The sequence below is a fragment of the Meles meles genome, chromosome 1 (assembly GCF_922984935.1).
Source record: "Meles meles chromosome 1, mMelMel3.1 paternal haplotype, whole genome shotgun sequence".
Lineage (NCBI taxonomy): Eukaryota > Metazoa > Chordata > Mammalia > Carnivora > Mustelidae > Meles > Meles meles.
The window spans coordinates 174,470,815-174,614,993 of record NC_060066.1 but is presented as its reverse complement, the minus strand read 5'-3'; the positions used below and the strand labels follow the sequence as shown (position 1 = coordinate 174,614,993).

General features: G+C 40.1%; 3 protein-coding genes and 1 non-coding gene across 4 annotated transcripts in view; 2 read left to right on the top strand and 2 right to left on the bottom strand.

Moving 5' to 3' along the window:
• The window catches only part of LOC123936650 (cytochrome c oxidase assembly factor 7), an 18,312-nt gene extending 7,054 nt beyond the window's left edge, over positions 1–11,258 (bottom strand). The window contains exons 1-2 of the mRNA XM_045997112.1: positions 11,099–11,258; positions 7,190–7,330 (exon numbers count right to left, since the gene is read on the bottom strand). Of these exons, the coding sequence (XP_045853068.1) occupies positions 7,190–7,330; positions 11,099–11,204 (247 nt within the window). The 5' untranslated portion in view covers positions 11,205–11,258. The remainder of the gene's footprint in view (positions 1–7,189; positions 7,331–11,098) is intronic.
• A 27,762-nt stretch (positions 11,259–39,020) lies between these two features.
• ZYG11B (zyg-11 family member B, cell cycle regulator) lies at positions 39,021–133,238 on the top strand. Its single transcript, XM_045999541.1, has 14 exons — positions 39,021–39,236; positions 63,719–63,884; positions 72,146–72,900; positions 84,666–84,806; positions 86,748–86,924; positions 88,494–88,558; positions 92,378–92,477; positions 92,741–92,791; positions 95,283–95,444; positions 95,551–95,598; positions 105,122–105,319; positions 105,452–105,504; positions 106,816–106,913; positions 128,462–133,238. The coding sequence occupies exons 1-14, from the start codon at positions 39,234–39,236 to the stop codon at positions 128,650–128,652; spliced, it is 2,208 nt and encodes a 735-aa protein (XP_045855497.1). The 5' UTR covers positions 39,021–39,233; the 3' UTR covers positions 128,653–133,238.
• On the bottom strand, positions 77,047–78,218 carry LOC123938282 (39S ribosomal protein L9, mitochondrial-like). Its single transcript, XM_045999556.1, is given in 2 exon segments — positions 77,047–78,104; positions 78,107–78,218. Coding segments are annotated over 2 exon segments (768 nt in total). The 3' UTR covers positions 77,047–77,448.
• Positions 116,042–116,146, top strand: LOC123928138. The gene has a single exon (XR_006815622.1). It is a non-coding gene; the product is annotated as a U6 spliceosomal RNA (small nuclear RNA).
• Positions 133,239–144,179: the final 10,941 nt, after the last annotated feature.

The following is a 144,179-nucleotide window of genomic DNA, read 5'->3' as shown; positions in this document are numbered from 1 at the left end:
TGATCCCAGGACCTGAGACCATGAACTGAACTGAAGGCAGAGGCTTAACCACTGAGCCACCAGGTGCCCCTCATTTCGTTCTTTTTAAGTGTCAATTTCTCTAATGTGATTTCCCACCTGGATTCCCATCCAATCACTTATTATGCCCACCTTTCATTTAAACTCTTAAAAATGTTTATTATACCTGTTTTAACAGGGTTTTTAAGATTTTATTTATTTGACAGAGAGATCACAAGTAGGCAGAGAGGCAGGCAAAGGGGGGGGGGGAAGCAGGCTCCCCACTGAGCAGAGACCCCGATATAGGGCTTGGTCCTAGATCCCTGAGATCATGACCTGAGCTGAAGGCAGGGGCTTAAACCATTGAGCCACCCAGGCACCCCTTAACAGGTTTTATAAAAAATTTATTTACTTACTTACTTGAGAGAGATCGAGTGAGCAGGCACACATGTGTACATGTGCATAGGGTGAGGAGCAGAAAGAGAGGGACAAACAAACTCCATACTGAGTGTGAAGCCTGACGCAGGGCTCAATCGCATAAACCCAAGATCACAACCTGAACCAAAACCAAGAGCTGGCGCAACTGACTAAGCCGACAGGTGCCCCTCATCATACCTGTTTTAAAATATTTAACTGTTAATTCCAATATCTCTGTCACATCTAGGTCTATGGACTGCTTTTCTTTCTGTTTAGCAATTTCTTACTTCATGAAAACACTGTAGATGATGCCTTGTTCAGTCTGGATTTTGTTGTATTCCTTTGAAGATCGTTGAATTTTGTTCTGGCAGACAGCTAACTCACTGGTGAATCAAGCCAAAATATCTTTGGGACTTTTTTCTTCTTCTTCTTCTTTTTTTTTTTTTAGGGGAGAGAGAGAGAGATAGCAAGAGAGAGCACAAGCGGGAAGGAGAGGGAGAAGCAGGCTCCCTGCTCAGCAGGGAGCTCCATGTGGTGCTTGATCCCAAGACCCTAAGATCATGACCTGAGCCAAAGGCAGTCGCTTAACCAACTGGGCCACCCAGGCACCCCGGGACTTGTTTTTAAGTTTTGTTAGAGCAGATCTAGAATAATCATACTACCAAGGCATGGTCATTTTGGAGTCTTAGTTGAATGTCTGTGATGTACGATGACTTTCTACTCTGGCTGGTTGAAATTCAAACCACTCCCATCACTGTGAAACATATCTCCTCTCAGTTCACAGCTTCCCAGAAGCTTTCCACTATAAGGTCTCTCAATCTCCCTCTATGCATGTGCAACTTAACATTAGGCCAAAGACAAGAGTACCCCTCTATACATTTCTGGAGCACCTCTTTATATAGCTCCTTTCTTTCTTTCTTTTTAAGACCTTATTTATTTGAGAGAGAAAGACAAAGAGTGAACATGAGCTGGGTTGGGGGAGGGTAGATGGAGAGGGAGGTGCAGGCTCCCTGATAATCAGGGGCTCAATCCTAGGACCCTGGGATCATGACCTGAGCGAAGGCAGACACTTAACCAACTAGCCACCCAGGCACCCTCTAAATTTCTAAGTTTCACTAGTTTCTTAGCAGCCTGAAAAATATCTGAAATGGTGTTCAGAACAACCACAGTATCTTCCACAGTTAAGAGGTTTATCAATGGTAGTATGCCACAATGAATAAGGTTTACAATCTACTCAACTGGTCCACCAGTTATATGGTTGGTCACAGCCAGTACAGTTTCCTTTTGTCTTTTTTTAAGATTTTATTTATTTTATTTGAGAGAGAGAGCGACTGAGGGGCAGGGCGAGAGGGAGAGAATCCCAAGTGAATTCCAGGTCAAGCGCAGAGCCCCACGTAGGGCTCGATCTCATGACCTGAGCTGAAATCAAGAGTCAGATGCTCAACCAACTGAGCCACCCAGGCATCCCTTCCTTTTGTGTCTTAAAGTCTTCCTTAGAATGCCAATGAGAAATGGGGCTAATCCTTGATTCACAACTTCCTGTGCCTGGTCCTGGCAGCCAGATGTCATGTTTTACATTTTTCTACATTGCTCCCTTCTGAGTTTTAGTTTTGGGGCTCATTACAAGTGCTTCCACATCTATTACAACTTGAGTCTGTTCATCTGTCCCAGCGACAATATTTCCTATAGCTCTTAGCACAGCAGTCACAATTAGCAATTCAGAAGCTCTTTGAAGTTTAAGTTGGGGCACAACTCCTCTTTTCATAACCTTTCAGTCTGTTCATTTGGACCATCAATATGGTAAGAAATGAACCAGCAGGTATATGCGAAGACTTCTGGATCACTGCAGTGCAGGAGATGAACTAAAGTGGGAAGAATTTGCTCAATAGTACTTACAGGAGTGTAGGATCTTGTTTCAACAAAAATTTGAAAGTGTCCAGATAAGATTATTTAAGTAACCACATGATAGAAATCACATATCAGGAAGTGCAAGAAGGACCAACAGTGGGTCAAATGCACACCATATTTGATAACCAAGTCTCAGAAAACTGAACTATTTCATGTAATGTTTCCTAGAGCTCATCCAGCTGATTCACTGATGTGAGCATGGGAAGATGTCAACGGAGAAATGAATGCTGGGATAGCACCCCTCCTTACCACAGCCTTGGTCTGTTCTGATATTCCAGAAGCAATGTTAGTGAGGGTGCAAACAGATTCAACTGAATAGGACACAACTGAAAAGGACACAAATTTTGGAATCAAACCAGCCCAGATTATACTGTCTATGTGGGCTGCTCTTCCACAGAAAGCAGTTTCTTAGCAGCCTGAGTGGCCTAGAGGTGGCTTTCCAAATTGTTGCTATTTATGCCTTTGACCATGTTATCAACAGATCAACTTGCACTGCCTTGGTTGTTGTGGTTCTCCTGCAGTGCAGAAAGTAGCATTATCAAGAAATGAGCTTACATTTCTCCTTTTTCAGCATCTAGTCTACCTTCTTAGCTTTCCTTTACACCATCTTTCCCCCTGTTCTTGAATCTGTTAAGGTGGGCAGCAGGTGAATTGCACTGTCTTTGGCAGACCTGGTTTGACACAAAGGGAGAAAGGCCAGCTCAGGCTTCCACAGAAAGCATAAGCTGGGTCAGCTGCCCTCAAACACATCCGCCACAGCTTAGCCCCAAGAAGTGTCCATGGTTTATGTTTTTTTTTTTTTAATTTAAAGATTTTATTTATTTATTTGACAGAGACAGAGATCACAAGTAGGCAGAGAAGCAGGCGGAGAGAGAGGGGGAAACAGGCTCCTCGTTGAACGGAGAGCCTAATGCGGGGCTTGATCCCAGGACCCTGGGATCATAACCTGAACCGAAGGCAGAGGCTTAACCTATTGAGCCACCCAGGCGCCCCACGGTTTATATTCTTAAAAGTTAATTTTAGTTGCCTTATGGAAAGAGGTTTAGGGACTTGCATTAATCTCCTAACTGTAATCCCAGCAGGAGAGGACAGTGGCTTGGATAAGAATGATAGGAGAGGGAGAAAGCCAGGACAGATTTAAGACATTTTTCGGAGGTAAACTGGCCATGAGCTACTATGTAGAGAGAGACACCACTTGCCAAGGGTATCTCTTGGAAGATAACAGGGGCACAATAAATTGGGGGGAGAAGAAAACAATTAAGAATTCCATATTTGTTTTGATAAGTTTGAGATGCCTAAGAGAAAACCAAGTAGGAATGTCTAAGAAACAATTAGCTACATGTAGTCTGAAGCATACAAAAATGGTCTAGATTGAAGACTATCTGCATTACCATCAACTTATCTGAGCCTTCATCTCTTCCTGTAAATTCCACTTTTTAGAAGAACAAATTAAGAACTTTTTTTTTCCCTTGGAGAGAGAGAATCCCAAGCAGTTAGTCTGTTCGTCTGTCCCAGTGACAATAGTTCCTATGGCTCTTCGCCACAAGGGCTTGATCCCACAACCCTGAGATCATGACCTGAGCTGAAACCAAGAGTCAGATACACAACCAACTGAGCCACCAGATGCCCCCAAATCAAGGACTCTTAAACAGAAGGGAAACAAAAATCATCTATTGTTACCACTACCTAGAGACCATCACTACTTCATTTTTGGTGAATTTCCTCTTAGCACTATGCAGTTTGGTCTTGCTTTTTTGTTTTAAGTCGTCTCTACACTCAACATGGGGCTCAAACTCATGACCCCAAGATCGAGCATCCCATGCTCTACTGACTGAGCCAGGCAGGTGCCCCAATTTGATCTTGTTTTCACATGCTGTAGTCATGAGCCTTCTTCACTCCCCCATTAGAAACACTTCTTAGTATCTGTTTTAGCGGCTGCGTAATATTTCCTCAGAGAGATGTGTGTCAGAGTTAACTTCTATTTCTTTGCATAGGATATTTAGATTGCTTCACAAAAATAGTTCAAAGTTGAGTTCATATCTGAAAACATCTGGCCAAAGCATTCCCAGGATTATATATACTCTAAGTACATAATCCAAAGTAAGTTCTGCACCAACCAATACAGTCAGACCTGTTCAGACCAGTAGGATGTTTTATAATCTTTTTTAAAGATTTTATTTATTTATTTTTTGAGAGAGAGAGAAGAAGAGAGCACAACCACAGGGGAGGGTCAGAGAGAAGTTGAAGCAAACTCCTCAACAAGCACAGAGCCCAAACCCGAGATCCTGACTTTAGCCAAAGTGAGAAGCTTAACCAACTAAGCCACTCAGGTGCCCTGAGAATATTTTATAATTTAAGAAAACAGTCACATCTGTTCTCATTTGATGTTCAGAAAAATCCTATGAAGAAAGTATGAGTGGACCATACTACTCTAATTTTGTCAACAAAGAATTTGTGGCTCAGGGAAGGAAAATGTCTTGCTTGATGTTGCACTATCTAAAAGTGGGTTCTTTGGCCTCCTGCTCTTTCCCTTGCCCCAACCAATCCTTGATAAAAGAATTTGTCTAATAAGAAAAAACAATTTCAGAGCCACTTTTGTTTTCCCTATTTCAATAAGGGATTCAAAGTTCTTGTGAAAACTATAATAAAATATGGTATAAACAATACTTCAAAAAAGATGGGAGGGAGGCCTGGCTGGTTCAGGCAGCAGAGCATGTGACTTGATCTCAGGGTCATGAGTTCGAGCCCCAAACTGGGAGTGGAGACTACCTTAAAAAAAAAAAGGTATAATTGGGGCACCTGGGTGGCTCAGTGGGATAAGCCTCTGCCTTCAGCTCAGGTCATGATCTCAGGGTCCTGGGATCGAGCCCCACATCAGGCTCTCTGCTCAGCGGGGAGCCTGTTTCCTCCTCTCTCTCTGCCTGCTTCTCTGCTTACTCGTGATCTCTCTCTGTCAAATAAATAAATAAATAAATCTTTGGTGGGGGGGGAAGGTATAAAAACAAAAAAGAACCCAAAACTTTACCAAGGCACAAATCTAGAGACTAAATAGCTAGGAACATTTTTTGTTTTGCATGCTATATCACATAGGTGAGTTCACACCATATACAAATTTGTATTTGGCTTTCTTCACTGAAGAGAGAGAGAGAGAGAGAGATACATATGTACATATATGTGTGTGTATATATATATATATTAAAAATTTCATAAGCTTTTTACCACATCAACAAAATCCTCTAGGAACATTACTTTTTCATGGGCTAAATAGCATTCCATACAATGGAGATAACATTCAACTAAGCTGCCACTGTTGGCACTGGGTTTTTTTAAATCATTAATATAATGCAGTAATGTATTAATTGTAAATTGTAAGTTAATGAAAATAAAATTTTGTAGATAAATAATACTGGGATATTTTTTCACATTAATTTGTTTTTAAAGATTTTTTTAAATTTATTTTTTAAAAGACTATTTATTTGAGAGAGAGAGAGAGAGAGAACACATCAGGGTTGTGAGGGCAGAGGGAGGGGAGGACGAGGCATCCTGCTGAGCAGGGAGCCCAACAGAGGGTGATCGCAGGACCCTGGGATCCTGACCTGAGCCGAAGGCAGACACTTAACTGACAGAGCCACCCAGGTACCCCTTTGTGGTGTTTTAAAAATATGCCCATAAAAAATAATAATAAGATAAAAAATAAAATAAAATATGCCCATAAATTCTTTGATATTCCTTCCTTCAAGAAGTAGGATGTTAGTTCTCTATTTGCGTGGGCTGGACTTACTGACTCACTTCTAATGAACAGAATGTGATGGAAATGAAAAACATAGGACTTCCAAGGGTAGGTCATAAAGGACACCGTGGATTCTATCATGCTCTCTCTTTTGGATAACTCACTATGGAAGAAACCAGATATCATGCCATAATGACACACAAGCAGCCCATGGAGCAATCCCTGTCATAGGAACTGAGGTCTCCTGATAACAGCTGGAAAGGTCTTTCCTAACAGGCCAACAATCTTAGAATTGGAAACTCCAGCTCTAGTCAAGCCTTCAAATGACTACAGCCCTTGCTCCCTGGTTAACGTCTTAACTGCAACCTCATCAGAGACCCTGAGGCATACAGCTAAGCCATCCCAAAATCCTGACCTGTAGCAACTATGTGAAATAGTAAGTTTGTTGGAATAATTTATTTTTTAAAGATTTTATTTATATAAAAAAAAAGATTTTATTTATTACTTATTTGATAGAGACACAGCGAGAGAGGGAACATAAGCAGGGAGAGTGAGAGAGGGAGAAGCAGGCTTTCTGCTGAGCAGGAAGCCTGATGCAGGGCTCAACCCCAGGACCCTGGGATCATGACCTGAGCCAAATGCATACGCCAACCACAGAGTCACCCAGGCACCCCAGAATTTCTTATTTAGCGATAGATAAACACTATTCACTTTCCAGTGATAACTACAATTAGGGCATGAGGCGAAAAGATAAGATGGTAGAGAATTAATTACTGGTCCTTTGCTCTGTGCCAGGCACATACTGATGCCTTTACCTATATCATCTTATTTAATCCTCACATCAACCCTATGAAGCAAGTACTGTTTTTCTCCATTTTACAGGTGATATAACTGAGGTAGAGTTAAAGTGACTGGCTCAAGGTCCCACTACTTGCTAATAGCATTCCCCAATATCTGCCTAACTTGAAAGGCTATGTTCTTCCCACATCCCTCTGCTGAACTCTCTCCAAATCTTCCTACAATGTGCTTCCCCAAGGCCTGTGAGGACCCTTCTGTGAAGAGGACCCAGCATGAGGCTCAAGATGTGAGACCAGCATTACTATCAATAACAGTCATCAAAGAAAGCAGGTGCCTCACCTTTCCCAGCCACATAATAGGCCCCCAGTTTGTAGCAGCTATCGCTGTGTTTGTTCTCTTCACAGTTGAACTTCAATACCTTGGCAGCCTCCTCAAAATTCTTCTGGATCCCTTCCAAATAGTCCACCAGCCGATAGCATCCTGTGAGGAAAACACAAGAGCTGTTCTTCATGTTTGGGGCTGCTGCACAGCAGTGGGGAAGGCTGAGGTGCGGCAGCCAAAACGTCTTTTATTTAGGACCATCTTCTGTCTTCCTGAGGTGTGGCAAGGTGACCTCACCACAAAGACTGCAGGTGGTGTTCAGCCACGTCTAAAAATGGCATCATCTGCCCTTAGCCGGGGACTGAGCAATGTACAGGCTGGAGAGACCATGGCCGGTGGCCTGGCTCCACCACTCACCAGCCATTCTGCTCTCTGTCACCCAGGGCCAAAGACTCACTGACTTCCATGACTGAAACTTTGCCACCTTTGGAACTTCCCAGGAAGTTCAGCAATAAAACACTGGAAACCAAAAGGGTCCATGGGTCATCTCTGTAGTAGCAAGAAAGGGGTGGCTTCCAGGACTATACACCTCAGCTAGGCTGAATGAGAAGCACAAAGACAGAGTAGAAATAGTAGCTACTGAAGGAGTTGGAAATGGACTCTCTCTTTGGCAGTCTCTGGTCCCAGTGAGCCTCTTCTTAACATCTCTCCCCTCCTTCTTCATCCCAAATGACACTCACCTCATCCATTTTCTTTTTTAAAGATTTTTATTTATTTATTTGACAGCGAGAGAGAGACAGCGAGAACAGGAACATGAGCAGGGAGAATGGGAGAGGGAAAGCAGACTTGCTGCCGAGCAGGGAGCCAGATGCGGGGCTTGATCCCAGGATACTGGGATTATGACCTGAGCTGAAGGCAGACGCTTAAAGACTGAGCCATCCAGGCACCCCTCATTCATTTTCATTCAACAAATATTTGTGCATCTATGTCCAACCACGTACCAAACACTGTTCTAGATGCTGGGAGTATCATCACTTGCCCTCCTAAAATTACATTCTAGAGGAGAGGAAAAAATAAGTAAATAGGTGAGCAAGATGCATTTATTTTTTTTAAATGCATTTAAACAGTAGTAAATGTTTTATGATGAAAACAAAACAGGATAAGACAGTTCGTTGTGCATGTTGGGGGAATAGTTACCATAAACTGGGCAGTCAGGGAGGGCCTAGTAAGGACTGTGATATCCAAGCTGAAATGTGAATAACAAGAATGAACTAGCTATTTAAAGACAATGAAATGGAAGAGAGCAGAAAGTCCCACGTATAAGAAACAACAGACTAAAAGACCCCAAAGAGGGAATAAGCTTAGTGCAAATAAGGTATAATGTAGCTGGATCGAGGAGGAAAGAGGTAGGAAATGAGGAGAAAATGGCAGGGACCAGATCACAGGGCATTGTGGAACACATGAAGGATTTAGGATTTTATTCCAGGTCCGTGGCAAACCACTGGAGGGTTAAGAAGGGCAGTGATATGATTCAATTTACATTTTAATTTTATTTATTTTTTAAGACTTTATTTATTTATTTGATAGAAAGCCAGCAAGCGCGAGAGAACACAAGCAGGGGGAGTGGAGAGGGAGAGGGAGAAGCAGCAGGGAGGCAGACGGAGGGCTTGATCCAATCCCGGGACCCTGGGATCATGATCTCAGCAGAAGGCAGACACTTAACCAACTAAGCCATTCAAGCAACCCCAATCTGCATTTTTAAAAGGTTACTCCAGTGTATATGTTTGTATATGCCCGGATGAACATGGAAGAACAAAATGCATGAGGGGGTACACTCCAGCATTGATAACAAACGTGTTATTTTGTTATTTAAAAATCTAAGAAGATTGGGTTATGGACATTGGGGAGGTTATGTGCTATGGTGAGTGCTGTGAAGTGTGTAAGCCTGACGATTCAAAGATCTGTACCCCTGGGGCAAATAATACATTATATGTTAATTTAAAAAAATAACTAAAAAAATCTAATAAGATAGCATTTAATAGAACAAAATGAAAATTTAACTACCGGTTTGAGGGTAGAAAACAGATTTTAAGGGAGTGAGCATGCAAACAGAGTCAGGTTAGGCGGCTATTTCAGTAATCCTGGTGAGAGATCATGATGACTTCAAATGACAGTAGCTATAGTAACCATAGCCTCCTTTCAGGCTCTCCTGAAGTGCAGCAGCCAGTCCTTTCACGCCCACCCTCCCCCACTCCACCACTCAGTATACTCTCCAGCGTCCATAACCATGAACTCTCGCCTCAAAAACATGTATGGCTTTCCACTGCCTACAGAATAAAGTCTAAATGCTTCATCCTGGCATTCAAGGCCTGACACACTGTGGCCCAGACTTCCTCTTCTTTAACTACAGCCTCACGTCAATCTTCCAAAAGACAGCATTCTCTTCTCCCACGTTGTCCTCCATTTAATGAACACTTGCCTGCTCCTCCTGACCACCCCCTAGAAGTCTTCCCCAACTATCCTGCTCCTCAGTGACTACAACTCTTCTTAGGATGCAGGCGAACCCTCAAAGAACCACCCTGGGTTCTTGTTAAGCCATTCGGGCTCTCTGCTCAGCAGCGAGCCTGCTTCGCTCTCTCTCCCTCTCTCTGCCTGCCTGTCTACTTGTGATTTCTGTCAAATAAATAAATAAAATCTTTAGAAAAAAAAAAGGGGGGGGGGGCGCCTGGGTGGCTCAGTGGTTTAAGCCTCTGCCTTTGGCTCAGGTCATGATCTCAGGGTCCTGGGATCTAAGCCCTGCATCAGGCTCTCTGCTCGGCAGGGAGCCTGCTTCCCCCTCTCTCTCTGCCTGCCTCTCTGCCTGCCTCTCTGCCTACTTGTGACCTCTCTCTCTGTCAAATAAATAAATAAAATATTAAGAAAAAAAACAGCAGAGCAACTCTGGTTAGCTGGTTAGCTGCAAGAAATAGTTATATCATATTCTGGAAACCAGACTGCAAGCTGTAAGAAGGTTGGGTGATTGTCTTTTTTTTTTTTTTTTTCTTTCTTTATAAAGAAGGAAGAAGAAAAACACCCAAAGCTACTGGCTGCTTTGGACACCATCATCCACTGACACACTCAAGTCAACTCAACGTCTCAAAACACAAGGGACACATACATGCCTCAGGGCCTTTTCACTACCTCTACCTACCATAGATCTCCCTGAGCTTCCTCAAGGCTTTGTTCAAATGCCACTTTCTCAATGCTGATCACTTAATTTAATCTAATCACGTAATTTAAAATTGCCCTTAACTCCCCATACCTGTTAATCCTTTTTGCCATTACACTTTCCAACACACGATTTATTTTTATTTTTTTAAAAAGATTTTATTTATTTATTTGACAGACAGAGATCACAAGTAGGCAGAGAGGCAGGCAGAGAGAGAGGGGGAAGCAGGCTCCCCGCGGAGCAGAGAGCCTGATGCGGGGCTCGATCCCAGGACCCCGGGATCATGACCCGAGCCGAAGGCAGAGGCTTTAACCCACTGAGCCACCCAGGCGCCCCACGATTTCATTTATTTCTTTACGTTTACTATCCAACTCCCCCCACTAGAATGTAAGATCCAAAAGAACAGGAAATTTTATGTCTTCACTGATGTATCCCCACCCCTCCACCCCCAACACCCAAGCACACATCCACGTATCCCCCTCCCCCGCTTCCAGGCTCAGTCCCGCCGAGGATACCCCGCTGCGAGGCCCGCAAGTCCTCGAGGAACCCAACCCTTTCCTCCCTAACATACACAAGGTCGTCAGTGTCCCACCGCGTCCCCACGAGTCCCGGCCGGAGAACCCTTCCAGACCTCCTTCAGCGGTCGCTCGTGACCCGTGGGGCCCACACCCCTCCCCCATGCGTCCCACGTGTTCCCAGGCTGCGCTGGCAGCGCTCACCGTCCGGGTCCTTCTCGCGGTAGCACTGGTAGTTGCACTCCACCTCCATGTTCTCCAGAAAGGACTTCACCTGTTCCTCGTCCTGGAAATCCACCACACCCGCCATGGCCCCTGCAAGCCCAGCCGAGGTTAGCCTGCGCCTAAGCACGCCCGCCCTGCGGTCACGTGAGCAGCGGAGGGGCGGGGCCTGGGAGGGGCGTGCCGCGGAGGACTGCGTGCTCACCCGGTATTCCGGAAGGGGGAGCACCGCAAACCTAAATCCTGGAGCTGGTAAAAACCCTGCTACGCTTATTCCTTTCCTAAAACCGGTGACGGTCTTTCTGCTCCAGCGTTGTGCCCTTCATGCTTTTCTGCCTGCAGTTATTTATTTCTTCATTCATTCGTTTGTTCGGTGGTCTCCAGGTACCTATTGTGTGCCTCACCAAGTGCTTAGTTCCAGTAATACAACTGGGAAATATGGTCCCTGCCTTTAAAGAGTTTGCAGTTTAGTAGGAAGACATTTGTTTATTCATTCAGCAAGCATTCTGAGCATCTACTATGTCAAGTATAGCTGCACAGACCAATATTCATAAGTCTGTTTTAGTGCTATGAGAAGTCTGGTTCATCTGTGTGTTCCTCGCAGACATATTCCCTCAACTCCCCCCCACCCACCCACTTGAATGTAAGAAATGAACAGCTGTGGGAGATGATGACTGCAACACAGGAGCTACAGAGGTTGTAGTAATAATTCTGTTATAATAGCAAATGCATAAACAGCGTTGAACTTTGTTCCAGATTCTAAGATATTTATACATAGTCTCATTTAATTCTCACTATGACCCTCATTGTGACACTGTGGGGTAGGTATTATTATCCCCATTCTGTAGATGAGGAAACTGGGCTACAGGGAAGTTACTTGTCCAAGGTCACACAGGAAGTGAGAGTAGTGTGATAAATACTTTTTTAAATAAAAAAATGCTTGTGATACAAGAGGAACCTATGAAGGAGATGGAGGGAAGAATCTTTGCCTGGTTTTTGCTTTGTGCTCTTTCACAGAATCATCGGTTACATAAAGTCTAGACTGAAAGCTCTCCAAAGACAGTCAGATCCTGTTCATCTTTGAGTCCTAGCCAGCCCTATTCTAGAGTCCTCAGTGGGACTCAGCCCATGGCTTCCCATCACCTATAGCAATTCTTCCCCAATGATTCTGCCACTAACCTATCCTTCAAGGCATTGGAGAGTGGACCACTTCCAACCCTTCCTTATTGGGGAGCAGCTTACTGCAACTGGAAAGTCCTTGAAGTCCCAATTTTACTTTTAAAATTCATGTGATTTCACATTCAATTCCATAGTAATGTATCTTTCACAGGAAAACACAAGATTGTTTTCTCCCCAAGCCTTTTGGTAAAATTGACATTTCAAGTGATATGCCACATTTTCATATGGTTTCTCATACCCCTGATCACGTTGGGATACCCCTCAATACACGTACCCCTGGAAAGAAAGCCCAGACCTTTTATTTTGAGCCCACGTGCCTTAATCTGACCTTCAAGGCCCTGTACAATCTGATTCTAGTCTCATATCATGCCTCTCCTCCCCCATACACCACCCAACTTCATGATCTTGGAATAGGTCGCACATTTGTGTCCCTGTTTACTGCTGCTCTTAAGGCCCCAACCCCCCCCCCTTCTCTCTCCAAATCACAGATTCTTTCCTCTGTAGAGTCTTCCCAGGTGCAACAACCACATACCCTCCAAAGTAGATTTAAATGTTCCCACTTCAGAGGTCTTTGGGTGGCTCAGTCAGTTAAGCAACCGACTCCACTTAGACTCAAGTCATGACCTCAGGGTGGTGAGATCGAGCAGTGTGTCGTGTGCCACACTCAGCAGGGAGTCTGCTTGAGATTCTCTCACTCTGCCCCTCCCCCATCCTCACAAATAAATAAATAAATCTTTAAATGCTCCCACTACAGTGTTCCACACTACTTGGCTTATTCTGGTATAATGTAGTAGGAAAGGACTGGCAGATGTTAGTCAGAATGTGGTAGGAAGACAGACAGATCTTAGTCAGAATTCATGCCCCATGTTTACTAAATTGTGACCTTGAACCAATCACATTTATGAGCTTGATCCCTCTTCTGTAAATGAAAATCCCTTGTGGCTGTCAGTAGGACTAAAAGTTCATGTATGCAGTGTGGTTAGCAGAGTCTGGCATGGAGTCATTCCTGTTCCAGAAATGTTTCTTGTCATGCCCATAATGGCATGAAAGTCTGTGTCCCCCATGACACTGTGATCTCTGTGTCTCCCTTTCTCCAGTCACAGGGTCAAGAATAGAACAAAGCAAAAAAAAAAAAAAAAAAAGAATAGAGCAAAGCTTGGTGAGGGTGATGTAGATAGCTAAGGTCAGGGACAGTCCGCAAATCATATTTTTCCCATAATCATATTTGCTGAGTTGAACTACATTAAAATGAGCCCACCTGAGCAGTAGGGGGTGACAGAGAGTTAGGGAAAAGATGGAAGACAGGCTGGGCCAAGTATGAAGTCACATACTTAAAAGGAAATTTGATGTCATCAAAAAGGCAGCCAGCTTCCTTTTTTAGTCCTGTCCTTATCTCTGTAGATTCATTCCCCCTTATCCCTATAAATGTTCACATATACTTTTTAAACTTATTTAATTATTCAAGTAATACATGCATATATGCTTATTGTGAATTAATCTCATGTTTTTCACTTAATATTCCTTTTCGTTGAGCATAATACAGCTTGTAGACACTGTTTAGACGGTTGCAGAGAGAGCAAAGGTCAGAGAAGTTAAATGATTTACTCTTAAACACATAGTGAAAGGACCAGGAGGAGAAACCAGCCTTCCTAGAATCTTAGAGTTCACAATAACCATTCCGGATCCTGGAGGAAAGAATTGAGGAGCATTATGATACTCTACTCCTCACTCCAGCTTAGATTCAACTATTATTAATTGATCACTAATTGTGCATTTAGTACTTTAGGTTCATTATCTCATTTATTCTTCATTCATTCAACAAACATGCCCTGTATGCTTAAAAATGGCTAGGGCTTAAGGGATACTGAATTGAAAAAAGCAAGATTTCAACAAGAACATGTAACTTTTGGAAGAGGAAAAGCACTGGTCCATAAACATATGATGAGATGCTTCTCCTAATGATCAAAGGAAGGCGAACTAGAAACACTGTGAGATCATTTTTCATCTCTTAGGTCAATGAAGATTGGCCTCCTGTGTTTGAAAGAATGCTGAGAAATTGACTTTCCAATGTATTATTGGTGGAAATGTAACTTGATGCCTCCTCTTTGGAGAGCAATTTGGTAGTATCTATTAACATTTAAATGTGCTTTTATGTATTTTGGGGGGTGGAAGAAAAATGTGCAAACCTATCCACAATGGACTTGTATCCTGAACATATAGAGAATTCCTACAACTCAACAATAAGAAGACAATGTTTTTAAAAATGGGCAAAATATTTGAGTAGACTTTTTACCAAGGACATATGGATGGGCAACAAGCACACAAAAAGACCCCCAGCATGCAGAAATGCAAATAAAAATCCACACTGAGATAGCACCACACAGTTACTAGGAAGGCTATAATCGACAAGACAAACAGTACCATGTGTTGATGAGAATTTTTAAAAAGTGGAACCCTTCTATACATTTCTGATTGGAATGCAAAATGCTGTAGCCTCTTCATATTTTTATTTGTTTACTTGCTTGCATTTTATCTTATTGTGGTAAGCACATGTAACATGAGATCTATCCTCTTAACAAATTTTTAAGTGTACAATATATTATTGTCAATCATTATTATAGGTACAATATATAGTGTTGTACCCCAGATTTCCAGAGTTTATTCATCTTGCTTAATTGGAACTAAATGCCCTTGATTAGTAATTCCCCATTTCCCCTTCTCCCCAGCCCCTGGCAACCATCATTCCACAATCTGAGTCTAAGGATTTGACTGTTTTAGATAACTCTAAGACAACAAGTACTTGTGCATTATGCAGTACTTGTCTTTCTGTGACTGTCTCATTTCACTTAGGATGATGTCCTCAAATTGTCATTGTTGTTGTTTTTTGTTTTGTTTTTTTTTAAGATTTTATTTATTTATTTGACAGAGAGAGATCACAAGTAGAGAGGCAGGCAGAGAGAGAGAGAGGGAAGCAGGCTCCCTGCTGAGCAGAGAGCCCGATGCGGGACTCGATCCCATGACCCCGAGATCATAACCTGAGCCGAAGGCAGTGGCTTAACCCACTGAGCCACCCAGGCGCCCTTGTTGTTGTTTTTTAAGTAGGTTCTAGCTGGGCTCCAAAGCACTCCTTAATCTCCATTCCCTGTTCAACCCATCCCCTCTTCCACCTCCCCCCTAGTAACCATCAGTTTGTTCTCTATAGTTAAGAGTCTGTTTCTAGGTTTGCCTCTCTTTCTTTTTTTTAAGGCTCCCAATTTCTCCATATCCTTGACAATACTTCTTTTCTTTTTGTTGTTGTTTTTTTTTTTTTTTATAATAACCATCCTGACAGGTGTAAGGCAATATCTCATTATGGTTCTGATTTGCATTTTCCTGATCTTTAGAACTTTGAGCATCTTTTCATACACTTGTCAGCCATTTGTACATCTTTGGAGAAATGTCCACTTGGATGCCTAACTCGTTTTTTAAAAAGATTTTATTTATTTGTTTGAGAAAGAGGAAAAGCAAGAGGGATCACAGAGGTAGAGGGAGAAGCAGATTTGCCACTGAGTGGAAGGCCCAAAGCAGGGCTGGATCCCAGGACCCTGAGAGCATGACATGAGCTGAAGGCAGATTCTTAACCGATTGAGCCCCCCAGGTACCCCTCCCTAACTCATTTTTTAATTGGGCTATTAGTTTCTTGCTTTTGGAATTATAGGCATTTCCCATATATCCTGGTGGTAAACCCCTTATCAAATACCTGGTTTACAAACATTCCCTCCCATTCCATAGGTCACCTTTTCATTCTGCTGATTGTTTTCTTTGTAATGTAGATGCTTTTTAAAAAATTTATTTTAAAGGGGCGTCTGGGTGGCTCAGCAGGTTAAAGCCTCTGCCTTCGGCTCTGCTTAGCAGGGAGTCTGCTTCCCTCTCTGTCTCTGCCTGCCTCTCTGCCTACTTGTGATCTCTGTCTGTCAAATAAATAAATAAATAAATAATCTAAAAAAAAAAATTTATTTTAAGTAATTTCTATGCCCAATGTAGGGCTCAAACTCACAGTCCTGAGGTCATGAGACTGAGCCAGCCAAGCGCCCCAGTGCAGACAGTTTTTAGTTTGATATAATCCCACATTTATTTTTGTCTTTGTTGACTATGCTCAAATTTGGCATCATTAAAATGGGCTTATATTTTTGACCTAGAAGTTCAACTTCCAAGAATGATACATAGCCTGTGGAAATTCTTACACAAATAAATAAATATTTCCTGCAGGTTTTGTTGTTGTTGCTGCTGTTGTTACAACAGAAATAACAAGGGTGCCTGGGTGGCTCAGTTGTTAAGCGTCTACCTTTGGCTCTGGTCCTGATCCCAGGGTCCTTGGATCTAGTCCTGCATCAGGCTCCCTGCTCAGTGGGGAGCCTGCTTCTCCCATCCTACTCCCCCTGCTTGCATTCCCTCTTGCTGTCTCTCTCTCTCCCTCAAATAAATAAATAAAATCTTTAAAACAACAATAGAAACAACAAATATCCAAGAATAGGGGATTTGAATTCAATGTAGAGATTAAAAATAATTAAATAGGTCTATTTCAACATTGAGGGATGTTCAAATGCATTGTTAAGTGAAAAACAAAAAATTCTATAGTATAACAATTTTTCATTTAAAAATAACCTTCTGTGTGTTCATAGGGAAAAAAAAAACCTGCGGGAAAATACCCTGAATTTTAATAGTTAACTACGAGCTGAAAGGAGGAAGGGAACAGCTTACAGGGAACTTCCAGTGTTTGCAGTCCATCTTTATTTTTATAATGATATACTACTTTTGTAAGCAAACAAAATAATAAAAGCATTTTTAAAGACTTGATGTGTTCCCTAGATATATTCACAGTCTTATGGGTTATTTTGCGGTAAGTACTAATATAATCATTTTATAAACAAGGTTCAGAGAAGTAGAGCCATTTCTTCGAGGTTACACAGCCCACCAAGACTTCCCCAAAGATCAGGCATTGGTGGGCTGAGAGAATTCCCCCGGGGGACAGAAAGACCGGATCAGTGACATTTGTTGTGAGGTCACTTTGAAGGCTTGGTACATGTCCTCATTAGTCCATTCTGAGCCAGCGCGGCTGTGGGTGGCAGGAGGCTGGGGATGATCAGGCTTTCCTCGGGTTCCTCTGGGGCACCAGTTCTCTGTCCACTGCAGATCCCTTTCGGACCCTTAGCTCTGGGTGGGTTAGCAGTGGAGGCGTCTTGACCTTCCTGCTGTGGCCAGCCAATAGCCCAAGCCAGGCCTGCAGAGCCAACAGCCCTCCCTCCCGGTCCCTCCCACCAAAATTGGGAAGAAGCCGTGACAGGTGCCAGCCCAGCTCAGAATCCCGTTTCAGCTGTGGTGTTTGCATATCACCTAGTCCTCGCCTGACCTGCCTAGCCGCAAGCCAGCTCAATGCACTCAGAAATAGGATTCAATGCAACCTCTACTTTCCTGGCTATCTTTGAGGCGCCCTAGCTGGACTTGAAGCTGGAAAGGCTCCTGCTTTATACAGAAGAGGACTGGGGTCCAGAGAGAGGCAAGGGCTTGGCCTGGGGCACAGAGCAGTTAATAACAGAGACATGGACTGTTTCTTCAGGAAAGCAAATTGGATGGTAACCTTTCCAACTTTATCTCTCCTCCCCCTTCAGGGTTCCTCCATGCTTCTTGCTCTAGTATCATCATCTGAGGCAGCAAGGTTTATCGAGACTGATAAAGACTTTGGAAACACACTACCTTGGTATCCCACATTTGCTGTGGGAACTCAGACAAGTTGTGTTACTTTTCTGGCCTTATTTTCCTCATCTGTCATTGGATATGAACCTCTATTCTATTTACCTGATAGGAATAAAGAAGAAGTTGGGAGGCAGTTTAGTATAGCGCAGTGGTTTTCCAAACGGTATAGCGTGGTGATTTCCCTGAACTAGCGGTATCAGCATCACCTGAGAATTTGTTAAAAATGAATATTCTCTGGCGTGGTCTGGGTGGCTCAGTCTGTTAAGTGTCTGCCTTCGGCTCAAGTCATGATCCCAGGGTCCTGGAATCAAACTTCTTCCTCTCCCCCCTGCTCATGCTCTCTCTCTCTTTCGCTTTCTCTCTTTCTCAAATAAGTAAATAAAATCTAAAAAAAGAAAAAAAGAAATGAACGTTCTCTGGCCCCACCCCAGATCTACTGAATCAGAAGCTTGGAGGCGTGGCGATTCTACGTTTTAACAAACTCTGCAGGTGAATCTGACACATTCCACAGTTTGACAACCACTGGTATACAGTGCGTAAAAACAGTGGGTGTGGGTCAGACAATTCTGAATTCTTCTACAAGTGTCTTAGTTTTGCCTTTTACTATTTTGGAGGCCTTAAGCAAAGCATTTTGCCCACCTGCTCCTTAGTTTACTCATCTGTGAAATGGGAATATTTAGTTGTATTTACATAAACGGGCTGCTTATTCACTTAACATAATTTTTTTGAGTGGCATTATGTGACAATGACTCTTCCAGGTTCTAGGGATACATCAGTAGACAAAACCAACAAAAATCCCTGCCCTCATGAGGAATACATTCTAATGAGACTTTTGTGGATTAAGATAATTATGATAATGGTGTATAAAGCTTAGTACAACACTGAACATATATATATATTTTTTAAAGATTTTATTTATTTATTTGACAGAGATCACAAGTAGGCAGAGAGGCAGGCAGAGAGAGAGGAGGAAGCAGGCTCCCCACGGAGCAGAGAGCCTGATGCGGGGCTCGATCCCAGGACCCTGAGATCATGACCTGAGCCGAAGGCAGCGGCTTAATCCACTGAGCCACCCAGGCGCCCCAACACTGAACATATTAAGCACTCAGCAAATGTCAGCTATTAATAATGATGGGGGAAAGGCTTGTAAATAGTGAAATGCGATATTAGATGAAGCTGTGAGTTCTCTGAAACTCATCTGATTTGTGATTCTGTCATCAGAATCTAACATAAGGCCTGGTGCAGATTAGGGCTTAGTCAATATGTAAAAAACGCCCATACAAAAGCCAGAGATCCATGCTGATATCCCTCTTGCCTGAATGAATGGCTTTCCTATGTCAACCATCTTTAGAGCTGAGAGTTCAGCAATGAGCCACATGCTCCAATAAACTTTTTCCCCCTACATTTATATATTTCACTCCTTCCAGCCATATTCACATGTTGTGACGGATCTGAATTATAGACAGTGTATAATAAATCTGTGCTGACTGAATGAATGGATGCCCTGGAACGGGGATCAGGAGGCTTCCATTCTCACTCCTGTTCTGCCACTTCTATGGTATTTGACCTTGGCTAAGTCCATTTTCTTTTCAGAACCTCAGTCTCTTCATCTGTAAAATGAGACTCACAGTCCTGACTCCAGCATGATACTGGTAGGAGAGAGACTAACTGTAATACTGAAGTTTTCTTTTTTTTCAAACCTCCTCATTTCTGTTTTTAAATTTAAATTTAATTAGTTAACATATGGCGTATTTGTTCAGTGATTCATCAGTCTTGTATAACACCCAGTGCTCATTACATCACGTGCCCTCCTTAAATTCCACATATGAGTGAGATCATATAACTGTCTTTCTTTGATTGACTTATTTCGCTCAGCATAATACCCGCTAGTTCCATCCATGTCGTTGCAAATGGCCATATTTCATTTTTTTTCTGATGGTATAATACAGAAGTTTTAAGGATGCTTCACACAACCACAAATGTGTTGTCTCCTTATCTTACCCTTCAGGAAGACTTACTGAAAGCAGTAAAAGGAGATAATGTAAACATATCCTTTGCAAATCTTAAAGCAATGTAAGAATTAAGTAACATACTATGTCTAATCATATAATCTACAATTTATTGAATTTATAGGTTGGAAGTTATTCTAAATCTTTCCTACTGGAAGTGTGACCTACAGCATTGGCAGCATTGGAGATCTTGGTAGAAATGCAGACTCCTTGGCCCCACTCAGACCTACCAAACCAGAATCTGTATTTTGACAAGATCCCCAGGTCATTCAGATGCACAGTAAAGTCTGAGAAGCACTGCTTTAAATCAGACTCATAGGATACATGCCCTGAAAAGATTTTGAAGATCACCTTTAATGTCCTCATTTTGTAGATGAGTACCCTGGAGCCCAGCAACTAAAGGGGCTTTTCTTTCTAAAAGGCAGGTCTAACCATGTCACCCCCATGTTGGAAACCAATGACTCCACCACATGCGTAGCTCAGCATTCAAGGTCCTGTCATCCAGGCCCATCTTACCCTCTAGTTGATATATCCCCACCTATTCTAGGCAAACCAATCACTACCACCTACTTCTCTTCTCTGTCCTCAGGCTGTATTCTCTGTGTGGTAGGCGGGCTCTTCCCACTTTTCTCCAGCCCCAGCTCAGACATGAGATGACCCTATCCTTGCTTAGGACACCTTCCCAGCCTTTACTGGTTGACAGCAGGCTGTGGTTAGCCAGTTATCTCCTCCACCTCCTGGAGAACTATGGTCATAACCTGTTTCTACTTTACATGTTTTACTAGACTGGGAGCTCTGGAGCTCCGTTTATCCCCTGTGATTTGTAATGTGTCTTCCAGGTCTAACTTTTTGCATACGGAGGCTGTGAATTCCCAGCGCACAAGGACTTGATATTCTCTTCTTGCTCCATCTCACTCATGAGGCTCTATGTGAGCACTCACTCGCCTCCCAGACTGACTGATTCAGCTATTGTGATTGTAGCTGTTCCCACAATGTGTCCCAGACCTGGTTCACTACAGCACGTTGAGGAACAGCCCAACACCAAGAGTAGGGAAGGGATAGGGTTTCAGGGTAGATTATCTCAAGCCTGGGCTGAGATTTAGTGCCTCCTATAAAAGCTCACAAGATTTCAAGCTGTGATCCCAAAATCTAATCCTGACGTCTCCTGTCCCTACATAAGAATTGGCAGGCCTTCAGTACATGTTGATGATTGAATAAATAAATGAATGGGTAAATTATTGTGGACTTCTAAATGTTAGTGAATGCTGACTGCCAGGAAAGGGAAAAAAAAAAAGCAGTTGTGCAGGAAGAAGGCTGTAACCAAATTCATGTACAGTTAAAACTGGATTATAAACTCCTTAACGTTTGCACACAAGCCCAGCAGTAATCCGCCCCAGCCTGCCTCTCCAGCTTCCCTTGCCATATATACACTCTTTGTGGCTCGTCCAAAACTATTTGTAGAGCCTAAACACGTCATTGTGGTTTCATCCTCTAGTGCCTTCACACACATGGTTCCTTTTCTTTCCCTCTTAGAGAATTTGTTTTGCCTTTCAAAGCCCAGGTCAACTGGGCTGGATGCCTCCTCTGTACTCTGGTAGGCACCATGCTTCTTTTATGAGTGCTGATCATATTTTGCTGTGGTCTATTTTTTCCCCCACAAGATGTGAGCACCTCGATAGCAGGGACTGAGTCTTACTCATTTTTGTGTCCTCAGTATTCAGTGTATGGCATGCCACAAAGGAGAGGTGATTTATTGGGCACATGAGCCAGTAGAACGAATGTATAGTAAAAGGGTTATCATTAGTCAGGGAATTTGCCATCCATAGAATTCCAGGTTTAAGAAGGGCTTTACAGGGCGCCTGGGTGGCTCAGTGGGTTAAGCCGCTGCCTTCGGCTCAGGTCATGATCTCGGGGTCCTGGGATCGAGTCCCGCATCGGGCTGTCTGCTCAGCGGAGGCCTGCTTCCCTCTCTCTCTCTCTGCCTGCCTATCTACTTGTGATATCTCTCTGTCAAATAAATAAAATCTTTAAAAAAAAAAAAAAAAAAAGAAGGGCTTTACAAAGCCTCATTTAATATTTATTGAAGAATAAATTATGTATATGCATATGACCTCCTGAGAAAGAGCCACGACACTGAATAGTAGATGATAGGCAAGGATATCTAGAGAAGTAGAATTTCACACACGCATGCACATACATGCGTACCCACGTGCGCGCACACGCACACACACACACTCTGCCCCTTGGCCCAGTCCGTGGCATATGCATGATTTGGAGGACATGAGCTGATGACCCTTTACAGAAAGGTACCCTGGAGACAAGGTCCCAGTAGTCTGATTGGGGTGATTGTTCCAAACAAGCCACTACTTCTTCCTTTCTCCACTACCCTGAGAGAGTGTGACAGAAGGGTTAAAGACAAGAAAATGTGCACATAAAATATGAGATCTTGATCAGTTACCAGGCCTGGGAATCAAGTTAATTCTATAATCTCTCTCCAAACTTCAGTTTCCTCATCTGTAAAATAAGGCTAATAGTATCTAACTTGCAGGATTGTCAGGAGGCTTTTATAGCAATAGTTACTACATACTACATACAAGATGATACTTACATCCTGCCAACTCCTGTTCTAAGATAGGACTAGAGAGAGAGAGAGAGAGAGAGAGAGAGAAAGAGAAACTCAATTAATTCTCACTAGAATTCTATCAGGTAAGTACAGTCAAGTTTATAGATAAGGAAACAGACACAGAGATGTCCCCTAAATTTTCCAGGGTCATACAGCCAGTAATTATGAAGCTAAGAGTGAAACCCAGGCAGACTGGCTTGCTCCAGAGTCTACGTTCTTAACAAGTTCTATATTCTGCGTTTTCTGTTTACTAAAGTCATTGTGTGAGAGTGAAGGTGTCTGGCTCCTAGTAGTGCGTGACAAATATGGACAATTAAAAAAGTAATCTAGTATCTATAGTTGATGAGATGGCCCCAAATAGATTAATATTAATTCATAATTAATTTTATTCATTTCAGGGTCACGTGGGTGGCTCATTCAGTTAGGCATCTGCCTTCATCTCAGGTTATGATCCCAGGGTCGTGGGTTGGAGCTCCACATCTAGGCTTTCTGCTCAGCGGGGAGCCTGCTTTTCCTTCTTCCTCTGCCAGCCATTCTGCCTGCTGTTCTCTCACTCTCTCCCTCTGTCAAGTAAATAAATAAAAGCTTTAAAAAAATATTACTTATCTTTCAACTAGTTCGCACTCCTGCAACTGGAAGAAGGTTTTGGGTCTGAGTAGTCTGGGCTATTTTAAGATGCCCTAAAGGTAAGCTGGCTTTGCCTTCTCCTGAGGAACTGGAACTGGAACAAGTTCTTAACACTTAAGCCAGAGGGCATTTGAGGGACATGCGGATCCCCTGAAATTAACTCCTCCAATCATGTTCTGGGCCATGTTCTGGGCCCTGAAACCAGATGTAAATTGAACCCAGTCAACACTCTCAAAGAGCTTACAGTCCAGTGAGGATACAAGCAAAAGAGACAACTCTGATATAGTAGTACTGCTTTAGAGGGAAACTCATAAGGGAAGTTATAGAGAGATTGATCAGGAAAGGCCTTCCAGAGGAAGAGACACATAAGAGTAGTATTAAAGAGCAAGTGGAGGGGTGCCTGGGTGGCTCAGTGGGTTAAAACCTCTGCCTTCGGCCTTAGGTCATGATCCCAGGGTCCTGGGATCAAGCCCTGCATCGGGCTTTCTGCTAAGCAGGGAGCCTGCTTCCCTTCCTCTCTGCCTACTTGTGATCTCTGTCTGTCAAATAAATAAATAAAATCTTAAAAAAAAAAAAAGAGTAAGTGGAAGACATATTTGAAGAAACAAGGAAAGGCTTTCTTGGCAGAGGAAATGCTATGAGCAAAATGCACAGGGGCTTGAAAAAAATAGCACCATATATATTCCAAGAACTATGAGTAGTTTAATATGGCTAAAACAGAGCTAGGAGACACCAAAGAGAAGTGTTGTTGCCCAAGGCATGGACAGAGGCCAGGTAGGAAAGTGCCTCAATTGTCAAATTAAGAGGTTTGTCCCTCATCCTGTAGGAGATGCAGAGCCATTTAAAAGCTCCAAATAGGAGTGTAATATGATTTAGAAAAATAATTTGATAGCAAAAGGAGGTAGAATTAGAGATTTAAGACCAAAGACAGGGGCACCTGGGTGGTTCAGTTGGTTGGGCATCTGCCTTCATTTCAGGTCATGATCCTGGAGTCCCGGGGATCGAGTCCTACAACAGGCTCCCTGCTCAGTGGGGAGTCTGCTTCTCCCTCTGACCCTCTCCCCCCTCATACTCTCTCTCTCTTTCATTCTCTTTCTCTCAAATAAATAAAATCTTTAGGGAAAAAAAAGACCAAAGACAGCTTTTAACTGATGAAAAGATGCTCAACCTCATTAGTCATTAGGGAAATGCAAATTCATATCACAGTGGGATACTATTTCACCCCTATGAGGATGCGTATAGTAAAAAAACTGGACAATAACGAGTGTTGGTGAGAATGGGACAAAAGTGGAACTCTCAAACACTGATGGTGGGCATGTAAAATGATACAGCTGCTTTGGAAAACAGTTTGGCATTTCATCAAAGTTATAAATGGAGGTACCATAGGAGCAAGCAATTCTACTCCTAGGTATATACCCAAGAGAAATGAGGACATACATTCACATAATACCTTTTACATGCATGTTCATAACATCATTAGTCATAATAGCCAAAAAAAATTAAAATAACTCAAGTGTCCATCAGTTAATGAATGGATAAGCAAATTATGCTTCATTCATACCATGGAATATTATTCAGCCATGGAAAGGAATGAGGTCTTGATACATGCTATGACATACATGAGCCTTGAAAATATAACGTTAAGTGGAAGAAGCCAGAAACAAAAGACCATATATCATATGACATCATTTCTATGAAATGCCCAGAACAGCCAAATTCATAGAGATAGAACAGAGATTAGTGGTTTTCAGGGCCTGGGGGAAGAAAGGAATGGGCAATGACTGCCGTTGGGTACAGGTCTCTGAAATTAGTGATGATGTCCCACAATTTTGTGAATTTACTAAAAAACCACCAAAAGGTATACTTTACTTATTAATTTAAATTTATTTAAATGTGGCTCAAAGCCATGACCGCGAGATGAAGAGTTTGCATGCTCTTCTGACTGAGTCAGCCAGGTGCCCCTGAATTGTACACTTTAAAGGGTGAGTTTTATGGCATGTGTGTTATATATCCAAAAGAAGAAAGAAGACGGGTGGAAGATGACCACGGAGGCTACTGAAATGTTGTAACCAGCAACCTTCAAATGAGGGAACCCACACCCTGGAGGTTCTTTTTTTTTTTAAAGATTTTATTTATTTATTTGACAGATAGAGATCACAAGTAGGGAGAGAGGCAGGCAGAGAGAGAGAGGAGGAAGCAGGTTCCCTGCCAAGCAGAGAGCCCGATGCGGGGCTCGATCCCAGGACTCTGGGATCATGACCTGAGCTGAAGGCAGAGGCTTTAACCCACTGAGCCACCCAGGCGCCCCCACCCTGGAGGTTCTTGAAGACTTTCCAGGGGGGTAAAAAGCATGAGCAGTTTCTACATCCCCAACTAGTATGTGTGCACTCTTCCCTCAAATAAATCTGCCTGATAGTGTGCTTTTTCTTATTTCTTCTCTTTCACAGTAATGTTTCTCTCACATTTAAAAGAAAGACGTACTTCTCACTTATCCTGAATATTACTGTCAGAGTATTGCCCTGGAGAAAAAAATGTCTGGAGCAGCAACTTATGATACCCTAAGAGGCAAATTTGGTGGGACTTGGATGATTTCTTGCCTGGAAGGGGTGAAGGAGAAGAAGGTGTGAAGGATGACTCATAGGTCACCCTTAAAAAGTCATTGATTTGGGGGACACCTGGGTAGCTCAGTGGGTTAAGCTCTGCCTTCAGCTCAGGTCATGATCCCAGGGTCCTGGGATTGAGTCCCACATCTGCTCCCGCTCAGCTGGGAGTCTGCTTCCGTGCCGCCCCCCGCCCCCGCCACCTGCCTCTCTGCCTGCTTGTCATCTCTCTGTCAAATAAATAAATAAAATCTTAAAAAAAAAACAAACCATTGATTTGAATATTCAAGGCTTCTGAGGGAGAGTCTCAGAAGAGCAAATCAGGAGTGTTCAGTGAGCAATTGTTAAACTGATAATAAAAATTTAGATGTCAAATTTAAAATGTGTGAAGAGAACCATTGTTTCTCACAGTTCTACTAGAGGGGGGCACCTGGGTGGTTCAGTCAGTTAAGCATCTGACTTCTAGTTTTGGCTCAGGTCATGATCTCAGGGTCCTGGGATGGAGCCCTGCATCTGGATCCACGCTCAGGTGGAGTCTGCCTGAGATGCTCTTCTCCCTCTGCTCCTCCCTCCCATCCTTTCTGTCTGTCTGTCTGTCTAAAGGAAATAAATCTTAGGGGCGCCTGGGTGGCTCAGTGGGTTAAGCCTCTGTCTTCGGCTCAGGTCATGGTCTCAGGGTCCTGGAATCGAGCCCCGCATCGGGCTCTCTGCTCGGCAGGGAGCCTACTTCCCCCTCTCTCTCTGCCTGCCTCTCTGCCTGCTTGTGATCTCTCTCTCTCTGTCAAATAAATAAATATAATCTTTAAAAAAATAAATCTTAAAAAACAATTCTTTTAGAGGATACCAGAGTATAAAGTTGACAACTGGCTTTACCTCAGAATCACTCAGGGTGCTTAAAATTAAAAACTCCAGGTTTTGGGGGCACCTGGGTGGCACAGTCACTTAAGCATCAGACTCTTGGTTTTGGCTCAGGTCATGATTTCAGGGTCCTGGGATTGAGCCCTGCACTGGGCTCTGTGCTCAGCACCGAGTCTGCAGGAGATTCTCTTCTCCTTTTTCCCCTCCCCCTCTACGCTGTCTCTTTGTCTCTTCTCTAAAATAAATAAGAAAAATCTTAAAAAAAAAAACAAAAACCTCCAGGGTTTGTGATAAATCCAGACAATGGAATATTATTCAGCACTAAAAAGAAATGATCTATCAAACCATGAAAAGATACGATAAAGAAAAGATATATTAAGAGAAATCTTCAAGGGGCGCCTGGGTGGCTCAGTGGGTTAAAGCCTCTGCCTTCAGCTCAGGTCATGATCCCAGGGTCCTGGGATGGAGCCCCACATTGGGCTCTCTGCTCAGCAGGGAGCCTGCTTCCCTTCCTCTCTCTCTGACTGCCTGCCTCTCTGCCTACTTGTGATCTCTGTCAAGTGAATAAATAAAATCTTTTTTTTTAAAAAAGAGAGAAATCTTCAATGCTTACAAACTTCCACCAAGTGAATGAAGCCAACCTGAAAAGGCCACATACTGTATGCTTCCAACTGTATGACATTCTGGAAAAGCCAAAACTATGGAGACAGTAAAACAATCCGTTGTTTGTCAGGGGTTCAGGGGAGGGAGTGATGAAGAGGTGGAGCACAGAGGAATTTAAGGGCAGTGAAACTGCTCCGTGTGATAACATAATGGTGCATACATGTCATTATACATTTCTCCAAACCCACAGAATGAATAACATCAAGAGAGAACTCTAACACAAACTATGGACTTCAGGCGATTATGATGTATCAATGTAAGTTCATTGATTATGACAGATAGCCCACTCTGGTACCTCAGGTGTGGGATTTTGATAATGGGGAAAGCTATGCATGTGTGGAGGTAGGGAGTATTTTAGAAATCTCTGTACATCCCATTCAATTTTGCTGTAAATCTAAAACGTCCCTTAAGGCAAGCAAGCAACCAAACAAATTCTGTTTCTGGAGACCAACCCAGTCCCATTAAATTAGAATACTTGTATATAGTTTTGAAAGCTTATCAGGTGATTCTGATGTGAAGTCAGGATCCAGAACCACTGCCCTGGAGAAGGAATATTGCAGCGAAAGCATAGGCACTGGTGTAGGGATACAAAGGAGGAGGGAAGAACAGATTTGAGGAAATCACCCATAGGATATCTTGCCTGGGAAGGGCTTTGCAAGCCTCAGGATTTGTTGAAGAATAAATGAATAACTTATAACTCATGATCACCCAAGAGGTAAAATTGGTGGGATTTGGGTGACTTCTTGGCTGTAAGGGGTGAAGGAGAGGAAGGTGTCAAGGATGACTCTGGGTCTCTCTTAAAAACTCAACTGTGGGGGCGCCTGGGTGGCTCAGTGGGTTAAAGCCTCTACCTTCGGCTCAGGTCATAATCCCGGGGTCCTGGGATTGAGCCCCACATCAGACTCCCTGCTCAGTGGGAAGCCTGCTTCACCCCTCCCACTCCCCCTGCTTGTTTCCCTCTCTATCTCTGTCAAATAAATAAATAAAAATATTTAAAACAAACAAACAAACAAAAAAAAAACTCAACTGTGGGCATCTGCTCCTGAGATAAGGAACACAGGAAGGGGAACAAGTTTGGGGGAGAGGTGTAGAGTTAATTTTTGGACCTATGAGACACCAGTGGGACATCCAGGTGAAGTCTGCATTTGGCATTGGGTGTGCAGGTCTGAAGCTTGGGAAAAAGATCCAGGAGAAGAAGAATATAGGGCTGATCTCTCCCTGTCTACATGAAACCACAGGGGAAGTTGTTAACATTCAAGAAAAGCACAAACTGTACAAAGATAAAAGGGTTGTGATGTGTGTGTAGGATGTTTTCAGATTTTAGACATGAAGGAATTTTGAATCTGACAAGGTCCAGGTTGCAGCCATGGGAGTGGGTAGCTGAAATAGAAGGGAGAATCATTAGAATGGAGGAGGTCAAAGAGCATGAGGTCAGATAGCTGAATGGTCATTGAGCTGAATATTTAAGTCATCCAAGTTATTATAGGATTGCAATAGCACAGGGGTTCTCAAACTTTAGTGTGGATCAGAATCCATTGGAAGCCTTGTTAATACAGACTTTTCTGGACCCCAGACTGAGAGTTTCTTATTTAGCTGGTCTTGGTGGCCTGAGAATTTATATTTTACCAAGTTCCTGGGTGATGCTGATACTGGTGGTATGGTCACAACACTTTGACAACTACTACAATAGAATGAAGCCTGGGTCAGATGCCAAGCTCTTCTGTGAATGTGTTTAGCTGATGAGAACAATGGAGGAGAGATCCCAACACTTGATTTGGAGTGTGGCCCTGGCACCTGGACACATCATCTGACGGTCACTTCTTTGTCTACCTTGGGCACATACTTCCTCCTACACCTGTAGCTGAAGTTGTGGCAGCTTTCTTCTCCCCTCCTTAAGCTCTGCAACCTAGGGCTTTGAGGCCTTGTCCTATGGAATACATTTCACCCTGTGATTTGAATTAGAAATAGCGAAAGTCATCTTTATTTTAGAAACCAGCAACTTCAGGGCACTAAAAGATGACTGAACAGCCAAACTGTCTTCTTTTTTTTTTTTTTTTTTAGGATTTTATTTATTTATTTGGCATACAGAGATCACAAGTAGGTAGAGAGGCAGGCAGAGGGAGAGAGAGAAGAGGAAGTAGACTTGCCGCTGACAGAGAGCCTGATGCGGCTCAACCCCAGGACCCCGGGATCATGACCCAAGCCGAAGGCAGAGGCTTTAACCCACTGAGCCGCCCAGGCACCCCAGCCAAACTGTTTTCTATTCCTAGAGGTTTCACTCTGTGTTGGGGAATGAAGGAAGGAAAAGGAAAGGAAAACACTAGAGAGCTCATTCATAGTTAAGTGAATAATAGGCATAGTTCTCAAACTAACGCTCTTTCTCACAATAAACATGTTTTGTGTCTTTGTGCAACTCTCTGAAACATATTTTACAAGCTTTAGGATTTAACCTGATCTTTTTACATTAAAAGTCAGGAAAATACAGGGGCGCCTGGGTAGCTCAGTTGGTTAAGCGTCAGACTCTTGGTTTCTGCTCACGTCCTGATCTCAGGGTTGTGAGATTGTGAGATCAAACCCCAGTTTGGGCTCCATGCTTGGTGTGGAGTCTGCTTAAGAATCTATCTTCCAGGTGCCTGGGCGGCACAGTCATTTGGGCATCTGCCTTCAGCTTGAGTCGTGATCCAGGGGTCCTGGAATCGAGTCCTGCATTGGGCTCCTGGCTCAGCCAGGTGTCTGCTTCTTCCTCTGCCTTTTCCTCCTGCTTGCAATCTTTCTCTTACTCTCTCTCTCAAATAAATAAATAAAATCTTAAAAAAGAAAAAAAAGGATCTCTCTTCCTCTCCTTCTGTGCCTCCCCACGCATGCTCTCTTTCTCAAATAAATAAATAAAATCTTTTAAAAAAATGCGAGGAAGTAGTGTCTGGGTGGCTCAGTCGGTTAAGCGTCTGCCTTTGGTTCAGGTCATGATCCCAGGGTCCTGGGATAGAGTCCTACCTCGGGCTCCTTGCTCAGTGGGGAGGCCTGCTTCTCCCTCTCCCACTCCTCCTGCTTGGGCTCTCTCTTTCTGTGTCAAATAAATGAATGAAATCTTAAAAAAAAAAAAAAAAGTAAAGTCTGAGAAGTTTGTTTCCTTTCTGTACAAAACCCTCTGTTCATTGTTCATTTTTTTTTCTCATTTTATTTATTTTTTCAGCGTAACAGTATTCATTCTTTTTGCACAACACCCAGTGCTCCATGCAAAACGTGCCCTCCCCATTACCCACCACCTGTTCCCCCAACCTCCCACCCCTGACCCTTCAAAACCCTCAGGTTGCCCCAACCTCCCACCCCTGACCCTTCAAAACCCTCAGGTTGTTTTTCAGAGTCCATAGTCTCTTATGGTTCGCTTCCCCTCCCCAATGTCCATAGCCCGCTCCCCCTCCCCCAATCCCACCTCCCCGCAGCAACCCCCAGTTTGTTTTGTGAGATTAAGAGTCATTTATGGTTTGTCTCCCTCCCAATCCCATCTTGTTTCATTTATTCTTCTCCTATCTCCTACCCCCCCATGTTGCTTCTCCATGTCCTCATATCAGGGAGATCATATGATAGTTGTCTTTCTCCGATTGACTTATTTCACTAAGCATGATACGCTCTAGTTCCATCCACGTCGTCGCAAATGGCAAGATTTCATTTCTTTTGATGGCTGCATAGTATTCCATTGCGTATATATACCACATCTTCTTTATCCATTCATCTGTTGATGGACATCTAGGTTCTTTCCATAGTCTGACTATTGTAGACATTGCTGCTATAAACATTCGGGTATCATTGTTCATTTTTAATTAAGACAGAACAAGAAGATATTTAATTGATTTTTAACCCACATTTCTCTTCTCTGGAGACATAATTTCTGATTTCGTAGTCCAGAGTTCTCACCACGTCCCCTGTGAGGTCTCAGAACCATCATATGAAGAGGATTTCCCATGTACACTCTGATTTCTCAGAGTTCCTGTAGACTGTGTTAAATATCAGCTACTGTCTGTCCACCCTGAAGGCAAGGCACCTAGAGAAATCAAGATTCTAGCTACACCAGAATGTTAGTTAGAACTGGCAGAGACCTTGGAGGTTACCCCACCTGCCATTCCTCTCCTGAGGGCATTTTGCAGATGATCAACCCACTCCCAAGAGAGAAGAAAGATTTGCCCAAGGCCTCACCATCTCAGGGGTCCAAGTGGTCTTTTTTATTTATTCATACATTTGAGAGAGAGGGAGAGAGTGAGGGAGAAGGAGAGAGAATCTGAAGCAGACTCTACACTGAGTACGGAGCCCGGTACTGGGCCTGATCCCACAACTGTGAGATCATGACCTGAGCCGAAACCAAGAGTTGGATGCTTACCCGACCGAGCCACCCAGGCGCCCCATCCACGTGGTCTTAGAGGCATTAAATACCACCTCTCCAATGTCACAGCCAGGGGCGAGCCCTCAGCCCCTCTGACTCCTGGCCCAGGGATCCTCAGTCTCATCCTGAGATAACACTTTTGTCTCAGCTGCAGCCAAGAGAAGTGTAAACCTCTTCTGTTTTTCTGCTCCAATCCTCCTCATTTGCCTTCTGGCATCGGACAGAAGACAGTAGAAAGGAAGAATAGAGTAAGAATGGCTTTCTCAGTGCCTCCCTGGACCGGCATCGTCAGCATCTCCTGGGATTGTGCTAGTAAGGCAAACTCTTGAGCCCCAACCCAGACATTATGGATAAAAAACGGATTTTAAAAAAGCCATCTGCTTTAATAAGTGCTCTAGATGATTCTAATAAACACTAAAGTTTCAGAAACTTTATAGTAACAAATTAATTCCTCATTAGAAAAACCTCCTGTTCCCGTGATCCTTTAGGTCCTAGAGAGAAATTCCAGTCCTCTCCAAGGCTGTGAGATTGTGGAACGGGCTCCTGGCTCAGACATAGCTCTTTCAAGGCTGACTTGTGGGGTTTCCTATCTCTGAGACTGTGTTTTCCCATCTAGCAAATAAGATAATAACCCCTTCTCTCAGCTCCAGGGGATTGTTCTGAGGATTAAATGTGAGGCTGGCTAATAAACTGCTTTTTAAAAAACTGTCTTCTATGAGTTAGTGAGGGATTGCTAGAGTTAGTATCTGGATTGTTACATTCAGTCCTGAAAATACTCTTGATACTGCTTAACTCTACACAGAGAGTAGCCAGCCCCCAACCAGGGTAGGTGCTTATTGGGAATTTCTGCCCTGAGTCTTGGGTTCTGAGTGATTGGAATGCAGTTTGGCACCTCATACTCAGGAGTAGCCTGTTGAAATTTCTTCATACTCTGGGTTTGTTTCCCCCCTTATTAAATTGTTAAGGAGAAACTTGTTTATTTTCAACTGGGAGTCTTTTTCATGATCCAACAGAGTAACACAAAAGACAGAAGGCCTTTAGAATGGTCCCCTCCCTTAAAGATTGAGGGCACTGAATATTAAAAATAACAGGATATCCTGCCTCTGAAATCAGGGAGTTGTGTTGAAATTCCAAATCCTTTGCTTTTGCCTTTTCCCATTTAACTTTCTCGAATCACTTTTAGAATTAGAAGGAATCTGAGCAAGCATCAAGCCCATTTTTAAATTAATCATGGAGGGGTGCCTGGGTGGCTCAGTGGGTTAAGCCTCTGCTTTCAGCTCAGGTCATGATCTCAGGGTCCTGGGATCGAGCCCCACATCGAGCCCCACATCGGGCCTCTCTGCTCAGCGGGGTGCCTGCTTCCTCCTCTCTCTCTGCCTGCCTCTCTGCCTACCTATGATCTCTCTCTGTCAAATAAATAAAAAATTTTTAAAAATTTTTTAAAAATTTAAAAATTAAAAAAAAATAAATTAATCATGGAACTCCTGTTTATCCATCCCTAACATTCTGTCAATCGGCCCCTTTTTTCACATCTTTAGTGACCAGGAGCTTATTACCTCACAAGTAGCCCATTCCACGTGGGACAGTTCTTGCTCTTGAAATGCTTTCCCATTGTTGAATTGAAATCTACCTTTCTATAGCTTCCCATTTTGCCGCTAGCTCTACCTTCTGAAGCAAAATGGAACAATTGATATTCTCTTTGTAATAATAATAATAATAATAATAATAACAGCTATCACTCAAGAATATGAAGGAATCTTCCTTATTCTGTAAACAGTTGACTTTCTGGATAAATAAATAATCACAAGACCTTAGATTCAGCTTTGGCGATACTTAGAGTAAAACCAAGTTGGGATGCCTGGGTGGCTCAGTGGGTTAAGCATCTGACTTTGAATCAGGTCATGATTTCAGGATCCTGGGATGGAGTACTGCATCGGGCTCCTTGCTCAAGATGAAGAGCCTGCTTCTCCCTCTGCCTGCCACTCCCTCTGTTTGTGCTCTGTCTCTCTGTCTCTCTCTTTCTCTCTGTAAAGTAAAATAAAATAAAGTAAAAATAAAATCTTTAAAAAAAAGGCCACAAGCTCACAACAGGAATTTTGAAAGGGTACACGTGTTTTTGAGAAGGCAAAACACTGTATTCCATTAACTTCTGGTTATGCAGACAAGAGGAAAGAATAGTGTACAATTATATACCATTTGTCTTTGAATTTAGTTTAAAGCTATACTTAATCTTTCCTCATAAAGTGGAGTTTCTATGCTTATCAAAAAGGAGCAGAACTTCACAATAATATCAAAGCATTTATTTATTTTTTAACTTAATTTTTTTCAGTGTTCCAAAATTCATTGATTATGCACCACACCCAGCGCTCCATGCAATATGTGTCCTCTATAATACCCACCACCAGGCTCACCCCACCCTCAAAATCACCCCCCAAAACCCTCAGTTTGTTTCTCAGAGTCCACAGTCTCTGATGATTTGTCTCTGCCTCTGATTTCCCGCCACTCACTTCTCCCCTCCATCTCCCAACGTCTTCCATGTTATTCCTTATGCTCCACAAGTAAGTGAAACTATATAATAATTGACTCTCTCTGCTTGACTTATTTCACTCAGCATAATCTCCTCCAGTCCCATTCATGTTGGTACAAAAGTTGCATATTCATCCTTTCTGATGGAGGCATAATATTCCATTGTATATATGGACCATATCTTCTTTATCCATTTGTCTGTTGAAGGGCATCTTGGTTCTTTCCACAGTTTGGCGACTGTGGCCATTGCTGCTATGAACATTGGGTTGCATATGCCCCTTCTTTTCACTACATCTGTATCTTTGGGGTAAAGAGCCAGTAGTGCAATTGCAGGATCACAGGGTAGTTCTCTTTTTAATTTGTTAAGGAATCTCCACACTGTTTTCCAAAGTGGCTGCACCAACTTGCATTCCCACCAACAGTGTAAGAGGGTTCCCCTTTCTCCATATCATCTCCAACACTTGTTGTTTTCTGTCTTGTTAATTTTGGCCATTCTAACTGGTGTAAGGAGGCATCTCAATGTGGTTTTGATTTGAATCTCCCTGATGGCTAACGACGATGAAAATTTTTTCATGTGTCTTTTAGCCATTTGTATGTCTTCTTCCGAGCAGTGTCTGTTCATGTCTTCTGCCCATTTTTTGACGTGATTATCTGTTTTGTGTGTGTTGAGAACCCACAGAATGGGAGAAGATATTTGCAAATGATGCTACAGACAAAGGGCTGATATCCAAGATCTGGAAAGAATTCCTCAAACTCAAAAGGTTTATTTTAATAGTTTCAAAGAAACTCAATTTTTGACCTTAAGATTATAAATTGCAATAGGAAACTACATTTGTTAGTATGCTTGTTGTAGAAAATGATATTTGTTCATTTAACTGTTTGCCAAAGGAGGTTGATTCATCAAACTTATGAAGAGTAACTACTAATCTAGTTCTCATTAACTCAACAAGAATAAAAGACTGTTGGAATCTTCTAAAATTGGGAACAGCAATAAAGTTATTCCTCATTGTAAAAAATTATTTTACTTGTAAAACAAATAAGTCTTTCCAAATTATTATCTTCAAAATCTTACTTACTTGTAGAATAGATAATATAGCCTCATGGTTAAAAAATCAAAAGATATAAAAGGTTATATCATGAAAAGTCTCCTTCTTACCTGTCTCCTGCCATCCAGTTGTCCTTTCCAGGAGCAAGTGGAGAGTTGATAATATCAGTTTCTTTTAAATTCTTCTAGAGATATTTTCTGTGTATATAAGCAAATGATGTATATGTATTAATACCATCACTTCTTACAGGAATGACAATAAGCAATATACATTAAGACCTTGCTTTTTCACTTAATAGATCTTGAAAATCATTCGATATCACTACATAAAGAACTTGGTTGTTCTTTTTTGTGGCAGCAGAGTATGTATTATAGGAATACACTGCTATTTAACCATAATAAACAATTATGTTTTTCCAATCGTTCATTATTATAAACAATGCTTGTTAGAAGTGGAATTTCTGAGTCAAAGGGAACGTGCTTTTAAAAATGTGAGAGGTGGGGCGCCTGGGTGGCTCAGTGGGTTAAAGCCTCTGCCTTCGGTTGGGTCATGATCCCAGGGTCCTGGGATCGAGCCCCACATCGGGCTCTCTGCTCCGCGGGGAGCCTTCTTCCTCCTCTCTCTCTGCCTGCCTCTCTGCCTAATTGTGATTTCTCTCTGTCAAATAAATAAAATATTTTAAAAAAAATGTGAGAGGGGCACCTAGGTGTTACAGTCGGTTGAACATCCAACTCTTGGTTTCAGCTCAGATCAGCATCTCAGGGTCCTGGGAGGGAGGACCCAAGGGCTCAGTAGGGAATCTGCTTGAAGAGTCTCTCCAGCTGTCCTTCCCTCCACTCCAGCACACGCTCTCTCGCTCTTTCTCTCTCAAGTAAACAAATCTTTGAAAAAAATAAAAAATAAAAATTTGATAAATACCACCCTCAAATTGTCTTCCATAGCTATTCCAGTTTATACTCCCACAAACAAAATAGAAGAGTTCATGTCAAACCGCTCCTGCCACCAGAGCATCTTATCAGTGTTGTAGATATTAACCAATCTGGAAGATGAAAAATATCATTTCAAACAACTTCTAATTTGCATTTCTCTTATTACAAGTAAGAGTAAGCATTTAAGAGCCATCCTCTCTCTTTTTCTATGAACTATCAATTTATGTCTTTTCCATATTTTTTCCCTTGGATTCTTTTTTTAATTTTGTTACATAACATTTAGTGCAAGATTGGTTTCTGGAATAAAGTTCAGGGGTTTATCATTTACATACAATGTCCAATGTCATCACAAGTGCCCTCTTTATTTTTTTTATTTTTTAACTTTTTTATTTTTTATTTTTTTTTTCTTTTAAAGATTTTACTTATTTGAGAGAAAGAGTGAGTGAGAGAGGGAAAGAGCATGAGCAGAGGGGAGGTGCAGAGGCTCTCCCCAGTGAGTGGAGAGTCTGGCATGGGGCTCAATCCCAGGACTCTGGGCCTGAGCAGAAGGGAGATGCTTAACCAACTGAGCCACCCAGGCACCCTAACTTTTTTATTCTTTTTAAATATTTAATTTCCATTTTTTGTTTTTTTCCAAGATGAAAGAAACAAGTCTATGTTGGTATGTCATTGGGAGAGAAAAACAGAATGATGATGTAGAAGATAGGAAGAATTGCTGGATAGATGTCTTTGAGGAAATGAAACCATGTGGGACTTAACATTGTGCTACTGAAAGTGTGATTTGTGGTCTACGGATGGTCTCTGAACAGCTTGTTACCAATTTATGGTAGAAATTGAGAGTAAATATTTAGAGACTTTTTTAAAAAAAGGTTTTATTTTTTTATTTTAGAGAGAAATAGAGAGTGTGAGTGGGGGGGAGGGGCTGGAGGTGAGGGAGAGAGAGAATCTCAAGCAAACTCCTTGCTGACCATGGAGCCCAACATGGAACTTGATTTTATGACCCTGAGATCACTACCTGAGCCAAAACCAAGAGTCGGACACTTAACTGAATGAGCCACCCAGGTGGCCCTAGAAGCTTTCATAGAAATTTAATAGAAAAATTTTGTCTGTGGAATTTATTTATTTATTTTAAATATTTTATTTATTTATTTGACAAAGAGAGAGACAGTGAGAGAGGAAACACAAGCAGGGTAAGTGGGAAAGAGAGAAGCAGGCTTCCTGTGGAACAGGGAGTGACCTTGGGCTCAATCCCAGACACTTAATGACTGAGCCACCCAGGCACCCCATCTGTGGAATTTAATAACCAAAAGTCTGGCATAGAGTTGTCAAATTCATAAATATGGGAAGTAGAGTGATGGCTGTCAGGGCTGGAGGAGGAAAGAATAAGGTGATTGTTTAATGGGTACAGAGTTTCAGTTTTGCAAAGTGAAAATAGTGCAGGAGCTGGTTGGTGGTTGGTGGCAGCACAACAATGTGATTAATGCCCTTGAACTGTACTTCTAAAAATGGTAAAGATGGTAAAAAAAAAAAAAAATGATCTGGGCTTGCATTTGGTATGTCTGTTTTAAAATTTAATTTGTTTTAGTAATTAGTTTTTATTGCATTTTACAAAAATTAGGTTTGAGATCAGAGGAAAAAAAGTCTTTTAGCACAGGTAGTTTGAGAAATGCTAAGAAGAGTTTGACCTCAGTTAAAAGTCAAGTGTTCATGCCTACTAAGGAAAGGAAGGCAGAATATAGCAGCGGAATTACAGGAAGAGCAATTAGAGATAGGCTGGAAATCATGGTGGCTGTGGATGCTCTCTCTCTCTCTCTCTTTCTCTCTTGGCTTCATTTTCTCAGTGAATTAGTAGCAATATCATCAGTTAAGTGAGGATGAGGGAGGAAGGTTTGAAAAGAGATAGGAAATAGTCATCTAGTACGATGGGACAGTTCGTGGAACTGGAGAAATGTAGATAAGGATTAGGGGTCTATTTGAGAATAGTAGGTTATCAGATTTAAAGAGAGCCAAGTCAGTATGATTCTGGATTTTTCTCCACTCTCCTCGGTTTTGGGCAGGTTTAGGATTAGTGTTTCATCAGGTGAGCACAAGGAAAGGAGAGCAGGATTGGAGAAATAAAGGCTAATACCTAGTAATGATTTTCATGATGGATGACAGAATGTAAACTCAAGGACGTTCAAGGACGAAGTGAGGATATAAGGGCCATGTAAGGAATAGTGAAAAGCTAGTAGGAGGTGAAGTTTTGGATTTGGGTATTAGAGGAAGAGAGCTAGAAATGAAGGGGGTAGTGATGGGAGAGTGGGATGATTAAAATTGAGATTATACAGGGGTTACAATTATTGGTAGTGAGATCTAAAGAAAGAGCATGGAAATGAGAAGCTGAGGCAAGGGTGATTCCTAGTGGAGAGGAAACTGAGATACGAAGGCATTGAAAGAATTATCTAAGAGAAGGGAAATCACCAAGAATTATGACAATGGTAACGAATGACAATGAACAGGAAAGGCAAGTGTCTACAGATTACTGAAACGAGTAAGGGCTCCAATCTCCTGCTATGACGTAATATCTAAAGCTCTTATTTTTAGAGGGAAGCTAAGACTTGAGGGGGTGTGGCTCCTTTAAAGGCCAGGCGCGGGGAGGCTACTCCTGGAGTCTGCGCAGTGAGGAGGGGCGGGACCAAACGCGCTCGCAGGCGGGGGGGGGGGGGGGCGGGTCTCACGGGGTGGAGTCTGCGCTCCGGGTCGGGCTGGGGCTGCGGCTGCGGCTGCGGCGGCTGCACGTCCAGCTTCTGAGAGAAGGAGGCCGAGGCCTGGGCCAAGCCCGGAGCCGCCGCTTCCCGGAGCCTCCTGGAGCCCCCGCGCCGGCTCAGCCTGGGGGCGGGCTCAGGCCCGGCCCGCCGCCGAACCCAGGACAGAGGCTGCACGTCCGAGGACCAGGCCGGCTCAGCCATGGTGAGTAACGAGGCCTGCCGGAGCCGCAGCCGCACGCCGCCCTAGCCCCCGCGGCCTGCCCCTCCCTAGCTCTGGTGCCCCCTCTGCCCTCTGCCTTTACCTCATCCCCTTGTTACTGTCCCCCTCGGCGCCCCGCTTCTCCTTTCCCCTGTTTCCCGTCCACCTGCTGGGGTGACATCCCCTCCTCCAGCTCTCTCCTCGGTGACACCCTTTTTTTTATCACCCCCAGTGACAGCTTCTTTCGCGTTCCCCTTTGCCGCCCCCTCCTCGTCCTTTAACCCGACCTTCCTTTTCTCCTCTGCCATTTTGCTTCTTTTATCTCATTTGGGATCTCTGTACCTCTCTTACTATTTTTCGTCCTGCTCTTTGCTCTCGCTTCTTACACCCTTTCATTCTTTTATCTCCACTGCCCCCTCCTCTCCGTATCCTTTCTCCCCTTCGTCCTCTACGAGCCACATTTCCTCTCCCCCTTAATCGGATGTCCTTTCTCCCCCGCTCTCACAGCTGTCCCCATTTCCTTCTAAGGCTTCAGGGGTCTATGCAGGAACAATTTGAGGGCGATTGCTTCCCAGGAACAGTGGGCGGGCAGATAGGGATTTGTAAGCTCTCTTCTTTTTCTTTTTTGTAGACGGGAAGGGGAGATGGGAAGTATTGGTGAGAGCCTGGACGCCGTATTGCCTAGTGTTATTGCAAAACCTGGGTGATAGTGTGTTTTGGACTGAAGCATGGGGTGACGGCCAGCATCCGTCCTATGACCTTTTGAGATATCTAGCCTTTGACAAATAATTAAACGTGTTTTGAAACGTATTTTTATTTTGAGCGCCTTTTAATGTGGAGATACATACAGCTTGGGAAATTTTTAAAAATATGTACTTGCAGGCTTAACCATAACTCAGAATAAACGGCTTGTTTTTGTTTGGAGGCAGAGACCGGGGCATCTGAAGACTGAAAATCAGGTTGGCGGTCCGATTGTGCCAGTCTTCTTTAATACCTTCTAATACCATCGTTTGTTTTGCTCTCCCTGCCTTTAGTTGAGAGACCCTTATATTTGCAAATTTTCTCCTTCCTGTTTCAAAATAAGTTGAGGCTTCAGTTGGTTTTTCAAAGAGTTGGGTTACACATGGTTTGCAGTATATTTAATAAACACAATGCTGATCATATCAGCAATCTAAATTTTGGTCTATGGGAGGAGAAAGATATTCTGGTTAAAACTAAGTCCTGGTAATCATGTTCTAAGAGGTTAGTCAGTTTTTGTTTTTACCCCATTCAGTTTTGTAGGAAAATGGTTTGTTGTAAAATCTTTTAATCTGTGAACTTTGTCTAACTGACTGCATTGTTAGGTGATTCTTCTGTGTCTGCCTCCACAACAACCCTTCACATACACAGTCTATCACACTGCCTTTGTGTGGTAACCTGCTTTTCCTCCTGAAATGTGGGGTTTTTCTAGGCAGCAGTTGTGCCTACTTATTCCTGTTATTCCCAGTGCCCAGGCCATGTACCTGCTTGAATAATTCATTTTGTGTTCTCATATGATCTTAAACTGAAATTTGAGACAATTAGGGAACTACATAGAAAGAGTGAGTTGGAGAATTTTATTTTTGGTGCAAAAAGTAAATTTAGTAAGATGTGATGATTTCTTTAGAATAAAGTAAGCTGTTCTGCCTAAGACACCAAATTTCTAGGTTTTTGGAAGCATTGGCTATCCCACTGAGAATAAATGTATGAGTAGAGAGGGAGAAAATTTAAACTCTTTCTGGGTATTTAGGATCCAAAGGTGTCATTTGAGCTGGGCCAGAAAGATGAATATGATTTATATAGATCATTTTGGAAAGGCAAAGACTGCTTTGTTGTGAATATGAGTAGAAAGTAATTAAGATGTATTGTAGGTAACAGATTACCTTTATTTAGCATGGAGAGATGAGGAAATGAGAATGTATAGTAGGAAATGTGACTAGAAAGATATATTACATATGACTATAATTTCGACTTTGCCTGCAACTAACTTGACTTTCTTCACTTGTTAAAACACATACCTGCAGAGTAAGAGTGTATGTCTGGGAGAAGTGAAGAGAATGCCATGTATTAGCTTATTATGAGTTGAGAATTACCTAGAGGCTACTGTTTTCTACTTCCGTCTGCAATATATGTAGTAGGCACTCAGTAAATAGAATTAAACATTACTATAAAGCTTTGTATTTTAGTTTTCAAAATTTTCATTGTTATGTTGTGTTTTGAATACTTAAGATGTCTAAAACAAAGATTCTCAGACTCTACCATAAGTCAGAATCAGCCGGAGGTTTGTGCCACCACTTCCTGAGTTTGATTAGGTTGGAGTAAGGCCTCATAGTTTGCATTTCTAACAAGTACTTATGTCATTTTGATGTTCCTGTTCTGTGATGAACACTATGAGAACCACAGCTTTAAGATATAGTTCTTTCTTTTTTTTTTGAGTGCCATTCACTGATGGCACTGGGGATATTACAAATAATACAGATATGATCCCTGCCTTTTTGTATATTGTGTGTGTGGACAATCTAAACATTAAGCAAAAAGAGTAATTTTAAATGCAAAGCGTACAGGGGCCTGTGCGTGGTTCAGTTATTAAGGCTTTAGCTCAGGTTATGATCCCCAGGTCCTGGAGTTGAGTCCCGCATCCGGCTCCCTGCTCAGGAGGAAGCCTGCTTCTCCCTCTCCTGTTCCCCCTGCTTGTGTTCCCTCTCTCGCTGTGTCCCTCTCTGTCAAATAAATAAAATCTTAAAAAATAATTTTAAAAAATGCAAAGCGTGCTAAGAAAGGAAAAGTTGTGGGATCATGGTATGGGATAGTCACGGCTGCCTTCTCAGGATTTTACTTTTAGGAAGAAAACTGAAAGATTAAATTATAGGAGTTGGATTGTGGAAAACCAATAGAAGAATGGCACAATGAATGATCTGTGGTGGTACCTCTTTTTAGTCTGCTTAACTCTGTGTATCTTGGAGTTCTCAAGGAACTCAGGGAAACCTCATCTGCCTTGCTTACCCCTCAAAAAAACCCCTAAGTTACACCCTTTCTATTATGTATCCCTCTTTCATAGAATATATGCCAGGGTTAGGAGCATCAACCCCTGTCCCAGTATAACTTTTACCTCCTGAAAAACTTAACTACTGATAGCCTACTGTTGACTGGAAGCCTTACCAATAACATAAATAGTCAATTAATGCATACTTTGTATGTTGTATATATTATAAACTGTATTCTTTTTTTTTTTTTAAAGATTGTATTTATTTATTTGATGGAGATCACAAGCAGGCAGAGAGGCAGGCAGAGAGAGAGAGGGAGAAGCAGGCTCCCCGCTGAGCAGAGAGCCTGATGTGGGGCTTGATTCCAGAACCCTGGGATCATGACCTGAACCGAAGGCAGAGGCTTTAACCCACTGAGCCACCCAGGCACCCCATATAAACTGTATTCTTATAAGATAGAGAAAAAATGTTACTAAAAAAAATAAGAGAAAATACATTTATAGTACTATACTGTAAAAGATCTGTGTATTAAGTGGACCCACACATTTCAGACCTGTCCTGTTTAAGGATCAAAGGTATATGAGTGTGTGGCAACTATTTTAGGTAGTATGGTTAGGCTAATATTTATTGAACATGGTTGTGTATTTTCAGTGCTGTTTTAAGGGCTGTATATATTTTATCTCATTTAATGCTCATAGCAACCCAATGAGAAAAAATACTAGCTCTGTGACGTAGAGACCATGTTTGTTTGGCTCACCATTTTATCTTTAACACTTACATAATACCTGGTGCATTATAAATGCTCAATAAATATTTGTTAAATGAATAAATGACTTTGGGGATGATCAGAAAGTCAGGGAGACATTGTTGAAAAAGGGACATCTGAATTGGAGGTTTTAGCAAGTGGAGTTTTATTGGTTAAGAGTTTGGGAAGGAAGACCATTCTAGGCAAAGGGACCAGCTTGAGCATAAAAACTGGGACCAAAGAAGGCATGATGTGTTCTAGGAAGTGGGTGGCTCTAGGATCGAGGGTACAGGAAAAGATGAGACTAGGTGAGCCTCGGGTCAGATCATGGAGGACCTTGAGTTATAGGCTTATGAATTTGGCCTCATTGGAAAGACCCAGAGTACCTTCTTGTGTGAAGAAATATCATAAGAGATTTTGAAGGTTATCACTGTAAATCAGTATGAAACCTGTTTTGGTGTGCGAAGAGCTATTGCACTACTCTAGCTGAAAATAAGTGTGTGAACGTTCACCCTAGGCTTATTATGGTGGTGGTGATTTAAACTAGAGGAAGGACAATAAAAGGAAATAAAATACAAAGTTAGAGCGGTGCCAGAATACACTACTTTTTGGTGAAGTATATTTTCCATAGAGGCATTACTATGGAGTTGTAGAAGCTCAGAATCACTAACAGCTTTGCAATTTTGCTCACTGGGCTTCAGTTCTCATATATGTTGCTGTTAGGGATTTATGAAAATATTAAAGTAAATTTACTATACCAAAGTCCTTTATTTACAAATAGTAGGTCTCCCAAAGGTCATATATTAGGTCCTGTGAAAAGAGTCAGCACTTCCCAATCTTGTTTTTTTTTTTAAAATAGATTTTGTGTGGTATAAGGAATAATTTTAAGTAAAATGTACTTAATTTTTAAATTACTTACATAGTTCACTAATAATATATTGAACAAAATATATTAAAAGAAGTTTCAGCCTTTTCCTGTTTAACAAATGACACATTAATGTAAGAGAAAGCATTATTTGTCATATTTTCAAATGAGTACATATTACAATGTAGATTGAAATTATGTTTATGGCATCAAAATAGATAAGAACTGACTTTTTAATCTTAAATTTGGAACTCTTGCATTTTTGTACTTAAAAAAATCAGAAGGTTTTTATAATTGTTCTTTTTTATTTCTAAATGACCAAAGGAATGGTTTCATGCTGCTACTTGCAAGCCTATCTGCACAAATAAAATATTGGAAGTATATGTAGTTCATTTCCAATAAATAAAAAGTCAAATTGGATATAATTATCACCACATTTCTTCTTTTTTTAAAAAAATATCTTATTTATTTGACAGACAGAGCTCACAAGTAGGAAGAGAAATGGGGGAGGAATCAGGCTCTCTGCTGAGCAGAGCCCGATGCAGAGCTCAATCCTAGGACCCTGAGATCATGACCTGAGCCGAAGGCAGAGGCTTAACCCACTGAGCCACCCAGGCGCCCCATATCACCACATTTCTTTATTTTATTTTTTGTTTTGTTTTGTTTTTAACTTTTTATTTTATTTTTTTGGGGGGGGGTTTTTTTTTTTTTTGCCTTTTAACTTTTTATTTTAATTCCAGTTAGTTAACATACAGTATTAGGCTAGTTTTAGGTGTACAATGGAGTGATGCAGCAGTTCCCGTGTATCACCTGACACTCATCACACCAAGTGTGATACATCACCTGTTTAACTCCTACCCCATCCCCTCTGGTAGCCATCAGAATGTTCTCTGTAATTAAAAGTCTGTTTCTTGCTTTGACTCTCTCTGTTTTTTTCCTTTGCTTTTTTGTTTTGTTTCTTAAATTCCACATGAGTAAAATTTGATACTCCTCTTTCTCTGTCCAACTCATTTTATTTAGCATTATATTCTGTACTTCCATCCATGTCATTGTAAATGGCAAGATTTCATTCTTTTTTTATGGCTGAATAGTATTCCAGTGTGTGTGTGCATGTGTGTGCACATGTGTATGCATGCGCACATGTATATATCACATCTTTTTTTATCACATCTTCTTTTTCTGTGTGTATGCATGCGCACATGTATATATCACATCTTTTTTTATCACATCTTCTTTTTCTGTTCATCAATTGATGGACACTTGGGCTGCTGCCATGTCTTGACTATTGTAAATAATGATGCTATAAATGTAGGGGGTGCATGTATCCCTTTGAATTAGTGTTTTTGTGTTCTTTGGATAAATACCCAGTAGTGTGTTAGCTGGATCACAGAGTAGTTCTGTTTTTAACTTTTAAAATGATACTGCACTCTTAATTTTAACAGCATTGAAAATAGTGTATGTTTCAAAATTTTATTGTATACAGAGCATACTTGGCATATGTGTGAATTTGTGGACTCTACCATACTAAAGGAGCCTGCAGTTTGGGTCCAGTTAGTTTATAGTGGTCTTACAGGGTTGCTAGGGCCACACGGATTGTACTGCACAACTCAGGTGGCAGCCATATATGTAGACAGCAATGGACCTACAAAGGTCTGTATCCTATGTACTTGGCAGTGTCTAGCACATAGTAGGGGCTCAGCAAATAGTTGCTAAATGAATGTGTTTTGCATAGTATAGTAGGACCCTTATCTAGTCTTTTAATCTAATAATCAGTTTATGTGAAAAGTCTTTGCATTTTATGTTCAGTAATACTGAGCACACATTATTAGTTTTTTGTGCCTCTGAGTTTTGCTTCTACTGTTCCTTCTGTCTAGAATGCTGTCTCCCTTCTTGACTTTTTGACCTTTAAACCTTCAGTGTCACTTTAAGACCTATCTCCTTTGCAGAGCCTTCAGTTAACCTCCAGGCAGCCTTGGATTACTCCTTTCTATATGCCTCTCCTGTACTTGTATTGTTAGTTAAGGAAGATGGATGACTCTCCAGATTATGCATTCTCTGAGAACAAGGACAGTTTTTCCAACTTTATTTTTTAAACACTTAGCATAATGCCTAAGACGTAGTAAGTAGGTAAATATTTGTTCAGTAAAAGAGTGTGTGCACTTTGTAGAGAATCTGATAAGGTAATGTTGACTGAGATGTGAGTCATGAAAGATAGAAAGAAAGATGAATACTCTCTGCAGGTCCCCTGAGGGGAAAAGGAGGTTTGGTGGGCAAGAAATGTTGGATCAAATAGTTTTTCTCTTACTAGCCCAAGTGATACTTTTGACCTGGGATATATGTATGTTTCTGTCTAGAAAAGTTCAGCAGGAACAGTTGGGGGTGGAAGCCAAATGATTTCCAGATGAATTGCTAAGCAATGTCTTTGTATAAACACTTTCAAATTATTCGTCTATAATTTGTGCAGATGTCCTTCCAGAGAATAGAATATTTAAACACAGGTAGTAAAGAATAATTTACTTGTAAATCTAGAGGGGTGGTTAATTATTTAAACACTTTGTTGGCGCTGTATAAAGATCTTCAGTTTTTTTCTTTTTTCCTATATAGTTCTCCCTTGTACGAACATTTTTCTTAGCTCTCCAGCATCTTTTTTTTTTTAAATTTTTTTAAGGATTTTATTTATTTATTTGACAGAGAGAAATTACAAGTAGGCAGAGAGGCAGGCAGAGAGAGAGGGGGAAGCAGGCTCCCTGCCGAGCAGAGAGCCCGATGCGGGACTCGATCCCAGGACCCTGAGATCATGACCTGAGCTGAAGGCAGAGGCCCAACCCACTGAGCCACCCAGGCGCCCAGCTCTCCAGCATCTTAATGCCTATGCAATGTCATATTCTCCTTTTCTAAGGACATTTTTAAAGTTTGAATGTTCTTGGTTATATAGTATCAGTTTTTTTTTTTCTTTTCATAGAACTTGTAACCTTTTGGCCAATCAGTTCACCTCTCTATGCCTCCATTTAAGCATCTCTAAAATGAAAAAGTTGTGTTAAGTCTTCTCTATGATCCATTTCACCTCTTAAGATTCTAGCAAGTTAAAACTAAATTATTATAGTAGATACATTCTATTAGCTATAGTACTGTGGGATCAGGGCACTTGAGCTATTACCTCCATGAATATATTACCCAGCTTTTCATACCAAAAAATTTTGGTTTTGTTAATACTTGCATAGTACTTTAATATTTTTAAGTCATTTTTCGTGTACACATCCCATTTATTTTTCATCATTTTGTGAAGTAGTCAAGATAGAAGTTTAATCAGTTTTACAAATAAGAAAACTGAGATGTTAATTTATTTTCCTATGATCACACAGCTAGTAAGTAGCAGAGCCAGCATTGACTGCAAGCCCAGTGTTCTTTCCATTATTAACCTGGCTTCTCTGTTTACCATATTGTATTTCAAAACTCATGCTAGTAGTTAAGAGAAAAATAACGCTGAAGTATCTCCTTGAGTTCATGAATCCTATATCTGCTCATATGCTTAGTGATTACTGACCTGAATTTTTGTTTTGTTTCTTAGATTTTTTGTTACATGAGTTAAGGTGGAAAGGAAGGGGATTTATTTACCTTTCCAGGCCTTTATCTTTTTTTAGATAGAACTCTAACTTCTTGCCCTTTAGCATATAGCTGTTGGCCACACTGACCAGGCCTTGAAGTGATACGTGCAAGAAGCTCGCCTTATCTACGTTTTTGTTGGGCATCTAGGGAATCTTTAAGGAATAGTTGATGATTTTTTAAAAAGTAAAATAAATTCCCATAGTCCATTTCAAATGGTTTGATATATCTATACCCTTGAACACAATATATCTGTGCGCTTGGTATTACCTTCTTCACCTTCTTCCTCATATGATTGTATTTGGGGAAGGAGAAGATGAAGGGTTTAGATCATATCTAAGGTTATCTTAGATGTTTATTGCTAGAAGTCTGACTTGGTTGAATCAGTAGTAGAAAATACAAAAAAAAAAACACCAAACAAACACCAAAAAAACCCAAAAATCCAAAACCAATAAACTAAGAAGAGATTTCCCATGGAGTACTACTAAAATGAGTGGTCAAAGATTGTCCAATATCTGAAGTTTCTTATACCTGCGAACTCATGACACTTGTCTGCCTTTCATTCCCATGCTTTAATTTCAGGGTTAGACTTATGACTTGATATTTCCCTATGGACACATAGTCTTTTTATCTGGGGCAAAAGTATTTTAAATACACCTAACAATAAATTTGTGCCTGATTCTTCATTTGTTCAGGCAATAAACATTAGTGCCCACTGTGTAGAAGCATTATTTTAGGCTCTGGGAATATAGCAGTGAACAAAATACAGTTTTGTTCTATAGAGTTTATATTCTATAATAATAGGTAGTATTTACTGAGCAGTTAATATATCAGTCCGTGTTCTATGTATCTTGTGCTTAGAATGCATTTAATTCTGACAATGACCCTATGATGTAAATACTGTCATTGTCTGCATTTTACAGACCATAAAACTGAGGTGCAGGGAGATAGGTACTTTGCCTAGAATTATATCATTTTGTAAGTGGGAGAGCTGGCACTTTAAACTAGGCAGGCTGACTCCCAAATCATTACTTTTCAGAGCAATATTACATAATCCTCCAGAGAGATGTCAATGAACTGTTTTCAAACATAAAATTATCAAGTTTGTAATCTTTGTAGTCACTGGTTTCTGGCCCAAGCTTAAGAAAAAAAAATCACCCAGCTATACAAAAAAAAAAAAAAAAAGAGAGAGAGAGAAGAAGAAGAAGAGGAGCACTATCAGAGCCATTTGTCTTCTCTTGGAGAATTTGTCAGGTTCTGGAGCATTTCAGGTAGGGAATGAGATTTTGAGCCTGATTCACATGAGTTAGAACTGAGACATCTACAAAAAGCCAGGATCCTAAAATGTTTACACCCTTTCTGAAAAGGTAGACTAAAAAAATGTCTGCCTGATGGTACAGGGAGACAAAGAAGCTTATTTATTTTGATAGGGACTCTGGATGGGAAAGGTCTCTCCTGAGAATTTACAGTCATAAACCTGCTGTCCTATGTGTCTGAAACTTAAATTTATATTACTAGTGTGAGATCATTGCTAGTAGGAAAGGAATATTTACTGAATAATTATCAGGCATTGTGCTACAGGTTTTAAACACTTTCTCATTTCATCCTAACAATAGCATCATGAGGTAAGTGCCAATATTATCCCCATTCTACCAAGGACAGAACTGAGGGTCAGAAAGCTAGATAATTTGTAGTGTAATACCACCTAGAATTCAAATCTAGGTCCAGTATTCTTCCTACTAACTACAGTGCTTCTGGAAAAGGCATTTTATTTTTGTAACTTAGGTTCCTTACCTGTAAAATGAAATTTGTAATATTTCTCCTTTCACAAGATTATTTTATCAAATGAAATAAAGGATGTGACGTTGCTTTGTTTATTGTAAGACACTGTTACCAGCATCATCCATAAAGTGTATTTTTTCCTTACAATTAACCAGAAGACCTCAATATTCAGTGATCCTGAAACCCACAAGGTCTATCTTGAGGAATTAAGGCAGTTTTAATATTTTTATACCAGATTTTTCCTGAAGTGTCAATAGAAGAAATGAAGTCAATTTTCAGACAAGTTATAATCTTTACTAGTTCATTCAAGAAGTAATTTATTGGGGGGCGCCTGGGTGGCTCAGTGGGTTAAAGCCTCTGCCTTCGGCTCAGGTCATGATCCCAGGGTCCTGGGATCGAGCCCCGCATCGGGCTCTCTGCTCCACAGGGAGCCTGCTTCCTCCTCTCTCTCTGCCTGCCTCTCTGCCTACTTGTGGTTTCTCTCTGTCAAATAAATAAAATATATAAAAAAAAAAGAAGTAATTTATTGGGTGCATTTTTGGGGGCTTCAGTTCCAAGTGTAAAAGATGCCTGATCTCCTTTTTTTTGGTCATACCAGCAGCAGTGGAAACTCCAGTCCCTTCCAGTAGTAGACTATAGTTGAGATATATAGACAATTCCTAGTGTCCCCCACCTCCCTACTTGGTAGAAATGGATGGGCTACTGCTTAGATAATTGAAATACTGCTTTACCATGACCCTGGCAATATAGTAACTGATGAAGCTTTCAAAACTATAAAACAAACCAACCTATAAAATAGATAACTAAGTCATGGGGGGAGTGACTGAGAATGCCTCTAGCTTGAGTGTTGTGTAGATGACTAAATACTTTAAGGTAAGAGTATTTAAGAAAGCAAAAAAAAAAAAAAAAAGATTAAGGATGATTAAAAGAAAGCCACGAGAAGGTTTATAAAGAGCTGATGAGTCCATATGAGATTCCTCAAAGAACCTATGGCCTCCAGAATCTCTCTGTAATGAGGTTTCTCTTTCAGTTAATTACCAGGGAAAATACACTTTATGGATGTCCCTTGTAACAGTGTCTTAGAGTAAACAGAGCATATTCATATCCTTTATTTGATACAATAACCTTATGGAGTGAAAGGAAAACTATTACAAATATCATTTTATGTATAAGGAAGTTGAGGCACAAAAATGAAATGACTTTTACAGAGGCATGGTAGTTAGAAGGAATTCTGGACCTAGGATTTTAATGCGTGATAGAGAAGGAGGGATCTTTTTTGTGAAGGGATCCTGTTGTGTGGAAGGTGTGGAACTGGCTTCTGAAGAAAGGAAAGCTGTTCAAAAGATGTACTGCTTATACCAGTATAAGTGTCTTTTCTGAAGAGAGGGAAAGAGAGCTAATATCTCAGACATTTTCTTGCTGTTAGGAAGTAGTCAAGTTGAAAAAGCTGTTTTGAGGAGCTGTTCTTTTTTTGCCCTCTTTCCATTATCCCATACCCCTCGCTGTACCATGTTCTTACAAAGCAGTGTTTCAAAAGCAGGGAATCTGCTTATAGGTAGTTCATTTATTCACATACTCTGCAGACACTGATCATTTGCTCTGTACCAGAGAAGGGGACAGAAAAATGGGTAAGGCTCGGGTCTTTTTTTTTTTTTTTTTTTTAGATTTTGTTTATTTATTTGACGGACAGGGATCACAAGTAGGCAGAGATGCAGGCAGAGAGAGAGAGAGGAGGAAACAGGCTCCCTGCTGAGCAGAGAGCCTGATGAGGGGTTCCATCCCAGGATGCTGGGATCATGACCCGAGCCGAAGGCAGAGGTTTTAACCCACTGAGCCACCCAGGCGCCCCAAGGCTCAGGTTTTAACCCTGGTTGTTTCAATATGTGAGACATTGAGCTCCTCTGAGAGATGATGAGCTGTTCTAAAAATCCTTTCCTGACTCCTACGGGCTGGTAAATGATGCAGTTCTCAGACATTAATTTTTATATACTAGAGGCCCCATACTAGAGGACTATTACTAAGAATTACTGCAGTTTAGTAATCATAAAGCTAAAGTTAGTGGATTAGGAGTTTACTGAAAGACTCTAGCCTTTTATGAAGAAGTCTGACACTTGCAAGTGTTACAAAGCTCCTACTGCATATGCACAAATGTAGCTTTTTGGAATTCCTGTAATTTCTTGGAAGAGAGCTTTGTAATCAGTGCGTCAGCAGTGTTCTTGAGTTGGTAGTTTTTGTATGGTTGCAGTTTTGAGTCTTAATTATGAATTGTCGTTAATTTAACTTCATTATTGTTGTCATTTTTTGGGTTTTATTTGGTTAATCTCGTGTGTGGTGATGTGTATTTGCATTAATAACATTTTTGACATAAAAATTTCCAAATTTAGACTTTGACAGTGTATTGTTAATCAAATAGGAAACATTCATTTTCTTATTGTTAAACCAGGTATTTATAAAATTTCCTTATAATGATACTTCATTTTTAACACTCTTTCCATCTGGAATTTGGGAACCAAGGTGGGTAGGCTGTGAAGTTTTTCTGTCCCACTAATTGGGCCACAGGAAAAAAAAATTGAGAACTGTTTTTCTTGAATCACGGTCTAAAGGGGGAGACAGCCATGTAAGCAAAAGTAGGTGACTGTAATAGAGCTATATACAAAGTGTAGTGTGATTATATCTGCCTGTGTTTTGGTATATGAGGGACATTATGGAGAAGTGGACATAGATACTGGCTCTTGTAGTATGAATAGGAACTTGATAGATGGAAAGGTGCAGAAGGGCATTCTAGAAAGAGGGAACAGCACATATAAAGAAAGGAAGCATGGCTACCACTGGTGAACATTACTTTGGTAAACCTCAGGTTCCTAACAGAAATAATTTCTATTCTCCATAACTCACAGAGAGTCATCATGATTGTTTTGAAAAAGCTTTATAAATTGAAATGCCAGACAGATAGATATTGATGAAAATTCCTATTTTCTTTCTTTTTTTCCCCCAACATCTGGGAGACTTTTTTGCCTCCCCTAGGTATTGTCATGTCAAGACCTTTTCTGATCTCCTTTCATTCTAGTCATCCTTTTCCTCTGTTTTGTTCCTTCAGGGCCCTGCTCTGTGATATCTAAAGGCAGGTGCAGAAGAGAAGATATGTGTATAAATTATATGCATAATAGTAGAATAAATTCTTTAATTGCTTATGTGTAACTGTTTAGGTTGTGTCCTGTGTATCTAGTCTATGTATCTAGCAGTGTCATAATCCATGGAACACAATCCCCTGGAGCCAAAAAGTCCTTTCAAAATAACTCTTTAAGTCTTTATTTGCAAATTTTGGAACATTGTAAAGTAGAACAGAGTTCACAGATATGCTTCTCAAAAATCTCATTTTATTTCTTCTCTGCTTCCCTTATATACCATAGCTGCTCCTCTGCTTTTCCTCTGAAAATTCTCCCAAGACTCCTTTGCAACCCAGTCCATCATTACCAGATATTTAAACCTCTGGGGAATGTAAGACTGTAAGGAAAGGGTATAAGAGCAGTGATGAGAAGTTACATATTTAGGGGCGCCTGGGTGGCTCAGTAGGTTAAAGCCTCTGCCTTCGGCTCAGGTCATGATCTCAGGGTCCTGGGATCGAGCCCCGCATCGGGCTCTCTGCTCCGCGGGGAACCTGCTTCCTCCTCTCTCTCTGCCTGCCTCTCTGCCTAGTTGTGATTTCTCTCTGTCAAATAAATAAAATTAAAAAAAAAAAGTTACATATTTATATGTGTGTATATACATAAACGTTTTTATTCAAAATTAAAATGTTACTGAGTCTAATAGAAATGTCTTTTAGCTTGAATACACGTATTGAAAAATATCTTTGATAAAATGACAGTTTCTTGGTTATCTTACAATATTTGAAAAGCAAAAACAGAGGCACTCTGTTAAGTGGCTGCCTTGGGCTCTGGTTGTGATCCCAGGGTCCTGGGATCAAGCCCCACATCAGGCTCCTGCTCAGCTGGGAGCCTGCTTCTCCCTCTGCTTGCCGCTCCCCACTGCTTGTGCTTGCTCCCCTGCCCCACCTCAAATAAATAAATAAAATCTTAAAAAAAAAGCACAGAAACAGCTTTTTTTCATTTCCACTAATTTTTATTTTTGTCTTTTTCCATTTTTAATAATTTGATATGTTCAGAAAGCCATATGAAACATTTGTGTAAGTCATGAAACATAATAAACAAATAGCTAAAAACCTGACATCTCAACTTAAAAAATAGATCTTGACCACTGCAGTTTTTTCCCGTGTGTTTCTCTATGCCACAACCCCCTACCCTCGAGGTATCCTCTATCCTTTTTTATTTCATCTCTCCCTTGTTCTTCTGTATAGATACACTACAACACATTTATTTTAGACGTAGCTTTCTAAGCTTCTGAAATGCTTTTCAGGCAATATAATTTCCTATGGCTGTATAGATGTTTAATTGAAATCCTGCTACGTATAGTTTTTATTTAGCTTAGTAATATTCTACTCCTAGCATTTTGCCATGTCATTAAAAGTTATTCAGAAACATACATATTGCTGTGTAGTATAATATAGAATTGACATACTATGATTTGCTTACCATTTCTTCCTATTTTAGCCATTTGTATGTGTGGGGTTGGTTTTTGTTTTTTGGTTTTTTGTTTTTTTTTTTTTTTTGGTCAGAAAAACTGTGATCAGTCCCTTTATGTAAATACCTTTATTAATATCTCTGATTATTTACTATTTTTAGGTAAGTTGTACCTAATAAAGTACTGGACCAAGAGTGTCGGTGGTTTTTGTTTTGTTTTGTTTTTTATATTTTATTTTTTGAATGTGGGTGTTTTTATGAATATTGAATTTTTTTCATTTCCAGACAAATTGTCCCAGTTTATGCTCTGACTAGCAGTATTTGAGAGGACCAATCTGGGCAAACTTTATTTGAATAATTCACTATGTCAGGATTATATCCTGTTCTAGAAAACACCACATAAACTAAAAAAATAAATAAAAAGAACTGCACTCTTGTTTTGTACTGGAATTGTTGTTTTTCCTATTTGCTGTAGGGTATTTTTTTTTAGCGATTGTTCAGGGACCAAGTCATTCCCCGCCTGCTGTACTTGTGGTAGTTAATTACAGGGCTTAGTTATCTCTCCTGATCACTCCCTCTGAGAATTTATCTATTCTTACTATTCAGCTGTCACTACTAGGGGGTGCTATTTAAATCTGCATATTGAGCTCAGTTCTTTCACTGGAGCCTTAGTTCCTTTTCTGTCCTTGCCTGAGCAGAACAGACTCTCCATGACTACAACAAATTCCCCCGAAGAAAGAATCCTTTGCCTAGTCTTCTTATTAGTTTTGTCAGTGAGGTTATGGAAGTATTCCATATCCACTATTTTGTTTTTTATTTTTATTTTCTAACTTTTTGACAATTTCAGACTTTAAAAAAGTTGCAAAAATAATACAAGGAATTCTCACGTAGCACTCACCAAAATTGCCCAAATGTTTAGCATTTTATCCCAAGTGGTTTATCATGCTCCTCTCTTGCTCCCCTCCCCAGTCTTTTTTTCCTCCCTGGTTACTCTGGTTAACTCCTACTTTAAATCTTGGAGTTATTAATATTATTATTATTATTATTATTATTTTATATCTCAGCTTCCCTTCCTCCACCTCCCTTCCTCTCTCACCAGAGGGCGCTATATGAAAGGAGAAAAATGGTGAGATGTTTGATATTAAATACCTTGATACCTTGGCTCGATTCTGCCACATTCTAACTGGATGAATTTGGGTCTGTTATTCTTTCTGAGCTCTGGTATTCTCCTATACAAAATAGTGTCTACTATACCAGCTCCACAAGACTGTTGTGAGGGCTAAATGAGATAATATATGTCAAAAGTATGCTATATGAATATTGGTCAGTCCTTCAAATAACAGTTACCTGTTTAGTAGAGTGCCAAGCATTGTGCTAGGTACTGGGGATTCAGAAATGCTTACTTCATGTTGTTAATTCTTCCCTCAAATTATTTTTCATTTTTGATTTTTTTTCCATTTTCATTGCCTATTCCCTAATCACAGCATCATCACCTCATGTCTGAGCCATCGTAACAACTAGTTGGTCCTCAAATTGTTTTTTGGAATTTATATCAGTGCCAAAGTAATAATTGTTCTGAGAGATGGTATGGTATAGTGGAAAAGGTATGGACTTCATTATCATTAACAGATCTGGGTTGTGTCTTAGCCCAGTTTTGTTTTGTTTTGTTTTTTTAAAGATTTTTTTTATTTATTTGAGAGAGAGAGAGAGAACATGAGCAGGAAGGGGAAGAGGGGGAGAGGGAGAAGCAGACTCCCTGCTGAGCAGTAACCCTGCCACAGGGCTCAGTCCCAGGACCCCAAGATCATGCCATGAGCTGAAGGGCAGGCGCTTAACTAAATGAGCCACCCAGGCACCCCTTGGCCTCACTTCTTAGAAATCTTGTGACACAGGGCAAGTCCCTTTACTAGTCTTCTAATTTGAACTCCTTTTTCTTCTCTTTTCTTTTTTTTTTTTTTTTTAACCAGCAAATGTCAGGGACTATGCTGGGTGCTGTGGATATGAAGAAGGCATTAATAGGTTCCTTGAACTTGAAAAACATCATGGTCTTGTTGGGGAGACATACAGTCATAAAAACTGATTAATATGGGATTGTAAAAGAAACCTAGATTTGGAATCAAATATAAATGGCAGCTTATGTAATGATTTTTTTTTTTAAGATTTTATTTATTTGACAGACAGAAATCACAAGTATGCAGAGAGGCAGGCAGAGAGAGGGGGAAAGCAGGCTCCCTGCTGAGCAGAGAGCCCAATATGGGGCTCCATCCCAGGACCCTGGGAAGGCAGAGTCTTTAACCCACTGAGCCACCCAGGCTCCCTGCTTATGTAGTGATTATTAAAGCACAAACTGAACTCTACAGTCAGATTGCCTGGGGTCTAATTCTGGCTCTGCCACTTCTTAGCTGTATCATCATAGGTAAATAAACCTCACAAAACTTCAGTATCCTCATCTTTGTAGAATGGGGATACTGAAAGAATTTAACTTAAGGAATTTTTATGAGAAGTAAATGAAATTATGTATGTAAAGTGCTTAACATAGTTTATAGCATATAGTGTATATTAACAAGTAGTATGAACTCAATAATTATGATTATAATATTATGATAACATAGTGGTTAAGAGCTTAAAAATACAGACTATGGCCTCATTCTTGTTTTGGGAGTCCCAGTTTAGCAACATGTTGGCTGTGTAAATATAAGGAAGATATTTAACCTAAACTTCAGTTTCTCATTTTTAAAATGCAGATTGTAATCGTTCTTGATTCATAGGATGTAGAAATTGAGAGAACTCTTGTATCTAAAGAATCTGAACCAGAACCTGAGGCTTAGTGTTTCATGAAAAATAACTTTTAATTTTTATTCTTTTCTGCCATCTGCTGGCTGTTTGTCTTTGACATATAAATTATTTTTTTTAAAGATTTTTAATATGACAGAGAGAAAGAGAGATCACAAGTAGGCCAAGAGGCAGACAGAGGGAGCGGGGGAGAAGGCGCCCCGCTGAGCAGAGAGCCCGATGTGGGGCTTGGTCCCAGGACCCTGAGATCATGACCTGAGCGAAAGGCCGAGGCCCAACCCACTGAGCCACCCAGGTGCCCCTAAATTAATTTTTCTGAACCTCAGTTTTTTTGTTTTGTTTTGTTTTAAAGATTTTGTTTATTTGGTAAAGTGAGAGAGCACAAGCAGTAGGAGCAGCAGTGGAAGAGGGAGAAGCAGAAGCAGGCTCCCCACGGAGCCTGACGATGCAGGGCTCCATCCAAGGACCCTGGGGTCACCTAAACTGAAGGCAGATGCTTAACTGACTGAGCCACCGAGGCGCCCCTCTGAGCCTGTTTATCTGCCTTGTTCAAAACAAACTTTTGAAGTTTGCAAGCACATGTAAAGAAGCTAGATTAGTGCCTAGTCCCACATAGCTGTCATTCAGTACCTAGTAGCTGTTGTTACGTGCAATTTAATTTGTCAGGTGCTGAGAGTAAAATTCTGCCTTGGAAATTAACAAAGGCATCCCAGAACTAGTGATGTTTGACTGGATTTGAAGGACAGGTGAGATGTTCCCACGTAAAAGTACTAATCTAAAAAAAAAAGGCTCAGAGGTGTCAAAGTGCCTGTTACGTTACTTAAGGAACTGTGTTAAATAAATAGTAGGTTGCATTCAGTAGCACTTTAGTGTACTTACCAATAGGAGCTGTGTATGAAAGACCCTGGTTAGGTCAGATTGAGTAGAATCCATTTCAGTTAATTAAAAAGAACTTTCCTGTTTGTTCATCCTAGAAATTCTTTTATCTTTAGAACTGTGTAGATTACTTTGTGATCCAAATGAAGTCAGACTTGACCTCCTTCCTCTCTCCCCTGCTATTTTAGTAGGAGCTGTGTTCCTCTGGCAGTGGTGTACCTAGTTGTTAAGGGGGGAAATCTGAGCTGGAATTTCCAAGAGACGAATTGTTTAGACACTGAGTTCTAGCTTCTGCTTTATCGTTTCTTTTTTTAGTCTTCCTGTGCTGCTGTTTGTTTAAAAATAAGATAGGAGCACTGATCTCTCAATACTTCTGTGTTAGCTTTAATTACTAGGATTTGGGGAATCATGGCAGTTTAGGTTTTGGAGTAGATCTTAGATAACCTAATTACAGTTCTAGTTCTGTCACTGGCTTGATATGTAACCTCTCTGTTCTTCATCTTTAAATGGGGGTGATTATCCTTGTTCACATCACAGGCCCACTTTGAGTATCAGCTGAGATACTATATTCAAAACTGGTATGTAAATTTGAAAAGGTAGTATATTGGGGCATCTAGGTTGCTCAGTTAAATGCCTGCCTTTGGCTCAGGTCATGATCCTAGGGTCCTGGGATAGAGCCCTGCATCTGTCTCCCTGTTCTCTAGGGAGCCTGCTTCTCCCTCTCCCTGCCGCTCCCCGTCTGTGTGTGCTCTCTTTGTCAAATAAACAAATAAAAATCTCTTAAAAATAAAAAAAGAATGATTACTTAAATATTCTAAGTGTTCATTACTTCCTGGGTTTGTTCTGCTAAGTGTCTTGCAAAAAGTATGTTCTCAAAAAGGTTTATATATCTTCCCTCTTACAATTATACAACTTCATCCATTTTCTCTTCTACAAAATAAATAGATTATTTTGAAATTTTCCAAATGAGGTGAAAGTGTAGCTTATTTCATCTGGCTAATGAATTTTTAACATTTAGGATGGTGCTACAATAAAGAATAGAAAAAGCAGGAAGAATTCATTGTTACAACTCAGGAATAAGAGAGAATAAGCAAAATTCTGTGTGGCAGAAGTTGAATTTGATGAATTATTTCCTTTGAAATTTTTCTAATGTGTCCTTGCTACATCTAGCTGCAGAGGAACCTGGGATATGTAGTCTTTATTACAGGTGGTTGTGTGTTCAGATAATAAAAGATTTTATTAATGTAGAAAAAGAGAACAAATAATAGGGTTGGGCTGCCAGTAGCCTATGTCACACTGGGTCAGCTATTTAACTTTTATGAAGGCTGTTTCCTTTATAAAATAATGTGTTTGTTACCCACTTTATTCAGTTATTATAATATCAAATATGTGAATGTGAAAGCGCTTTGTAAACTGTAAAATAATATGTAAATATTTTAATAATGTTTTTTGATTATAGAAATCTGTGCTACATAAAAAGTTTGATTTTTTTTTCAGAGAAGAAACTGATAGCATATGATCAAAAGTTAACTTTAATATTTTGATGTATTTATTTCTAGTCTTATATTTATTTACAGTTTTATCAATTACTTTTTTTTAAAGCAAGCTCCATGCCTAACATTGGGCCTGAATTCACGACCCTGAGATAAAGAGTCACACGCTCTACCAGCTGAGCCCGTCAGGCGCCCCTATAAATATTTTTTATGACAACTTAATTGAGACACAATTCGTATACCCTGTAGTTCACCCATTTAAGATGTGTCCCAAGTCAGTGGTTTTTAATATATTCATAGAGTTGTCTAACTGTAACCACAATGAATTTTAGAACATTTTCATCACTCCAAAAAGAAGCCCTGTAACCATTAGCATTTACTTCCCATTTTCCTTCCAACTCCTCCTCCCCCCAGCCCTGGCATCCAGTATTCTGCTTTCTGTCTCTATAGATTTGCCTATTTTGGATATTTTATATAAATGGAATCATAACATATATGATCTTTTGTCACTGGCTTTTTTCACTTAGAGTACTATTTTTTTAAGTTATATATATTTATTGGGCACCTAGTTGGCTCAGTCAGCTAAGCATCTGCCTTTGGCTCGGGTCATTCCCAGGGTCCTGGGATGGAGCCCTACATCAGGCTCCCTGCTCAGCTAGAAGCCTGCTTCTCCCTCTCCCTCTGCTGTACCCCTGCTTGTGTTCTCTCAGTCTCATGCATGCACTCTCCCTTTCTCTCTCTCTCTCAAAATAAAATCTTTAAAAAGTTGTTTAAGTAATCTCTATACCGAACATGGGGCTCGAACTCATGACGTGAGATCAAGAGTGCATGCTCTTCCATCTGAGCCTGCTAGATGCCCCACTTAGCATACTATTTTCAAGGTCCATCCATGTTGTGTGGTATATCAGGATTCTTTTTTTTGCTAAATAAATAGTATTCCATTGTGTAGATAAGCTATATTTTATTTATCCATTCATCAGTTGATGGATATTTGTGGTGTTTCTACCTTTTAACTGTTATGAATAATGCTTCTATAAACATTTTGTGTACAAGTTTTCCATTTCTCTTGGGTAAATATCCAGGGGTCAAATTACTAGGTTATATGGTAATTGGTAGACTTTTTTCCAAAGTGTCTGCATCATTTTATATTCCTACCAGCAATGTATGAGAGAGTTGCAGTTTCTGTACATCTTCACCAACACTTAGTATCTGACTCCCTGATTTTAACCACCCTAATTGGATGTGAGGTGTTTTTTCATTATGATTTTGATTTGTGTTTCCCTGGTCATTAATGATTTTGAGCATTTTTTCTTTCTTCCTTTTTTTTTAAAAGACTTTATTTATTTATTTGACAGACAGAGATCACAAGTAGGCATAGAGAGAGAGGGGAAGCAGGCTCCCTGCTGAGCAGAGAGCCCAATGCGGGGTTCGATGTGGGGCTCTATTCCAGGACCCTGGGATCATGACCTGAGTCGAAGGCAGAGGCCTTAACCCACTGATCCACCCAGGAGCCCCTTGAGCTTATTTTCATTTGATTATTTTTTTCCTTTTTCATTTGATTTTTGGTCATTTATATTTCTTTGGAGAAATGTCTATTCAGACCTTTGCCTGTTTTTAATTGAGTTGGCTTTTTATTGTTGAGTCATAAGAGTTATTTATATATTCTTTTTTTTTGTTTTAAAATGTAAGTTTTTTTCCTTTTTAATTTAAATTCAATTAGCCAACATATAGTACATCATTAGTTTCAGATGTAGTGTTCAATAACTTACCAGTTGCATATAACACCCAGAGCTCACGACATTATGTGCCCTCCTTAATCCCTCTCACCCAGTTACCCCATCCTCCCATCCAGTTACTTTTATATTCTAGATTGAAGTCTCTTATTATATATATGATTTGCAAATAGTTTCTCCCATTCTGTGGTCTTTCTTTTCATTGTCTCGATGATGATCTTTGAAGGACAAAAATTTCTCTTTTTTTAAATTTTATTTATTTGAGAGTGAGAAAGAGAGCATGTGCTTGCATGAGCTGGAGGAGAGACAGAGGGAGAAGCAGACTCCCCACCGAGCAGGGAGACCAATGTGGGGCTCCATCCCAGGATCATGGGATCATGACCTAAGCTGAAGGTGGATGCTTAACCAACTGAGCCAGCCAGGTGCCGCCCAAATTTTCTTATTTTGATGAGGTTCAACTTATGTTCTACTTTTCTTTAGTTGTTTGTTCTTTTGGTGCTGTATCTAAGAAACCATTTACTAACACAAAACCAAGAAGATTTATACCTGTGTTTTCTTCCAAGAGCTTTGTAATTTTAGCTCTTACATTTATGGCTTTGATCCATCTTATTTAATGTTTGTATATGATGTGAGGTTGGACACTGTCTTCATCCTTTTGCATGTCCAATTGTCCCAGCACCATTTGTTTAAAAACCTATTCTTTTGCTCATTGAATTGTGCAGGCATCCTTGTCAAAAATATTGACCATAGGAAAAAAAAGAAACATTGACCATAAATATTAGAGTTTATTTTTGGATTCACAGTTCTGTTTCATTGAGATATATATATATGTGTGTGTATAAATAAATATATATATATTCTTATGCCAGTACCACAGTGTTTCGATTACCATAGCTTTGTAGTGAGTTTTAAAATTGACAAGTGTGAGTCCTCCAAATTGGTTTTTTTCCTCAGTATTATTTCAGTTATTCTAGGTCCATTGTATTTCCATATGAATTTTAGGATGAGCTTGTTAATTTCTGCGAAAAAGTAAGTTGGGTTTTGATAAGGATTGTACTAAAACTGTAGAATAATTAACAATATTAAATCTTCTGATCTATGAATATTGATGTTTTTCTATTTGAGTTTGCTTTAATTTTTTATTTTATACTTTTTTCCTAAAATTTATTTCTAAATATGTTACTCTCTTTGATGCTATTGTAAATGGAATTGTTTTCATTTCACTTTGAGATTGTTCAGTATAATCATATAGATATAATTGATATGATGTATTGTAAATAAAGTAGAACTTATATCCTACAGCCCTGCTGAACTTTTTTTAATGTTCCAGTAGTTTTTTGTTGTTGTCAATTCCTTGGCATTTTTTTTTTAAGATTTTACTTATTTATTTGAGAGAGAGAGTGAACGACTGAGAGTGAGAGAGAGAGCAGGAGCAGAGGGGCAGAGGGAGAGGGAGAAGCAGGCTCCCCGCTGAGCAGGGAGTATGACATGGGGCTCAATCCCGAGAACCCCAGGATCATGACCCGAACTGAAGGCAGAAGCTTAATCCGCTGAGCCACCCAGGTGCCCCTATATTTTTGAAATGTAATGTTTAATAGCTTCCATTAAAATGTCACATGTATAGTATAATGTGGCTAAGAGTTGTGCTCCTGAGTCAGTTTTTAATTTGACGCTATACTTTATCACTGACTATATGCAGAATGCTGAGAAAGTTGTTACTTTTCTGAGCCAGTTTTCAATTAAAACTTTAAAGATGGGAGTGCCTAGGTGGCTCAATTGATTGGGCCTCTGCCTTTGGCTCAGGTCATGGTCTGAGAGACAGGCATGGCCGGAGAGTCCTGGGATCAAGCCCCACATCAGGCTCCCAGCTTGGCAGTGAGTCTGCTTCTCCTCCCAGTTCCCCTGCTTGTGCTTTCTCTGTCAGATTAAAAAAAACAAAAACAAAAACAAAAAAAAAACTTGAGAAATGAAGATAATGTTTGACTACTTTTTAAAATGGGATGAAGGGGGGTGCCCGGATGGCTCAGTGGGTTAAGCCTCTGCCTTCTGCTCAGGTCATGATCTCAGGGTCCTGGGATCGAGCCCCACGTCGGGCTCTCTGCTCAGCGGAGAGCCTGCTTCGCCTTCCCCCTCCGCCTGCCTCTCTGCCTCTTTGTGATCTCTCCCTCTCTCTGTTAAATAAATAAATAAAATCTTTTTTAAAATTATAAAAAAAAAATAAAATGGGATGAAGGAATAAGTGAAATAATGGATAATTCATGTAAGATACTCAGCACAGTCATAAAAGCACCTAATGGATGATAGCTACTATAATTATATTTTAATTATATTGTTATTACTGGGGACATTTACAGTGTTTATTTCTACAGTTAAAACCCTTACACTTAAATCTTTGTGCTTATTTGATTAGTTCTTTATTCCTCAGATTGTAATAACAGGGTTAACCTTTTTCTATTTTGAGGATGTTAACACCTATAGCAAATTCTTTTACCCAAATGAATTCATCATATTTGAATTATCAGATTGGGATGGGGATTTTGTGGGATATCAAGTTTGAGAGTAAATTTGGTCTAGATTTTGGAAGGACTCAGGCATCAGTCTAACAATCTAAGAATTTTATTCTTTGTCTTCAGGCCCATGGGAATGTGTGGAAGAGTTGACCAGGGGATGGTCATAGGTAGTAATTTAGGAAGATTAATCTGCTATACCTTGAGGTCTTTGCTGACCATCCTTTTCTGATTAGGACACCCTGCTTGTACTTACATACTACTCAATATGTCTTCTAATATAGTATGTAATATATTTTATGTAAATATTTGTTTAAATGTTTCTCTTCTGCCTCTTGAGAACATGGGTTACCTGTTGTATTCTCAGCACCTAACACAGTATCTAACGTATGGTAGACACTGAGTAAAAATACTTCTTAAATGAGTTCATGAAAGTTTTGTTTTCTATTTTTCTGGAAACTAACTTGTTGGCTTTTATCTTCCCTTTATGTTTTTTCCTGGGCTCCAAGGAGGAGGCATCTCCCTATTCCTTACTTGATATCTGCTTGAATTTCCTGACTACTCACCTTGAGAAGTTCTGTTCAGCAAGACAAGATGGAACATTGTGTCTGCAGGAACCTGGAGTATTCCCACAGGAGGTGGCTGATCGACTGCTTCAGACTATGGCTTTTCATGGTAAAAAAATACACAGAGGAAATAAGAATTATGTGCTGTTAATTGGCATTGGATTTTGAGTGCTTTTGTGGCATTTAATTATTTTCTTAGAAAAGGCCAGATGAGTCTGATTCCAGGAAAAGGAATTCATTTATTTTTTCCTGTCCTGCCACTTACTATGTAATTTGGAATAAGCATTTTTCTTTTCTAAGCTAGGAAAATTGCATCCTTTTTATCTTTCTTTCTCTCTCTTTCTTTCTTCTTCTTTTTCTGCTTTTCCCATGGCAAAAATAACTTTTTTTAAAAAAAGATTTTATTTATGGGGCGCCTGGGTGGCTCAGTGGGTTAAACCTCTTCCTTTGGCTCAGGTCATGATCTCAGGGTCCTGGGATCGAGCCCCACATCGGGCTCTCTGCTCAGCAGAGAGCCTGCTAACCCCCCTCCACCCCGCTTGCTGCTCTGCCTACTTGTAATCTCTCTCTCTTTGTCAAATAAATAAAATCTTTAAAAAAAAATAAAAAGATTTTATTTATTTATTTGACAGAGAGAAATCACAAGTAGGCAGAGAGGCAGGCTGGGGGCGGGGTGGGGAGTAGGCTCCCCGCTGAGCAGAGAGCCTGATGTGGGCTCAGTCCCAGGACCCTGAGATCATGACCTGAGCCGAAGGCAGAGGCTTTAACCCACTGATCCACCCAGGCTCCCCCAAAATAACTTATCTTTCAAAATATCCCTTTAGAAGTTTGCTGGTATAAAATACCTTACGTCTTCATTTGGCAGTGGGAAAAATAAACAAACACTATTACGGAAAAACGAGTTTCTGCTTTTGACCTTTGAATTGGGGAAGCATAGCTAATTTAGTATTTCTGTTTTCAAAAACGAATTTTGAAAATAAGTTGGGAGAGTCTTATCTGTGGAATTCTGTTTATGTAGGGGATTTTTGTTATTTCTGATTAAGTTTTAAGTTGAAATAGATAATGCCATTTTTAATTTCTGGTTTATAAACTCTTTTTTTTTGGAGCCCGATGTGGGACTCTATCCCAGGACACTGAGATCATGGCCTGAGCTGAAGGCAGCCGCTTAACCAACTGAGCCACCCAAGCGTCCCTATAAACTCTTTCAATTATTGTGGACAATAATTTGTCCACAACTATAAAATAGAATGACAATGTGGCAATAATAATTACTATCATTTACCTATTATCTGTTTGGTGCCAGGAATTTTATGTTTTCCTTGAATTTTCTCTAAAACCTTATAAAATAAGCACTATTAAAAAAAAGATAACTATTATAATCCCATTTATATACAGATAAGGAAACTGATTCAGAAAAGTAACTTGTTAGAGGTCATAATGCTAGTAAATGGTAGAGTCCTAGTTCAGATCGAAGTCTGATTCCAAATCTGTGCTGTTTTCACTGCTACACAGTCTTCCTACAACCACATTAGAGATATTCCTGTTCCTATATGCCAGAGAATACTGTACACTTTGCTGTGGCTTTATATATATAAAGTATGAATCCAGATAATGTATTCCAAGGAAGGGTAGGAGAAATAAGGGTATAATTGAGGCATTTTAGAATAATTTTGGAAAGAAGGTGTTTGAACTCCTTGGTTTTCACGGAGTTGCTCAAGTCTGTAGTCTCTTTGAATTCAGCCTGCCAAAGGAACTGGGTTGATACCAGTAGGTACTATATGTGGTAAAGTTAAAGGTTCCTTACAAAGCTGCACAACAATTTAAGAGGTTATGTCAGTGCTTTCATTTCTTTTTGGTCTCAATTTAATGACTATGCTTAACATATTCAATTTAAATATATATACACAGATAACTAATCTTGTAAATCAAAAGAATAATGTTAAGTAGAGTCTTAATTTCCCAGATTCTTTTTGAAATATAACTACTAATAGCTAATATTAGCAGCTAACATTTATTGAATACTTGTTATTGTATACTAGCTCTGTGGCAAATGCTTTATATGGGTAAAATAATGGAAGGAGTTTTCAAATAAGTGTAACTAAATAATTATCCTCCAGAGTAGTGTCATCAGAATGTGTTTTCTACCTCTTCTTTTCAAGCTGCCTTCAGATGAGAAAACTGAGTGTCAGAGAAATAACTTAATGTCCTCGTTTGTATTACCTCAATGTTATTTCTGGCCTCATTCACCAAAAAGTGTTCTGAATTAATCTCTTTGCAAAAGAGACAAGAGTAAATAGTACTAACCTAAAACTAACATAATATTGTATGTCAACTATATTTCAGTAGTAAAAATAAAAATTGAAGAAGCAGTCTGTGGAAAAAAAAAACCTTACAATATTTCCAGGCTGTGTTGTATATTACATGACAAGCTTGAAATTCAACTTATGACTTTGTCAGATGTAGATTAAGATAGGTAATAATTAAAATATAAAAAATTGAAAAACAAAAAAGAGTGGATACTACTGACAATATGCAAAAGAACATAATGCCAATTTTGTCACAATTTTAAAAAGTTTCATCAGTTTTTCTGTGTATTTGAACATTTTCATAATAAAATGGAAAAAAGTTCTATGAATACTTTTAGAATTTATAACATTTTTTCTAATAGCATAATGATTTTAGAAAATCTTAACTTATTTACATTCAGATTTTTTTATTTGCCTAATTCAAAAGAAAAATTATATTGGTAGCAGTTTTTATTAAAATAAGCCTGATGCTAAAGATTTTACTTATTGGGATCTTTAATTCCTTTGTCATAATCATTGCTTATTCTGTGTCATGGTGCTAAAAGGTTTCTAGGAAATGTGTGTTTAAGAGCCAGGAATCAGAATAAGATATTTGCCATCTAATGCCTCTGTGTTATATTATGACCTAATCTAAATTTTTATACCTTGACATGGTCAGCCATATCTGTTTTGGGATTAAATTGAAAAGAATAATGCCTTTTGGGGGAAAAAAAAGAGTAATACCTTTTGAAACATTATAGATTGCATCCTTGAACAGTCAACTAGACTTCCTAGGTGACTGAGGGTTTTTTTTTGGTTTTTTTTTTTTCCATTTTGACTGAGGGTTTATAGTCCCTGAATAGTACCCCACTTCCCTGGAGGTCACATTGCTGGTCACCTCAACTTTTTATAGCCTAAAACAGAAAGAAAGAAAAAAATGCTTTGGGGCAAAATCCTTGCATTTAGGCTTCTGTACTTCAGTCCTTGAAAGAAGCCCTTCGGGGTGCCTGGGTGGCTCAGTTGATTGTCTGCCTTCTGCTCAGGTCATGATCCTAGGGTGCTGGGATTGAGTCCCACATCTGGCTCCTTGCTCAGCAGGGAGTCTCCCTCTCCCTCTACCCCCTGTTCATACTCTGTCTCTCTTTTTCTCTCTCAAGTAAATTTAAAAAATCAAGAAGAAGAAGATGCCCTTGAGGAGCCCTCATTTAGAGCATATTCTTAAATGGGAGTACTGAGATGGCAGAGTAGGAGGATCCTAAGCTCACCTCACTGCACAGATACATCTAGATAACACCCACATCAGTGTAGATAACCTACAGCATATTAAATGTACATGGTTCTAATTACCATAACAAATTAAGAATTAATAATCTGAAGGGAACAACTAACAACCCAAGTGGATAGCATGACAGTAAAGGAAGATTTGGCTTAAATACATTGTAGCAAGTACAGTTATTGGTCATGGAAAAAAGATAGGTGATTCTTCAGTATGTTTATATTTGAAAGAAGGGGAAGATAATCTAGAAAGATTTCCTTCAGATATAGTAATGGCATTTGTGTAGTGCTTTCAGTTTGCAGAATGATTTTTACATGTATTGTCTTATTTAATCTTCAGCCGTCCCTGTGAGGAAAATATAATTATTCAATACTTAACATAGTGCCAAGCACACAACAGATGAAGAATCTTATCTTTTATAGATAAGGAGTCTTCCTTTCACAGATAACGAATCTTAGACTTGTGGAATAATTTGTCTAGTGTCAAAGAGCAAATAAATGTTGGAACCAGGATTTAAACATAGGATTGATTTCCAGATCTCATGCTCTTTTTAAAATTCTTTGCTCTTTTAATTCTATTACTCTTAAATGTAGAGACTTAAATTTAGTTATTAGAAAAATTTTACTTAATGTAGATTGTTGACCCAGAGAGGCCAGGAGTAACCTGTTTTACTACACGTATGTATATTATATCAAAATTTGAGAGCAAAACCATTGTTTTGTTTTCCAGTTCTAAGATTTCCATTTGGTGGTGGTGGTGGTGGTTATTCTTCTTTTTTAAAGATTTTCTTTATTTACTTGAGAGATAGAGAAAGAGCATGAATGGTTGTGGGGGAGGGGCAGAGAGCAAGGGACAGGCAGACTCACTGTTGAGCAGGGAGCCCGGCACAGGTCTCAAATCCCAGGACCCCAAGATCATGACTTGAGCTGAAGACAGACACTTAACCGACTGAGCCACCCAGGTGCCCCATTTGGTTCTTTATATTTTCTGTTTCTTTGCTTCGGCTTTCTATTTTTTATTTCTTTTTGAGCATGTTTATAATTGCTCACATGCATTTTTATGATGGCTTCTTTAAAATCTGTCAAATTTAACATTTGTATTATCTCAGTGTTGACATCTATAGATTTTCTTTTTTTTTTCTTTTGAGATCTTTTTAGTCCTTGGTATGATGAGTGATTTTTTTATTGAAATCTGGATGTTTAGGGTATTAGGAGACTTTTCTGTTTCAGTTTGTATCTCTGACACCACTCCAGCCGGAGAAGGTAGAGGCACTCCTTGTTATTGCCAGATTGGGGTAAATGTTCTGGTTTCCATGTGACTTCTGTTGACACCCAAGATATGGGGCTTCTCATTACTGTTTTGCAGGGAATGGCATTCTGGTTCCCCATTAGGATTCTACCGATATCTCCCTAGCTGAGAGGAGTGTGAGTACTTCATTTCTCTCCCCAGTTGGCCTCCACTGACACCATGTTGGGGTGAGGTGGCCTCATTACTGTTGGGCAGTAGTGAAAGTCTTGACTTTTCTTCAGACCTTTTTTGAGATCACCCCAGCAGGGAGGGGAGGAGCACCTCATTACTGCCAAATGAATGTGAAAGTCCAGGCTCCCCACATAATATCCATCACCATCACAGGGGAAAGAGTGGTTCTTACCACCCAACATGGATGAAAGTACTGGCTCCCTACTCAGCCTTTCTAACACCTCCCGGTGGAGAGAATGGAACAACTAGTTACAGCTAGCAAGGGTAAAAGTCTAGGCTCCCCTTGTGGCATATGCTGGTGTTGGGGGGGCTGGGACCACAGTCTTTTCTGTGGTGTTTGACTGAAGGAAAGTAGTTCTTGTCTGAAAGTTTTCTGTCTTGCTAAACTGCTTTCTTCCTGGTTGTTTAGCTAGAATGAGATTATTTTGGAGCCTTTTTTTGGGGGGGTGCTCTGTTAGCATTTCTGGGTTACCAAAGTCTTCAACTTTAAGTCTGAGATATATGGAGCAAGAAAAAAATTCAGGAATCTCACTGTACCATTTTTTGGGTCCCAAGGTCCCTAGCTTCTCTGCTTTTCTTTTCTTTATCTTTCAGTGTTATCTAACCCTAACTTACCTTCCTGCCTCATTTCTTGCCTCTCCCCACTTGCATGCTTAAATCTCTGGGATTACACCACGTCCTCAGTCATATCTTGGTCTTTACCAGTGTTCTTCTCTTTATCAGGGAAACATCTTATAACTCTACCTGTTTCTTACAGCCAAGCAATGTAGAACTACTTGCCATTTTCTAATTATGTGTTGTGCTTTTACATGTCTGAGGCCTTTTGGGGGGCATTTTAAAAATTGAGATAAAATTGACATATATTAATTTCAGGTGTACAACATAATCAATTTGATGTATGCATGTGCTAAAGCTTTATTTAGTCTTCCTTTAATACCCCTCACCTTCTTTCTCCCTCCTTGAATTTTTCCTTCATCTTTGAAGGACTTACTCAAAGATTACCTCTTCTGTTGAATCTTTCTAGGTCTTCAGGAATGATGGGTTGCTTCCTTTTCTTTGTTTCCATGATACTTTGTACTTGACTCTGATATACCATAGATTTCATTTTGTTACATTGTTTAAAGCTTTCACTCCATGGAATTTTGAATTCTTTGAGTATAGGGGCATAGCTTAATTTTCTTTGTATACACATTTGGTAGTGTTTGACATATAGTGATTGTTTAATAACTGTTCAATGGCTGGAACCTTACCATGAAATTTACTCCCCTGAAATAGAATACCGGTAGTTTAAAACACTATCTCTAGAACTGTACTGCCCAAGAGAAATAAAACATGAGCCACAACTGTGAGGCACATATGTAATTTATTTTATTTTATTTGTTTTAATTTTATTTATTTGACAGAGAGAGGGAGAGAGAGAGCACAAGCAGGGGGAGTAGGTGAGGGAGAAGCAGGCCCCCCACTGAGCAGGGAGCCCGACACAGGGCTCAATCCCAGGACCCAGGGATCATGATCTGAGCTTAAGGCAGAGCTGAGCTGAGTCACCCAGGCACCCCCATGTAGATAATTTTAAATTTACTAATGGCCACATTTTAAAAGTAGAAAAAGGTGAAACTAATTCATAATTTTATTCAAGCCAGTATATCCAAAATAGCACTTTAACATGTAGTCAATATGAAAATTATGAATGAGATATTTTATATACTTTTTTTTTTTTTACTAAATCTTCAAGATCTGATGTATATTTTACACTTACAGCAAACCTCAGTTTGGATTTTCAAGTGCTCAATAGCTGTGTGTGGCTGGTGGCTACTGGTTTAGACAGTATAGCTCTAGAATAATGGGGTTCTTAATATGTAGTCATTTTTGTCCACTGTGACAGGTAAAGGTTTTTCTTGATTTTAACTTTTTAACCATAAATAAGTCTGCAAAATCCACTAGAAAGCAGTATTCCCTTTAAAAAAATACTTTAGTTCTAATACAAAGGTGACCCTTAGCTGTATCTTTAGCCCAAGCTGTATGAATCTTTTTAGTATGAGTCTGCTGAGGTGCCACTTAGAGTTCCTCCCTTTACTCAGGCTATTTATTTACCTGGTCCCAACTGTGCACTCACCCTGGACTGTTCTTAGGCTATCTTTTATTGGCATGCCTGTTACTTTCACAGGAAATGTTGTTTAATTGATAGGTGATATTGTTGAGATTGATGTGGTTCCAAAGTATCATATACTTCTGGCATTGTTAATTGCTAGTCAGGTAGATCTCTAAGGGACTTTTAAGAGGTTCCTGTATCCACTTTATTTGAATTTAATCTGACAGAAAGTTGACTATAACCTAGGTCCTTCTTCTTCTTTTTTTTTTAAAGATTTTATTTTACAGAGCGGGAGGAAATACAAGCAGGAGGAGTGGGAGAGGGAGAAGCAGGCTTCCTGCTGAGCAAGGAGCCAGACGTGGGGCTCTGTCCCAGGACCCCGGGATCATGACCTGAGCCAAAGGCAGACTCTTAAGGGCTGAGCCACCCAGGCGCCCCTAACCTCTAGATCCTTTTAATAAGATTTCAGATCTAGCCAGTGATCTGAATGATTTGTAGATATGCATGTGCTAAATATCTGTGTGTGTATATATATATGCACACATACACACATATATTACTCTTTTTTATTCATTCAAAGATCATATATGTATGTATGTTTGTTTGTGTGCATAATAATGTATTATAGTGAAATTGAAGGATAGACTAGTAATGTATTGGTAACAATTAATTCCCCAGATTCAGTAGCTTAACATAAAGTTTGTTTTACCTCACTCATGGTACATAAATGCTGCAAATCTGTGGAGGGTTGTGCTCCGTGGTCACTCTTGGATCCAAGCTGATGGAGGCTCCACTTTCAGAAATCTATACTGCCTAGAACTTGAAGACTCCTCATTTGTCATAGCGGGAAAAGATAGCATGGGAAATCGTGTACTGGCTCTCAGGTGCTTCAGCCTATAGGCCGTTGGTCAAAACTAGGCACATAGCCCCATCTAATTCCAAGGGTAGGATGGAAAATGTAGCTATCTACATATCCAGGAAGGCAAGTAGAACCAGATGTTAGTGAATATAAGATCTACCACAGTCACTTGATAGCTCTGTGATCTTGGAAAGCCACTTTTCTCACCCCTAGTGTATTCATCTCTAAGTTGTAATCATAATATTCTTACCCTATGGAATTGTTATGTATATTAAATGAAATATTGTTACATGGATGTGCTTTGGAAATGTAAGTATGCTGGAAATTTTAGCTATTCTTTAATTATTTTTTGAAATTGAAGTGTTGCTTGTTTTTTTTCCAGGTCTACTGAATGATGGAACTGTAGGTATTTTCAGGGGCAACCAGATGCGCTTAAAGCGTGCTTGCATTCGCAAAGCCAAGATCTCTGCTGTTGCTTTCCGGAAAGCCTTCTGCCATCACAAGTTAGTGGAACTTGATGCTACAGGTGTGAATGCAGACATCACGATTACAGACATCATCAGTGGGCTTGGCAGTAACAAATGGATCCAGCAAAATCTCCAGTGCCTAGTGCTGAACTCGTTAACTCTTTCCCTCGAAGATCCTTATGAGCGGTGCTTTAGCCGGCTTTCTGGCCTTCGAGCATTAAGCATCACCAATGTTCTCTTTTACAATGAAGACCTCGCTGAAGTTGCCTCATTGCCAAGATTAGAGAGCCTGGATATTTCTAACACCTCAATCACAGACATCACAGCTTTGCTGGCCTGCAAAGACCGACTCAAGTCTCTAACCATGCACCACTTGAAGTGTTTAAAAATGACAACTACCCAGATACTGGATGTTGTGCGGGAACTAAAACATCTGAATCATCTTGACATTTCAGATGATAAACAGTTTACATCAGACATAGCTCTTCGCTTACTAGAACAAAAAGACATCCTACCCAACCTTGTCTCCCTGGATGTTTCTGGGAGAAAGCATGTGACAGATAAAGCTGTTGAAGCCTTTATACAACAACGGCCCAGCATGCAGTTTGTAGGTTTGCTGGCCACTGATGCAGGTTACTCTGAATTCCTCACCGGTGAAGGACATTTAAAGGTTAGACTTTAAAAATGTATTATTTTGTCAGGCTGACCAATGTCTTAGCTGCATAAGGTTCCATTAAGATGAATGTCTAACAATATATGGAATATGTCTGTGAAAGATGGCATTGTATAGTGGAAAGGCCTTGCTTTCAAGTCAGAGTCCCAGTTAAAATCCTAGCCTGCTTGCTTCATGACCCAGACCAAGAGATGATGTAACTTTTTGGGTTTCCACTTCTTTATTTATAAGACAGATATTCTGTCTAACAGAATTCTTCTAAAGATTAGTAATTATATTTGTAAAGTGCTAGTCATGTTGTAGGCCTTGGATAAGTGATAGTTCTTATGATGGTAATATTTAGATATTTTGAACCACTGTAACATACCATTTCTAATTAGTCACTTTAAAAAAACTAAGGATACTCCTTCTTGAATTGATATCCATTGGAAAGTTAAGTTCTCCAAGGAGATCTTTACCATAGAAATGGTGTAATTTTACTTTTCTTAAGGTTTTTCATGCCTAATGGTTTAAATTCATCTGCTTGGTACTTGGGATTCAAAGATAAAAAGATATAGGATCTGCTTCTAAGGAGCTTAATCTTGGTGATGATACAATCATAAATAACTATAAAGCCAAAGATCAGTGTAAACGCTGTAAAAGAGTAGAAGAAATTTCTTCCAGCTGGAGAATTTGGGGCTTGATGGAAAAGATGGTATCTGAGTCATACCTTGAAGGATAGAATTGTGGCAAGTTTAAGGAAAACTAATATTTTCCTAATGTACACTGTATCCTCTAGATGCCTTACATTGATAGGTATTAGCCCCATTTTATAGATGAGAACCATAGACTCAGAAATTATATGATTTACAGTTAGTTAGAACCAACATTTGGATTTACATCTAATTCCAGAGCCCCATTTTTCCCCCTACTACCTACACTGCTTAAGCAGAAGCATCCTTTTTTTTTTTTTAAAGATTTATTTATTTATTTATTTGACAGAGAGAGAGATCACAAGTAGGCAGAGAGGTAGGCACAGAGAGAGGGGGGTGGGGAGCAGGCTCCCTGCCGAGCAGAGAGCCCGATGTGGGACTTGATCCCCGGACCCCCAAGATCATGACCTGAGCTGAAGGCAGAGGCTTTAACCCACTGAGCCTCCCAGGCGCGCCCCCAGAAGCATCCTTTGATTCTACCTGGAGCAGAGTCAGGGATGGCCTGAAATTGGATATTGTGACCCAAAAGGCAAGGTATCTTTTTTGAGTAATCATGACAGACTCAAAAAAGGAGAAGGAAAGTTTAGTTGTAAATATAAACATCTCAGTTCTTAGGTATTTGTAAATTTAGGCCTTAAAAAATAGAATGTAGAAAATGATTTTGAACTATTCTTTTGTATTCATTCAATATTTTACCAAGTGCCTTTGTGTACTGGTCACCGTGTGAGGCATGGGGATTTGATGGTGAGGGCAAACAGGCATGATTTTGCTCTCATGGAGCTTGTAATTTCATGAGGGAATCCAGTAATCAAATGCCCTGTGCCAACAGTGTATGTGTGCTTTAAATATACATACACACATATACATTTAAATACATATATATTTATATCATATATATATGCTGCATATATGCTTTATACTGTGCTAAAACCTAGAAGATAATGCAGTATTATATATGAAAATGTTTAACAGAGAGACTCAATTTAAGGCTTCTCTGAAGAATTAATGAATGAGTGGAGATCTTAAGGATGAATGGCTTGGTAGAGAACATTCCAGGGAATGAGAATAATTAATGCAAAATATGTGTGGTAGAATGGAGCATGGTATATCCAAGGAACTGAAAGAAAGGCCACTGTGGCTAGAGCTCAAAAGTAGAAAGTCACAGAGCAATGAGATGAGGCTGGAAAAGTAGGCAGGCACCAGGGTCAGACTTGGGAAGGTCACATAAGCCAGGTGCAGGGCAATAAGAAGTGTGAGGAACTTACTTAACAATTTGTTATGGAACAAGACAGATTTTTAGCACAGGGTTTTTTGATGAAGGAAATATAAAAATGTAAATTACTATTGTAATGTTACTTAACTGCCAAACAAATTGATCTAATAGTAAAGGATTCTAAAAATTAAAAGGGGAAGAAATCCCCCGTGGACTGGGAGTTGAGGGAGAATTTCCCAGAAGAGGTGAGCATCCTAAAGGATGAAAGGAATGTGTCCTTGGTATATTAAGCTAAATAATATTTTTAAGGCAAAGATGTAGTAGGTATGATCCCAGAGCAGTACAGTTTTTGCTGGTTTCTTCTTACAACCAACAGGTGACCCTCCAGTGAATTAGCCTGACTTATAAAATTGAGGCTAGTAGGACATCTGTATTTCATAGTGCCTCTGTGAAACAAGTTTGATTTCACAAACGGAGCTGTTACTACTTTGAAATCTTGACCATATGAAACACCTACTTTATTTGGTATCATTATCTATTTTCCTCCTATGTAAACATTAAAGTAGTGATTCTCACCCTGCACTACAGTTAAAATCACCTGGAATATAATTATGTGAAATGATGTTTATGTTAATCAACCTTATCATGGTAATCATTTCCCAATATATACATGTATCAAATCATCATGTTGGATAACCTTAAACTTACACAATGATATATGTCAGTAATATCTTTGATAAAGCTGGGGGAAATGATTTATTTACTTACTTACTTTAAAGATTTTATTTTAGGTAATCTCTGTACCCAACTTGGGACTCAAACTTACCACCCCAGAATCAAGAGTCACATGCTCTAAGGGCACCTGGGTGGCTCAGTAGGTTAAGCCTCCAACTCTTGATTTCAGCTCAGGTCATGATCTCTAGGTTGTAGGATCGAGTCTCATGTGGGGTTCTCCACTGGGCATGGAGCCTGGTCGGGATTCTCTCTCTAACCCTCTTTCCCCCACCCTTCTTTTTCTCCCTGCCCCACCAAAAAAAAAATAAAAATAAAAATAAATTACATTCTGTACCAACTGAGCCAGCCACACACCCCTGGAAAAAATTTTTTAATTAAAAGAAATAACTTGTGGAGCTTGAACAATTAAATCAGAGCCACGGGGAGGTAGGACTCAGGAATCAGTATTTTCTAAAGCTCCTTAGATGATTACAGTATTCAGCCAATATTGAAAATCATTGTTTTAAAGTAATTTTAATTATTTATTTATTTTAGAGAAAGATCGTTGCGGGGGCACCTTACTGGCTCAGTTGGAAGAGCATGGGACTCGATCTTGGGGTATGAGGTCAAGCCCCATGTTAGGTATAGAGATTACTCACAGAACAAAACACAAACTCAAAAAGAGATCATTGGAACTTTCCCCTTTGTTCACCTATATATAAAAATTAATGTTCCTTTTAAATTATTTACTGATTTGAGATTTGGTAATAAGTCATGTTAAGGGAGGAGAGCTGAGATTGCCACATCTCCTTTTTAAAAATTGTCCAGTTCAGCCAAGTTGTTGAAAAACTTGTCTGAAATGATTGTTAGTGTTGTGATGCTTTAAATTAGTTAAGGGGACACCTGGGTGGCATAGTCAGTTAAGCATCTGACTCTTGGTTTGGGTTCAGGTTGTGATCTCACGGTTGTGAGATCAACCCTGCAAATCCAACCTCCGTGTCGGGCTCTGTGGTCAGTGCAGTCTGCTTAGGTTTCGCTCTCCCTCTGCCCTGCCCACCCCCCACCCCCGGTCCAAATAAATAAATAAATAATAAATCTTTAAAAAGTGAACTAGTTGAGGTTGACTTTTTGGCATTACATACCTTGTTTTTTTAAGCCACATCAAGGAATGCAAGAAATAGAGACACTGTGACTCCCCAGTATTCCTTATAAGGAACTATATGGTACTCTGAAGGGGTGGTTATAAGAACAAGTGGTTTATTTTTTGCACTTTCATGTGTATTACTTAGTTCAATCTCTTGACTTTGCAAGAGAGGTATTATCTTCAGTGAGAGGGAATGGCTTTAAGGGTGATAGCCGGCTGTTATTGGAGTCTGCCTTTGTATCTTGGACTATTTTGATTCCAAAGCATGTGTCCTTTCTACTACATCTCATTGTCTCTGTTTGAGAATCTTAGTTCTTTACTTTCGCCTCAATTTCTAGTCCCAACACAGAGGGTTTTCTTACTATAGAATTTCTTTTTTTTTTTTTTAAAGAGCAAAACCTCTTTATTTCCTCTTGAGATACAAATGCTCAGTTTGTATGTGGGACCAGTCCTGGAGACCATGGCTAACTCTTCCACTTGTTCCAACAAATTCCAGGCCAAACAGGATCTAGACTGTTTCCATCTGTTAATATTTGGCTCATCAAATCTACAGCCTGGTAGCCTGCGAGCAGGACTGCCTGGTAAGGCCAGACGTAGTAACAGGCAAGCACGAAGGTAGGAGATACGGTGGATTCAGTGTGTATGTGCAGTTTAGGCCCATGTCCCCACATGCTCTCTAAATTCCATGATTTGGTCAGAGCTGGGAGTGGTATCAGGGTGCTGGCCCATTGTTGCTCCCTGCTCCTCTGATTCTGCTCTTCTGCTTCTGAGGGACAGAAGGGTTAGATTATCTGGGAGCTGGTGGGGGTCATTTCCTTGGCAGCCTGCCGGGCTAACCAGTACTTGTATCTTTTGGTCTTAGGCCTCTCAAAGTTCACCACAGACATAGGTACCCTCACAGTGTCAAGTCCATTTACCGTCACCTCACACCAGTACTCCCCCCACTGCGTAATGGGCTCTTCTGGTAACTTTAATGCATGTGGGGCGACCACAACACCAAGATTTTTGAAGAAATGGCGGGCAACTATTTCAGGGTTTAGTTCCCATTTGATGTTATTCTTCATCCCCACCTCCAGATGACAGCTTCTTAGAAATTTCACTGTCATCTCACCTGCCCTGGTCTGGGTCTTCTCTAATTTTCCTTCTTGTCTCAGCAATTTCTCCTCCTCAGACAGTTTCTTGTTTTCAGGGGAGGCATATACAGCCAGACCTTGAGGCAATAGTTGATTCCGGCCCAAAGATTTCTTCACTAAGACCAGGTCACCCCGGACTCCAAGTCCTTCCACGGACTGCGTGAGGATGAGCTCCAGGGTGCCTTTGGGCCCGTGTTTAGTGTCCTCTACCAGCTTGTAGACCCGTTGTCGCCGGTGTAGGCGTGGCTTCCGGCCCTCTCCCGCCAACGGCACCTTCCGCCAGCGCTCCACAATGACCGTGCCCGGTTGTGAGAGAGGCTGAAGTAGCGCTCTGGGCCAGGGGTGCCCCCTGCGAGTCGTGGGAGCAGCAGCCCCCGCACTGTTCCTTGCAGCAATGATCTCCCCGCGGCCGCCGCCATGTTCCCCTTACTATAGAATTTCTGTCATTGTTTCCTCACCCAATTTGCTCTTCTATCACCATCAGTTTTCTGAACCATCCGTTTTTCTGCGTCTAGGATTTGTTGGCCATTTCATTCCTGGACTTTGGGGTTATACACTAAGCTGTGGTTCCTAGTTCCTAAGAATCACTAGAAATGTGCTAAACCCAATATTAGTTCTCATTTTTACTTAGCTTCCTAGGTATCACTCTTGTCTTTTTTTCAAACTTTTCTTACTACTGTGGTTAATTTCCTTTATTGGTTCTTTCTCATCTCTCAGGTCTCTAAATATCGGAGAGTTCCATTTCTTGGTCTTTAAATCTATATGCTATACTTCTCCCTTGAACTAAGACTCCTATATTGAACGGCAATAATCAAGACCCAGTGAAGATCCATATAAAGTTTTCAGGCAGAAGAGTTGATCCATTTCAAAAAACATTTACTAAGTACTTTTTAAAGACATCCGAATTAGTGTCCTTGCAATCAAGGAATTCTAGTCTAGTGGAGAAGAGACAGATAAATTTAAAAATAGGTTTAATTCAGGGTGAGAGCTGCTTTAATAGAGTTATATATAGAGTGCTGTAAGAAAAGTTTTCCTTAGAATATAAATTTTAGTTTTACTATGTATATTAAATATTTACAAGGCTTAATTTGGTGGTTATGGGCATTTTCAAAGATTTTATTTATTTATTTGACACACACAGAGAGAAAGAGCACAAACAGGCAGAAGGTGCGGGAGAAGCAGGCTCCCCACAGAGCAGGGAGCCCAATGCAGGGCTCAGTCCCAGGATTCTGGGATCATGACCTGAGCTGAAGGCAGGCACTTAACTGAGTGAGCCATCCAAAAGCCCCTCTATTTTATTTTTTTTTAAATTTTTTACAGATTTTATTTATTTGAGAGAAAGAGAAAGGGGGGGCAGAAGGAGAGGGAGAGAGAGTCTTTTTTTTTTTTTTTTAAGATTTTTATTCAGTTATTTGATAGAGAAAAAGATAGCAAGAGAGGAAACACAAGCAGGGGGAAAGGGAGAAGCAAGCAGGCTTCCTGCCAAGCAGGGAGCACAATGCAGGGCTTAGTCCCAGGGCCCTGGTACCATGATCTGAGCCAAAGCAGACACTGAACAACTAAGCCACCCAAGAGCCCAGGAGAGAGAGTCTTTTTTTAAAGATTTTATTTATTTATTTGACAGAAATCACAAGTAGGCAGAGGGGCAGGCAGAGAGAGAAGGGAAGCAGGCTCCCTGCTGAGATGAGAGCCCAATGCGGGGCTCGATCCCAGGACCCTGGGATCATGACCTGAGCCAAAGGTAGAGGCTTTACCCACTGAACCACCCAGGCACCCCTGGGAGAGAGAGTCTTAAGCAGACCACGCTGAGCATGGAGCCTGACACAGGGCATGATCTCATGACCCCGAGATCATGACCTAAGCCAAAACCATGAGTTGGATTCTTAACTGACTGGGCCACCCAGGCGCCCCATCTCTGTTTTATTTTTTTATTTTTAATTTTTTAAAATATTTTATTTATTTGACAGAGAGAAATCACAACTAGGCAGAGAGGCAGGCAGAGAGAGAGGAGGAAGCAGGTCCCCTACAGAGCAGAGAGCCCGATGTGGGGCTCGATCCCAGGACCCTGAGATCACGTCCTGAGCCGAAGGCAGAGGCTTTAACCCACTGAGCCACCCAGGCGCCCCCCCCATCTCTGTTTTAAATTGTTACATATAGATAACTTGATTTTTTAGCATCTAGCATACGAAATTGGTTGAACTGAAGAGGCTTGTAGTTTGAGGAGTCAGACTACTTGACTTGAGGGTTTATCACTAGCTAGAGAAGTATTGATCACTGAATAAAACATACATGCAATGAAATTCATTGAAAATATTTAACATTCTAGTAACAAAAGTTCTTTTTTTTTTTTTTAAGATTTTATTTATTTGACAGAGAGAAATTACAAGAGAGGCAGGCAGAGAGAGAGGAAGGGAAGCAGGCTCTCTGCTGAGCAGAGAGCCCGACGCGGGACTCGATCCCAGAACCCTGAGATCATGACCTGAGCCGAAGGCAGCGGCTTAACCCACTGAGCCACCCAGGCGCCCCTCTAGTAACAAAAGTTCTTTAAAGGTACATTCAAAGATAACTTGAGGCTGTATTTCATATAGATTTTATAAAGCAATTGAATCAACCAAGTACGGGTAAATGAAGTCTTACTGATAAAATCGTTAAAGATATTCCCTCTTAAAACCTTTTTTATTTCACATAATATTTCAGTGTCTTTACAAATCTAAGAAAAAGTTCAGGATAATTCAAAAAGAATTGAACACCTGTAAAATTTTTATTACTCAATAACCACTTATATATATGAATACATAATCAAGACCAATATGCATGTAGTATATTTCACAGTTCTTTTTTTTTTTTTTTTTTTAAGATTTTGCTTATTTACCTTTATTAGAGAACGTGAGAGCAGATGGAGGAGCAGAGGGGGAGGAAAGGGGAATCTCAAGCCGACTCTGCCCTGAGCAAGGAGCCCCACATGGGGCTCAATCTCAGGACCCTGAGATCATGACCTGGCCAAAATGAAAAGTCATACCCTTAACTGACTAAGCCACCCACGTGCCCCTACTTCATACAGTTAAAAAGCATTTGTAAAGAAACTTCCATTGTTTTGCCCTCAGGGAGAGAAAGTGCTTTGCAGTCCAAGTGACAACTATTGTTTTTCTCACAACCAGGCAGCACCCATTTAGTGTGATGTGTGAACATAAAAATGACTGTCATCTAGTCTAGATTGTGGGGTGTCTGCTTGAGAGCACAGCATTTCAGGGCTGGCTTCTCTGAGCACAGAGTTGTCTTCATAGTAGATGGACAGACCTGGTCCTTGGACAGCCGTACAACTAGCACTACCAGATGCCTTTGCCCCACTCAGCTCTTTCAGCTGTTACAGGGATGGCATGGGTTTGCTGTTTGAGTGAGGAGAAACACAGGAATGGTCACAGAGTCGTTAAAAATGTATATTTATTTAAAAAAAGAAACTTCCATTGTTGTTTCTACAGTCTTACAAATGCTTACTTAATATGTGCTCTTGTGTCCATTGGCACAGATCTGTACTCTAATCTGAGTCTTCCAATTTAAAGAGATTATAACTCTGAAGGACAGGTTGGGTTTTTTTGTTTTTTGTTTTTTGTGGTGTTTTTTTGCCTTCTTATAGATAAGACAGGTGCCAAGATCATAAACAACAAATGTGTAGCTTGAGAAGTGCGGGGATGCCTGGGTGACTCAGTCATTTGGGCATCTGCCTTTGGCTTGGGTCGTGGTCCCAGGGTCCTGGGATGGAGCCCTGCATCAGGCTCCCTGCTCGGCAGGGAGTCTGCTTCTCCTTCTGTCTCTGCTGCTTGTTCTTGCGCACACACACTCTCTCTCCCCCATAAAGGAAGGAAGGAAGGAAGGAAGGGAGGGAGGAAAAGTGCAAATAAGAGGGGCACCTTGGTGGCTCAGTTGGTTAAACAACTGACTTGATTTCTGCTCAGGTCATGATCTCAGGGTTGTGAGATCGAGTCCTCTGTCGGACTCTGTCCAGGTGTGGAGCCTGCTTAAGACTTTCTCCCTCTACCTCAGTCCAACCCCGCAAAAAAAGGAAATCCAAATAAAGTGAACATACTTGAAGCCATTACTCAGGTTAATAAATAGAACTTTCAGCTACCCTGAAGTTTCTCTGTGTCCCGTCTTGATCATAGATCCTCTCCTTCTTCATAAAAGTAACCTCTATTCTATCTTTAATAATAATAATGTCGGGGTACCTGGGTGGCTCAGTCGTTGGGCATCTGACTTCGGCTTGGGTCATGATCCCAGGGTCCTAGGATCGAGTCCCACCTCAGGCTCCCTGCGTGGCGGGAAGCTTGCTTCTCCCTTTCCCACTCTCCCGGCTCTGTTCCCTCTCTCACTGTGTCTCTGTCAAATAAATAAATAAAATCTTCAAAAAATAATATAATAATAATAATGTCCTTATTTTTAATAGTTTTATGACCTATCTGTTTATCTCTAGGCATTTAGTTAATCTTGCTCATTTTTTAAAATTATATGTCTTTGAGGGATACCTGGGTGGCTCAGTCTGTTAAGTGTCTGCCTTTGGCTCAGGTCATGATCCCAGGGTCCTGGGATTGGATTCTGCATTGGGTTCCTTGCTCAGCAGGGAGCCTGCTTCTCCTTCTGCCTGCTGCTCTCCCTGTGTGTGTGCTCGCTCGCTCACTCTCCCCACCTCCACCCTGACAAATAAATAAAATCTTTAAAAAAACAAGAACTGGGGTGCCTGGGTGGCTCAGTGGGTTAAGCCTCTGCCTTCAGCTCAGGTCATGATCTCAGGGGATCGAGCCCCGCATGGGGCTCTCTGCTCAGCAGGGAGCCTACTTCCTCCTGTCTCTCTACCTGCCTCTCTGCCTACTTGCGATCTCTCTCTCTCTCTCTGACAAATAAATAACATCTTTAAAAAAAAAAAAAAAAAAGAACTAAAAAAACAAAATTATATGTCTTTTGAATACCTTTATTTTACAGATTCCTTCTCCCTTCCTTTCTTTTCCTTATAATTTGTCTATTAAAAGATCCAACCTTTTGGACTTGTAGACTTTGTCTCAGTCTGGATATCTTAATTAATAGTAATAGTTATATTAAATAATGTCATCATTATCATTATTATTAAAGTCATCTCTACACCCAGTGTGGAGCTTGAACTTACAATCCTGAGATCAAGAGTGGCATGCTCTACCAGCTGAGCCAGCCAGGGCCCCTGGATATTCCTGATTGTATACTCATGGTGCATATTTCTGTGTTGTTGTATTTTTTTTGCAAATTAGTAGCTAGATTTGGAGGCTTAATCAGCCTCGGGTTTGATCCCTTGGGCAAGACTCAGGTATCGTGCTGTTTCAGTAAGGAAGTATATAATATATGGGTTATTTTCTTTTTCTGTGATGTTAAGTGGTTGTTGACACTAGTTCCATTAACTCATTGGGGATCAATGGTTATATTCCAGTCATTTATTTTTCACTTTTCAGTTGGATTACTTTTAGAAAAAGTCACTTTCCATTATATACATTTGGTTACTCAGTACTGTGTGAACCACAGTTTAAGATATATGTATGAATCTATATAAATGGGGCATTCCTTAGACCTAATTTTGAACAGAATCTATCAATCAATCAATTTATTTATTTATTTATTTTTAAGTAAACACTACACCCAGGGGCACCTGGGTGGATCATTTTGGTTGTTAAGTGGCTGCCTTTGGCTCAGGTCATAACGCAGTGTCCTAGGATCGAGCCCCCACATCAGTCTTCCGGCTCAAAGGAAGTCTCCTTCTCCCTCTCCCTCTGCCCCTCCGCTCCCAACTTGTGCTGGTATAGGAGTGCACACACTCTTTCTCTCTCTCAAATAAATAAATAAAATCTTTAAAAAAATATTAAATACTGCACCCAATACGGGGCTTAAACTCACAACCTCAAGAGTCTCATGCTAAATTTTTTTTTTTTTAAGATTTTATTTATTTATTTGACAGAGATCACAAGTAGGTAGAGAGGCAGGCAGAGAGAGAAATGGGGGAAGCAGGCTCGCCACTGAGCAGAGAGCCCAATGTGGGGCTCAGTGTGGGGCTCAATCCCAGGACCCTAGGATCATTACCTGAGCTGAAGACAGAGGCTTTAACCCACTGAGCCACCCAGGTGCCCCGAGTCTCATGCTTTATTTACTGAGCCAACCAGATGCCCTTGAATAGACTCTCTCAGTGCTGAATGGGAGCTAGATAAATCTGGGGGAATTAAGTAACACAGTTACTTGATGAATACTTATTGAGCACTTATTCTGAATCACACATAATGCTAATTATTGGGGTACAGTGGTGAATGGGTCAGTTGAATGGAGGGATTATGGTAATGGTTATGAAGGAGATGTTTCATGGGGACCTGATTTAGATTGGTGGGTCAGGGAAGGGCTCTCTAAAGAAGTGTCATTTAACTTGAATAGGGAAGGATGAGTAGAAATTAGTCAAAGAAAGGAAGATTTCAGTAAGCAAGTTATATATATAATGGCCTTTTGCTGGGAAAGAGCTTGACTTACTGAAATATCAGGGGAAAAAGACCAGTGTAGCTTTAACATGAGTTAAGGGAAATTAAGGTATTACCTTAAGAGACAGATTTACTTAAGATTTACTTCAGGTGCAGTATAGAGAATGTTACCCATAGGTTTATCGTAGGATCTAAGCCTATCTAACGTACATCTCTTTGGCATATGTACACCTTCATAGGATGACTCTTCTGCGTGGGTTGGAAAGTAATCATTTGCATTTGTTTCAAGACTTACATGGCTATCCCAGATTCCATCTATACAAATGATGTTTGGCTAGAGAAAGAGGGTTGAAGAAATCCTAAAAGCTAATCTTATGGCTATGTTCGAAGGTGTCTGGAGAAGCCAATGAAACTCAGATTGCAGAAGCATTGAAGCGGTACAGCGAACGGGCATTCTTTGTCCGGGAAGCTCTATTTCACCTTTTTAGCCTGACTCATGTGATGGAAAAAACAAAGCCAGAAATTTTAAAGGTAAGAATAAGAAACTGGATATGAAACTTTGAAATTATCTCCCTGGATACAGATGATGGCTTTGTGAAGAAAATTGGTGAAAATTTGCATTTAGTCTTTGATTTTTTTTTTTTTTTGGTAATGGGTTTGATGATATATGATTTCAGTTGTTAGCCATAAGTGAGAGCGAAGATAGTTGCATAGTGTTATTGAAGTTAAATACCTTCCACTTCATATTTAACTACCTAAAACCAGTGACCACTGTGATATTTTTTTCACCATCTGCAGTAGAAAATGAAAGTATATGACTGGAATCACAACACTGCATTGTATTGCTTCCATATAGACTTTTTAAAGATATATAATATTGGTATTCCATAAGGCACCTTCCCATGCACTTTTAAGCACCTGTGCTTTCATAATTAATTCATGATATATCCCAATTAAAATCTTTTAACCAAGACAGCTTTTGAAGAGCAAGAAAGGAAGATTCTTAATTTTTGCTGATTGTTTAGGGCCGTGTTTATCAGATTGTGTCCTTTGTCCACCAGAAGTCTGGAATATTATTTATTTTAAAAAGCGTATTTGTGAACCCCACTCTAGGAAATTTAGATTCAATGGAGCTGGATGAGGTACAAGAATCTGCATTTTAATAATTCCCCAAGATAATCCTAATACACATTTGAAATCAGTGAGTGTAGGACTGTATTATATTTGATGCCTCATTTAGTGGGTACAACAATTTTACAGATTGTGTAACTACAGGTCTATGAGGTTAAGTAACAGTAAGTTAGTAGCAGAGAGAAATGACTTAACCACCCCATTATCTTAAATTTTCAGAATAGGGTGCTTGGATAGGAACCAATAACATTTCAGTCACTAAGATGTTACCCCCAAAACAGCCACCTCTCCATATATACCAGAGGATATTGGCACTTGGTATATGAATTACCTTTTTTTGGTTTTGGTTACTGTGAACCTGAGCAACAAAGAACCTCTATTCCTGATCTGAAATACTTACTCATTCATTCATTCATTCATTCAGAGAATGGTACAGAGAGAAATGAAAGAATATAGAAAATTCTTTTAAGGGATTCAGTTCCAAAGGAGAGCAAAGGAAAAAGATGGTAGTTGGCTGAGGAACTTTTTTTTTTTCTTTTTTAAGATGGGAGAAAAAACCAGCTTTTTAAATATGCTGATATGAATGATCCAGTACAGAATAAAAACTTGATATAGGAGGTAGAAGAACAGCTGAAGCAATGTCCTTGAGTAGACAAAAAGCAAAAGATGTAGCATGTAAGTGGAGGGATTACCTTCAGAGAAGAACCCAAAAAGATCGTTTATGGTAATAGGAACACAGCATATGCGTGTTTATGTATTGGCAAGGGGGATACATGTGGTAGTGAGAATCTGAAATTCTTTTCTGAATGTTTCCATTTTCTCCATGTAATTGGAAACAAGGTTCTTTAGCTGATAGTGAGGATTGGGAGGATTTGTTGGGGTTGGAGGAGAGAGGAAAAGATGAGAAATAGTTACATAGGCCAGAGGGAAGCGAATGGATTTTATTGTACTATGACTTTAGCAGTGTTCATAAGAAACTGAATGTTGGGATTTGAAAGTAAAAAGTTTGCCTCTGGTTTACTCTAAACTCAGTAAGAATTTATTTAGTGCTTAGAATATAAGAGGCACTGTACTAGGTCTGGAAAATACAAAGATGAGTTACATGAATAGAAAAGATTCATTAGCCCTACAGAAAAATTCCTGGACATGAACAACTTGATACCTTTCTGGACCAGGTGGGTGAGAACTACGTGTTGATAAGTGATTGCTGTGCCCTACGCTCTTTGCACATGAGGATAAAAAAGACTGCTTAGAAATTGTTATAGATCAACAAAGTAATGTTGCTATGTTAAGAGGGCTTATTTTAATAGCGTGAATAAAGAGAACTAATTTTTTTTCTAGCTTGTGGTTACTGGGATGAGAAACCACCCTATGAATTTGCCAGTACAACTTGCTGCAAGCGCCTGTGTGTTTAACTTAACTAAGCAGGATCTTGCTGCAGGAATGCCTGTTCGACTCCTGGCTGATGTGACCCATTTGCTGCTCAAAGCCATGGAACATTTTCCCAATCACCAGCAGGTAAGCGTGTGGGAATTCCTATTCAAATAGTCCTTTTAGTGTCCCCCACCCATTTCCTACCTCCATAGAGTTCAATTTAGTAGACCAAATCTGGAAATTGAAATGCCTTGCAGCCTGTAAAGTAATAAATTTATGGTATGACTGAGTATAGGAAAGCAGAGAAGTAGAAAACTAAAGAGTACATTCCCTGCCTGAAAGTATTTATATCCAAATATTGAGGGAAATAGTGCAAACCATAAAAAACTCATCTTCCATCTCAATCTTGACTTTGGATAATTTTCAGCAAATATCCCATAGCACATCTGTTCTGGGCCAGGCACTATCAAGTACTGGCATACAAAAATGAATAAGACATGGGTATTCTACTTCTAGCCATATGGTAGGTATATAACCTATGCTTTTGTCAGGATGAAAACTGAAAATATAAAAATTATATTTTTCATTCTTAAAACGTAGCAGCTAGTTGGCAACTTAGTAAAAAGTACTCATACGCCAAAAATCAAGTAAAAACGTCAATCCAGGGGTGCCTGGATGGCTCAGTCAGTTGAGCATCTATCTGCCTTCAGCTCAGGTCATGATCCTGGAGTCCAGGGTCAGCCCTGCATTGGGCTCCCTGCTCAGCCGGGAGCCTCTTCTCCCTCTGTCCCTCCCCCTGCTTGTGCTTTCTCTCTCAGTCTCTTTCTCTCTCAAATAAATAAAATCTTTAAAAAAAAAAATGGCAATCCAGATTGGTGATTGGATCAGTAAAGCCTCATTGAGGGCAGTTACCAAATTGGATAAGCTTTAAGCTTTGTTTTTTGGTTTTTGGTTTTTTTAAGATTATTTATTTAGTTATTATTTATTTATTTATTTTAGAGAATGAGCACACATGCGTGCAAGCATGGAGAGGAGCAGAGGGAGAAAGAGAGAATCCTCAAGCAGACTCCCCACTGACAGAGCCCATTGTGGGGCTCAGTCCCAGGACCTTGAGATTTTGACCTGAGCTGAAATCAAGTGCTGGCCACTTAACCAGCTGGGCCACCCAGGCACCCATAGGCATTGGTTTTTATGGCCTCTGGAAGCCAGGTGGTTAGAGGACAAAGCAGGACCCACCCAAAGGCCACCAGAAGGAAGGGAGATTAGCTGATACTAATTCTATTTATTATCCTACCTCATCTAATGGAAAAGACAAAGAACATGCACAAGTAAACTCACATGGGTTCTGTGGAAGTCAATCTTTCAAAAGCAGGGAGGCAGAACAAAAGTTGTAAGAAATCATTGGTGTTTCATCAGTTATCTTACTTTTTTAATAGAGGCTACACCTAGTTAAAAAATAACAAAGCAGGGGCACCTGGGTGGCTCAGTGGGTTAAAGCCTCTACCTTCGGCTCAGGTCATGATCCCAGGGTCCTGGGATCGAGCCCCGCATCAGGCTCTCTGTTCGGCAGGGAGCCTGTTTCCTCCTCTCTCTCTGCCTGCCTCTCTGCCTACTTGTGATCTCTGTCTGTCAAATAAATAAAATCTTAAAAAAAAAAAAAAATAACAAAGCAATATTTTATTCAGGAATTTCTTTCTCCCTTTGGTTCTTTAGTTACAGAAGAATTGCCTCCTTTCACTTTGCAGTGACCGGATCCTTCAAGATGTTCCATTCAACAGGCAAGTGTTAGCCCTAGAACTTAAAATGGGCCAAAACGGAATTTTAGAGCTCTGTCTTGGGCCATTTCTTGCCAGTTGGCATATCCTTCGTGTATAGTTAATCAAGTGAACGGGATTCTGCATTATCTTATAGAATGCTAACTCTACTTTCTCTGATTTAGTGCTTTGACATTCCTGTTAGCAGATTGGCCTCTGTTTTCATAGTCCTTTGCTTAAAAATTTATATTATGGTTTTTATAAAAAGGCGTATAGACTCAGTGTCTTGCCCATGATTTTGTGTCTAGTAACTGCAAGGCTAGAAAGGCTCAGGTCTTCTAGTTTTAGGTCATATTCTTTTCTCTGTATCATACTTCTTCTTCTTATTATTTGATACTGAATTAAAGAAGAAACTTTTTAAATAGAGGTTAAGGGAGGTTATATAGCTGGACTCAAGTAACTTATAAAGTGTTTTCCCTAGTTTTCTAAGATGTGATTTGAGAGCTAAAAAGGATTTTTTTGTCATTTTACTGTTTTAAATATAATTTTTAAAGATGGTATTGAAAAAGAAAATATACTTATGATTTAATGAGAAGTATATTTCTCTAGCAGCAATTTTACTGTGATTTATTTGTGTAACAGTACTGGCATAGCTGAGGAATGAGATATTCCATTTACTATTTCAAATAGTTTGGACAAAAATATAACTACATATATCTCATGTAGGTTACTAATTTTATTTTATAAATACTGAACATTTGTACTGATTACATGAAGTCATATGTAGGAAAGACATAGTCACTTTTCTTTCTTTTTTTTTTTTTAAACATAATCACTTTCCTAAAGAAAATTGTCAACTAACCCAGGGGTTGACAAACCTCTTTTAAAGGGCTAGCCAATAATATTTTGGGCTCATTAGCCATAGGGTCTCTGTTGCAGCTACTTAACTCTGCCATTGTACGTCCTAAAGCAATTGAAGATGATACATAAACAAATGGTTTTACTATGTTCCAATAAAACTTCAGAAAATAGCCAGCTGGACCCACGGCTATAAAATCACTATATGTAGGCTATCGTTTACTTACCTCTGATCTAGCCAATACACTGCTAGACTTGAGCTTCTTTGTGGTCAGAGACTGTGATTGGTTAATCTCTTTGTCTCTAGTGCTTAAGTGGATGTTTGATGGATGAATGAATGAAAAATGAGTATGACAGAAGACAGAATTTTTCATAGAAGAAGATGACAGAATGCATTGGGCCCCCCAACGAGGAGGGAAAGATTTCATCTGATTGGTGATCATTAAAGATTTCATGTTAGTTATGGCATTTGAGATAATAAAGATAATGACTAACCTGTATAAAGCACTTCCTATTGCCAAGCATTGTGCTGAGTGTTTTACATATGCTTATTCAGCCCATAAAAAAGTCCTGTGAAATTGTTATTCTTATAATTTTCACTTTATAGATGAAGAAACAGAGGCACAGAGAGGTTTAGTAACTTTCTCAAGGTGATAAGATAGCAAGTAGCAGAATTTAGATTTAAATCCAGAATGATTTTAGAACCCCCACTTTTTACATCCATGCTATATTGCTTTGAAGATGAGAGAAGGTTGGATTGATTGTTTTATGTCGTGGGAACTGCACAAATACAGGTACAGAGGAAGTTAGTACTAATATTAGAAAAAATAACCTTTATCAAAAGCTTGGTGTGTGCTAAGTTCTGTGCTAAGTCTTAAATTTTATGTGTAATATTATTTAATCCTCACAACAATCCTATTGAATAGATCTTATTATTTTACAGATGAGAAAATTGAAGTTCAGAGAGATTAAGGAAATTGCCCCAGGTTCCCAAAGTTAGTAAGTGGTAGAAGTAATATTTGAAACCGGGCTGACTCCAGAAGGTGTGATTTTCTTAACGACTTTCCTGCATTGCTTCATGTGATAAAATAATATATTTTATTATTATCAGCAACATTAGGTAGAGCTAGAATTTAAACTCCAAAATACAAGAAGCATCAGAATCTGTGCTCTTAACTATAAGGCTATCTTAATCATAATTGTGGGCGTGTTTGGGGACTAATGAGCAGTCCATTTTGCAATAAGCATTGGGTAGGCAGGAAAAAAGATTTGAAAGTACGGGCCCATTGTTAGAGTCCAGAAATATTGTGAGTACAGGAATTATATCATACCTAAGTTCTCTGACAGATTTATGTATTACTAATATATAGTCACAAATTGAAGGGAAACAATGGAGGCATAATGGCCCATTAGAAATCTACTGTAAAAGAATCCAAGATGGCCTTGGGAATAGAAAGGAGGTAATAGTAAATTTGAAGGAACTCGCAGAGGAGTAATTTTATCTCTATAATTCAGACAACATGTATTAAACATCCCTGTGTGAAGCTCTGTATTGGGTTCTTGGCATAAAGGGCTGAATAGGATACAGTCCTTTACCTCAAGTAACTAATGGGCCATGGAGGATTCATGTGAAGCTGCAGATAATCACTCTGACAGAGTTATAAACAAATGGTTGTTTGTTACAACTCTGATAGAGTTACAAACAGATGCTAAGGAGCAGTGATAAACCAGTGATAAATGTGTCAAGGAAAACTTCTCAGCACAAGTGATATTTGAGCCAGGTCTTGAAAGGTGAAATTATAGGTATATTCCTTGGTGTCATCCTGATTTCTCTCCTTATGTCACACCCCACATTCAGTCCTTTGACAAATCCAGCTATTTTCCAAATATATCATGAATTCAACCATTTCTCATCACTTCCATGTCTACCACTTGGACTAGACTAAAAGTGATTTCTCCAAAATTATTACGGTAGCCTCTGAACCGCTCTCTTTACTTCTTTATTTGCCTGTTGAAGTTTATTTTAAACTCAGCTAATAGAATAATCCTATTAAAAACATAAGTCAGTTCATGTCATATCTCTCCTCAGAATCTTTCTGTGGCTTCCTGTCTCACTCCGGAGTAAAAGCTAATTCTTTACAAAGACCTTATGATCTGGCACTCCTGTTACTTCTGACCTCTTGTCTCAGTACTACTCTTGTTCTCTCTGCTCTAGCTCTCACTGGCTTCCATGGTAGCTCTCAAAACCTCCAGGCATATTTCCAATGCAAGGTCATTGTGTCTCCTACCCTCTGCCTAGGATGCTTCTCCCCTAGATATCCACACAGCCAGCTTTTTTACTTCCTCAAAAGTTTCAGTGAGGCCTTTCCTAATAGCCTTACCTAAATTCAACATTTCATATCCTCTCTTTACCTGCTCAATTTTTTTTTCTCTATAGCACATGTCACATATTTTATTTACCTATTTATCATCTGTCTTCCACACTACAGTGTAAGCTCTATGAGAGTAGAGATATTTTTCTATTTTGTTTACTACTCTGTCTCCAGTACAAGGAACAGTATCTGGCACAAACCAGAAGCTCAGTAAATGCTTGTGAATAAATAAATGAATATTTCTGTTATGCTAGATGCTGTAAGGACCCAGAAAATAGTACAGTGTAGAAATTACTACAGGATAGAAATATGTCATAATTTTAGAAGATAAAATCAGATGGTTTTGGTCATATTTCCCAAACTCTTGTTTCTTTACAAAGTGTTGTTAGAATTAACAGCTAGGAAAAAATTTAAAAATTAAAAAAAAAAAAGAATTAACAGCTAGGCACCATATCCAAAACACTAAAGTATAATTATTATTCTGTTATCAGTTAAGAGGAATTTTCCTGTTCTTTCTCACCTACCTAAATCGTAGCATCATTTCCTAGCTAGGACTCTGAAACTGCCTGCACCTCCAAGATTCATTCATGGAAAACCCTTTGTGTGTTTTCAGGTTTGAAGCAGCCAAGCTTGTCATGCAGTGGCTGTGCAACCATGAGGATCAAAACATGCAAAGAATGGCTGTTGCTATCATTTCCATCCTGGCTGCCAAGGTATCTGAACTCCCATTATTGAACAATTTTCTGTAGGAAGCTGTTTCCCGTTGCAGTTACTTTTTTCTCCAAAACCTATGTGCCAGAAAAATTAGTAAGCCTCTTTGCTAGCCTGTTTATTCAGGCTACATTCAATATTGCAGAATTCCATGTTGATCAGAGATTTTAGTCTGACCTTTGGAGCCTGTTGCTGTGAATGATGAAATTAAACTCACACTAGTGAGTTTTTGGACTGACTTACTTTGTCTTCTGCTTGCTTGCAGCTTTCGACAGAACAAACTGCACAGCTTGGTGCTGAGCTCTTCATTGTCAGGGTAAGTCTATTATCTCCTCTGTGCAGACCACTAGATAGTCTTCATTTTCAGGCAGTGTTGAATATCTTCTGACATTTTATATTTCAAAACATTATTTTTGTTACTTCTAACTGGATGTATTCATTTATTTTTATAGAAGCAGCTTTATTCCTCAACAGAGATGGAAAGAGCCCTGAACTAGGAGTCAGATGACCTAGGATCTAACTGTAAACTCAATTTGTGAACTTAGACAAATTATGTGAACCATTGGAGCCTAAATAAACCTTAAGATCGTATCTAGACCTAAAATTCTGTTATTTTGTTATTTATGAAGAAAATGTAGAGACCGTTGTAGGCATGAAATTGTGCTAGATGCTTTGGGGAAAAGGGTAATTTAAATAACAGACAAAGGATTTTGATTTCTCAGTTAAGGAGATGATACAATGAACAGCGAAGAGTTAAAAAGCTTTGAAGAGGGTAAATATAAACAGCGTCCTAGGGAGGACTGGAGGAAAAGTCTACTCTTTCCTTTTCTTTCTACAATCCTGGCTTGAGGTGTTTAAACAATAATGGTAGATGGAAAAGTCAAATGAAAGACTCTCCTTTTTTTTTTTCTTTTTAAGATTTTATTTTTAAGTAATCTCTATACCCAGCACGGGGCTCGAACCCACAACCCTGAGATCAAGTCGCACTTTCTACCGACTGAGCCAGCCAGGTACCCCAAAAGACTCCCTTTTTCTGTGATTTATATATTATGTATGTAATGAGAAAGTCATTCCTTTGATAAATATATGTAGAGTACTTATCATGTACCTAGCTCCTTGCTAGATGTTAGGGATTCACATTAAATTATATCTGTAATTTCTGTCCATAAGAAGTACTAGAGAAAATAGCTATGTAGACGTGGTTGTAATACAGTCTAATACATATAATGATAGCAATAGGAATGAAAAGAGTAATATAAAGAAAGGAGAAGGCTGTGATGGTATAATAGAGTAGGAATTCTGGAGTCGACACATCTGGGTTTATTCCCAGTTCTGTCACTTAACTAGCTCGGGCCGTCACATAAATTTACCTAGAGGTGATGAACTACTTTGTACAGTTACTATGAAGACTAAATGAAAAGGAAAATAAGATTAATTGAAGGGGAGGCACCTGGCTGGCTCAGTTGGTAGAGCACGCAACTCTTGATCTCGGGTCGTGAGTTCAAGCCCCATGTTGGGCAGGGAGCTTACTTTAAAAAAAAAAATTTACTTGAAGTAATATATGCTAAGTGCTTTGCACAGAATAAATACATGTTAGATAAAAAGGGATGCTGATTTTATTTATTTTTTACTACTTTCAGGGATGACACTTTAGTTTTAAATATGGCTTTTCATTGTTATACATGTGTTTCAGTAGCTTTGGTTGGAGATACATTCAAAAATTTTAAGGAAGTAATCCACTTATATGCTTTGGGGGAAAATTAAACTTACTTTAAGCAGGAATTAGTAGCAGTAGTAGTGGTAGTAGTGATGATCACTAGCCTTTATTTAATCTCTTGATTATCACCCACAATTTACAGATGAGGAAACAAAGGAATAAATTGCCAAACAAGGTTACACGGATGCAGATTCTAGTACCACATTCTTAGCCACTTAATGTTTATTAATTCCCCTGAGATGTTTTTATTTCTAAAAAATTTTTTTCCTGAGCTGCATGTAACTTTACGTAATAGTGTTCATTGATGTTTTCTTGTATCTGTTTGAGCAGAGCTCCCTTTTACCTCCAAAACTATAATCAAAAAATGGAATTATGAAAAAAAAAATGGAATTATGGATGCCTTATCTAGGTCTCAAAACATTTATCTTTCAGACTTAAATTTCTTAGATTATGGCTATAACAGAAATAATTTACAAATGGAATTTCAAGCTATTATCTTATTCAATTCCAATAGAGACTGATTCTCTTATTATTGTATGTAATTTGTTTGTTCTTTTTTTTCTTAAGGAAGACTTGGAATTCAATAGAATTAGGTCTTCCAATTCTTATTTTCTCTTACTAAGTTGACTATGATCAAATTACATAATATTTCTCAGGCTTCATTTCCTCTCCTGAACAATGATTGTAACAATACTATAATATAGGATATAATTTGCTGATACTTAATAAATGTTAGCTTCCTTTTACCTTCTCCACCTCTACTTTTTTAATCCCAGGATCTAAATGAATATATGTTGTGACTAATTGGGTAAGATAGTTTTCCTAAGCTTTAAATGGTTTGCTTTTTATTTTATTTATAGGGTATTAGATTATAGGTATCATCAGAATAATAAAGTATTTTTGAAGATCCTGTGCTTTTTTTTTGTTGTTGAAGGAAAAAGCCTGACCAAAGAAGATGTTTGTTGTACTTTTAAAAACTTTTATAGGAAATGTTTTAAGCCATGAGACCAATCATCATGACTTGTGATTACCACCACTAATTGCAATACAGTTTTGTGATGAGAAATTAATTCTGTTATCTTTCTTTCAGCAACTTCTTCAAATAGTGAAGCAAAAAACCAATCAAAATTCAGTGGACACTACTTTGAAGTTTACTTTGAGTGCACTTTGGAACCTCACAGATGAATCTCCAACCACTTGCAGACATTTTATTGAAAACCAAGGGTTAGAACTCTTCATGAGGGTTCTAGAGGTTAGAATGGGAATTTAGCCTATAGTTTTGACATTGATTGATTTTAGGTATTCATTTATTATATTTGGTTATTTAGGTAGTTATAGGTTTCTCTTTCTTTTTACAGTCTTTCCCAACTGAGTCATCCATTCAACAGAAAGTCCTAGGACTTTTGGTAAGATAAAAACATATAAACATTTCCTGCTAAATTCCAAGCTGTAATCAGTTATTTTCCTTCTGAGGTAGTACGTTGAAAAATGCTTCTCAGGGTGCCTGGGTGGCACAGCTGGTTAAGTGACTGACTCTTGATTTCTTGGTTTCCGCTCAGGTTATGATTTCAGGGTTGCAAGATTGAACCTCATGTAGATTTCCATGCTCAGCACAGAGTCTGCTTAGATTTCTTTTCTCCTTCTCCCTTTGCCCCTTGTGTTCCCCGCCATCCAGCCCTGGTACACTCTCTCAAATAAATCTCAAAAAAAAAAAAGGGGGGGGGGAATTTTTCTCTATTTGTAAACACCTAATGACATTAGAAAATATATACAATATAATAAAGTAAGAAAAGCAGGCTATAAACAACATATACATATTAAGATTTTCACCACATTAGGGGCAGCTGGGTGGTTCAGTTGTTAACGCGTCTACCTTGGGCTCAGGTTGAGCCCTGCATCGGGGTCCCTGCATAGGGCTCCCTGCTCAGCAGGAAGCCTGCTTCTCCCTCTCCCATTCTCCCTGCTTGTGTTCCCTTTCTCACTCTGACTCTGTCTGTCAAATAAAGAAATAAAATCTTTAAAAACAAAAGGATTTTCACCACATTAAAAGGAAAAACATAAGTTACATACTTTATTATATATGGTTTGGTATAGTACAGGGCTTCACTGTGAGCAATTTTACTTTTATAATCAGAAAAAAAACTCATGAAAAAATATCACTAACTGGGGCACCTGAGTGCCTCAGGTGGTTAGGCATCAGATTCTTGATTTTGGCTCAGGTCACGATCTCAGGGTTTTAGGATCAAGCTTCGTGTCTGGCTCTACACTTGGCAAGGAGTCTGCTTGGGATTCTCTCTCCCCCTCTCCCTCTGGCCCTTATCCCGCCCACACACCATCTAAATAAATAAATAAATTGATTGATAGATAAATAAGTAAATAAATCTTTTTTAAAATGTTACTAACCTGTAAGTGTTCTTACATGCTATGTTTGGTAATTAATCAGTACTTAAAAGATTGCTTAACAAATTAGACATTCCCTAAATATATTAGATATAGATTAAAGTGAGCCCCCTAGGACTTTGAGGCAATGGTGAAGGAGCAAATGTTTATTATGTTTAATCACTGCAACAGGAGAAGTGCCTGTATGGTGAAAGCTATTTTAGAGCAGACCTCTGCTCTTGAGAAATTAGATAGTAGGAGGCATAGATGAGTGAGTGAAAAAAAGTTATAGATTAGTGTTTGTTTTACAGATGCACAAGTGTGAGATACTAAACAATGAGACATGGATTATTGGGAAAGGTGACATTTAAAGAAGACCTATATGTTCACTATAGTTTTAGTTTTTTATAAAGTAGAAAATGTAGGGGCACCTGGGTGGCTCCTTCGGCCACCCGAAGCCGCTGCCTTCGGCTCAGGTCATGATCTCAGGGTCCTGAGATCGAGCCCCACATCGGGCTCTCTGCTCCGCAGGGAGCCTGCTTCCTCCTCTCTCTCTGCCTGCCTCTCTGCCTACTTGTGATCTCTCTGTCAAATAAATAAATAAAATCTTAAAAAAAAAAAAAGTAGAAAATGTAAAAGGACCCAGCGGCCCAGAAATAGGGAAGTATTAAGCAGATCATAGTTTTTGATTGCTTTATCCTGTGTTCATGGGATTATTAGATACAGAAGTTGGTTCACATAACCATAAGAAGAAAAGTAGAACTTATTTTAATATTTAGAAAGCTTTTGTAGAGCTTTAAAAATGCTTTTCTAGCAATTTTTTTGTGTGCAGAGAATATACCGTGATTTGAGTCCTTTGGAATTTATTGAGACCTGTGTATGGCCCACAATATGTTCTATTTTGGTAAATGTTTCATGTGCACTTGAGAAGAATGTGTATTTTGCTGTTCTTGGTATAATGTCCTATAAATGTCAGTCTGTCTAATTGGTTGGTATTGTTCAAGTATTCTTACTGATTTTCTGACTGCTTGTTCCAGTAATTACTGATAGGAGTTTTGAAATCTTCAACTATAATTGTTGATTTATCTATTTCTTCTCACAGTTATATCAATTTTTGCTTCATGTATTTTGAAGCTCTCTTATTAGGTTCATAAGCTGTTAAAATTGTTATGCCTTCCAGTTGACCCCTTTTCATTATAAAATGACTTTCTTTGGGCACCTGGGTATCTCAGTAGGTTAAGCCTCTGCCTTCGGCTCAAGTCATGATCTCAGGGTCCTGGGATAGGGTCCTGGGATCAAGCCCTGCATCAGGCTCTCTGCTCAGTGGGGAGTCTGCTTCCTCCCACCCCCTTCCTGCCTCTCTGCCTACTTGTGATCTCTCTCTCTGTCAAATAAATAAATAAAATCTTAAAAAGAGAAAACTGACTTTCTTTACCCCTGGCAATATTCTTTACTTTGAAATCTCCTTTGTCTCATTTAATAGAGTCTTCCCAGCTTTTCTTTGGACTAATGTTAACATAGTTTACCTTTTTCCGTCCTTTTACTGTTAACCTGTATATGTCTTTAATTTAAAGTGTGTTTCTTGGGGTGCCTGGGTGGCTCGGTCAGTTAAGTGTCCAACTTTTGATTTCAGCTCAGGTCATGATCTCAGGTTTGTGAGATTGAGCCCCATGTTGTTAGGCTCTGCTCTGGGCTTGGACCCTACTTAAGATCCTGTCTGTCTGGGGCGCCTGGGTGGCTCAGTGGAATAAGCCGCTGCCTTCGGCTCAGGTCATGATCTCAGGGTCCTGGGATCGAGCCCCACATCGGGCTCTCTGCTCCGCAGTGAGCCTGCTTCCTCCTCTCTCTCTGCCTGCCTCTCTGCCTACTTGTGATCTCTCGCTCTGTCAGATAAATAAATAAAATCTTTAAAAAAAAAAAAAAAAGATTCTGTCTGTCTCTCTCTTCCCCTCTCTCTCCCCTCACTTCTGCCTTTCCCCCCATCTCCCATCCCACACTTGCATGCACCTGTGCACAAACTCACTTTTTCTCTAAAAAAATAAAAAATGAAGTGTGTTTCTTGTAAATAGCTATGCACTTTACATCCTGTTTTTGTTTTTTTTTAAGATTTTATTTATTTATTTGACAGATAGAGATCACAAGTAGGCAGAGAGGCAGGCAGAGAGAGAGGAGGAAGCAGGCTCCCCGCGGAGCAGAGAGCCCGATGCAGGGGCTCTATCCCAGGTCCTAGGATCATGACCTGAGCCGAAGGCAGAGGCTTTAACCCACTGAGCCACCCAGGCGCCCCTACATCCTGTTTTTTAATCCAGTCTGAAAATCTGCTTTTTATTTGGGCTGTTGGATCATTTACATTTAATGTGATTATTGATTTGGTTAGATTTGAGCTCATTAACTTGGTATTTGTTTCCTGTTTGTCCCATCTGTTCTTTGTTTTTCCCTTCTTTTTCTGCCTTCTTTCAGTTTAAGTATTTTTTATGATTCCTTTTGATTTCTTCTCTTGATTTATTAGTGATTACTCTTTGTAATTTTAATGATTGCATTGGGTTTGTAGTATACCTTTTTTTTTTTTTAAGAGTTTATTTATTTATTTGACAGACAGAGATCACAAGTAGGCAGAGAGAGAGGGGGAAGCAGGCTCCCTGCTAAGCAGAGAGCCGATGGGATGCAGGGGCTTGATCCCAGGCTCTGGGATCAAGACTGGAGCTGAAGGCAGAGGCTTTAACCCACTGAGCCATCCAGGCGCCCCTGTAGTATACATTCTTAAGCACAGTCTTCCTTTAAGTGATTTTATATAATTTCATATATAGTATAAGAATGGCTTCCATTTCTACTCTTCTTTCCTTGATGCTATTATCATGCATTTTACTTTTACATATGTTATAAACCACAAAGACATTACTTTTGTTTAAAATGTCAATTATCTTTTAAGGGTACTTAAATAATTAAACATGTTTACCCAAGTAGTTATTATTTCTGATACTCTTCTTTCCTTTGTATAGATCCAGATTTGTATCTGATACTGTTCTCCTTCTGCCTGAGAGACATCCTTCAACCTTTCTTGTAGTACACATCTACTGTTGATTAATTCTTCAGCTTTTATATGTTTGCAGATGTCTTTACTTAACCTTCAGTTTTGAAAGACATTTTTGCCACATATAGAATTCTAGGTTGACAGTACTTTAAAGATGTTGGTTAACTTTTTTCTTACTTACATTTTCCAGTGAAAAATCTGATGTCGTCATTATCTTTATTCTGTATGCACATGATTTTTCCTCTGGCCACCTTTAAGAGATTAGCAATAATGTTGAGTGATATGATTATGATGTATCTTGATGTAATTTACGTCATGGTTCCTGTGTTTGGGATTCATTGAGTTTCTTGATCTATAGGTTTATAGTTTTCATTAAGTGTGAAAAGGTTTTGGCCATTATTTCTTCAAAAAAAAATTTTTTTTGTACTGCTCTTCTTGCCCCCAACCCACTGGAGACTTTGGAGACTACAGTTTCTTGTATATTAAACTGCCTATGGGGCGCCTGGGTCGCTCAGTCATTAGGTGTCTGCCTTTGGCTCAGGTCATGATCCCAGGGTTCTGGGATCAAGCCCCGCATTGAACCCCACATCAGGCTCCCTGCTCAGCAGGAAGCCTCCTTTTCCCTCTCTCACTCCACCTGTTTGTGTTCCCTCTCTTGCTGTGTCTCTCTCTGTCAAATAAATAAATAAAATCTTAAAAAAAAAATAACTGTCTGAAATTGTGCCACAGCTCATTGGTGCTCTTCCATTTTTCTATGTGTATTCCAATTTGGATAGTTTCCATTGCTGTTCCTTCTAATTCAGTAATCATTTCTTCTGCAATATCTAATCTGCTGTTAATCACATCCATTGCATGTTTTATTTTAGGCATCATTTTCTTCTCCGGAAGTTTTGGTTTTTATTATATCTTCCGTGTTTCTATGTAACTTTTGAACATATGAAATACATTTGTAGTAACTTTTTTACTGTCCTTTCTGCTAATTATAGCATGTGTCACTTCTGGGTCAATTTCAAATGATTGATTATTCTCATTTTGAATTGTGTTTTCCTGCCACTTTGCATGCCTGGTCGTTTTTGATTGAAAATCAGACATTGTGATTTTTATCTTGCTGGATATTTTTTTGTTTTCCTAAAAAACATTCTTGAACTATGTCCTGGGATACAAACTTACTTTTAAACAGTTTGGTCATTTGGCGTCTTGCTTTTATGATTTATTAGGAAAGTCCAGAGCAATGCTGGGGTTAGGGCTATTTACAGAGACAAGACTATCCTGAGTACTCTATCCTGTGCCTTGAAAATGAAGTTTTTCCAGACTGGGTAATGAAAACAAGCATTATTCCTGGTCCTGTGTGAATGCTAGGAACTTTTCTCTAATCATTTTTTATCATTTCCTGCCCTCATACAGTTTCAGTTATTTCAGATAGGAGAGTAACTCTGACCCCTTTTTACTTCATTTTGGCCAGAAGTATGTGTCCTCATCAATCTTCCATCAAATAGAATTAAAAATGAGAAATGTGTCTTTTATATTTACCCACATATTTCTCATACTACTCTTTACGTATCTTTTAGTGTATGTGTGGTAGCAATGAATTTTCACTCAGGCTTTGTTTGTATGAAAAAGAATCTTGCTTTTACTTTCAAAAGTTACATTTCTTAAAAAAATTTAAATTTCTGGGGCGCCTGGGTGGCTCAGTGGGTTAAAGCCTCTGCCTTCGGCTCAGGTCATGATCCCAGAGTCCTGGGATCAAGCCCCACATCGGGCTCTCTGCTCTGCAGGGAGCTTGCTTCCTCCTCTCTCTCTGCCTGCCTCTCTGCCTGCTTGTGATTTCTCTCTGTCAAATAAATGAAATATTTAAAAAAAATTTAAATTTCTGCTGATTACTGAGTTAAAATGGATATTTTTTTCTGTTAGATTTTTGGGTTTATAATTTTCATCAAATTTGGAAAAATTGGGGCGCCTGGGTGGCTCAGTGGGTTAAAACCTCTGCCTTCTGCTCAGGTCATGATCCTGGGGTCCTGGGATCGAGCCCCGCATCGGGCTCTCTGCTCAGCAGGGAGCCTGCTTCCCCCCCCCCCCGCCCCCGCCGCCTGCCTCTCTGCCTACTTGTGATCTCTCTCTGTCAAATGAATAAATAAAATCTTTTAATAAAAAAAAAATTGGGGGGCGCCTGGGTGGCTCAGTGGGTTAAAGCCTCTGCCTTCAGCTCAGGTCATGATTCCAGGGTCCTGGGATCGAGCCCCGCATCAGGCTCTCTGCTCAGTGGGGAGCCTGCTTCCTCCTCTCTCTCTGCCTGCCTCTCTGCCTACTTGTGATTTCTGTCTGTCAAAAAAAAAATTTTTTTTTGGAAAAATTTTGGCTATTACATCTTTAAATACACACACACACACACACACACTTTTTTTTTTTTTTTTTTTTTTGGTACCTTTTCTCCTCTGTCTTTCTGGGATTCCAGTTGTAGGTATGGGAGATTGCTTACTATTATCTTATAGGTCACAAAGTAATCTATTAGCTTTTCTCCCAAGGTTTGTTATTGTTTTTTCTTTATCTGCTTTCACTTGGATGTTTCCTCTTGCTGCGTTTTTGTTTTGTTTTGTTTTTTATTTTATTTTATTTGACAGACGGAGATCACAAGCAGGCAGAGAGGCAGGCAGAGAGAGAGAGAGAGAGCGAGCGCGGGGGAAGCAGGCTCCCTGCTGAGCAGAGAGCCCTATGCGGGGCTCAATCCCAGGACTCTGGGATCATGACCCGAGTGGAAGGCAGTGGCTCTAACCCACTGAGCCACCCAGGTGCCCCCTCTTGCTGCGTTTTTTTTTAATTCACTAGGGGTTTTTTCCTCCAACATCTCATCTGCTGCTAATTTCACCTGGTATATTTTTCATTTCAGATATATATAGATATGTGTGTGTGTGTGTGTGTGTGTGTATGAATACTTTTTATTTCTAGAAGCTACATTTAAATCTTTGTATAGCTTCATTTTCTCTCTTCAGGTTTATGTTTTCCTTTCATCCTGAGTCATACTTACAACATTTATCGTAGCTGTTTTAAGTCTTTGTATGCTAATTCTATTATCCCTGTCATTTCTGAGTCCATTTTAGTAACTGATTTTTTTTCTCTTGGTTTTAGATCATATTTTCATGACTCTTTATATGCCTGGTGATTTTTGGCTAGATGCCAGTCATTGTGGAATTTACATTGATTTTTGCTGGATATTATTGTTTTTCTTTAGAGTTTTGAACTTTGCTCTTACAGTTGAGCTACTCACAGATCAAGTTGTTACTTTCAAAGCTTATTTATTTGCTTTGTTATAGTGGCTTCAGATTAGACTTTATCCAGGGACTGATACATAATTTAGCTCCACTCTTCTGCAATACTCTGTTTATTATGTGATGTCTTCACTCTGCCTGGTGGGAACGTGTACTCTTCCTAACCCTCTGTGATGTGGGGATGTGTTCATATATTGCTTTCTGGTAGTTCTTTTCCTAGCCTCATGGAGCTTCACTTTGCATCATACTCAGCCAAGCATTTAAGGGGATTCTTCTGCAGGTATCTTTCTCTCTGGAGCTTTAGCTTTTCTAGTACTCTGTTCTGCACATTTTTGCTTCCTTGGCCATCTTGATCACTGATCTCTGTCTCCTCAATTCAGCAAAAACTGCAGGATTCTCTTCAGGCTTCCCATACCTGCACAGCAATCCTGGAAACTGCCCCATTTGAATACTTTCTCTCAGGTATAGACATTCTTGTATACCTGTTGTCCACTATCAAAAAACAGTTCTCTCGTATAGTTTGTCTGGTTTTCTAATAACTTCTTTATGGCAGGGAAGAATGGCCATAATTCTTTTTTTTTTTTTTTAAGAACTTTATTTTTGTTTTAAGTAATCTCTACCTGCAACATGGAGTTTGAACTTACAACCCCAAGATCAAGAGTTTCGTGCTCTACTAACTGAGGCAGACAGGTGTCCCAAGAATGGCCATCGTTCTTTTGATATTCTGTTTTGCTCTTTCCTTTGTTTTTTGTTTTAATAGTAGTGTCTTTGTTGGGGGGAGGCATTTGTTTGTTTGTTTTACTTTTTTTATCAGTTACTATCTCACAATATGAGGTTCAGAGCTACCTACTGTTGTGTTTGATTACTCTTATTATGGATTGTTTTCATTGTGAATTGTAGTTTAGCACTGTGATGTGTCATCTTCTCTGGGACTTAAAGTTCAAAATGTGTCCTCAGAGGGTCTTTGTTTCTTTCTTTTTTTCTTTCTTTTCTTATTTTTGTCACTATAAAAATGCTATGTAAAAAATGTAAATAGGGGGGCGCCTGGGTGGCTCAGTGGGTTAAAGCCTCTGACTTCGACTCAGGTCATGATCCCAGGGTCTGGGATGGAGCCCTCCATCGGGCTCTCTGCTCAGCAGGGGACCTGCTTTCCTTCCTCTCTCTCTGCCTACCTGTGATCTCTGTCAAATAAATAAATAAATAAATAAATCTTTTTAAAAATGTAAATAGGGAAGAATATGAAAAATAAAAGTAAAATGCCTCTACTTTTTAAAAAATTTTATTTATTCATTGAGACAGAGAAAGTATGAGCAGTGGTGAGGGGCAGAGGGAGAGGAAGAAGCAGGGATCCTGACTGACGCAGGGCCCAATCCCAGGTCCCCAGGATCATGACCTAAAGGCAAACACTTACCAACTGAGCCACCTGAAATGTCTTTTCTTATTTGAATGTGTGAGATTAGAGAGGGGTGATGATTAATCATTCATGCTGGTGGAAAATAGATTGTACACATTTTAAAGTTAAACTTGTCTCTTCTATCCTCACTCTTTTTCTTATTAAAGAAGAAAACTTGTTAATCCTTACAAGATATATGTTTGGACATGATGCCTTTCACTTTCATTTATTATAGAATGACTTAAGCTAGGGAGTGAATAGTCTCTTTAACAATCAAAAGTTCAAGTCTTGGTTCCTAAGCAATGGAATCAACATATTAGGAAGAAAATTACTATTTCATAGTAGATCAAATGAAGTTTTAAGAATTAGGATTAATCTTCAGAGTAGTAAGTTGGATCTTAGATCTTTTGGAAGATCAACCAGACTGAACTGGAAACCCATCAGTTGTTTCCCATGTGAACAGAGGTCTTCTTATGTACTGCCTAGGGAAGCCTTAGAAGGAACAGAGGGGCAAGCTGGAGGGCTCAGTCATTAAGTGTCTGCCTTCAGCTCAGGTCATGATCCCAGGGTCCTAGAATTGAGCCCCACATCAGGCTCCCTGCTCAGCGGGAAAACCTGCCTCTCCCTTTCCCATTCCCCCTGCTTGTATTGCCTCTCTCACTGTCTTTCTCTCTGTGTCAAATAAATAAATAGAATCTTTTTTTAAAAAAGGAACAGAGTGTAATGATTTAAACATATATTGGCATATGTACAAAAGGTGAAGACTGTTATTAAGCCCAGTGAGTTCCTTCTTGGAATGCAAAGGGCCAGTTAGCCATTTATTGTTCATAATACTTTAATTTTTATATCCTCTTTTTTTCCAGAATAATATAGCTGAAGTACAAGAATTGCATTCTGAATTAATGTGGAAGGATTTTATAGACCACATCAGTAGCCTCCTACATAGTGTTGAAGTAGAAGTCAGTTACTTCGCAGCTGGAATCATTGCCCATTTAATATCTAGAGGTGAACAAGCTTGGACGTTGAGCCGTAGCCAGAGGAATTCTCTTCTGGATGATTTGGTAGGGTCGTTTGGTATTTTCTAGAAGCATACAAACAACATTCATAATAGTTAAACTTTCAGAGGCTCTTATTACAATAATGCAGTGCTAAATAAATATTGTGTTCTTTCTTGTGTGTCTTGTGTCTTGCAGCATTCAGCTATTTTGAAATGGCCAACTCCAGAGTGTGAGATGGTGGCATACAGGTAATTAGCAAGATAATTAGTATTAAACTAGTAACCTAGTCATTTTGCTTGCTTAAGAGATCATTCCTACTAGGTGTATAATGTATTTTCCCTCAGGCATCTATCTTTTTACTGGTTTTTTAAAGGATCAAAGTATTTTTACTTTTTTCTGCTACATGTCATTCAGTAGTTCTTCCTTCATTCCACATTTATTGAAGACAAGTGCCAAGGACTTTTTCTGTGTGCTTGAAATTCAAAGATGAGTAAGACATTCTGCCTACATATAAGAACCTTACAGCTGGGGTGCCAGAGTGGCACAATCGGTTGGGTGTTCAGCTCAGGGTTGTGAGTCTGAGCTGCACAGAGCCAGCATGGAGTCTGCTTGAGATCCTCTCTCCCTCTTCTCCTGCGCCTCCTATTCGTGCTCTCTCTGTCTCAGAAATACATAAATCTTAGAAAAAGAAAGGAAAAAAAAGAACCTTACGGTCTACTGAGGAACAACAAAATGTGAATCAAATATAGTTCACTCTTAAGCTAGTTATATGGATAGGGTTCTATGAAATTAAAGATGACAATACTTAAATGCACTGGGAAGTGGTAAAATGCTTCCAGAGGAAGTAGATTTTGAGCTGAGTTTTGAGAGAAAATAAATAGGGGCAGAAGATTTTAGGAAGAAGAAATAATGTATTAATGCAAAGAGGTCCAAGACTAGATGACACATTGAAAGAAGTAGCACCAGGTTAGTTTGTGAAACTGTAATAATTTCTTAAATTGCATACTGGATGCCTAACTGTTTATGACAATTAGGTTTCTTGATAGTTAAGTTACTGATTGCCAGGTATACTCCATATTGCTACATAAGTAATACTATTGCACCTTACTTTTATTCTCTACTTCATAAATGCTGATACTGGCAACATTTTTGATTCCCCCAGCTTAATGTTCTGCCTGTGTTGGGGCGGAAGACCAGGAGAAATAGAAAGGCTAATTCTAGACCCTCATGATGTTCTACGAATTAGTTATCAACTGACTCCTCCTTTTCTAAGTTTCCAAACCAAAGTCTGCTATTCTCCAAATATTTATTTTCAAGACCAAAAGAGTACTTTTGAAAAAATTATTTCTCTCCGTTAGTACCTTATTCTGATCACCTTCCATCTTTTGTACCAAAACTTTTATCTGAATATGATCCTTTCTCAAATGGCTAACACAAAGAAAAGGTGTGTTATAGTTCACTTATGTTAGATGCAATTTCTAGAATGGAAAACTCAGGAATTATTGCTTTAGAAAATGACACTAAGTATAGCATGTAACTTTTTTCTTTTGAAATTTTAGGTCCTTTAATCCATTTTTCCCATTACTTGGCTGTTTTACAACACCAGGAGTCCAGCTGTGGGCAGTTTGGGCCATGCAACATGTCTGCAGCAAGAATCGTATGTACAAAAAAAACTATGTTTTTCTTTATCAGTGAAATTCTCTTTAGAGAGGAAAGCCATTTCTACATGGTAAATTGAGTTGAATATTTTTAAGGACACAGATTTTAAAAGATACAGTATAAGAGAATCTTTAGGGGTGCCTGGCTCAGTTGGTAAAGCATATGACTCTTGATCTCAGGATCGTGAGTTCAAGCCCCACGTTGAACAGCGAGATTACTTAAAAAAAAAAAGGGGGGGGGGACATTGTGTGGCTCAGTCTGTTAAGCGTCTGCCTTTCCCTCAGGGCCCAGTCCTGCACTGGGCTCCCTGCTTAGCAGGGAGTCTGCTTCTCCCTCTCCTTGCCCCTCCCCCTGCTTGTACTCTTTCTCAAATAAATAAATAAAATAAATAAAGTCATTTAAAAAAAGAGAGGGGTGCCTGGGTGGCTCAGTCAGTTAAGTGTCTGCCTTCAGCTCAGTTCATGATCCCAGGGTCCTGGGATCGAGCCCTACATCAGGCTCTCTGTTCAGCAGGGAGCCTGCTTCCCCGCCCCCCACCGCCTGCCTCTCTGCCTACTTGTGGTCTCTGTCTGCCAAATAAATAAATAAAACTTAAAAAAAAGGAGAGAGAGAGAATCTTAAGTTATAAAATAAATATATTCTTGGGGCACCTGGGTGGCTCAGTGGGTTAAGCCTCTGCCTTCGGCTCAGGTCATGATCCCAGGGTCCTGGGATCGAGCCCCACATCGGGCTTTCTGCTCAGCAGGAAGCCTGCTTCCCCTCTCTCTCTCTGCCTGCATCTCTCTGACTACTTGTGATCTCTTTCTGTGTTAAATAAGTAAGTGAAATCTTTAAAAAATAATAATAATAATAAATAAATATATTCTTTCAGAATTCGCTTAGTAATACTAGATACTGAGTGACAGTGGTAGATGAGGCACTGTTCTGACCTCATGGAGTATGAAGATTAGGAGCCTACAGTGAGTCCATATGCAAAAGCAAAAGTTTTAAGGCAAGCAGTGTTTATGGTTCATTCCAGTTTCCACTCCTTATCCTCACAAAATGCCGTTGTTTAATAAGATAATGCTCTCACCACCCATGGTCTCTGGAGAAGCAGGAATTTAGATTAGATTCTGTATTACATTTTTTTGAGGGTTGTGATATAACTCTTCATTGTTTATTTATTAATAAAAACTCATTCCATAAATGATTTACATAAGAAACACTTTACATAAGACATTACATAAGAACATTACATAAGAAACACTTTAATAGTAGAAACACTTTAGGGGCGCCTGGGTGGCTCAGTGGGTTAAAGCCTCTGCCTTCGGCTCAGGTCATGATCCCAGGGTTCTGGCATCGAGCCCCGCATTGGGCTCTCTGCTCTGCGGACAGCCTGCTTCCTCCTCTCTCTCTCTGCCTGCCTCTCTGCCTACTTGTGATCTCTGTCTGTCAAATAAATAAATAAAATCTTAAAAAAAAAACAGTAGAAACACTTTGAGTATAAATTAAAATATTTGAAATTCGAAACCAGGATCAAGGGAAATTAATTTTGAAAAGAAATTAAAAACTATAGTGAAAATAATAGAATAAATATGTAGACCATGCATGGTGATTCAGGTTCTTTTTGTGACTGGGCTGCAAATCAGCTACATGATTCTCTTCCTGTGTAAGGAGGAAAAACTATTTCATATCCTCGTGGGAATCTAAAGCTTTTCTGAGCAATTAACTACAAATTAAATTTCTTTTATAGGATCTCAATAGGGGTGATATTATAAATGGCTTCATATAAGAAACATGAGCGCATTGCAGGAAATAACAATAACATTTTATTAGATACTTTCTTATTCTTTGATGAAAACTCAGTGCATACTGCAAAAAGGTGACTTAGTAAAAAAAACTCTTAGGTTGGATAGACAGAGGAGGAGGGTTTAGGGAATGGGATGTGACAGACAAAACTGCTTTGTATCCAACTAAACTTCTTTTTTTTTTTTTTAAAGATTTTATTCATTTATTTGAAAGACAGAAATTACAAGTAGGCAGAGAGAGAGGAGGAAGCAGGCTCCCTGCTGAGCAGAGAGCCCGATGCGGGGCTCGATCCCAGGACCCTGGGATCATGACCTGAGCCAAAGGCAGAGGCTTTAACCCACTGAGCCACCCAGGCACCCCTCCAACTAAACTTCTACCTGGAAGCTTTTCTGACCCTTCCTACCAAATTCCCAGTTTATTCATAAACATAATCTGCCTCTGATCTAAAAATTTCCTCCTTTTATTATCCCTACAGGTTCTGAGAACTCCCTAGTTTCTTAACAGCCTATCCCATGTTATACCTAGCTTCTGATCTCTAGGTTTCTTTCTTCATTACTCAAGGAATGAGCTTTTCACAGTTTTATAAGAGAAAACAAAACATAACGTGAATAATAGAAATAATATAAAATATATAAAAATAATATAAAATAATATAAATTATAAATTATAATATAAATTATAAATAATATAAACTAATATATATAAAATATGAATAACATATATTCATATGTGTTTCTTTATTTTTAAATGATTACTTTTATGTGTAGGTGTTTATTTAGGTTTATTCTGAGGAGTCACAACCCTGAAAATTTTATTGTAAAATCCACTGTAGGGGGATGCCTGGCTGTCTTAGTCAGTAGAACATGCAACTCTTGATCTTGGGGTTGTAAGTTCAAGCCCCACAATGGGTATAGAGATTACTTAGAAATAAAATCTAGAATAAAATAAAAAATTAAATAAAATGCACTGGAGGGACACCTGGCTGGCTCAGTCAGTAGACCATGAGACTCTTGATCTGGGGATTGAGAGCCCCATAAAAAAAAAAGACAATAAATAAAATGCAGTATAATTGGGGAATGTTAAAGTATTTTATCTTTAACTAGGGTAATTCAGATTTCTGCATTCTTGCTTCCCAGGCTTACTTTATTTAAATGGAATTTGCTTCTCAGTTTGCATTAAAAGTTCTAATGCTGCTTACAGCTTTTAATAATTAAGAGATAGTATGGCTTGGTAGTTAAGGGCACACAGGAATCTACCTGGGTTCAAATTATGTTCTAGCACTTACTATGTATGCCAGCTTGAGCAATTTATTAAGCCTAGGATCTCAGTTTCCACATTTGTCAAATGGGAATAATAATGGTACCTATTTCACATGTTATAATGAGCATTTTCCCGTATTTTAGAAAGTTTAACAACATGATTTTTAATAATCACATAATCTTTATTGTATGACATATTAGTTTCCTAGTACTCATAACAAAGTTCCACATGTGGGTGTCTTAAAACAACAGGAAGGAAGAAAAAAAAAAAAACAAAACAGGAAGGTTTGGGGCACCTGGGTGGTTCAGTTGGTTAAGTGTCTGCCCTCAGCTCAGGTCCTGATCCCAGGGTCTTGGGATCAAGCCCCCCACATCAGGCTCCTTACTCAGCAGAGAATTTGCTTCTCCCTCTCCCACTCCCTCTGCTTGTGTGTGCTCTTTCTTTCTCTCTTTCAAATAAAATAAATAAAATCTTTTTTTTAAAAAAAAAGGAGGGGAAGCGAACCATAAGAGACTATGGACTCTGAAAAACAACCTGAGGGTTTTGGAGGGGCGGGGGTGGGAGGTTGGGGGAACCAGGTGGTGGGTAATAGGGAGGGCATGTATTACATGGAGCACTGGGTGTTGTGCAAAAACAATGAATACTGTTACGCTGAAAAAAAAATTAATTAATTAAAATTAAAAAAAATAGGAATGTTTTTCTCTCAGTTCTGGAGACTAGGAGTCTAAAATCAAGGTGTCATTGGGGCTGCCTTTTCTTTGACAGTTCTAGTGGAGAATTCGTCCTTGCTTCTTGCTTCTGGTATGTGCGGCCAATCCTTGGCATTCCTTGGCTTATAGAGGCATCACTCCTGTCAGATGATCATCTTCTCCTTATGTGTCTTCACATTGTTTTCTGTGTGTATCTATTTCTGTGTCCACATCTCTCCTTTTCATCGGAGAATACTAGTCATACTGGATTAAGGTCCACCCTAATAAGTTCATCTTAACTACATTAGGAACAACTCTGTTTCCAAATAAGATCACATTCTGAAGTGCTGAGGATTAGGACCTGTCTTCTTGGGGGACATAGCTCAACCCTTAACATATGCCTCTATACTTAATAATAAATGAACTTAGCAGTAATTTATATAGTCCCTTTCCTATTGATGAATGTTTAAGTAGTCTACATTTTAATTTTTTGTTTTTTATTTTTTTATTTTTTTAAAGATTTTATTTATTTATTTGACAGACAGAGATCACAAGTAGGCAGAGAGGCAGACAGAGAGAGAGGAAGGGAAGCAGGCTCCCCGCTGAGCAGACAGCTCGATGCAGGGCTTAATCCCAGTGATGAAGTTCTAGAACCTAGGTGAGGTTCATTGAGGTGAGGTCCGGAGCCAATGACCAAGAAAGAATTCTTGAGACATCTTTGGTGCAAAATGTTGGTTTATTAGAGCACGGGGACAGGACCCGTGGGCAGAAAGAGCTGCTGCTCCGCGGATGTGAGGAGTGGCTGGTTATATACACAGGAGTTGGTTAGGTGAGGACAAAGGGGGTGTTCAGAAGGGCTATCAGGGTAAAGAAGACTGTCAAGATATTGAAGGCCTGGTTACTATCAAGCCAAGGCCGTTTTTCCTCTAATGAGGCACTAACACGAAGACAACTGGGGAGTCTCCTGGTGGAATGTCGCATTCCTGCTATCAAGCGTCCTTGTTAGTGAGATTTAGGTTTAGAAGAAATTTAACTTTATTTACTTTTCCTTCTACCTCAACCTCCTTCAGTTTTGTTTATGGAGGGGAGGGCGACATTAGGGCTCGAGGAACTGAGTTATGTGCCTCTGGAAATTGGGCTATTGATAAGGTAACTTCTTTGTTGTAAATCTCAAGGACATTTGTAAACCAAGGGAGACTCCTGCCTTGCAGGATTGTGATCTCTGCAAGTTAATTATTTGTTTTTACCAAGGGGAGTGGGTGGAGAGGGGGTGCAAAGTGCCACCTTTTGCTTTGGCCTCAGTCAGCCTCCTGCTCCCTCATCACCAGGACCCTGAGATCATGACCTGAGCTGAAGGCAGAGGCTTACCCCACTGAGCCACCCAGGCGCCCCCTACCTTTTCATTTTAAAGATTTTTTTTTTTTAATTTATTTATTTGACAGAGAGAGACCACAAGTAGGCAGAGAGGCAGGCAGAGAGAGAGAGAGAGAGAGAGGGAAGCAGGCTCCCTGCTAAGCAGAGAGCCGGATGCAGGACTCGATCCCAGGACCCTGAGATCATGACCTGAGCCGAAGGCAGCGGCTTAACCCACTGAGCCACCCAGGTGCCCCTACGTTTTCATTTTAAAATTACATCCAGACACTTGTTTGAGTGAGAGATATTAATCACACCTTTATTTATGATAGCAAGTAACTCTAACCTAGAGGTCCAGCAATAGACAAATGTTAAATAATGTTGAAATACCAAAAAAAAGGTATATTTGTATGTTATTGTAAGTGAAGAAGACATGATAGAAAATTATATAGGCAGAAATATATTCTGGGGGCCATGACATAATAACTTATACCAGACTAGCCCTCTAGCCATTAATAATAGAAAATGCAGGGTGGAGAAGATTTGAAACAAATCTTTATAGACATTAGGCAGAAGGCAGCAAAGATTCCCATCCCTGAAAGAGAACCAAGTATAGCACAGCAATTTTATTGAACTGAGGAGACAGAAATCAAGAGTTTGGTAAGACTGAGATATGGAAGAGGTACCTGGGGCCTCAGTTGATTAAGTGACTGCCTTCGGCTTAGGTCATGATCCTAGAGTCCTGGGATGGAGCCTTACATCAGGTTCTCTGCTTAGTGGGGAGCCTACTCTTCCTCTCCCTCTGCTGCCCCCCACCCCACTTGTGCTTTCTCTCTCTCTCTGTCAAATAAATAAATGAAATCTTTAAGAGATTGAGATATGAGACAAAATTTATGGAATTTATGAGGCAGAATAATGCAGAGGTGACTGCTACATCTAGAAGGGACTTCAGAAATCTTTCTAAGGATATCTTGAGTCTTTTGCTAATTAGTGAGTGGTAAATGCCTAGGGTGAGACTCCTTTGGGCTTGATTTTTTCCTTTACTGTGCAGAAACTTTTACCTTGATGAAGTCCCACCAGTTCATTTTTGCTTTTGTTTCCCTTGCCTCAGTGACATATCTAGTAAGAAGTTGCTACAGCCAAGGTCAAAGAGGTTGTTGCTTGTATTTTTCTCTAGGATTCTGATAGTTTCCTGCCTCACATTTAGGTCTTTCATCCATTTTGAATTTATTTTTCTGTATGGTATAAGGAAGTAGTCCAGTTTTCCCAACACTGATGTGGTTTTATAATATAGGTGAGGTTTGGTGGCATGAGGTCCAGAGCCAATGACCAAGAAAGAAGCTAGAGACGTCTTTGGTGCAGAATAGTGGTTTATTAAAGCGTGGGACTGGACCTGTGGGCAGAAAGAGCTTCTGCCCCAGGGTTGTGAGGGGTGGCTGATTATATACTATGGGGTTGGGGGAGGTAAGGAAAAGGAGGTTTCAAGAAAGAACTTTCGTATGTTAAAGAAGACTCACAGGATACTGGAGGCCTTGCCATTGTCAGGTTAAGGTTGTTTACCCCTCTAGTAAGTCATTAACGGTAAAATAGTTGGGAGCTTCCTTGAGGAACATTACACTTTGCCACTTCAAGTATCTCTCAATGGGCTGCAGATTTTAAGGACATTTAATTGTATTTAATTTCCTTCTGGAAGTTAGACCATTGATAGAAATGCTTTGTTCTTGTAAATTGCTAAGACATTTGTAAACTGAGGGAGACTTAGGTCTTGCAGGATTGTGATCTCTATTAGTTAACTATTTGTTTTTCCTTTCCTTAGCTTTAGGGCAGCCGGGAATTCATGAGGAATGTCACATATATCCCATAGGGGTGGAGGGTTGTGGGGTGTCAGTTCTGCTTTGTCTTCAGCTTGCTTCTGTTCCCTCAGCAACACCATTTGTTGAAGAGACTGTCTTTTTTCCCTTGGGTATTCTTTCCTGCTTTGTCGAAATTTAGTTGATCATTTAGTTGTGGGGAACTAACTTTGTGCCAGAGAAGAACTAAGTACTCTTTTTAAAAAAGACAACAAGGGGCACCTGGGTGGCTCAGTGGGTTGAGCCGCTGCCTTCGGCTCAGGTCATGATCTCAGGGTCCTGGGATCGAGTCCCGCATCCGGCTCTCTGCTCAGCAGGGAGCCTGCTTCCCTCTCCCTTTCTCTGCCTACCTCTCTGTCTACTTGTGATCTCTCTCTGTCAAATAAATAAATAAAAATCTAAAAAAAATAAATAAAAATAAAATAAAAATAAAAAAGACAACAAAATCTGTAGACACTCAACAACATATTTGGTATCTGATAAAAAGTGCTAGGTGAGGGGCGCCTGGGTGTCCCAGTCGGTGAGCGTCTGATTCTTGATTTCAGTTCAGGTCATGAGATCAAGTCCCATATCAAGCTCCAAGCTCAGTGGGGCATATAGAGATTTTCTCTCCCTCTTCCTCTGCCCTTCCCCTGCTCATGGGCACACATACTCTCTCTGTCTCTCTCTCAAAGAATATTTTTTTAAAAATTGCTAGTGTTGGGGGCGCCTGAGTGGCTCAGTGGGTTAAAGCCTCTGCCTTCAGCTCGGGTCATGATCCCAGGGTCCTGGGATCGAGCCCCGCATCGGGCTCTCTGCTCCACAGGGAGCCTGCTTCCTCCTCTCTCTCTGCCTGCCTCTCTGCCTAGTTGTGATTTCTCTCTGTCAAATAAACAAAATATTTTAAAAAAAAAAATTGCTAGTGTTGGGTCCCCCAATAATGGGTCCATGGTCAAAGGAGCAAGACTGATATAAAGCGAAGGTCAAGCAAAGCTTTATTTCCCACCAAGCATCAAGCCTCAAACAGACGGGTTGGGGCCGCCCCTTAGAGAGAGGGCGACCCCTCCCTGCCTCACAGACTAACTTTTATAGAGCAAGGCCATGTGGTTGGGCCTGGCCACACACAGGTGGCCAGTGAGATTGTAACACACAGAGAAAGCTGCACAGTCATGCTAGGTCACACATGGGTGGCCAATTGAATTACAATTCACCCATAGTAGCTATTTGAACTAGCCTATCACCTTAGTCAGAATTGGTGCCCAAAAGACAGGGCCCACACTCCTTTGGTAGGGAGACAGTATGCGTGCTTTACTGATTGGATGTCCCCACCTGACCCGGCTCATCCCTGCATTCAGGCCATTATCTCCTTCCATTATTTACTGCATAAACAACAAAATGGCTGTTCAACCGGGGTGGGGCCACTCTGGCTAAATAGGCCCTTACAGCTAGATGAGGGAAGAAGCAGGAAAAAAATTACCCATAATGAGGGAAAAAATAGACGATTAAAATAGACCCAGAAGTGGAGCACCTGGGAGGCTCAGTGGGTTAAGCCTCTGCCTTCAGCTCAAGTCATGATCTCAGGGTCCTGGGATGGAGCCCCACATCAGGCTCTTCGCTCAGCAGGGAGCCTGCTTCCCCCCCCCCTCTGCCTGCCTCTGCCTACTTGTGATCTCTCTCTCTCTCTGTCAAATAAATAAATAAAATCTTTATTAAAAAAAAAAAGGGGGGCGCCTGGGTGGCTCAGTGGATTAAAGCCGCTGCCTTCGGCTCAGGTCATGATCTCAGGGTCCTGGGATTGAGCCCCGCATCGGGCTCTCTGCTCTGCAGGGAGCCTGCTTCCTCCTCTCTCTCTGCCTGCCTCTCTGCCTACTTGTGATCTCTCTCTCTGTCAAATGAATAAATAAATAAAATCTTTAAAAAAAAAAAAAAAAAGAGGGGCACCTGGGTGGCTCAGTGGGTTAAAGCCTCTGCCTTTGGCCCAAGTCATGATCTCAGGGTCCTGGGATCGAGCCACATTGGGCTCTCTGCTCAGCAGGGAGCCTGCTTCCCTCTCTCTTCCTGCCTCTCTGCCTACTTGTGATCTCTCTCTCTCTCTCTCTCTGTCAAATAAATAAATAAAATCTTTAAAAAAAAAAAGAAAGAAAGAAAGAAAGAAATAGACCCAGAAGTGATGGTGATATTGGAATTACAAGAAAAGTAACTTAATGGCTCACTTTGGCAGCACATATATTAAAATTGGGAAGATAAAGAGAAGATTAGCATGGCCCATGCACAAGAATGACACGTAAATTTGTGAAGTTTTCCATATTTTTCATGGTTAGAACCAGAGTAAGCAATGTACGAGTAACAATCTTGCATCCTTGTTTTCCAAAGTTCATTTTATTTTGGTCAGTTCTGTATATTGCACTAATTCCTTTAGGTATTTTCATTATATGAAATCTATCACGTGTCAGAGATGATTTAAACTATTTGAGTGTTGAACGCTAGCAGAACTTGTACATTTATAGTAATTCAGAATTAAAAGGAAAACACTTTACCAGTGTTTAGTTTTATATTGAGATGCTTAGGTTGGGATAAAGTGGTATAAAAGCAAAGAGAGAAAAGACAGAAAGAAAAGCAACCTCAAAAAAATTTTTTATAGGGGCACCTGGGTGGCTCAGTGGGTTAAAGCCTCTGCCTTCGGCTCAGGTCATGATCCCAGAGTCCTGGGATTGAGCCCCACATCAGGCTCTCTGCTCCGCAGGGAGCCTGCTTCCTCCTCTCTCTCTGCCTGCCTCTCTGCCTACTTGTGATCTCTGTCTGTCAAATAAATAAATAAAATCTTGAAAAAAAAATTTTTTTTTATAGACAATCCAAGATTTTAGGGCCACCGGGTTGGGTGTCTGCCTTCAGCTCATGTCATGATCCCAGCATCCTGGGACTGAGCCCCGCAGCGCTAAGCCTGCTTCTCCCTTTACAGCTCCCCCGTGCTTGTGTTCCCTCTCTTACTACCTCTCTCTGTCAAATAAATAAATAAATGAAATCCTTTTTTAAAAAAAGATTTTTATAGAAAACATGAATATTAACAAAAGAAAAATGGCATTCATATAGAAGTGCAAATAATATTGAAAGAACTTAGGGGTGCCTGGGTGGCTCAGTGGGTTAAGCGTCCAACTCTTGATTTCAGCTCAGGTCATGATCTCAGGGTGATGAGATTGAGCCACCTGTTGGGTGTTGTGCTGAGCATGGAGCCTGCTTAAGATTCTCTCTCTCTCTGGGGTACCTGGGTGGCTCAGTGGGTTAAGCCTCTGCCTTCGACTTAGGTCATGATCCCAGGGTCCTGGGATCAAGCCCCGCATCGGTCTCTCTGCTCAGCAGGAAGCCTGCTTCCCCATCTCTCTCCACCTGCCTCTCTGCCTACTTGTGATCTCTCTCTGTCAAATAAATAAATAAAATCTTTAAAAAAAAAAAAGTTTCTCTCTCTCATGAAAATGAAGTGTTTTCTCATCTTCGTTAAACCAGTATTATTCCTGTATGTAAAGAAAGAGAGAAAGAGACCTTCATTATGTTGAAGCCAAGTCCTTTGTACTACAGCTTATGTATGCAACTTCTTTTTCTTACAAACTGGAAATAAAATTTAGCCTCCTTTATCTGTTTAAAAAAAAAAAAGATTCTCTTTCTCCCCACCCCTCCCCTGCCCACTTACTTGCTCTCTCAAAACAAAACAAAACAAAACAAAAACTTAGGAAAATGAACAAAATTGGAGGACTTACACTGCCTGACTTCAAGGTATACTGTAAACTACATTTCTGTGTTCTGTGGCTCCAAGATGTGTGTTTTCCACACCTTACCAACAGTTCTCCAATTATCAGCAAGTCTGACAGGGTGACTTACAAATTTAATTCATTTCTGACAATATTTACCTGGAGATGGCATCAGATCTCACAGTCCCACAGGGCTGCTGTCCCCACTTCTGACGCCAGGACCAAGTGTAGGTTTTTACCTGTGCTTCTGACTGGTTATAAAAATTGGAGGTTCGCACAACCCCCTCCTCTGTTTGATTAATTTGCTAGAGTAGTTCACAATGCAGAGAAACACTTACTTAACAGTTTATCATAAAGGATATTATAAAGGATATAGGTGGACAGCCAGATTAAGAGGTACATGGGGTGGGTTCCAGACGTGTCCTGAGTACAGGAGCTTCTGTCCCTAGAGAACTGGGGTGTACCATCGTCCAGGCATGTGGATGTATTCACCGACATGAAAATTCATCATATCTTCTTGTTCAAGAGTTTTTATAGGGGGTGCCTGGGTGACTCAGTGGGTTAAGTCTCTGCCTTGCCTTCAGCTCAGGTCATGATCTCAGGGTCCTGGGATCAAGCCCCACATCAGGCTCTCTGCTCAGCAGGGAGCCTCCTTCCCCCTATCTCTCTGCCTGCCTCTCTGGCTACTTGTGATCTCTCTCTGTGTCAAATAAATAATTAAAATCTTAAAAAAGTTTTTATAGAGCTTAACCTGTGCCCTCCCCACTTACCCTTACTAGGGTCCAAGAGTGGGGCTGAAAGGTCCAAGCTTATAATCATTTGGTCTTTCTGGTGACCAACTCCATTCTGAGGCTGGCTAGGGACTCTACTCTGTCCCCTTACTAGCATGTACTCAAAAGGGACTCCTACTAATGACAAGATACTCCTGTTGGGAAATTCCAAGGGTTTGAGGAGCTCTGCCATGAACCTGAGACAAAGACCGAATACATTTCTTATTTTACCACAGGCCACCCCAGTCTTTGATTCTTTACAGATTCTTTACAACAAAAGGATCATAACAGTTAACAGATACTAGTACATTATGAGAGTCCCATTCAGTCATTAATACATCATATGAAAATTTCTGCCAGGGCAAGGCCACTGAGGTTTGTAGGCTTCCATTAGATATTAGGTATTCCAAAGGCAGAAGTGATCTTAAGGTGAAGGCATATATTTGTTATCAGGAAGCTGGTTAAATTTAGCCAAGAGCTATTTCTTGGCTCTGAGCTTCTTTCAAAGTGTTAGTGTTGTATTGGATTTCTCTCATGACGTGACCCATTTGTTCATTTCAGTCCTTAGCTACTATTTGTCTTTCTTTTCATTTATACCCAAACTTTTCCACCTTTAGAAGGGACGTAAGTTCTGACTTCTGTGCTGGTCTAGCTTGCAGGCAATAACACTCCCACTGAGTCAGCTCTCATTCAGAGAGGTAAGGTTATGTTAAGTCACAGAACTTGTGGGCTGTTTTACCTCCATGCATTGTAACTGCATTCACTGTTAATCCCAGTTCTGTCAGGTGGAATGAAGGCACAGCTCATCCCCATTAGGCCCTGGGGAATTCTGACAAAAACATTTTACAACAGGGTTACAGTTTCTTACTTAAAAATCATCCCTGCTGGGTGCGTGGGTGGCTCAGTTTGTTAAGTGACTGCGTTCAGCTCAGGTCATGATCCCAGAGTCCTGGGATTGAGTCCCACATCTAGCTCCCAACTCCGTGGGGAGTCTGCTTCTCCCTCTGACCTCCCCTCTCATGCTCTCTCACTCTCTCTCTCTCTCAAATAAATAAAATCTTAAAAAAAAAAAAAAAAAAATTCCTGCTTTCACCATTTGTATTTGTAGTCCTGGTCCTCTGACCACTGCATCAGGTTGGGAATTTTTTTAAAGTTTAAGTGGTATGGGAAGAAGGAGAAGGAGAAATATATAATAGTCATTTTAACAGTATCCTCCCTTGGCAAGAATTACATAGTCATCAGAGCATCCTTTGCTACTGCCTCTTCTCTAGTTCTATGAGAAAAACAGAAGAATATCTCCTGGGGACACTCCTTTAGCCCCACTCATATTGAACATGAGCATACTCTCGCAAAGACATGAAATCCAGCTCTTCAGGCCTGTATCTCACCTCTACCCTACTTCCTTTTTAAAATAACCAATATGTGAATTGCCTGATCTAATCCTTTGAAACTGTTACCCTGAGGAAGATCTCTCTCTCTGCCAATTGCTGGACCTTGGAAGGGAGGAAAAAGTTTTACTCAACTCTCTGGCAATTTGTGCCTCAGAGTTAAAAAAAAAGAATCTCTCTAGATTCAGCCTGTCTCTGCAATGCTGCAGTACCCCAGATCCACGCATTCCGTGGACCCAGGTGGCTACCTCAAGGGAGGACATGGGTCTGAAAATTAAACTGACAAAAACAGATTTACAAAGAAAACCATACACATTTAAAAAATGTTTAAAGATTACTTATTTTAGAGAGTGCATCAGCAGGAGGAGGGGCAGAGGGAAAGAGAGAAGCTTAAGCAGACTCCCCACTGAGTGCAGCACACAGGTGGGGCTAGATCCCAGGACCCTGAGACCATGACCTGAGCTGAAATCAAGAGTGGGATGCTCAACTGACTGAGCCACCCAGGTGCCCCTAGCATACACATTTTATTAAAACTTTATTATTATTATTACTATTTTAGATTTTATTCATTTATTTGGGAGAAAGAGACAGAGAGCACATGAGGGGGAAGGGCAGAGGGAGAAGCAAACTCCCCACTGAGGAGGGAGTCCCACACAGGGCTTGATCTCACGACTCTCGGATCACGACCTCAGCCAAAGGCAGATGCTTAACTGACTGAGCCACCCAGGCACCCCAACTTGGTTAAAACTTTAATTGTATGTAGGAATCTTCAAAAAAGAATGAAGCCCTTAAGTGACCAGAACAGGAAGATTTTATACCTTTTAGATAAAGAAAGAAATTCGTGAAAAATTGACAGGACATAGATGTTTGGGCTAGTGGTAGTGAATGGTGAAGAGTGACTAGAAGAAGAAGGGTTAGTTAAACAAGGTTTATACAGATTCCCCAGCTCCCAGATTCATGGTCTCTGATGATAACAATATCTTCCTTCTTCCTAGTGCAGAGAGGGTACTTTTTCTTTTTCTTCTTTTAAGATGTATTTATTTATTTTATTTATTTATTTATTTTTTTTTAAAGATTTTATTTATTCATTTGACAACAGAGAGAGACCACAAGTAGGCAGAGAGGCAGGCAGAGAGAGAGAGGAAGAAGCAGACTCCCTGCGGAGCAGAGAGCCCGATGCGGGGCTCGATCCCAGGACTCCGGGATCATGACCGGAGCCGAAGGCAGAGGCTTTAACCCACCGAGCCACCCAGGCGCCCCAAGATGTATTTATTTATTTTAGAGAAAGCAAGAGAGCACAAGCAGAGGGGTAGAGGGAGAGGGAGAAAGAATCACAAGCAAACTCCATGCAGTGCACAACTTGGGGCTCAATCCCACGACCCTGAGATCACAACCTGAGCTGAAACCAAGAGGTAGACACTCAACAAATGCACCACCCAGGCACCTAGGGAGGGTACTTCTCACATGGGAATTTTATGACCTGTTTCAGGGAAGAAGGATGAGGGGGGGAAGTCAGACTGACCTTCCTGCTTCTGCTGTTTTCTCAAACTATTTTAGCTTAAGGTAGTCAGTATGCCAAGAGCCCGTATTTTGGGGCCGTGTGTCCTAACTCCATCAACATTATCCACTGTAAAGTATGTTCCTTGATCTGAAGAAATGGCAGTTGGCTGTCCAAATTGGAGAAATGTCTTATGTTTTGGTTCCTTTATAGCATTCTAAGTGTTAAGATCTATCACTGACTGAGCAAAGCCCAGTCCAGGGTCAACGTCAGTTTCTGTCAAGATCCATTTATAGCTCCCTGCCTCCCTAGGGCTATGAGCATTATTCTGACTTGCCAGCTATGATCAGGGCCTTCTCCCCACTTTACCATGTAGCCAACTGCAGTCTCTGTCTGTTTTGCTGACAGATAGAACAGTTCTCACTGGCAATGTGTACCTCAAGATTGCAAGGGGAATATTTCTAGATTCAACCCATAACTGCATTGCTGTCGTACCACCATACCCACTTACTTCATGGACCCACATGGCCATCCCGAGCAAGTTCACAGGAATATCTGCTTGTCTATCTCAATTATCTTCTGAACCTGGAAGGGAGTTCTTCTGATGGGCATAGAAATGTCCTATTTTAATATACTTCTCAGATTCCCACAGTGATTTCCATATAGCCATGTCCCATATGAGCATCCCTTTAATGGTCCTGTGTCTGTTGCTGTTGTGCAACCAAATGGTCAGGCTATTGGCCACTGCCCTTGAGTCAGTTAAAACCCAAACAGCCTCTTTATCACTTTTCAATTTTTTATTTTATTTCTTTTTTTAAAATATTTTATTTGTTTGACAGAGAAATAGCACAAGTAGGCAGAGCAGCAGGGAGAGGGAGAGGGAGAAGCAGTCTCTGCTGAGCAGGGAGCCTGATGTGGGGCTCGATCCCAGGATCCTGGGACCATGAGCTGAGTTGAAGGCAGTCACTTAACTGACTGAGCTACCCAGGCACCCCCTACTTTTTCAATTTTTTAATCACTGTTAGGAAAGTAGCATGCAGTTCAGCCCACAGAGCTGATTTGTTTTTACCTTTTTTAAGTCAGTGCTGGCCTTTCAAACAGGATATTGTCTGTTCACCTTGAAACTCCTATCCACAAACTGAGTAGCTCTTTGTTGATTAGTGGAAAGCTGTCTATAGGGCACTATCCAAATGATGGTAGAATTCAGCAGCTCTTTGTGCACTTTCAAAGTTGGTTCTGGGGAGAAAGAGGCTCCCTGCTCATGATCATATCCTCATTGTATTCCCCCAGGTAGCATGATCCTATAAAGGTCTACTTAAAAAAAGTGACCTTTTCTTACCTTGGACAACATACAAAAATTAACCCTTATTTACTTATTGATTGGTTGATTGTGATCTCTACACCCAACATGGGGCTTGAACTCATGACCCCATGATCAAGAGTTACATGCTCTTCCAACTGAGCCAGCGAAGCACCCCCTAAAATTAGTTTTTAATTGATCATAGGCCTACATATGAAACAAAAAACAATTAATAGTTCTAGAAGAAAACAGGAGAAAATCATTGTGACCTTGTGTTAGGCAAATTTTTTTAAGATCTTATAAAGACTTTATTTATAAAGACTTTAGAAAGAGTAATCTCTACATCCAACATGGGCTCAAACTTTACAAGCCCAATTTCAGTAGTTGCATGCTCTCCCAGCTGAGGCAGCCAGGTGCCCCACAAATTTCTTAACTATGCACAAAAGCACTATGTACAAAAGAAAAAATTTCTAAATTGCACTTGATCAAACTTAAGGACTTCTGTTCTTTGAAAGACACTGTTAGAGGGGTGCCTGGGTGGCTCAGTGGGTTAAAGCCTCTGCCTTCGGCTCAGGTCATGATCTCGGGGTCCTGGGATCGAGCCCCGCATCGGGCTCTCTGCTCTGCGGGGAGCCTGCTTCCTCCTCTCTCTCTGCCTGCCTCTCTGCCTGCTTGTGATTTCTCTCTGTCAAATAAATAAAATATTAAAAAAAAAAAAAAAAAGAAAGACACTATTAGAGAAAATAAAAAGCCAATGCACATACTGGATCAAAATATTTACAAATCACATGTCTGATAAAGTGCTTGTATTAAAAAAAAAATTTTTTAAGATTTTTATTTATTTATTTGACAGACAGAGATCACAAGTAGGCAGAGAAGCAGGCAGAGAGAGGAAGGGAAGCAGGCTCCCCGCTGAGCAGAGAACGAGATGCGGGGCTTGATCCCAGGACCCCGAGATCATGACCTGAGCCGAAAGCAGAGGCTTTAACCCACTGAGCCACCCAGGCGCCCATGTATTCAAAATTTTTATAAAGAACTCTCGGGGATCCTGGGTGGCTCAATTGGTTAAGTGTCTGTCTTCAGCTCAGTCATGATCCTGGAGTCTAGGATTGAGCCCGCATCAGGCTCCCTGCTCAGCGGGGAGTTTGTTTCTCCCTCTGCCCTTCACCCCACTTGTACTCTCTCACTCTTCCTCAAATAAATAAAATCTCAGGACACTTGGGTGGCTTATTCGATTAAGCCACTGCCTATGGCTCAGGCCATGGTCCCAGGGTCCTGGGATCAAGTCCCGCATCAGGCTCCTTGCTCTTCAGGGAGTCTGCTTCTCTCTCCGCCTCTGCCTGCCACTCCTGTTTGTGTGTGCTCGCTCTCTCTCTCTCTCTCTGACAAATAAATACATAAATAAAATCTTCAAAATAAATAAGTAAAATCTTTTAAAAAAAACAAACAAACAAGAACTTTCAGGGAACCTGAGTAGCTCAGTCAGTTAAGCGTCTGCCTTCAGCTCAGACTATGATCCCAGGGCCCTGGGATCCAGAAGCAAATGGGGAGCTTGCTTCTCCCTCTTCCACTCCCCCTGCTTGTGCTCTCTCTCTCCCTCTCTCTCTTTCTCTCTCTCTCTCTGTCAAAGAAATAAATGAATAAAAATCCTTAAGGATGCCTGGGTGGCTCAGTGAGTTAAGCCTCTGCCTTCGGCTCAGGTTATGATCTCAGGGTCCTAGGTTTGAGCCCTGCATCTGGCTCTCTGCTCAGGGGGAGCTTGCTTCCCCCTCTCTCCCTGACTGCCTCTTTGCCTGCTTGTGCTCTCTCTCTCCCTCTGTCAAAAAAAGAAAGAAAGAAAGAAAGATAGATAACTCTCAAAACTTAGGGGTACCTGGTGGCTCAGTCAGTTAAACATCTGACTTCGGCTCAGGTCATGCTCCTGGGGTCAGGATCTGACTTGGGCTCAGGGTCCTGGGATTGAGCCCCACACTGGGCTCTTTGCTCTGCGGGAAGCTTGCTTCTTCCTCTCCCTCTGCCTGCCACTACTCCCATTTGTGTGTTTTCTCTCTCTCTCTCAAATAAATAAATCTTTAAAAAAACAAAAAGAACTCTCAAAACTTAATAATAAGAAAACAAAACAAGTAAAAAGAAAATGGGTGGAAGAGTTGAACAGACGCTTCACCAAAGAAGATTAATGGAAGGCAAATAGGCCCATAAAAGGTATTGAACAGCATTAGGATAAACATATATATCAGTGCACTAGAATGAAAGTCCAGAAATAAATCCATGTATTTATGGTCAATTGATTTTTGACAAGGATGCCAAGACAATTCAATGGGGAAGGAGTTGTTTTTTCATCAAATGGTGCTGGGAAAACTGAATCGGCACATGTGAGAGAACTTGATTCCTTAGCACATACTGTATATAAAAATTATCTCAAAATAAAATTAACTACAAATGAGGCCTAGGCCTAAATGTAAGAACCACATCTACATATATATAAACATATAAAATTTTTAGGAGGGAACACAGACATAAATCACCATAATCTTAGATTAAGCAATAGCTTTGTAGGACACCAAAAGCATAAGTGACGAAAGAAAAACTAATTTAATTGGGTTTAATAAAACATTTTAAAGCTTCTGTGCTTCAAAGGATACCACCAAGAAAGTGAAAAGACAACTTACAGAATGGTTGGATATATTTGCAAATTATATATCTGATGAGGGGCATGTTTTCAGAACATACAAAGAGCTCTTACAGCTCAATAAAAATAACCCAGTTTAAAGGTGGGCAAAGGGGGGGCGCCTGGATGGCTCAGTGGATTAAGCCGCTGCCTTCGGCTCAGGTCATGATCTCAGGGTCCTGGGATCGAGCCCCGCATCGGGCTCCCTGCTCCGCAGGGAGCCTGCTTCCTCCTCTCTCTCTGCCTGCCTCTCTGCCTACTTGTGATCTCTCTCTCTGTCAAATAAATAAATAAAATCTTAAAAAAAAAAAATAGAGGTGGGCAAAGGATCTAAACAGTCTTTCTACAAAGACTGCATATGAATGGCCAAAAAGCAAATGAAAAGAAGCTCAACATCATTAGTCATGGAGAAATAGAAATTTAAAACCACAGTGAGACACTACTTCACACTTACTAAGAAGGCTGCCTATAAACAAAAATATGACACTTACTAAGAAGGCTGCCTATAAACAAAAATATGGATGATTACAAGTGTTGGCAAGGATGTGACACAGCTTTCTCATTCATTACTGATGGGATTGAAAAATTATACAACCAGTTTTGAAAACAGTTTGGTGATTTCTTACAAAGTTAAGCATACATTTATTTAGCATTTGTCCAGCTTTCTGAGTATTTCCTCAAAACTTTTGCAGGAATAATTAGAGTATTTTTAGTTATTGTAACAAAACACTGGGAGAAAAGAATCCAACAGATGTCCATTAGTATAATAACATTAAAAACCTGTAGTATATTCAATGTAATGGAATGCTTACTTAAAATACTTGTACTTAATACTGAAATTTTTAAAAATACTTTTTTTTTTTTAAGATTTCATTTATTTATTTAACAGACAGAGATCACAAGTAGGCAGAGAGGGAGGCAAAGAGAGAGAGGGGGAAGCAGGCTCCCTGCCAAGCAGAGAACCCGACACAGGGCTGGATCACAGGACCCTGATATCATGACCCAAGCTGATGGCAGAGGCTTAACCCACTGAGCCACCCAGGTGCCCCTGAAAATACTTTTTAAAAAACCCTAAAACTGCTACATACATATGTGTGTAACCATATAGATGCATCTCAAAAACGTCATGTTCAGCAAAAGTAGACAGACTCAAAAGAATACATACTGTATGATTTTATTTACATGAAGTTCTAGAACACCCAAAGGTAGTCTATATCATGAAATTAGAAAAGTGGGGCACCTGGGTGACTCAGTCATTAAGTGTCTGCCTTCGGCTCAGGTCATAGTCCCAGGGTTCTGGGATGGAACTCTGCATCGGGATCCCTGGTCAAAGGGAGCCTGCTTCTCCTTCTCACACTACCCCGATTATAATCCCTCTCTCCCTATATCTCTCTCTGTCATATAAATAAAATCTTAAAAAAAAAAAAGAAATTAGAAGAGTGGTTGCCTGGGTTAGGATACAGAGGAGAATGACTAAGTGGTGCACAAGGAAATTTTTTTTAAAATATTCCATATTCTAATTATAATGGTGGTTACACAAGTGTATACTGTTGGGTCGCCGTTCTGGGAATGCAGGAGGAACAATAGAAATGACCACCTGGGCCGCCATCTTCCAGTCCCCTCCCCACCCCCTTCCTTAACCTAGACTCTCCCGCCAAAAGGGTATACGCCCAGGTCATGTCTCCATAGGTAACCCGATACCTATGCAGGAAACAGGAGTATCAGGTGCCCTCACCCCATACCTTCCGATCACCAAATATGGATGTGAGCCCTTGCCCTGCCTTGGCCGGATAAAAGACACCCCCCCCCCCAACTCCCTCCCAGTGTGACTTCCCCGACTAGTCTTTCCAGAGTCGAGGAACCTCACCTGAGGGTGCCCACCTCCTCCCGGCGTGACTTTCCTGGCTCCTCTTCTCCTGAGCCCTGAAACTTCGCTGAAGAGTGCCTTTAATAAATCTTGCCTTGCGCCCACCTTGCCTGGTGTTGTGTTTACCTCGCCTGGGAAACTTTACATATACATTTGCCAAAACTCATCAAATTGTAAATTAAATTTGGGTATATTTTTTTGTGTATAAATTATACTTTAATAAATATGACTAAAACTAAAAAAGCTTTTTTTAAAAGATTATATGTGTTTATTTGACAGAGGGAACACAAGCGGGGGATGCAAAAGAGGGAGAACCAGGCTCCTGGCCCAGCAGGGAGCCTGACCTAACGTTGGGTCCCAGGACCTTGGAAGTCATCCTGAGCCAAAAGCAGATGCCCAATGATTGAGCCACCCAGACCCCTAAAAAATGTTTTTTTAAGATTTTATTATTTGAGGGGCGCCTGGGTAGCTCAATGGGTTAAGCCTTTGCCTTCGGCTCAGGTCATGATCTCAGGGTCCTGGGATTGAGCCCCACGTCGGGCTCCCTGCTCAGCAGAGAGCCTGCTTCCCCCTCTCTCTCTGCCTGCCTCTCTGCCTACTTGTGATCTCTGTCTGTCAAGTAAATAAATAAAATCTTAAAAGAAAAAAAAAATTTAAAAAGATGTTATTATTTGATAAAAAATGTTTTTGGGACGCCTGGGTGGCTCAGTTGGTTGGGCGGCTGCCTTCGGCTCAGGTCATGATCCCAGCGTCCTGAGATGGAGTCCCACATCGGGCTCCTTGCTCGGCAGGGAGCCTGCTTCTCCCTTTGCCTCTGCCTGCCACTCTGCCTGCCACTCTGTCTGCCTGTGCTCCCTCTCTCTCTCTCTCTCTCTCTCTGACAAATAAATAAATAAAATCTTTGATAAAAAATGTTTTTAAGATTTTATACGATCTGGGGTGCCTGCATGGCTCAGTGGGTTAAAGCCTCTGCCTTCAGCTCAGGGCCTGGGATCAAGCCCTGCATTGGGCTCTGTGCTCATCAGAGAGCCTGCTTCCCTTCCTCTCTCTCTGCCTGCCTCTCTGCTTACTTGTGATCTCTGTCTGTCAAATAAATAAATAAAATCTTTTAAAAAATGTATTTTATAATATCTTTTAAGACATATATATACATAGTATATATGTATGAGGCTGTTCTATATAGATATATCTATATATTGTGTATATATATGAGAGAATCATTATTTGTGGGGACTTGCAGTGTAGACATAACATCACTACAGAGGTATTTATCAAGCTGTAGCATATGTTTGTGGTCTATAACAAAATAGTTAAGATCTCTGAAAAAAGAACTTTTTTGTGTGCGGGATAATTTTTAAGTGTTATAAGAAAAGCTCTTTCTCCTCTTTTTCAGCCTCAAGGTATTGCAGCATGCTGATTGAGGAAGGAGGATTGCAGCATTTATACAACATCAAAGAACATGAACAGACTGATCCCCATGTCCAACAGATCGCTGTGGCCATTCTGGACAGCTTAGAAAAACATATTGTGCGCCATGGCAGACCACCTCCCTGTAAAAAGCAGCCCCAGGCTAGACTAAATTGATAGCCATAGGTAGTTGGATAACTGAATCACAGGAATCCTTTTCATGATAGGTTCATTTGGAATATCTTATCCTCTGTGCTGTTTTAGGGGTTTCTATGACAAGAGTCAGAAGATCAGTTTGAGTGTGATGGTGTACAGTACTGCCCATGTGAACAGTCTCTAATTTGTCTTGTGATTTTTAACTTCTGAGGCATGAAGGGGCTCTTCCTTCGTCATTGCCTTTTAGGAAATTTTCCACATCTTTCTGTGTTTGAACTTACCTGTGCTTGAAATTCTCCGGTTTTATGATCAAGTTTGCACGAACCCTTAGGCCAGACTTTTCTGATCTTAAAGTCTCTTCCAATCAATTTGCAGCTTCGGATGAGCTGTTAACCTGATTTCCAGCACTGCTTCAGTTATAAGTTTTATACTGCTTCTGTATAAAATGCCTCTATTCTCTGTCTGTGTACCTTTTATCAGATGTCCTTCTTAGTGTGAAAGAACAGAAATTCGAGTCCTCTTGGAAAGCTACTCACTGACGAGAGCCTGGGTGGTTGGCAAAAAAAATAAATTAGAAAGAAAACAAGTAAGAGAGAAACAAGATTCAGAACTGGAGAAGGGTTCTGCTCTTACAGTATAGTTTTTAAACTAGAACAAGCTGTCCTTCTGGAACCCTCCTGAGGCAGTGAGCAGTAGCTTGTTCATATTTATTCCTGGGAGCATGGGCTGCTGCTTCCTACACAGACTGCTGGTTACTCTGTAGAAATACTTCCCCAGGCATCACAGTGTAAAATATTACAGCATTCTGTGTTAAAGAAGAACTGTCTGGATCTCTATATGTCATACTGTTGTGAAATGTGAATTTTTATAAAATTGTCTCTTGTTAAAACTGACCGTTCTTTTCCCTCTATTTCAAAGTCATTTTGTTTAGTGAGATAGAGACGACACATGGTATTACCGGCTCTGTTAAAGTAGTTAACAACAGTAAATTTTGTCACAAGAAGTTAAATTTTCTTTTCTTTCAAAATACATGTATCTTAATGTTCTCATGTTGGAGAAAGATGTCCACATCTCACTGCCAAAAATGAATGAGAAGCACTAGGCTATTATTAAGTGTAATGATTCTAGTTGTGGTGCATAAAAAGGAAATTTTTTTTTTTTATAAAGGAAATATTTTTTGATGGGTTTATTTTAGACAGTTGCCTTTCCTTTATGATTCCTATTATAGCATAGTAAAGAATCAGTTATTATATCAATAATGAAAGCTGGGAGGCAGGAAGTCACCACAAAACTTAATTTCCATTTTCAATTTTAGTTTGTGAATAAGGTTAATGACAATTTGAGATGACTGTGTTTTCTTCATAGATGGCCAGAATGTTTTCAATAGAGATTTAAATGGTATGTTTAAATTATGGTGATTATTTAGATGCATTTTTATTTAGAAAGGAGCTGGCTTAGTAATATGCTGATAACATTTTTGACATACGTATTTCAAACCACTATCACAAAAATCATACTTGAATTATTTCGTACTCCTTCGCAGGGATGAAAACTTAAACTGAAAGAAAATAGGTATTTAGAACCATTAAAAACCATATTATATTCTGGGTTACTTCTGACTTAATTGGTTTAAGGAATTTTTATAGGCTCAAGATAAATGTTCACAGATTGTCTATTTCAGAGGAAGTGGAAAATTCTTTTAACTTTCCCCCTTTTTCTCAGATTTTAATGTCTAAGGCAAAATGTAGAAAATAGGATGGCCTACACTAGCTTGGAAGTTGCTGGCTATGTTGACTACTATCTCCAGGTCTCTTAGCTTGAATAGTTAAGGGAAAGTCTCTTTGAGAAGTTTGGCTTCAAGTTTCTCTTATGTCTTGTTCAAGACAAAAGTGCATGTTCCTTATATGCTAATCTTGGGTTTTTATCTTTATAAATTGTTTTCAGAAATAGCCAAAAATGTACAGAAAACAATAACACCCTTCATTATTCAGAATAACTTGACAGATGAAGACTCAAAAATATTTAAAGTTAATTCTAAACTTACTACTTTGAGCATTGGTAATGGTCGGATATTTCTGAGTCTTTAAAGCAAAATAATTGGTCACATCCTATATATAAAAATTGTAGGTGTCTTTGTGGTTGGGATGATTCTTAAAATTGTATATCTAAGGCACAGAATTGTTTCTAAGGTCTTGAATCTGGCTAAAATATAATAGTTGTATATATTGAAATTATGAGGCATAACTGGCCTGTGTCTGCAGTTAGAATCTGTTAGGCCTCCCTTTTACATGTGTATACTGGAATGTTAACAGTACTTGGTGCCTTCAAGGGTTACCTCTTCAGTGGCTTAGAGGTGCTGTTTCAACTTAGACTAGGATTGAACCACTCATTGCTGAAATCACTGGTGCACTCAGATATTGTCAAATGTCATTCCATCAGTCCACAAGCAGCAGCAAGGTCTAGATCTACCAAAGAAAATGGAATTAGACTTTTTAGAGTATAATGATGCATGTTGGTATCACTGAGTAAAACAAAAATGGTCTGAAATTAAAGCAAAAATAAGGTATCTTGTTCTTTCCATCAAGTACATTTTGCTTGTGGTCTTTAAATTCTAAAAAATCATTTTTCCTGTTGGCAGTTGAAAAAAAACCATAAATCAAGTAATAATAAGGGGTTAATTTACCCTCTAGCCAAGGACTCAGTGGTTACTGATCTTAGTTGAGGCTTTTTTAAATTATCAGACCCACAGTTCCAGGAATTGACCTTAAATATTGCTGCTCTTTAGCCCTGGACAGAAATGCCAGTTGGTAGCAATAGTCAACTTAATTCCCCAAAGTGGAGGTGAATCACCATAAAAGGGTGCTACGGGGATTTAATTTCATGATCTCTTTTGTTTGCAGACTTCCAAAGAATCAAAAGATTCATGTTTAAAAACATCAGTCTCTCCAACCTAGAAAGTTGTTCTTTGTTCTTAACTATTGAGACCTTTTAAGTTGGCCCTTTTTCTCCCTCGTCACTTTCATTTAGCTGTATGTTTAATTATGCTATGTGTCAAGAGAGCATTGGGCCATCTCCTAGCCCTTTGGAGCATATTTTTATGAAAACATATTTTATATGCTAAATTATGATAGATTAGGTTAGTGAAGGATGGTTTTGGCTTAGTGTTTTCAAAGTGCATCACTGCCCATAGAACAGCAGCATGCAGCCTCAGGCCCCAAGGTTGAAAAGAGGTCAAGAGTAGCAGGGAAAACAAACTTCGTTTTGTGTGTGTTGAAACCCACCCCTCTTCTGCCCTCTACTGGTGTGTTTACACTATTTGGTCATTGTGCAACTTTTATTACAGAATAAACAGTATTATTAAATTGAAAATCTAAAGAAAAGGCAGTATCATAATACCAGCTGATATGGGCACTTTTATCTGTATGTTACTTGTTTAGGAACCTTATATGGGTAGGGCTTCAGAGTAGTGTATACCAGGACAGCTTACAGAGCAGTTTGCAAAACTTAGTTTCCCTCTCAAATCTATTGTAGCAGTTTCAAGTGACTGTGTGGATGTTGAATCTTTACCATATGCTTTGTATGGACACATTTTTCATTTTTAGTGTCAACTCATACACTATTTTAGAAATAATGCAAATCCAGCCTTCATCCAGTGATGAGAATAACAGTATAATAGGAATTTGCTAAATGTGCTTTTAATGAGTAATTGCTTTATCTTTTTTAGTATCTCATAGACTTTGCATGACACAGTACACTCCTAATTATGCATTCTTTAGTTTTCAGATCTTAATCTAAGATATTCTATGTTACCTGATTGGTAGCCTGAGAAAGAGCGTTCTCTGCCTGTTTCTCCCATCACCAGTTTTTGGGGGTAAATTATGGGAAAATCAGTGCTATTTCTCATTTCTCTGGATGAATTAAAGTTTGTTTGGATGGCACAACCAAACTTTAGAGCTAGATAGAATGGCTATTAAGAATACTTAGAAAATCCACATTGATCAAAATTATTCTTTGAAGTCATAAATCTAGTTCATTAATAGTATGTGCTTAACTTTGAACTTACTTTTGGGAAAACTGTTGAAATGGGTTCTTTTAAGATTATTTTAATCCGTTTAGAAGCAAGAAGCTACTTAGCTAATGAAAGCTGAGACACTTTGATAAAAGCAAGAAATTCTTGAGAGCATTTTTTTCTTTAAAAATGGGATGATGCTAATGTCAAGATTTCTACTCAGATAATTTGCAAGAATAAAATTTTAAAATCCTTGACTTTTGTGGAATTCCCACTGTCAAATTCCCATGGACTTGTGAGAGAAGAGCTATCTTTTGCTTGAATTCTGATGGAAGAGTTTAACTCCTTTCAAAGGATATGAAAAATTCATTGGAAAGTATAATGTGTTCGTTTTAAGGGCTCTCAGTTATCTGGACTGAAGGCACTGTTCTCACTGTGGCCAGATGAGTGGGAGTGTTCTGTACATGAATCATGTTATATTTTAAATCAGGACATCGCTTAGGTATTAATGTTGTGTGTGTACAGAGTTTTGTTTGGGAATTTTTTTTTTTTTGCCTAAATAAATGTTATAAATTTTATGTAAAGTGTGTCTTGTCTACTTTATCTAGACATTTGCTTTAAATCTAACACAAGATTTAGATCCCTTAAATAAATAAATAAATAAATAAATAAATAAAAGATTTAGATTCCTTGGTTATTAACTTGTAACAGTTGCTTACCCGTGGTTGTACTGCAGAAGTTTCTAGTATTGGAACTCTATTCATTTCATTAAATACATACGGTAGGTAATGTTAAAGTTTTGGAATTTGTATAATTTATAAAGTTGCTCAGGGAACTTATAGTTTTGTGGAGAAGAAATATTAAACATATAAATATCATTTTAACATTGTATCACAGACCAGTCCAAAGTGCTCGTTATAGAGGCATGGAGATCCCACTTAATCTAAAATGGGGACCCATTACACAGCCCAACAAGACTTCCTAGAGAGCATAATACCTGGTTTGACATCCATTCACACAACTATTGAGATAATTAACTGATCTTATGTATACTAAGTACATTTAATGAGGGAGATTACCAAACAACAAAGTATAAGAACCCCATAGCCAGGAAGAGTTCTTAGTTATTTTAGTTTCAGAAACTCATTTTGTAGTTGAGGAAACGTTGTCTTAGATAAAATGAGCTTGTCTGTCACACAGCAAGTCAGTAACAGACTCTGCCCTATAGTTCTTTTTTTTTCCTCAAAGATTTTATTTATTTATTTGACAGACAGAGATCACAAGTAGGCAGAGAGGCAGGCAGAGAGAAAGAGGAGGAAGCAGGCTCCCCGCCAAGCAGAGAGCCCACTGTGGGGCTCGATCCCAGCTGGGATCATGACCCGAGCTGAAGGCAGAGGCCTTAATGCCCTATAGTTCTTATTTCCAACTTCCAATCCAGTGGGCCTCTCTTCCCTATCATACTGTTACATAATAGCATGAGATTTCTTAGCATTATTTGATTAAGCATCAAATGAATGGTACAGAAAATAATGTGCACCAAATGGTCAGAGAAGTAGAGATTGTCCCTGAGGAAGTGTTCTAAGCATTAGTGTTTAAATGCTATAGAATTATTATTATTTTTTTAAGATTTTATTTATTTGACACACACAGAGATCACAAGTAGGCAGAGAGGCAGGAAGAGAGAGGGAAGCAGGCTCCCTGCTGAGCAGAGAGCCCGATGTGGCTGGATCCCAGGACCCTGAGATCATGACCTGGGCCAAAGGCAGAGGCTTTAACCCACTGAGCCACCCAGGTGCCCCTGCTATAGAATTGTTAATGAATGGCCACTACAAATAGTATTGCTTCACTAATAAACAAACATGAGGTTAGCTGTGTTAGGGTGACAGGGTTGGTTTGTTTTTAAGTTTTACTACAATTTTTATAATAATTACTAGGGTATTTTAAATATTTTGTTTATTTGACACAGAGAGATCACAAGTAGGTGGAGCAGCAGGCGTGCGGGGGGTACGAGGTGGGGGAGCGGGCTCCCCACTGAGCAGAGAGCCCAATGTGGGGCTCCATCCCAGGACCCTGGGATCATGACCTGAGCTGAAGGCAGAGACGTAACCCACTGAGCCACCAAGGCGCCCTAATAATTACTAGTTTTAACTTGTTATCTGTCCAATAATTCACTCAATAGCGACAGGGCATTACTATGGGCCATACATACTGAGGAAAACAAATACTTCAGGCTAATACTTAACCAGGTAAGTGGATGAGCCCTGCAGTCTATAGCCAACAGTCCAAAAAGGAAAAATTTAGAAGTCCTCCACTCTTCCCCCTCCCTCACCCTTTGTCACAGTTTTTATTATGTAGATTAACCCAATCTCTCTTGACTAAATTCTTCCTTTCCTCCCCATTACCCTTCCATATCCTATTCTCTATTCTTAATCTGCATTTCTGCATTTCAGGAGTGCAGTGAACTTCTCTGAGTAACTGCATAACTCCTGGAATTGGGAGGAGGGGATGAATGGTAGAAACTGTGAGCATTCACATTAATCATAATTTTGGATTCCAATGCAGTCTCAGAATTCAGCCTTTACACAGCCTCCTGCCTATGAAAGAGCAAATTGTAGGGTAGGACTACCCACGGGGAGCTCTTAGCTTCCAGAAGTAAGCCTTTGGAACAGGTTTGGAGAAATGGCACTAGTAGCCAGATGCTGCAAATAAATGGCTTACTCCCATGCATTCAGCAGGACACCTGTTTAAAATCATCTTGTAATGACTCAGTCAAAGACCATCTCTCGTGAGTATCCCTCCTAGACTGGGATGTGAATGTCAGACCCCAAAATGAAAAAAACCTTTGTGCAGGTGCCTGGCTGGCTCAGACAGTGGAGCAAGCAACACTTGATCAAAAGTTTGAGCCCCATGTTGGGCACAAAAATCACTTAAAGCTAACCTAAAAAACATTTGATCTCCTGTCACTTCCCAGTAATACACATTATAAAAGGAACCATTTTCAATTATATATGCATTGTGATTGTCATATTTGAATATGGATATTAAGGAGTTACCAAACATATTTTCTACCTAATTCTTTGTCTCATCAGTTCAGCCTTAAACAAAACACTTCAAAACTGCAGATATTATGAATAATGAGCCAAGCGCTGCGTTTAACCCTCTAAGATCTTGCAAGAGAAGGTAATTATCCCCTATCTTACAGATGAAAGGAAGCCTAAAGAGGTCAAATATAGAGGAACTTGTAGATTAAACCTAGATACTGTTTTGGAGACAAACCATAAGAGACTCTTAATCTCACAAAACAAACTCAGGGGGGCTGGGGGGGAGGGGGGAGGGAGAGGGTGGTGGGGTTATGGACATTGGGGAGGGTATGTGCTATGGTGAGTGCTATGAAGTGTGTAAACCTGGCGATTCACAGACCTGTACCCCTGGGGCTAATAATACATTATATGTTTATTAAAAAATTAAAAAATTGGGTGCCTGGGTGGCTCAGTGGGTTAAAGCCTCTGCCTTCAGCTCAGGTCATGATCCCAGGGTCCTGGGATGGAGCCCCACATCAGGATCTCTGCTCAGCAGGGAGCCTGCTTCTCCCTTTCTCTCTGTCTGCTTGTGATCTCTCTCTGTCAAATAAATAAATAAAATCTTTTAAAAAAATTAAAATTAAAAATTAAAAAAAAAAACCTAGATACTCTTTGGACACTAGTGTCCCCACTATTGGTAGAACCTTGGCTACTTTGTAAAATATTAGTACTGATGTTTTTCAATGTGAAGACAAAGGTATAATTACAATCAAAAGCCCTCTGAAACGGTTCATGAAATAAAATCACATTGTTTGTGGCTATTAGCAATGGTTTTAAAGACTTTTCCTCTTTAAAGACCTATGAGCATAAACCAACAACAGTCTAGGATTTGGGGCATTCAATTAGCACCATGTGGCAAGTGCAATTGTAGGGGCTCTATAAATTCAAATACTACTAATTACTTGATAGATTCCAGTGGTTGACTTGGAATTCCAATATAACCAGAAAGTATATCAAGGCAAGCACTATGCTAAGCCTTTTTATGTCTATTTTCTCAGCTAAGCCTTGCAACAACCTTGTAAAGATGATAATTATTCCATTTTATGGATACAGAAATTGTGAGGTATTAAATAATTTTGCCAAGATCATAAGCTCTTAGGCATGAGTCACAGTAAGACTCAGGTCTGTCAGGCTCTGAAATCTATGCTCTTAATCACTGTGCTATAAAGAGGGAAAATCCAATTTAACCTTTAAGGACAATCTCAAACCCAATTTAAACCTTTCCTGTTTAGGGTTGCTGACACTTTGTACCGCTCTGTGATTCCAGTTCCTTTATTTCCTAGACATGCTTTTTCCATAATAAAAGTTTTATTGCTGATCACTACAATGGGAGAAATAAACCAAAGCTTACAGACATAGATATGGGTAAACCACAAATGTTAATAGCTCATTTTTGTGTTTCTTTAACGCCCAGAAAGAGACAAAAACTTTCTCAAAGTTACAGAGCTTCACATGACCCTTTCCCTTAGAAAGCATTCTTTCTCTTTGAGAAACCAAAAATAACACATGGGGAGATATTCTAATAGTTTTTGAAATTCTGCGAGTTTGGTGTTATTATTAATCTTATTTTCCAGAAAAGGGAACTGAAGCTCATAGGTTAAGTAACTGCCCAAAGGAGAGGTGAAGTGGAATTTGAATTCAAGCTTTTTTGACATCAAAGCTCGTGATCTTTCCCCTATACTACAGGACAGCAAAACTTAAGAGATTTTATAACGTTCTTTTGTGGGTTTTGTTTGTTGTTGTTGTTGTTTAGATTTTATTTATTTATTTGATAGAGAGGCAGTGAGAGAGGGAACACAAGCAGGGGGACTGGGAGAGAGAGAAGCAGGCCTCCCACGGAGCAGGGAGTCCAATGCAGGGCTTGATCCCAGGACGGTGAGATCATGACCTGAGACACTTAACGACTGAGCCACCCAGGCACCCCAGAGATTTTATAAAATTCTTAAAGAAATTCTACCGTAATTTAAAGAGATCTTAGCTAGGGTTTTCTAATTTCATTTCAGAAGTTTAATTTCTTTACACTTCTCCGTTTGTCTGCATCTGCACTATCGTTCCCCTACCTTTTCTTCAGAGCTGGCAGGAAGAGGGTGGGGTATATCAGTAAGACTTTCTAGAGGAGGTGACACCTACGTGAGATCTAAAGGATCTATAGGAATTAGCAGGGGATGGTAGAGTGGACAACAACGAGTATGCAAAAGTACGTCTCTGGAAGTGAAACAATTTCAGTTCACTATGGCCAAAGGAAAGGTTATAATGAGAGTACTCGTGGTTTAAACTAGAGAGGTAACCAGGAGCCAGATCACGAAGGGCCACTGAAAACCATCCTAAGAAGTTCGGGTTTCATTCTGATAACAATGGGAACATGGAAGTGTTTTTGTTTTGTTTTGTTTTTTTAAGATTTTACTTATTTATTTGACAGACAGAGATCACAAGCAGGCAGAGAGGCAGGCAGAGAGAGAGGAGGAAGCAGGCTCCCTGCCAAGCAGAGAGCACCATGTGGGGCTTGATCGCAGGACCCTGGGATCATGACCTGAGCCGAAGGCAGAGGCTTTAACCCACTGAGCCACCCAGGCACCCCATACTGACCACCTTCTAAAAAGTTAGGCACTGTTCTAGGCCCAGGGATACAACAAAACAAAGTCTTTGTCCTCACTAGCTTACATTCTTTTTTCCATAGAGAGGAGCAGTCAGAAAATTAAAAGAAATAAAATAAATAGCGTGACAAATAGTGTTAAGCATAAAGCAGAGCAAAAGGAACAAGCGTTTTGAGGATGGTGTGGTGATGCTTGTGAGGACTGCTATTTAATGTATCACAGCCGGGGAAGTCCTTATTGATAAGGCTCAGCATTTGAGCCCAAACTTGCAGAAGATAAGAGAGCCATCCATGAGAATAGCAAAGAGTCCAACAGTGCTGGGGTGGAATAAGCACAGGGGAGAATGGCAGAAGGTAAAGGGAGAGAAGGGCTTGAAGAGAACAGACTATGTAGAATCTTATAGAACACCATCCTTCATAATTCTTTTAATTTTTCCTGATATAGGAAGTTACTAGAGAGTTTTGTGCAGAAGGGTGACATGACCATTTAATATCATCACTCTAGGGGTGTCTGGGTGGCTCAGTGGGTTAAAAATCTGATTCTTGAGGGTGCCTGGGTGGCTCAGTGGTTTAAGCCTCTGCCTTAGGCTGAGGTCATAATCTCAGGGTCCTGGAATCGAGCCCCACATCAGGCTCTCTGCTCAGAGGGGAGCCTGCTTCCTGCTCTCTCTCTGCCTGCCTCTCTGCATACTTGTGATCTCTCTCTTTCTTTGTCAAATAAATAAATAACATCTTTAAAAAAACAAAAAGAATCTGATTCTTGGTTTCAGCACAGGTCATGATCTCAGGATCTTGAGACTGAGCCCCGGTCATGCTCTGAGCTCAGCGCAGAGTCTGCTCAAGATTCTGTTCTTTCCCTCTGTCCCTGCCCCACCCTCGTGTACCCACGTACACACCTGGTCTCTCGCTGTCCTTCATAAATAAATAAATAAATAATCACTTTTGCTGCTATGTTGAGAATAGAGTTCAATGGAGCAAGGGTGGAAGCTGGGAAACCAGATAGGAGGATATTGTCAAAATTCAAGTGGGCAATGACAGGCACTTGATTCAGGGAAGAGGTAAGACATAGACAGTCTCTAGATATATTTTGAAGATATAACAAACAGAATTTCTTTTATTTTTTAAAAGATTTTATTTATTTATTTGACACAGAGAGAGACCACAAGTAGGCAATGAGGCAGGCGGGGGGTGGGGAGCAGTCTCCCTAGCCTAAGGCAGAGGCTTAACCCTTTGAGTGAGTCACCCAGGTGCCCCTAGAACCAACAGAATTTCTTAACAGAGAGGATAGGGGATATAAGAATAAAAGAGGAGGGGGGGGCGCCTGGGTGGCTCAGTGGGTTAAGTTTCTGCCTTTGGCTCAGGTCATGATCTCAGGGTCCTGCAATTGAGCCCCGCATCGGGCTCTCTGCTCAGCAGGGAGCCTGCTTCCTCCTCTCTCTCTCTGCCTGCCCCTCTGCCTGCCTCTCTGCCTACTTGCGATCTCTCTCAAATAAATAAATAATATCTAAAAAAAAAAAAAAAGAATAAAAGAGGAGGGGTCACCTGGCTGGCTCATTTGGGAGAAGATGGGACTCTTGATCGTGGGGTCATAAGTTCAAGCCCCATGTTGGGGGTAGTGCATACTTCAAAAAAAAAAAAAAAGAGGGGCGCCTGGGTGGCTCAGTCAGTTAAGCCTCTGTCTTTGGCTCAGGTCATGATCCCAGAGTCCTAGGATTGAGCCCCACATCAGGCTTCCTGCTCAATGGGAAGTCTGCTTCTCCTTCTCCCTCTGCTGCTCCCCCTGCTTGTGTGCTCCCATGCACATGCTCTGTCTCTCTGTCAAACACATAAATAAGATCTTTATTATTTTATTTTTATTGTTTTTAAGATTTTTTTTAAAGATTTTATTTATTTATTTGACAGAGAGAGATCACAAGCAGACAGAGAGGCAGGCAGAGAGAGAGAGAGGGAAGCAGGCTCCCCGCCGAGCAGAGAGCCCGATGCGGGACTCGATCTCAGGACCCTGAGATCATGACCCGAGCCAAAGGCAGTGGCCCAACCCACTGAGCCACCCAGGCGCCCCATGATTTTATTTATTTATTTGACAGATAGAGATCACAAGTAGGCAGAGAGGCAAGCAGAGAGAGAGAGAGGGAGAAGCAGGCTCCCTGCTGAGCAGAGAGTCCGATGCGGGGGCTCGATCCCAGGACCCCAAGATCATGATCTGAGCCGAAGGCAGAAGCTTTAACCCACTGAGCCACCCAGGTGCCCCTAAATAAGATCTTTAAAAAACAAACAAACAAAACTTAAACTGTTTGCCAAAGTTCCTATTTGGTAACCACTGACTGACTCCCTATCATTTTAAAAAAAACTCTAGTATTATAATCAATCACTGTGAAGAATAAACAATCATTGCTTTCTCACTATATAAGCTGCTTTATACCCCTGAACCATAATCCCTATTTTGGTTTTGAGAGCTCTTGTTTTGCAGAGTTTTGGTGTGCACAATAAACTCTTACTAATCACTACTTTGGTGATTCATTGGTTTTACTTCAAATATTTCTGAACTTTTGACAAGGTATTACCCCCACATCTCTTCCATGCTTTACAGCAAAGCTTCCCCATAGTGTGGTCTGTATTCACAGTCTCCTGCCATTTTCTTTCACCCTGGCCACTCCATTAAACAGTTCCTGCCAACTTTCAAGTTGCTAAATTCAGTGGTCACTTTTCATTCTTTTTCTTGACTATTCAGTAGCATTTAACTCAAGTGATATCTTCTTCTCCAAAATACTTTTATTTGCTTCCAGAACACATCCCTTCCTCTTCCCGGATCCCTACCTTTCTTCTTTCTTTCTCTTTTCCTCCTACCTCATTGATTGCTCCTTCTCACTTCTCATCCTCTTGATTCCAGAATGCTCCATCTTTTTTTTTTTTTTTTTTTTTTTAAGATTTTACTTATTTGACAGAGAGAGAGACAGCGAGAGAGGGAACAGAAGCAGGGAAGTGGAAGAGGGAGAAGCAGGTTTCCTGCTGAGCAGGAAGCTCTATGCGGGCTTGATTCCAGGACCCTGGGATCAAGACCTGAGCCAAAGGCAGACGCTTAACACACTGAGCCACCCAGGTGCTCCCAGAGTCTCCATCTTTGTGTATGCCAGGACTTAATACTTGTGTACCTCTCCTCTATCCATTCTCATGGGGATTTTATCTAGTTTCATAGTTTTAAAAGCAATCTGTATGCTGATGTATCCCTATTTTAAGATGTCTACCCTATGGCTCACTTTTAACTTCAGGCTCATATCCAGCTGTCCATTCACATAGTCACCTGGTTATGTAAACAGCCTCAGTGTGTCCAAAAGTAAAGAAGTAATATCCTTCCCTAACTTGCTTTTCTTGTCAGTCCTTCCTATTTCAGTATAGACCTACTTCTTCATTTCAGTTGCTTATAAAATCTTGGAAATCAGGGGCACCTGGTGGCTCAGTGGGTTAAAGCCTCTGCCTTTGGCTCAGGTCATGATCCCAGGGTCCTGGGATCGAGCCCCACATCAGGCTCTCTGCTCAGCAGGGAGCCTGCTTCTTCCTCTCTCTCTGCCTGCCTCTCTGCCTACTTGTGATCTCTTTCTCTCTGTCAAATAAATAAATAAAATATTAAAAAAAAATCTTGGAAATCATTTTTAACTCCTTTTTTTAAAAGATTTTATTTATTTGAGAGAGCATGAGCAGTGGGAAGGGGCCACACAGGCACCCCAAGTTTAAATTTTGCATATGATTTTCAGAGGCTTAAGCAAGAAATGACCCAGTCAAGTTAGCTTTGGAGAATAAGCTAAATTAAACTTTTTTCTTTTGTTCAAGGAATTTTCTAGCTGGTATCCATTTGTTTTTTAACAACCTGAATGGAGAAATTAGGTCAAAATTAGTATTTTTGTTTTTTATTATGGGAAAAGTATTAGCTTGACTTATTATTTATTTTTATTTTTATTTATTTATTTTTTTAAGATTTTATTTATTTATTTGACAGAGAGAGATCACAAGTAGACAGAGAGGCAGGCAGAGAGAGAGAGAGGGAAGCAGGCTCCCTGCCGAGCAGAGAGCCGGATGCGGGACTCGATCCCAGGACCCTGAGATCATGACCGGAGCCGAAGGCAGCGGCTTAACCCACTGAGCCACCCACGCGCCCCTTATTATTTATTTTTAAAAGATATTTATTTGTTTATACACGAAAGAGAGAGAGAGGAACGCACATTTGGGGGGGGTGGGGAAGAAGGAGGAGAGGGAGAAGAAGAAGTAGATTCTACACTGAACAGGGAGTCCATTGCCCTCTTCATCCCAGGACTCTGGGATCATGACCTGAGTTGAAGGCAGACGCTTAATGCTTAATGACTGAGTCACCCAGGAGCCCCCAATTTTTTATTTTTTAAAGGATTTTATTTTATTTTTTAAAGATTCTATTTATTTATTTGACAAACAGAGATCACAAGTAGGCAGAGAGAGGAAGGGAAGCAGGCTCCCCGCTGAGCAGAAAGCCCAATGCCCGGCTGGATCCCAGGATTCTGGGATCATGACCCGAGGTGAAGGCAGAGGCCCCAACCCACTGAGTCACCCAGGCGCCCCTTAAAGGGTTTTATTTTTAAGCAATCTCTCCACCCAGCGTGGGGCTGGAACTTACAACCAAGATCAAGAGTCCCACGCTGCACTGACTGAGCCCTAAGTACCCCCCAGCTTGTTTGTACGCTGGTGGCAACTATCCAAGAAAGGGGGAAAAATGATAATGCAGGAGATCGGACGGATGTTGCGGGATGATATCTTTGAGTAAGCAAGAAGGAATTAGATCTAGCGGGCAAGTCCAAGTGCCGGAGTTGGGTTTAGGTAAGAACAAAATAGGTGATAGTACAGATAGGTGGGTAGATGTGGTGGTGATGGTGGGAGCTTGGGATGTTCTTTTTTCTTTTTTTTTTAAATTGCTTTTCTTTTTTCAGTAAAACAGGCAGCTCCCCCAACAGAATATGGTTGGGGGAGGAAGTTTTGGAAGTTTGAGGATAGAGGAGAAGTTATGAAATAGTCCACTGGAAAAAAACACAAAACATTAGCTGGACTAGGAGTTAGAAAACTAGATTTTGACCATTAGGTTTTCCACTCATCAGATGCAACAATTTAACTTGTCTATTCAACCTCTCAAGGTGTTCAGTTTCTCTGTGGGTGAAATGGAGGTACCTACTGACAAGGACTTCTTCTTCTTCTTCTTCTTCTTCTTTTTTTTTTTTTTGTATGAGGATTAAATAAAAGAATAAATGTGAAAGGAAAGCATTTTGCAAAGTCTTTGTACTTGAAAAATTACTTTAACTTTTGAATCCACTTATCAAAGACTTGCTATGTGTCAAGCATTTTGGTTTTTTTTTTTTTTAAGATTTTATTTATTTATTTGACAGACAGAAATCACAAGCAGGCAGAGAGGCAGGCAGAGAGAGAGGAAGGGAAGCAGGCTCCCTGCTAAGCAGAGAGCCCGATGCGGGGCTTGATCCCAGGACCCTGAGATCATGACCTGAGCCGAAGGCAGAAACTTAACCCACTGAGCCACCCAGGTGCCCCGGGGATGTTGAGTTTTAAAGAAATAAAGAATCTTGCCCAAGGTTTACAACTTAGTAGGTAGGACTGAGCAAACATTCCAAGATTCAAATTCAAGACTCATACACTTTTAGAAGTACCCTTTTCAAGACATATTTTATTCTAAATTAGCTAAAGTGTACTAATTCACTGCTCTTTGAGGGTTGCTTTCTTGGACCTTGTAGGTTGGAAGAAAGTGGACTAGTTCATTTTGCGGACTTAAAAGGTCAGAAGTGGTTTGGGTATTTGATCATCCAATGTCAGTAGGAGTTGAAACAGAGAAGGTCGA

Excerpts from the sequence above, each read along its gene's own strand:
- ZYG11B (XM_045999541.1), top strand. Across the intron at positions 86,925-88,493 it reads ATTTTCCCAATCACCAGCAG|TTACAGAAGAATTGCCTCCT; the intron begins GTAAGCGTGTGG and ends TTGGTTCTTTAG. Across the intron at positions 106,914-128,461 it reads ACATGTCTGCAGCAAGAATC|CCTCAAGGTATTGCAGCATG; the intron begins GTATGTACAAAA and ends CCTCTTTTTCAG.